This window comes from Hypomesus transpacificus, unplaced genomic scaffold, assembly GCF_021917145.1.
Source record: "Hypomesus transpacificus isolate Combined female unplaced genomic scaffold, fHypTra1 scaffold_221, whole genome shotgun sequence".
Classification (NCBI taxonomy): domain Eukaryota; kingdom Metazoa; phylum Chordata; class Actinopteri; order Osmeriformes; family Osmeridae; genus Hypomesus; species Hypomesus transpacificus.
Genome location: NW_025813757.1, coordinates 63,492 through 199,092, shown reverse-complemented (window position 1 = coordinate 199,092; position 135,601 = coordinate 63,492). Strand labels below are relative to the sequence as shown.

At 45.7% G+C, this 135,601-nt stretch overlaps 15 protein-coding genes, 1 long non-coding RNA gene and 7 other non-coding genes across 29 annotated transcripts; 8 read left to right on the top strand and 15 right to left on the bottom strand.

Moving 5' to 3' along the window:
* Positions 1-6,621: 6,621 nt before the first annotated feature.
* Positions 6,622-8,269, top strand: LOC124462503. The gene is made up of 2 exons (XM_047014108.1): positions 6,622-7,480; positions 7,582-8,269. The coding sequence occupies exons 1-2, from the start codon at positions 7,308-7,310 to the stop codon at positions 8,006-8,008; spliced, it is 600 nt and encodes a 199-aa protein (XP_046870064.1). The 5' UTR covers positions 6,622-7,307; the 3' UTR covers positions 8,009-8,269.
* Positions 8,270-8,271: 2 nt separating this feature from the next.
* Positions 8,272-10,791, bottom strand: LOC124462505. Its single transcript, XR_006955434.1, has 3 exons — positions 10,413-10,791; positions 8,590-8,617; positions 8,272-8,360 (listed from the first exon to the last, which is right to left on the bottom strand). It is a non-coding gene; the product is annotated as an uncharacterized LOC124462505 (long non-coding RNA).
* LOC124462515 lies at positions 9,253-9,416 on the bottom strand. The gene has a single exon (XR_006955443.1). It is a non-coding gene; the product is annotated as a U1 spliceosomal RNA (small nuclear RNA).
* Positions 10,792-11,104: 313 nt separating the features above from the next.
* On the bottom strand, positions 11,105-11,268 carry LOC124462509. The gene has a single exon (XR_006955437.1). It is a non-coding gene; the product is annotated as a U1 spliceosomal RNA (small nuclear RNA).
* Positions 11,269-13,301: 2,033 nt separating this feature from the next.
* LOC124462517 lies at positions 13,302-13,465 on the bottom strand. Its single transcript, XR_006955445.1, has one exon. It is a non-coding gene; the product is annotated as a U1 spliceosomal RNA (small nuclear RNA).
* A 1,526-nt stretch (positions 13,466-14,991) lies between these two features.
* Positions 14,992-15,155, bottom strand: LOC124462516. The gene has a single exon (XR_006955444.1). It is a non-coding gene; the product is annotated as a U1 spliceosomal RNA (small nuclear RNA).
* A 1,525-nt stretch (positions 15,156-16,680) lies between these two features.
* LOC124462514 lies at positions 16,681-16,844 on the bottom strand. The gene has a single exon (XR_006955442.1). It is a non-coding gene; the product is annotated as a U1 spliceosomal RNA (small nuclear RNA).
* A 2,303-nt stretch (positions 16,845-19,147) lies between these two features.
* On the bottom strand, positions 19,148-19,311 carry LOC124462508. Its single transcript, XR_006955436.1, has one exon. It is a non-coding gene; the product is annotated as a U1 spliceosomal RNA (small nuclear RNA).
* An 838-nt stretch (positions 19,312-20,149) lies between these two features.
* Positions 20,150-20,340, bottom strand: LOC124462510. The gene has a single exon (XR_006955438.1). It is a non-coding gene; the product is annotated as a U2 spliceosomal RNA (small nuclear RNA).
* A 3,269-nt stretch (positions 20,341-23,609) lies between these two features.
* On the top strand, positions 23,610-28,270 carry tm4sf5 (transmembrane 4 L six family member 5). Its single transcript, XM_047014084.1, has 5 exons — positions 23,610-24,219; positions 25,315-25,395; positions 25,809-25,954; positions 26,625-26,817; positions 27,779-28,270. The coding sequence occupies exons 1-5, from the start codon at positions 24,046-24,048 to the stop codon at positions 27,794-27,796; spliced, it is 612 nt and encodes a 203-aa protein (XP_046870040.1). The 5' UTR covers positions 23,610-24,045; the 3' UTR covers positions 27,797-28,270.
* Positions 28,271-45,869: 17,599 nt separating this feature from the next.
* mettl3 (methyltransferase like 3) lies at positions 45,870-50,254 on the bottom strand. The gene is made up of 11 exons (XM_047014099.1): positions 49,870-50,254; positions 49,384-49,574; positions 48,734-49,195; positions 48,192-48,367; positions 47,655-47,868; positions 47,298-47,485; positions 47,075-47,113; positions 46,793-46,901; positions 46,628-46,693; positions 46,371-46,483; positions 45,870-46,226 (listed from the first exon to the last, which is right to left on the bottom strand). The coding sequence occupies exons 1-11, from the start codon at positions 49,970-49,972 to the stop codon at positions 46,115-46,117; spliced, it is 1,773 nt and encodes a 590-aa protein (XP_046870055.1). The 5' UTR covers positions 49,973-50,254; the 3' UTR covers positions 45,870-46,114.
* A 268-nt stretch (positions 50,255-50,522) lies between these two features.
* Positions 50,523-54,631, top strand: ttc5 (tetratricopeptide repeat domain 5). Its single transcript, XM_047014081.1, has 10 exons — positions 50,523-50,602; positions 51,199-51,331; positions 51,511-51,722; positions 51,898-52,048; positions 52,229-52,320; positions 52,425-52,481; positions 52,807-52,953; positions 53,223-53,437; positions 53,679-53,823; positions 54,215-54,631. Exons 1-10 carry the CDS (start codon positions 50,540-50,542, stop codon positions 54,332-54,334), a joined length of 1,335 nt encoding a protein of 444 aa, XP_046870037.1. The 5' UTR covers positions 50,523-50,539; the 3' UTR covers positions 54,335-54,631.
* A 188-nt stretch (positions 54,632-54,819) lies between these two features.
* Positions 54,820-56,735, bottom strand: LOC124462486 (E3 ubiquitin-protein ligase CCNB1IP1). Its single transcript, XM_047014082.1, has 4 exons — positions 56,439-56,735; positions 56,135-56,281; positions 55,708-55,873; positions 54,820-54,997 (listed from the first exon to the last, which is right to left on the bottom strand). Exons 1-4 carry the CDS (start codon positions 56,733-56,735, stop codon positions 54,831-54,833), a joined length of 777 nt encoding a protein of 258 aa, XP_046870038.1. The 3' UTR covers positions 54,820-54,830.
* Positions 56,736-58,496: 1,761 nt separating this feature from the next.
* Positions 58,497-65,533, top strand: si:ch211-212k18.5 (sal-like protein 2). Its single transcript, XM_047014092.1, has 3 exons — positions 58,497-58,884; positions 60,716-64,026; positions 64,216-65,533. Exons 1-3 carry the CDS (start codon positions 58,809-58,811, stop codon positions 64,450-64,452), a joined length of 3,624 nt encoding a protein of 1,207 aa, XP_046870048.1. The 5' UTR covers positions 58,497-58,808; the 3' UTR covers positions 64,453-65,533.
* A 1,840-nt stretch (positions 65,534-67,373) lies between these two features.
* On the top strand, positions 67,374-75,950 carry slc7a7 (solute carrier family 7 member 7). The gene is made up of 10 exons (XM_047014093.1): positions 67,374-67,667; positions 69,014-69,664; positions 71,956-72,081; positions 72,237-72,381; positions 72,959-73,082; positions 73,261-73,364; positions 73,580-73,676; positions 74,392-74,541; positions 74,817-75,000; positions 75,179-75,950. Exons 2-10 carry the CDS (start codon positions 69,163-69,165, stop codon positions 75,253-75,255), a joined length of 1,509 nt encoding a protein of 502 aa, XP_046870049.1. The 5' UTR covers positions 67,374-67,667; positions 69,014-69,162; the 3' UTR covers positions 75,256-75,950.
* Positions 75,951-76,177: 227 nt separating this feature from the next.
* On the bottom strand, positions 76,178-79,884 carry oxa1l (OXA1L mitochondrial inner membrane protein). Its single transcript, XM_047014090.1, has 10 exons — positions 79,745-79,884; positions 79,168-79,296; positions 78,745-79,027; positions 78,421-78,564; positions 78,192-78,277; positions 77,854-78,018; positions 77,615-77,719; positions 77,035-77,197; positions 76,601-76,681; positions 76,178-76,459 (listed from the first exon to the last, which is right to left on the bottom strand). Exons 1-10 carry the CDS (start codon positions 79,853-79,855, stop codon positions 76,323-76,325), a joined length of 1,404 nt encoding a protein of 467 aa, XP_046870046.1. The 5' UTR covers positions 79,856-79,884; the 3' UTR covers positions 76,178-76,322.
* Positions 79,885-86,060: 6,176 nt separating this feature from the next.
* Positions 86,061-92,849, bottom strand: zgc:194655 (uncharacterized protein LOC794380 homolog). 5 transcript variants are annotated; one of them, XM_047014075.1, is made up of 13 exons: positions 91,293-91,436; positions 91,096-91,209; positions 90,820-90,916; positions 90,607-90,731; positions 90,347-90,420; positions 90,161-90,265; positions 89,904-89,999; positions 89,567-89,695; positions 89,329-89,457; positions 89,217-89,242; positions 89,099-89,133; positions 86,376-88,934; positions 86,061-86,157 (listed from the first exon to the last, which is right to left on the bottom strand). In XM_047014075.1, exons 1-12 carry the CDS (start codon positions 91,354-91,356, stop codon positions 88,378-88,380), a joined length of 1,551 nt encoding a protein of 516 aa, XP_046870031.1. In that variant the 5' UTR covers positions 91,357-91,436; the 3' UTR covers positions 86,061-86,157; positions 86,376-88,377. The 5 variants fall into 5 exon arrangements, with proteins under 5 accessions (XP_046870031.1, XP_046870030.1, XP_046870035.1 ...); XM_047014074.1 differs by having other exon boundaries at positions 90,607-90,734; positions 91,293-91,434; XM_047014079.1 differs by lacking the exons at positions 86,061-86,157; positions 86,376-88,934 and adding exons at positions 92,069-92,237; positions 92,655-92,849 and having other exon boundaries at positions 90,607-90,734; positions 91,293-91,903.
* A 73-nt stretch (positions 92,850-92,922) lies between these two features.
* On the top strand, positions 92,923-94,778 carry si:ch211-212k18.15 (probable E3 ubiquitin-protein ligase ARI5). The gene is made up of 4 exons (XM_047014080.1): positions 92,923-93,153; positions 93,263-93,363; positions 93,766-93,939; positions 94,091-94,778. The coding sequence occupies exons 1-4, from the start codon at positions 93,072-93,074 to the stop codon at positions 94,544-94,546; spliced, it is 813 nt and encodes a 270-aa protein (XP_046870036.1). The 5' UTR covers positions 92,923-93,071; the 3' UTR covers positions 94,547-94,778.
* On the bottom strand, positions 94,583-99,888 carry LOC124462481 (leishmanolysin-like peptidase 2). Its single transcript, XM_047014073.1, has 13 exons — positions 99,564-99,888; positions 99,280-99,373; positions 99,113-99,164; positions 98,866-99,015; positions 98,526-98,651; positions 98,209-98,424; positions 97,747-97,930; positions 97,551-97,620; positions 97,340-97,436; positions 97,120-97,227; positions 96,831-96,962; positions 96,616-96,728; positions 94,583-96,073 (listed from the first exon to the last, which is right to left on the bottom strand). The coding sequence occupies exons 1-13, from the start codon at positions 99,727-99,729 to the stop codon at positions 95,662-95,664; spliced, it is 1,920 nt and encodes a 639-aa protein (XP_046870029.1). The 5' UTR covers positions 99,730-99,888; the 3' UTR covers positions 94,583-95,661.
* Positions 99,889-100,789: 901 nt separating this feature from the next.
* On the bottom strand, positions 100,790-109,463 carry lrp10 (low density lipoprotein receptor-related protein 10). 2 transcript variants are annotated; one of them, XM_047014097.1, is made up of 10 exons: positions 109,218-109,463; positions 108,416-108,616; positions 108,100-108,132; positions 107,677-107,815; positions 107,269-107,459; positions 106,467-107,017; positions 105,783-106,219; positions 105,413-105,607; positions 105,158-105,287; positions 100,790-102,847 (listed from the first exon to the last, which is right to left on the bottom strand). In XM_047014097.1, the coding sequence occupies exons 2-10, from the start codon at positions 108,462-108,464 to the stop codon at positions 102,245-102,247; spliced, it is 2,328 nt and encodes a 775-aa protein (XP_046870053.1). In that variant the 5' UTR covers positions 108,465-108,616; positions 109,218-109,463; the 3' UTR covers positions 100,790-102,244. The 2 variants fall into 2 exon arrangements, with proteins under 2 accessions (XP_046870053.1, XP_046870054.1); XM_047014098.1 differs by lacking the exon at positions 109,218-109,463 and adding an exon at positions 108,851-109,031.
* A 416-nt stretch (positions 109,464-109,879) lies between these two features.
* Positions 109,880-121,577, top strand: mmp14a (matrix metallopeptidase 14a (membrane-inserted)). 2 transcript variants are annotated; one of them, XM_047014088.1, is made up of 11 exons: positions 109,883-109,991; positions 110,086-110,385; positions 116,431-116,579; positions 116,782-116,904; positions 117,301-117,608; positions 117,907-118,068; positions 118,408-118,547; positions 118,877-119,015; positions 119,156-119,306; positions 119,582-119,697; positions 119,863-121,577. In XM_047014088.1, exons 2-11 carry the CDS (start codon positions 110,290-110,292, stop codon positions 120,177-120,179), a joined length of 1,701 nt encoding a protein of 566 aa, XP_046870044.1. In that variant the 5' UTR covers positions 109,883-109,991; positions 110,086-110,289; the 3' UTR covers positions 120,180-121,577. The 2 variants fall into 2 exon arrangements, with proteins under 2 accessions (XP_046870043.1, XP_046870044.1); XM_047014087.1 differs by having other exon boundaries at positions 109,880-110,385.
* A 4,084-nt stretch (positions 121,578-125,661) lies between these two features.
* mrpl52 (mitochondrial ribosomal protein L52) lies at positions 125,662-126,672 on the bottom strand. Its single transcript, XM_047014095.1, has 5 exons — positions 126,568-126,672; positions 126,259-126,328; positions 126,093-126,160; positions 125,918-125,982; positions 125,662-125,830 (listed from the first exon to the last, which is right to left on the bottom strand). Exons 1-5 carry the CDS (start codon positions 126,599-126,601, stop codon positions 125,684-125,686), a joined length of 384 nt encoding a protein of 127 aa, XP_046870051.1. The 5' UTR covers positions 126,602-126,672; the 3' UTR covers positions 125,662-125,683.
* A 93-nt stretch (positions 126,673-126,765) lies between these two features.
* ajuba (ajuba LIM protein) lies at positions 126,766-134,756 on the top strand. The gene is given in 10 exon segments (XM_047014094.1): positions 126,766-127,524; positions 127,971-129,889; positions 129,892-130,839; positions 131,830-131,931; positions 132,150-132,217; positions 132,459-132,521; positions 132,614-132,744; positions 133,215-133,266; positions 133,473-133,541; positions 134,072-134,756. Coding segments are annotated over 9 exon segments (2,166 nt in total). The 5' UTR covers positions 126,766-127,524; positions 127,971-129,288; the 3' UTR covers positions 134,204-134,756.
* Positions 134,757-135,601: the final 845 nt, after the last annotated feature.

Sequence of the window (135,601 nt, the reverse complement as noted above, 5' to 3'; positions counted from 1 at the left end):
TACCATTATGTCGGTCTGTATGTGTGTGAACAGCCTTACGCAAAAGCAAAAAAAATTGTATGAAACTTGGTGAAGGGGTGTAGCATGGGCCAATATAATTCTGACCATGATTTGTCATTAGGCCCCTAAATGATCGCGGCAAAACAGCAGCAGTTCCTGTGCAGACACAGGAGAACCTAGCAGAACAACCATCTCTCCATCGCACCCATAGCTCACCTGAGAGGTCACGACAGCTAGCCAGACTCGTTAGATCAGAGAGGTATATTAACATCGCATCGTTTGAGTATCGTAAAAGTCGAGACTTCAGGACACCGGGTTCTGGACTGGATAGAGAGCTACAGAGATGGCGTTCTATCCGTTTCCCATGGATGCACAGAAACAGTGAAGCTGTGTAAGTGTCTTTTTAGTACAGGTTTACTGTGCAACACTATAGCTATGTAAGAGTCTCTTTTTAGTACAGGTGACAAAGAGTTTTGTCAAAAATCCAGTTAGTATAGTGTGCTGCAGAGTCGTGTTACTGAACGTGCACGCCGGCAACAACTCACAGCATGGGAGATGGGGGAGGGGCAAGGGGCAAGTGAGCGAAGTTAGAGAGGATCGGTGTTTGCCGATGTACCTAGCAGCTGACCTTACGGTATTTTTTGTAAAGTCTTAAGTAATTCATGTTTATACAAAGTTTAAAACATTGTAAATAGTATACATTTAGTGGTGGATGATTCCGATTTGTTTAAACGAAATATGTTGGTTACATTTCTGTAGGCAGGTAGAGCTAGCTACTGTAACGTACAGTAGCGCATCTCCGATAAAGCCCCTCACTCCATTCTAACATCGTAGTGCTTACATATTTAAAATCGCATTTGTTATATGCCATCTACACAAAACGTCTGATTACCCTGGACAAAAAATGTGGCGGTGTCTAATTATATAAAATGTGTTTGAATTGCTACTGTATATTCAAGGCTGAAAGTTATTAAACTGGTAGTACTGTACTAAGCAGTAGCGATAGTAGGCTACATTGTGCTAGCTCTACGTGGTTGCCCGCAACATTAATCATCTCAGGACAATAGATAAAAGTGGATGCCGTAACTTTAATATATGAAAGGCAGTCGGTTCTATAATAATTGAAATACCTATCTTCTTCCCCAATCCCCCACAGGAGCTGCTGAACTAGGCCATTGGCCTGGCACACACAGAGAAGGTCCTTTGAGTAGAGGGCATCCCTGCGACATCACACCAGATGTGCCTGGGAAAGCTGGTGTTGCCGCTTGGGCAGTAAACGAACGCACCATTCCACTGGATTGTGGGAAACGATGTGGGCTACATGTAAGCAAATTATTTAACACTTGTGGGGCTTTGCATTTCACATTTAATTTTTCTTCTTCTCAAAACAAAACTATGGCTACCATCAGGGTTTAATATTCATCTTCTCATACTCTGATATTAATGATGATGGTATTAAGTTGATGTCCATTATTCCAGCATCATTGACAAGCACAGGTGTTACGCACGCCTCCCAAAGAACAGAACCCACTACGCACAAGAACCCTGGGCCCAGATGAGAGAGGTATGGAGTCGTGGTGCAAAACAAGGAAGGTGGAGGCCAACTCTACCGTTCAACACATTTATTGAAACGGCAAATGTGCTGGGGAAAAGGGGCTGGACACGACCAAAGCAAAGAAAGCAAAATTAAACCGTTTCTATCCTACCTGATCACAGTCATTTCTAAACTAGCACCGTAGTTCTGGCGCTCTACCCAAAGTACAAGGGTTGGTTGGCCCAGGTCTTACCTAGTGTTCATATACAAAAGGTTATCCTATGGGTGGTGTAAGTGGTTTCTTGCCTAAAGCACCTTGCTTTCCCCTTTCCCCCTGAGAAAAACAAAAACAAACAAAAGGCATTAACCCAAATTATAACAATTCCAAGTTTTGAATCACAATTATACAATTTCGCAAACATAGTTTACACAACTACTAACAGTACAAATGCTCTCTCAACCCCCAATGTACCAGACAAAGCTCAAGTAAGCAAAATCCCACTACCAGCACACAGCGTACAAACCAAACAGCAGCAGCCAAGCCCACCCAGCTGTACAGGACACACTGGGGCAACACCCTCTACTGCCGCACAAAGAGGGATGACCTGGTAGATGCTGCTGTAATACAGAAGCTGAAGATGGTAAAGAGGTATGCACCAGCACAGCAGGACATCAGCGCTCTGCACAACAGGCTGATGTACACCCTGGTCAAATTGCTGTGGTTGCGTTCACCTCAAGGGTCTTGCAGTAGTCCAGAGAAGACCACCATCTTGAAGGCCTATGAGTGGATCCAGCAGCAGGTTTTGGTGGATGACCCCATCCTGTCAAATGCAGGCATCCCTCTGCCAAAGATTAACAGCAAGACAGTCCGGGACTTCATCTATCTGCAAGAGCGCCTTCTCAACGTGCACGCCACCAAACAGCTGTGCACCATCACCAAAACCACGTCCATCTCTGCAGCAGACCTGCCTCCAGCACCACACCAGCCAGCCGTCCTCCCTCCACCAGACCTCACCGTAAGGGAGATAGGTACTCCTATATCCAGAGGTTACCTAAGAGAATATGCAGAGCTTTCCAACAAATATAAAATCTCCTCGAGGACAACACAGACGGCTGTATCTATGGTCAGAGAGGGTTTGAGAGTCACACCTTCCAGGAGATGTGGGAACTCTACAGACAGTACCAGGCTCAGAAGGACAGGCCAGAACAGTACTCAGCTGAGCAGAGGAAGGGCATTACTGATGCTTATGGTTCTGTGAGGAGGTGGTTGCACACACCAGTGACTCACATAACCAGCATTCAAATGAAGAGGTTCAGAAACTATATTAATGACAGAGACAAGCAAGTAAGTGTTATGAAACAAAGAGCAGAGTAGCATAGTAATATGTCTGCTTTTGGTCATTAAAAGAGGATATATCATACAATCCAGAGTGTAACAATAGATTTGTTGTTCAGCAACTGCAGGCCAGCACTTCCCATTGTGATGCTCCTTAATGGCCAGGTAATGAGGTGTAACTTGTGGCTGCAAGCCATCATGTGGAAGGTAAGTGAGATAAAGTAAATACACATTAAACTGTATATCTTTTTAATAATTCATATTACAAAACGACTTTGTTTATTTTTAGACTCGGTCAAGTTGCTAGACTCCCCCTTCAGGATCTTATTGAGTCAGCCTCTGCGGTCCCAATTCCCGGGTGAAACCTCTGTCCGGTACCAGCAGCCCACCAACTGCCAGCCCAAGCAATCCACCACTGTTCGACCCACATCCCTGCCCTGGCCCACGCAGAGAAGCTCCTTCGAGCAGAGGGCATCCCCAAATAGCAGCAGCAGCAGCAGCAGCAGCCAAGCCCCCCCCCCACTCTGGGGACGTAATAACAGGTCAGAGGTGACTAACCCTCACCGTAAGGGAGAGATACCTCTGGATCAAGTAGTACCTGGCAAACTTTGCAGAGAGCTTCCCTATGCAGAGAGCTTCCCTATGCAGAGAGCTTCCCTATGCAGAGAGCTTCCCTATGCAGAGAGCTTCCCTATGCAGAGAGCTTCCCTATGCAGAGAGCTTCCCTATGCAGAGAGCTTCCCTATGCAGAGAGCTTCCCTATGCAGAGAGCTTCCCTATGCAGAGAGCTTCCCTATGCAGAGAGCCTACCTTGAGGCCAACACTGACAGGTGTATCTATGGTCAGGGAGGGTTTGAGAGTCACACCTTCCAGGAGATGTGGGAACAACAGACAGTACCAGGCTCAGAAGGACAGGCCAGAACAGTACACAGCTGAGCAGAGGAAGGGCATAACTGATGCTTATGGTTCTGTGAGGAGGTGGTTGCACACACCAGTGACTCACATAACCAGCATTCAGATGAAGAGGTTTAGGAAATATATCAATGCTTAGTATATATGCCATATAACAATGCTTAGGCAGACTACCACACCTGGGTATAACTAAGCAGCATGACAACAATAGAACACAGTGGAGGAGCATGACAACTATGGAACACAGTGGAGGAGCATGACAACTATTGAACACAGTAGAGCAGCATGACAACTATGGAACACAGTGGAGGAGCACGACAAGCGGCCACAGCAGTTCACCCAGCTGTACAGAACACACTGGGGCAACACCCTCTACTGCCGCACCAAGAGGGATGACCTGGTGGAGGCTGCTGTAATACAAAAGCTGAACATGGCGAAGAGGTACGCACCAGCACAGCAGGACATCAGCGCTCTGCACAACAGGCTGATGTACACCCTGGTCAAACTGCTGTGGTTGCGTTCACCTCAAGGGTCTTGCAGTAGTCCAGAAAAGACCACCATCTTGAAGGCCTATGAGCGGATACAGCAGCAGGTTTTGGTGGATGACCCCATCCTGTCCAATGCAGGCATCCCTCTGCCGAAGATAAATAACAAGACAATCCGGGACTTTATCCATCGGCAAGAGCGCCTTCTTAACATGAATGCGACCAAACAGCCGTGCACCTTCACAAAAGTGACATCCGTCTCTGCAGCAGACCTGCCTCCAGCACGTCACCAGCCAGCGGTCCTCCCTCCACCAGACTACCCCTTGATGCAGTACGTGTCAACACCCAGCAGGGCAGGGACGAAGGCCCTTAAGGGAAGGACTGATATCACAGCGCCTGTGAAAAGACCTCTAGCCCCAGCCACCTGCACCATCACCAGACCCGTGCCCTCCCTCACGGCCACCTGCACCTCCAAGAGACCCGTGCCCTCCCTCACCTCCACCAGACCCGTGCCCTCCCTCGTGGTCACCTGCACCTCCACCAGCACTACAGCATTGTGGGAAAAGTCCACTAATTACAAGAGGAAGCTAAAAGATGTACCCTCAGAGGTGGGAAGCAAAGTCTCACGGGTAAAAAATCTCCCCGTCTGTGCGCTCTGTGGCCAACTGATCCAGGGACACAAAAAATACAAGAAGAGCTTTTGCCCTGTCAAAAAGATGTCCCCGTCCAAAGGTCTGGAGGGCGTTGTGTTTGAAAGCTACTTTAAGTCAGTTGCTGACCTGTTGGGGTAAATACCCGACTGTAAATACATTTAATTGTGTACATATTGTAAATTGTTTTCATTAGTTTGTCTTAAACATGTTCAATTTGAAATTGTGTAATCTGTAGTGCTGGAGCAAAGTGATTTGATTTGTCTGTCAATATTTGATTTCACTGTAAATATGATTGATCTCGAAATAAGTGCAACTAATTGTACATCTTGGTTTTAATTTTCATGACTTCATTCTCAATAACGCCCTTAAGGGAAGGACTGACATCACAGCGCCAGTCTCCTGGTCTCAACCACTACTGCCAGTGCCTGTGAGAAGAACCCTAGCCCCTGCCACCTGCACCGTACCCAGACCTGTGCCCTCCCTCTCTGCGATTGCTGGTCTAACTACACCAGTCCCTACAACAGCATTGTGGGCAAAGTCAACTCATTATAAGAGGAAGCTGAAGGATTTACCCTCAGAGGTGGGAGCAAAAGTCTCACGGGTAAAAAATCTCCCCGTCTGTGCGCTCTGTGGCCAACCGATCCAGGGACACAAAAATACAGGAAAAAGAGCTTTTGCCCTGTCAAAAAGATGTCCCCGTCCAAAGGTCTGGAGGGCGTTGTGTTTGAAAGCTACGACCACTTTAAGTCAGTTGCTGACCTGTTGGGGTAAATACCCGGCTGTAAATACATTTAATTGTGTACATATTGTAAATAGTATTCATTTTGTTCATTACTGTTTTAGTCTTAAACATGTTCAAGGAGATAAAAGTGTTGGGGGAGATGAAGGGGCGGAGGTAGAGGAAGAGAGGTGGAGAAAGGAGTGGGTCGCCTGTTCTATGAATAACCGTATGATGCAAATTGTAAAGAAATAAAAAAAAAAAAATACAGGTCATCCTATCATGCAAACTTTACATTTTTTTTAGGTGGTGAAGAAGCTGTCACCGGAGGACAAAGGCTCAGCCGAGTGGTTCATCGGCAACAAGCACTCCCACATGGTGTCCTTTGTGTTGACATGCGAGGAGTCCACAGACAAGCTGACACCAATGTGCCGTGGGGTCATGGAGAGGTTACAGCTGGCCAGCTAACCTGCCCCCAAAATCCTCTACGTTGACTGTGGTTGTTGCCGTGCACATGGCCCAACGGCGTTGGAGGCCATGTTTCAGCCCTGGGTGGACGATGGGATGGTTGTGCGCCTGGACATCTTCCACTGGATCCACAGGTTTGACGCAGCTATCCGCACGGAGTCTCACTCCAAGTACGCTGCCTTCAAGTCTGCCATAGCTGGAGCGGTCATGGCCTACAACAGGGCTGATCTGGAGCTGCTCATAGGGGCTGTAAAGAACAATAATGTGTTGCTGGGCGCCTTATCCAATGAGGATATCGTCCAACAGCCACCTCTCAAGGGACCAGCTCCAGCACCATGTGAGGAGAGTCACACTCGGAGCTCAGGGAACCTTCTGGCTCGTCCACTGGACCATTGAGGAGCTGAAGCGTCCAGCTGGGCTGGACGAGAGTGGAGTGAGCCTCTTAAAACACCCGGTACAAAAAAGCACTTAACCCCCCCCCCCCCCCCCCAAATAACACAATGAATATGGATCAATCAATCAACACACAATCAATACAGTATTGATATGGATGGTGTAGCATACAAAGTAAACATGACACACGGTGTGTGTGTGTGTGTGTGTGTGTGTGATTGTGTATTTATAGACATCATCAATGAGTTGTCAGCAGTCCAGCAGCGACACCTGGAGTGCATCCAGGATCCTCCGGGTATGGATATGTACAGGGTGGCACATATCACTACCATCAACAAGGTGGACTTGCCCTATTACAAGGGCGAGAGGGAGCAACAGCCTGGAAGGCTTCCACGAAGCCCTCCCTCACATGATTCCGGGTATGCAACTGCAGTCTGTATACTCTGTTACGAATCAAACATGTGACCCTGTCGTTATTCTAACACCTTTTTATGGTGACTTTCAGGTCCCCAGTGTCCAGCACGGCCTTATCAGGTGTACCTGATCAGTGGCATCGCGAGGTGGAACTCAGACAGGAGTGCGGCTGCCTTGTTTGGAGGACATGGGGGAGGCACCATAGGACCTACTCTGCACCGCTGGTCAGCCGCCTCGACACCTGCCGTCGGCAGCTGTTTGGAGAGGCTGTGGAGGAGAATTTCCAGGCCCTTGCTGATGTCCCCCCTCTCAGCTTGGGCTGGAGTACCTCTTCAGCCAGAGCAAGAGCCAGGGCAAACGGGGCACCTTCTCTCTCTTCAGGATCTAGTCAACGATGGGCCAGGTCTGGATGAGGAGGTGGTTCAGCCTGGACAACCCAATCCAGGTGAAGCAGATGAGGCTTACCAGAGCGAAGAGGAAGCCCGTTACAATGATGTGCTGGATGCCACTCTGCCCCACATCACTCTCACCAGTGACAAAACCGCCACCGATCACCCTCCAGCCTTTGTGAGTAGCTGTGTTGTCTGGTAGAATTAAATACAATGCAATGTACACAATTCAGACCTACAGAATTCATTTGTCATTTGTTTGTTTGTTTGTTTTTACAGGAGGATGCCTGCAGTCAAAACCCTCTTCCTGGTTTCCAGAAGTTGGAAGCGTTCTGCTCTGCTTGAGATCGGCCTGATAGATACCAAGCTGTCCCTGACCACCGAGCAGAGAAACGAGCTCCTCCAACTATGGAACACAGTGGAGGAGCATGACAAGCGCCCACAGCAGTTCACCCAGCTGCACAGGACACACTGGGGCAACACCCTATACTGCCGCACCAAGAGGGATGACCTGGTAGATGCTGCTGTAATACAGAAGCTGAAGATGGTAAAGAGGTATGCACCAGCACAGCAGGACATCAGCGCTCTGCACAACAGGCTGATGTACACCCTGGTCAAACTGTTGTGGTTGCGTTCACCTCAAGGGTCTTGCAGTAGTCCAGAAAAGACCACCATCTTGAAGGCCTATGAGTGGATCCAGCAGTAGGTTTTGGTGGATGACCCCATCCTGTCAAATGCAGGCATCCCTCTGCCGAATATTAACAGTAAGACCGTCCGGGACTTCATCCATCGGCAAGAGCGCCTCCTCAATGTACACGCCACCAAACAGCCGTGCACCATCAGCAAAACGACGTCCATCTCTGCAGCAGACCTGCCTCCAGCTCCTCACCAGCCAGCGGTCCTCCCTCCACCAGACTACCCCTTGATGGAGTACGTGTCCACACCCAGCACGGCAGGGATGAAGGCCCTTAAGGGAAGGACTGATTTAGTGCCACTCTCCTGGTCTCCGCCACTAGATGCGGACGACAGTCTCTTCCTCCTTTCAGGAAACTAGAAGGCTGGGAAAAGGGGAGGAAGATGGGGAAAATAGGAATAAGGAGATGTGAGAACAGAGAGGAGGGGGGAGGCGTTAACAACAGATACACCAACATGTTTGTGACTACTACCAGCTACACACGTTTTAACGTAAGAGACTTCATACTTTCACTTATATAAATGTTGTGAAGACACAAAAAGTATACCACAGAGGAGAGGAAGATTTCAGTCACCCTTCCAAATGTATCTCACCTGAACAGCACACTGTCTGGAGCTTGTCCTGTGGAACAGCCAGCAGAATATTCATTAAAAATAGAGGCCTGCCACTTATCCTACACGGTCACCTCATTTTAATAATATTTAGTAACTGACTGAACACATTCATGAAGGCCCTTCATTTATGGTGTTTAAATATCTTGTGTTCGTAATGCATAATTGGACAGTTAACTGCATATGGTGGCCATTTATGTTGCATTACTAATAAACTGTGGAATCAACGTGACTGGTTTTGTTTTGTTATCTGGTAATCCCAAGCTGGCAGACACCAAAATCAGACAGTTCCCTCCCCCCCCCCCAGTACACGAGATGGGTGGTGCTTTTGGATGCATGAATGTTAGAACAACTGCTTTTTTAATGCAGCATGTGCTGAGTGCAGCCTTGAGCAGTGTCTCACTGGGAGATGTTTTTAGTCAGTTAGCTACTTTGGTTTGATTTGGATTTAAACATTTTAGCAGCACCATGTATGATTCGACAAGGCGTCATACAGCAAAATTTAGAAGGGTCAAGCTCCTGTAAATATTATACATTAGACAGGCTGACAAATGCAGTTATTTTTAGGCAAGATAACAATCTGAGCTGATCAGGGGGAGAAGTTGACTACGGTCATGTTCGCATCATTGTCATTTCACAGTTTATCAGGGGAGAGCGCGAACGCAGTCCCCCACTACCACAAATTATGCAGTCGAGATTTCCACATTTGAGAAATTCGCAGGGGTCAGCACAACCGGAGTGCAATGGCTGAGCCTCGCCCTGGGTGAACCACCTTCATGATCATGGTGTCTCCCCTGCCAGGTAAGTATGAGTTGTACACGGTCAACGTGGGGGAGTCGTTTCACTGCATACACTACACAGTATTGGTGATTGAATACATCAGGGCGACTTTCAGTTAAGCATGTGAAAAGTGGTATCAAAACAAACGCTATTACAACATGAACAACCTTCAAAAAAAAAAAGCTTGTGGCAACATTTAAAAAAAAAAAAACGTAGCTCTACTACATGTTCCCACGATGCATTGCTGTAAATTTCAAGAAAAGACTAATAATATAGATACATGTATTTGTCACCGTTTTAACTTAGTCAAAACTCATAAACGTACATTCATATCATATGCTGGTCCTTCCGTGTGGCCGAATATTAATTAAAAGGAATGGAACAGCTCGTTCACATTTATTGTAGCACAACTGACGAGGACGTGAAAGAAACCAGCAGCAGGGACATTCGCTGGCTGCAGTACGTGCAACCAACACAGGGCTAGTATGACTGAAAACCCCAAACATAACGGACGACTGAAAACCGAAGCCCCACTTCAGATAACACATTTATCCGCGACATCACCGAGATGAACGTTAGTTTTCCATCCCACTAAATTAGCTACTTGGAGTATTCTAGCTGCATCTAAATCTGGAACATTTTCATTGCCACAGTCGAGAGAACGAAGTAAATAAGACCATACTCCATGCCTGGATATAAAAACAAAACCGTTGTGTCTTCTACCATCTGAATAGCTGGACAGTAATACAGGAGGGAGCGCGGCAAACTGTCCCCTACTAGTACATAATTCACATATGATTTCGAGTCAGTACGGGCAAAATATATGTTGACTGTAGACGGTTAGGCATTTTGATTGGTCTAGAGTCTACGGTCACCGTAGACTTGTGACTGTAGACCCCCAATTGGATCGTAGAATTCGAATCTACATTTTACTGACTGAAGTCACAAGCCGGTTAACTGTACATTATTTTTTGCCAAGACTGAAATTACGAATGCTTTTACACAGTTAAAAATGTGTCAAATACCTCATTTCCAAATTAAAATACCCACGCGATGTTTTTCTTCGATGTTTGCAGGTGGCGAAATATAACGTTGTGCTCGTGTCGGTGCCAAATCTTGAATGTAGTTACAGATGTTAACAAGCTCAACGCTGGAAGTTGTAATTGTAACTTCATACTTCAACATTTGGAAACTGTTCCGCATTTAGGTGAAAAAGTATCTTGAAAGGTACATTTTAAATCTAAACTTAAGGGCTCTCGAGTCTCACGCATCTCAACCATTTCACACGTTCTCACATAACACCTTGTATTTCTCACGCTGAGAAGAGATAACTTGTCCCACTATATACAATTAATTGACAAAGCGCAGCCACGCAGGTAGGTTTTCTGCCGAGTTGAAAGCTGTCTGGCGTAAGCTCAATGTGTAAGTCTAACTAGTCAGTCAGTGCCTAAACCCTGCAGAGCCAGCCCGCCATCTCGTGGCAACATTCAACAGTCAACATTACTGTGACAAACTAACGAACCCATGGAGTCTGATCCACTTAAAAGCTAAGCAATCGTTCTTGTTAGACTAAAGCCAGGTAGTGATAAACTAGCAGCTATTGTAGATTAGACAGGCTGACAAATGCAGTTATTTTTAGGCAATATAACAGTCAGAGCTGATCAGGGGGAGAAGTTGACTACTGTCATGTTCGCATCATTGTCATTTCACAGTTTATCAGGGGAGAGCGCGAACGCAGTCCCCCACTACCACAAATTATGCAGTCGAGATTTCCACATTTGAGAAATTCGCAGGGGTCAGCACAGCCGGAGTGCAATGGCTGAGCCTCGCCCTGGGTGAACCACCTTCATGATCATGGTGTCTCCCCTGCCAGGTAAGTATGAGTTGTACACGGTCAACGTGGGGGAGTCGTTTCACTGCATACACTACACAGTAATGGTGATTGAATACATAGGGGTGACTTTCCGTTGAGCATGTAAAAAGTGGAATCAAACCAAACGCTATTACAACATGAACAACCTTCAAAATAAGAGCTTGCAGTAACATTAAAAAAAAAAGACGTACCTCTACTACATTTTCCCATGGTGCATTGCAGTAAATGTATAGACAATTGTAATAATATAATTACATGTAGCCTATCTGTTAACGTTTTAACTTAGTCTAAACTTATTAACGAACATTCATATAGTAGGCCGGTATTATGTCGACATGCACATCTATAGGCTATTTTACGCTGACGGAAATCACGACCGGATTGACGGTACAGTATTTTTTGGTAAAACAGAAATACGAATGCCTACACACAGTTAAAAAAGAGCTTTAGGCTTCCTTATCAGGATCAACGCGATTTTTTTGTCAATGTTTGTAGCGGTGTCGTTTCAATGCATACACTACACAGTAATGGTGATTGAATACATCAGGGCGACTTTCCGTTGAGGATGTGAACAGAGAAATCTAAATCACTATGACAACATGAACAAACCTACAAAATAAAAGCTTGTGGCAACATTGAAAAAATAAACGTAGCTCTTTTACTACATGTTCCCATGATGCATTGCAGTAAATTTAAAGACAATACTGTAATAATATAAATACATCATGTATTTGTCCGTTTTAACTTAGAATAATCGTACATTCATATCATATGCTGGTCCTTCCGTGTGGCAGAATATTATTTAAAAGGAATGGAACAGCTCGTTCACATGTATTGTGGCATAACTGACGAGGACAGGGTCATTCGCTGGCTGCAGTACCTGCAACCAACACAGGGCTAGTATGACTGAAAACCCCAAACATAACGGACGACTGAAAACCGAAGCCCCACTTCAGATAACACATTTACCCGCGACATCACCGAGATGAACGTTAGTTTTCCATCCCACTAAATTAGCTACTTGGAGTATTTTAGCTGCATCTATATTTGGAACAGTTTCGTTAACAGTTGTGAGAAAAGAGTACATTAAACCATATTTCATGCCTGGATATAAAAACAAAACCGTTGTGTCTTTTGCCATCTGGATGTCTGGACAGTAAAACAGGAAGGAGCACTACACAGTCCCCTTACATAATTCACATATGATTTCGAGTCAGTATGGAAAAATATACGTTGACTATAGACCTGTTCTGACTTATTTTACTCTAAAAGAAATCACACGCGGGTTGACCGTACAGTATTTATAGTAAAAAATGTTTAAGCATTTGTTATTTCACAGTTAAAAAGTAGTCAAAAGCTTTCTTTCCAAATTAAGGATCAACGCGATGTTTTGTTGTCAATGTTTGTAGTGGTGGCGAAATAGAACGTTGTGCTCCTGTCAGTAGTAAAATTTTGAATCAAATTGCAGATGTAAACAATCTCAAGGCTCGAAGTTGTAAAGTTTTAGGCTAGCTTACATGGCAACTACATGTACCAGCAACATTTGTGAAAAGCTCCGCCATTAGGTGAAAAAAAATAGCTTTTTGAAAAGGTTAATTGTTGATTTAAACTTCAGGACTCAAGTCTCACGCATTTGCCGTGAGACTCAAATCAGAAACACCCCCTTCTAAAAATGGATTCCTTGTTTTAAAAGTTGTGACATCCACAATATGCAATGAAAAGTAAAGGAGAGTAAATCAGCGAGTCTAAACAGGTCAGTCAGTGACTAAACACCGCGGAATTAGACCTCCATCTTGTGGCAACATTCAACTGTGAACTTTACTGTGACTAACTGACAAACAAACGGAGACTGATCCATGTAAAAGATAAGCTATCATTCGTGTTAGACAAAGGGTAATAATAGCCAGTGTAATGTATACTTGCTGCTCGTCTAACAAATGCAGTTATTTTTAGGCAAGATAACAATCTGAGCTGATCAGGGCAGAGAATCTTATCGAATAGGCTACTGTCATGTTCGCATCATTGTCATTTCACAGTTTATCAGGGGAGAGCGCGAACGCAGTCCCCCACTACCACAAATTATGCAGTCGAGATTTCCACATTTGAGAAATTCGCAGGGGTCAGCACAGCCGGAGTGCAATGGCTGAGCCTCGCCCTGGGTGAACCACCTTCATGATCATGGTGTCTCCCCTGCCAGGTAAGTATGAGTTGTACACGGTCAACGTGGGGGAGTCGTTTCACTGCATACACTACACAGTAATGGTGATTGAATACATAGGGGTGACTTTCCGTTGAGCATGTAAAAAGTGGAATCAAACCAAACGCTATTACAACATGAACAACCTTCAAAATAAAAGCTTGTAGCAACATTTAAAAAATAAAACGTAGCTCTACTACATGTTCCCATGATGCATTGCTGTAAATTTCAAGAAAATACTAATAATATAGATACATGTATTTGTCACCGTTTTAACTTAGTCAAAACTCATAAACGTACATTCATATCATATGCTGGTCCTTCTGTGGGGCAGAATATTAATTAAAAGGAATGGAACAGCTCGTTCACATGTATTGTAGCACAACTGACGAGGACGTGAAAGAAACCAGCAGCAGGGACATTCGCTGGCTGCAGTACCTGCTACCAACACGGGGCTAGTATGACTGAAAACCGCAACGTAACGGAGGGCTTAAGCCCCACTTCAGATAACACATTTACCCGCGACATAATCGGAATGAAAGTTACAATACTCATAAAACCAAATAAGCTACATGGACTATTTTAGAGGAGCAAGCACTAAACAGTCCCCTACATAATTGGCAAATGATTTCGAGTCAGTAGGGCAAAATCGTTGACTGTAGAGACTGTTACTCGTTCTGACTGTAGACTTCCTATCATATGTCGACTTGCATAGGCTATCTATATTTTACTCTGACGGAAGTTATTCGCAGGTACAGTATTTTTAACACTGAAATAATGAATGCGTGTACAAAGTCAAAAAGTAGTCAATAGCTTTCTTTTCAAATTTGTGATCAACGCAATATTTCCTAAATTTTTGTAACGGTGGCGAAATAGAATGTTGTGCCCGTGTCGTTGCCAAGTCTTGAATCAAGTTGCAGATGTAAACAAGCTAAAGGCTGGAAGTTGGGCTAGCTTACAGGGCAACTACATTTAGTAACAACATTTGTAAACTGCTCCGTATTCAGGTGAAAAAATGCATATTGAAAGGTAAATTATCAATCTAAACTTCAGGGTTCTCGAGTCTCAGGCATTCGCCGTGATTTCGCACTTAACACGTTCTCACTCAACACCCTGTACTTCTCACGCTGAGAAGGGATAACTTGTCCCGCTAAATACAATCAATGGACGAGGCGCAGGTATACGGAGGTACGTTTTCTGCTGAGTTGAGAGCTCGCTGTCTTGAGTAAATGTATAAGTCTAATTAGTCAGTCAATGACTAAATCCTGCATAGACAGATCGCCATCTCGTGGCACAAAGTGAACATTACTGTGTGACAAACAAACGAACACATGAGGACTGATCCACCAAAAAGATAAGCAATCCTTCATGTTAGACGAAGGGTAATGCTAGCCAGTTTAATGTATAATAGCTGCCAGTCTAACAAATGTAGTTGTTCTTTAACACAAGATAACAACTAACAATGAGCCGATTAGGGAGGGGAGAAGTATATCGACTACTGTCATGTTCGCATCATTGTCATTTCACAGTTTATCAGGGGAGAGCGCGAACGCAGTCCCCCACTACCACAAATTATGCAGTCGAGATTTCCACATTTGAGAAATTCGCAGGGGTCAGCACAGCCGGAGTGCAATGGCTGAGCCTCGCCCTGGGTGAACCACCTTCATGATCATGGTGTCTCCCCTGCCAGGTAAGTATGAGTTGTACACGGTCAACGTGGGGGAGTCGTTTCACTGCATACATCACACAGTAATGGTGATTGAATACATCAGGGTAACTTTCAGTTGAGCATGTGAAAAGTGGAATCAAAACAATCACTATTACAACATGAACAACCTTCAAAATAAAGCTTGTAGCAACATTTAAAAAATAAAACGTAGCTCTACTACATGTTCCCATGATGCATTGCTGTAAATTTCAAGAAAATACTAATAATATAGATACATGTATTTGTCACCGTTTTAACTTAGTCAAAACTCATAAACGTACATTCATATCATATGCTGGTCCTTCTGTGGGGCAGAATATTAATTAAAAGGAATGGAACAGCTCGTTCACATGTATTGTAGCACAACTGACGAGGACGTGAAAGAAACCAGCAGCAGGGACATTCGCTGGCTGCAGTACCTGCTACCAACACGGGGCTAGTATGACTGAAAACCGCAACATAACGGAGGGCTTAAGCCCCACTTCAGATAACACATTTACCCGCGACATAATCGGAATGAAAGTTACAATACTCATAAAACCAAATAAGCTACATGGACTATTTTAGAGGAGCAAGCACTAAACAGTCCCCTACATAATTGGCAAATGATTTCGAGTCAGTAGGGCAAAATCGTTGACTGTAGAGACTGTTACTCGTTCTGACTGTAGACTTCCTATCATATGTCGACTTGCATAGGCTATCTATATTTTACTCTGACGGAAGTTATTCGCAGGTACAGTATTTTTAACACTGAAATAATGAATGCGTGTACAAAGTCAAAAAGTAGTCAATAGCTTTCTTTTCAAATTTGTGATCAACGCAATATTTCCTAAATTTTTGTAACGGTGGCGAAATAGAATGTTGTGCCCGTGTCGTTGCCAAGTCTTGAATCAAGTTGCAGATGTAAACAAGCTAAAGGCTGGAAGTTGGGCTAGCTTACAGGGCAACTACATTTAGTAACAACATTTGTAAACTGCTCCGTATTCAGGTGAAAAAATGCATATTGAAAGGTAAATTATCAATCTAAACTTCAGGGTTCTCGAGTCTCAGGCATTCGCCGTGATTTCGCACTTAACACGTTCTCACTCAACACCCTGTACTTCTCACGCTGAGAAGGGATAACTTGTCCCGCTAAATACAATCAATGGACGAGGCGCAGGTATACGGAGGTACGTTTTCTGCTGAGTTGAGAGCTCGCTGTCTTGAGTAAATGTATAAGTCTAATTAGTCAGTCAATGACTAAATCCTGCATAGACAGATCGCCATCTCGTGGCACAAAGTGAACATTACTGTGTGACAAACAAACGAACACATGAGGACTGATCCACCAAAAAGATAAGCAATCCTTCATGTTAGACGAAGGGTAATGCTAGCCAGTTTAATGTATAATAGCTGCCAGTCTAACAAATGTAGTTGTTCTTTAACACAAGATAACAACTAACAATGAGCCGATTAGGGAGGGGAGAAGTATATCGACTACTGTCATGTTCGCATCATTGTCATTTCACAGTTTATCAGGGGAGAGCGCGAACGCAGTCCCCCACTACCACAAATTATGCAGTCGAGATTTCCACATTTGAGAAATTCGCAGGGGTCAGCACAACCGGAGTGCAATGGCTGAGCCTCGCCCTGGGTGAACCACCTTCATGATCATGGTGTCTCCCCTGCCAGGTAAGTATGAGTTGTACACGGTCAACGTGGGGGAGTCATTTCACTGCATACACTACACAGTAATGGTGATTAAATACATCAGGGTGACTTTCAGTTAAGCATGTGAAAAGTGGTATTAAAACAATCGCTATTGCAACATTAACAACCTTCAAAATAAAAGCTTGTAGCAACATTTAAAAAATAAACGTAGCTCCACTACATGTTCCCATGATGCATTGCTGTAAATTTCAAGAAAAGACTCATAATATATACACACATGTATTTTTCAAAGTTTTAACTTAGTCTAAACTCATAATCGTACATTCATATCATATGCTGGTCCTTCTGTGTGGCAGAATATTAATTAAAAGGAATGGAACAGCTCGTTCACATTTATTGCAGCATAACTGACGAGGACGTGAAAGAAACCAGCAGCAGGGTCATTCGCTGGCTGCAGTACCTGCAACCAACACAGGGCTAGTATGACTGAAAACCCCAAACATAACGGAGGACTGAAAACCGAAGCCCCACTTCAGATTACACATTTACCCCCGACATCACCGGAATTAACTTTACAGTTTTCATCCCATTAAATTAGCTACTTAAAGTATTTTAGGTGCATCTATATTGGGAACAGTTTCATTGACTGTCAGGATAACGGAGTAGCCTACATTAGGCCATACTCCATGCCTGGATTCAAAACAAAACAGTTGTGTCTTCTACCATCTGTATGTCAGGGCAGTAATACAGGAGGGACCACTGCGAACTGTCCCCTACTACTACATAATTCACATGATTGAGTCAGTATGGCAAATCTATGTTGACTGTTACACGTGTTCTGACTATACACCCCCAATTAGATCGTAAAATTCAACTGTAGAATTAATAAGTCGACTTGCACATCTTGTACTCTGACTGAAGTTATACGCCAGTTGCCGGTACAGCATTGTTTTGTTTGTTTGATATAATGAATGCTTGTACAAAGTTAAAAAGTAGTCAATAGCTTTCTTTTCAAATTAGTCAGCAACGCCATTCGTACATGGACCCTTTTTTGGATGTCAAATATATGGAACTCTCTACAGCTCGCATAAATGGAGGGTCAGAAAATACTTTTGGACACATGGTTCAACATGGCTGAATCCTTGAAATCCATACTTGTGCTATAACCTTCTTACTTCCATTTCTGCATGTGTTTGGTCCCTTGTGTCTTATGTCTATCTCTTTGTCAATGTCTTTTGTTTGTCTGTGTGTTTCTGTATGTGTTATTTGTAAGCTGCAGACATCATTCTTACTGTTCTGTTTCTCTGATGTCTCCCTCCTCCCAGTCTCCCCCCTCTGTGTGTTTTCATCCTGGACCACGTTCTTAGGTCTCAGCATATTGTTTGTAGTTTGAAAGACCCCGGTGTGACAGTGCTCTGCCACCCTGTGTGACTGTACTGAATACAAACATTTGATCGCAAAAAAGAAAGAGTGATCAACGCGTGCTTCTTTTGATGTTTGTAGCGGTGGTGAAATAGAATGTTGTGCTTGTGTCGTTGCCACATCTTGAATCAAGTTGCAGATGTAAACAATCCCAAGGCTGGAAGTTGTAACGGTATGGGCTATCTTACAGGCCAACTACATGTTACAGCAACATTTGTATAGATCAATTGTCAATTTAAACTTAATGGCAGAAACACCAACAGCGTAGATTCCCTATTTTGAAAAGTTATCACATCCACATGCAATCAAAAGTTAAGGAGCGTAAATGAGTCCATCTAAAGTCAGTCAGTGACTAAACTCCGCAGAGCCAGATCGCCATCTCCTGGCACAAAGTCAACATTACTGTGACAAACTAATGAACACATGGAGACTGATTCACATAAAAGCTAAGCAATAATTTTGCGTCAGACTAATAATAATACAAGTGTAATGCACTTTACATTTACATTTAGTCATTTAGCAGACACTCTTATCCAGAGCGACTTACAGTAAGTGACAGGGACATTCCCCCCGAGGCAAGTAGGGTGAAGTACCTTGCCCGAGGACACAACGTCATTCGGCTCGGACTGGCGACCTTCAGATTACCAGCCCAATTCCCTCACCGTTCAGCTACCTGACTCACTCCACATTTGAAGCAAATCTCACAAGTGCCACAGTTAAGATTATAAAAGCAAGGTAAGAACATCAATATAGACTAAGGGTAATGATAGCCAGTCTAATGTATAATAGCTGCTAGTCTAACACGTGCTATTATTTTTAAGTAAGATCACATCTGTACCAATCTGAGCTGATTAGGGAGGAGAGACGCACACTACTGTCATGTTCCCATCATTGTCATTTCACAGTTTATCAGGGGAGAGCGCGAACGCAGTCCCCCACTACCACAAATTATGCAGTCGAGATTCCCACATTTGAGGAATTCGCAGGGGTCAGCACAACCGGAGTGCAATGGCTGAGCCTCGCCCTGGGTGAACCACCTTCATGATCATGGTGTCTCCCCTGCCAGGTAAGTATGAGTTGTACACGGTCAACGTGGGGGACTCGTTTCACTGCATACACTACACAGTAATGGTAAGGAATATTGCTACGAAGAGGTCCAATTTAGAAACTTACACAAATAAACATTCCGTCCAGTTATGAGAAACTCAATTTACACATGACATTTTTGTAAGAAATACCAGTTTATGTTACAATATTTTCCCACAATGCATTTCAGACTACAGTAATACTAGTGTCTGTAATATAGCACCATATTTAAGATACAGTCAAAAGTCCTTCATCAAAAGCGTTGCACAAATCATTGTGGCAGGCACAAACAATATATTATTCTCTTCACATCTCATAATATTCAGTGATCATCGAATGAATTGTATAATTCTAACAAACACTGTGTCTAGAATACAGTCTGCGCATGTGCTGTGCTCAGAGGGGTGGGGGCAAAAGAGACCCCACCACAGCCAAAGAGACTATGTATCCCAACGTTTAACATTTCAAACTCAGTCTCTCAATCATTTTCTATATCAATCTTTGTGACATTAACTTGACGTATTTGAACAAATGATGAAATGACAAAATTGAATTTAGAATCTGACCATCTTAAATATTAGCTTTCTGTGCAGTCGCTTTAAAAAAAAAACGCATACGGTAGTTGGCTTGTTCTACTTGAGCTTTGCCACACAACAAACATTCACATACTAATTCAGATATTTAAATAGAAAGATCAAGTCATCAATGTTCCATAACGGATGACGTCATAGCGAAAAGATTTCAACTAAGCATTTGACTACGAGTTAACGCATCAGCTGCGCTCGCCTGCTAATAAATTACCATTTCACACCGTGATTTCCCGGGAGGGAAGTGCACCGTTCCTGGAGGTACTGCAATACCAGGTCGATGCGTGGAGTGGACGGAGCAAGCCCCTATTCCATCTCCCTGTTCCAAAAATCAATTTAATATATGGTCCCCGGGTAGGGGACGTATCAGATATTAAACTGATAAGAACAGATACTACACTTGATCTTAGCCAAAAGGCCGAGAAGCGATACCGGTCTGCCACTCGAGAGACTGGAGTCGTCCTCAGGAACGGCATATGGTATCAGAGTTTAATGAGCTACATATATACCCCGTTAAAGACCAACACGGCGTTAAAAAACACGTTTAGCAAAGTGCACAACTGCGTTCATAAATGTTTAGTTTCCGAGTTTTTGATAATTAAGTCAAAACGTGGTCACTGTCACGTGGTACACGTCCCTCCAATTGGAAATGAAGGATACAACTTTACAAAATACGGGCAGTTGATGTTCGAGACAACCAGCCAAATACATGTACTGTTACGTATATTATTTTTTTGTTGTAGGCCAATTTCTGCGGTATTGAGACCATTACGATAGCCCACGAGAAAACAAAGAACATCCACGAGAACTGGCTTTGGCAAAATCATGCCATCTGCTGGACATAATGTTTAACAGCAACCTTGACCTGAACATGCCCCACACAGGCTAACCACCTACCCACACAAGATCTAAAGTATGTCACACTTCAGCATTTAATAACCCAATTCAGGTTTTCTGGCAATCCTTTGTGACATGATATCCTTAAAAAGGATCTGAATCTTTTTCCGCAAAAGTGGACAAAGATCTGCAGTGCTATATCACATTCCTTAGATACCTTTAAATTAACATGTTGCCCTTTAGTTCGACGCAGACGGTCAGGAGAGTTTGTAAACTAGCCTACCAAAAAAGTTATTTCAACAAGCTAAAAGCTAAGCAAACATGGAAATGGGCCTGGAGTTTAGACTTCAGCGAGCGGGTTAAAGTTTGGCCCAATATATTAACATTTGGGGGAGTTGGCATTAAATAAGACAATTAATCTAAATTCGAAAGTAATTTGCGTTAACATGTGGCGTGCTGTTTGCCGTTGGCTAGCAGGGTTGGCAACTCGCATCTCGAGACATGTGGCGCTAGGCCTATTTGAAAGGCCTTGTAGCTAAACAAACAGTTAACAAGAAATATAATCAACGTACCTTTCTCTAGTTGACAAATAACTACTATATTTTTCAATTTGTCTTCCTTCGTCCAACTATGGTTAACATTTGCAGTGACTGCGCATCGAGTTGTTCAATAAGATATGTGGGCTAGGCCTGAAACACACAGGCCACGGTAAAACAAAACCAATGTGTCTTAAGGCTTTCATCAAACAAACAATACAAACATATGTAATAGCCATAGCTGTAAACATTAACACACGTTAATATAGGCATACCTCGTCATGCATTTTCAAAAAAGAGAAGCAGGGACTGTGGGCTACGGTGGGCAAGCAAACAACAACAGCCTGAGTCAGTGCCATTTGCAAAAAGATTTGCGATGAAAAATGAACGGGGAGTGTCATGCCATAGAACAGAACAGCCAGGTGGATAAACAAATGTAACATTGGTGAAGTAGATACAAGTAGCCTAAGAGACTGACAAAAACTGAGCAAAATACCTTTAGACAAGTCTGGTAGGCGTATAGTATCATTCAGCTAGTCGACAGATATTTTTGTTCATCATTCAGCGATTGGGCAGGTATGCTTGTTTTACTTTTCCGAATTACTTGGATCAATCCGCTATAGCGAGAGACCGATTGAAGCACTTCCACCACTCATAAAAAATAGTCCGAAATTTGCAGATTCCACAGAACGCAGTGTATTCAACTTAGGCTTGCACATACCAATGATAACAGTAAAGTAGGATATATTTTTGTGAAACAATTAACAGCATCGTTCAGACGACAAACTTTCTATTTGATGATTCACTCACCTAGCTAAAGTAGGCCTACCTAAACATTGAGGCTAATCACTGTACGTTTCGGAAAACAAAATCCATCTGTAGACTTAGGCTATAGGTCAAGATTGACAACATATGGCAGGACCATTACATTATAAACTGTAGCCTACTCACAGTTTGAAGTCTTGATGCGAAAAAACGAGGGAGTCGTTCATCACCACGGCAATGACCCCAGAGGTCAGGAAAAGCATCCTGCAAGGCCTCAAGTGTAGCTACAATTTCCATTAAAAACACGATTATCCACATATCCATAAGTGTATCTCGATATTTCGTCAATTTGTGAGGGAACATAACAACTTCAGACGCGGCCGACGACACATCCTCCTGCAGACAGTCCCACTTCCAAAAGGTAGCCTAATCCAAGACGTTGTGTAGACCTGCGCAGTTAGGCTACCTGAAATGTTAATTCGGTGTAACACTTCAGGCATTTTTCGGGGGGGGGGTTGGGAGGTGAGAAGTTGTGTGCCTCTCCTGTATACCTGTGCTGGCTAACTCCCATGTTTACCTGTATTTGAAATGTTTACCTGTATCTCTTGTATCTCCTTATATATTCTGACAAGGGATTACATTTTAGATATTTGGTTTCAATGAGAGAAGAATGGAATGTTGGACAAAGGTCACATCTATGGCATGTACAACACATTTGATTCTGAAATGACATGGTCTGCTGAAGTGAAGCTTAAGGAATTCACACCTTTAAGTTCTTCTGGAGATATGCAGATGATCAGTGCAATCAAGTTTAGTGTAAAATTAGACCTTGCTTCATAAGGCGTATTTCCAGCACTTTGAAACCAATAAAATCATATCACCAGCATTACAACTTAATGAAAGGGGACAATATTTAATTTTTTTCATTTTGAAAACAACAAACAGGATCACAATGACTCTTGCTTAGAGACTTGTTGCTCTTGTTGGTTAGTGGTAACTAATTTAAACTGTTGTACTCGCTGCAAAATATTTCATTTTAGTTTATCTTATTTTTTACTGCTGCTTGCTTTTCTACAGGTACACTTGCACTTATAGCGATTCATGTTGTTTGATTGTAACTTGCTTAACTACATGCTCTTATGGTTCTTCCCTTTGGCACTTATTTTGGTTGTTCACAATGTGTGCTTCATGTTTTGGCTACCCGCAATGTTTTGGAGCTATCTTGGTGTTATCAGTGACCAATGCACTTTGTAAATCTCTCTCTTGGAAGTCACTTTGAATAAAAGCGTCTGCTAAATGAATAAATGTAATGTAATATAATGATCTCCTCAGTAGATCCAGTGTATTTCTGGGTCTGGTATGTATTCATTAACTAAATGTGTCCCTGATTCTACACACTGTTTTACTCTCCACTTCTTTCATGTCTTTTGCAGTTTAGTTTGGCCAAAAATACCTTATTAGGTTGGGAAGTGACTCCCCTCCCTGTGCATGATTTGTTTGCAGACCATAAACGTCAGTCATTAATATAGGTGTGTAAATTATATGAACAGGTACCAAAGGGCATTCTGGATTTCTAGATTCATTCTCTCGTCTTCCATAGGGCACCCCTGTCCGGTTGTAGGGAGTTCGATACAAAGAGGAGGATATTATTTTACAGTCGTCGAGGAACTTTCTGAGTCACATCACCTCTAACACCGTCCTGCTGTTGTGTGTGACTGACTCTGTTTGTCTTTCGGCTGAGAGTGGTGAGCAGTCTTTCTCCCTCAGGTCACACTTTGGTCAGTCAACGGGTGTCGTTATTTCTTATCACCTTACCAAAGCACCGTTTAATCTTTGTATTTCGGACTGAGGAAAGAGGAATAGAAAGACGGAAGAGAGAGGAATAGAAAGAGGAAGAGAGAGAGGGAAGCAGAAAAATAACGTGGGAAGAAGGTGGACCAGTTGAACTACAGCAAGAAAACACAAACAGAAAAAACGAAAAGACAGAGGAGGAGATCATGTGCTGTACGGGGAAGTGTGCCCGCCTTGTGGGCCTGATCCTTCTGCCCTCCGCCTTCTGCTGCATGATCGCCAACCTGCTGCTGTTCTTCCCCAATGGCGAGGTCCAGGAGAACAGCCACATCTCCCTCCAGGTCTGGCTGATGGGGGGCCTCATCGGGGGAGGCCTCTTTGTAAGTAACATACACTCTCACTATGTGTGTGTGTGTTTATTTGAAAGCAAAGGTAGTGTATTGGAGCACACAGAGTGGCGGAATTAGTATGGCTATCTGTTAATCTGTCTCTTTGTGTGTTTTCTCCTGCTTCAGTAGCCTGTTCAGCTGTCTTAATAAGGCCTGCTTGTGTCTTTTCTTCAGTGTTCAAGTTCAAGTCTTTTATTTGTCAGGTACACAGAACAACACAAGGTTAGACTGGGCACTTAAATTCTTAAGACAAGACAACGCAAGCACCTGGCATAACATAACATATAAGAACACGGAACATAATTTACATCTATGCTGAGCTGCTGAGCTAAGTGAAAACCTCCTAAATATACAGTGTTAGTAGTAGAGTGAAGTGAGTGAATCCATACTCAAAACAAAATCTTTATTTAATTGTATTTAACTATACAGCTTTGAGTGGTTTACGTTTGAGGTGCATCCTTCACAGTTTAATGTTTCGCCAAAGTCAACTCGACAGGGAAACACCTTTACTTCCCCCATCGTTCAGACTTTTTTGACACCATCACTGAGTCAGTAGCTGTTCTGAGACTTTAGGATGTCTGTACTCTTTAGTTTCTGTATCCGTAGTCATTCGCTGGTCGATGGTGGACTGATTGAGAGGTCCAGTTTGATACTCGTCAAAGGGTCCTCTGATGTTTATATAATGGTGTGAATTGTAATCTGGTTTAACTTTACCTTTTTATCAAGCTGGCGTTTTGTCGTACCTCAGAGTGGCACCTCTGAGCACTGTGATAAAGAGCTCTGTACAGTCCTCGTACTTTGGAACGAGAAAATGGGATTCACTATTCACAAATATTGGCTTAGGAGATAAGGGGACACATGCACACACACACATACACAATCAGGGGCACACCCACCCATACACAGACTGGAAAGCAATTAAAGACCCTTCAACTAGAACAATCAACTTCCTGAAGTTTATACAATTAATAACCAACAACAAATAACGAGAATGGCTACAGAGTCTGTATATTACAGTAGTAATGTCAGTGATTAACAAGGACCAGACTAATAAAGTTAATATCCTGTGTGTATGGAATATTCCAGATGCTGTGTCCCAGCTGCTCAGCTATCAGAGCCGGGGGCAAGGGTTGCTGCGGAGCAGGTTGCTGTGGCAACCGTTGCCGGGTAAGTACAGTCACATGTGGATCGTTAGAGAAAGGAGGAAGTTTTTTTTTAGACTGGGATGTAAAGTTGCGATAAGGACAGAATTGTTTATTGCCTTAAAATTGTAACCATTAAGTCCTGTTGATACAATGGTGTTTCTTTTCTCTCTTTCTTGTCTGGCTTGACAGCTTAATTTGAGTGAACACCACAGTCAGTCCATAATGATTAAAGAGTATGTACATAGTGTGTAAGTATAGTGTCAATGATGCATCAATACATGTACTTAGTTGAGCCTCTTTCTCACATATGCTCCCCCTCCCTCTCTGTGTGTGTGTGTGTGTGTCTGCGTGCATGCGTGTCTGCATGTGTGTGTGTGCATGTGTGCGTGTGTGTGTGTGTGTGCATGTGTGTGTCTGTGTGTGTGTGTTGAGCAGATGTTGAACTCTGTCTTCTCATCTGCGTTTGGCGTAATCGGGGCGATCTACTGCACCAGTGTATCCTCTGCAGGGCTGGCTATAGGACCCAAGTGTCTGACAGTCGAAGGGGGGGATTGGACATACCCCTTTGAAAACCCCCCAAGGTAAAAGTCTCTGTCTTTCTCTCCCTCTCTTCCTCCCGCCTGCCCCTATGCCTTCCTGTTATCTTTACATTTGTGTACATTTCCCCATCTCAGCAGCAGCCTTGCAATAATAGAAAGTGTAGTACATATTAACAACCAGTAGATGGCGGACTACACCATGGTCAGCCCTCACTGTGAAACGCCAACGTCTCTACTAGGCTGCAGTGTCAGACCAGAGCAGCACACATGATCCCAGATACCACTTCAAACACAGTGAGATGTATTAGTATCGGTTGACACGTGGGGGCATGCAGACCATCCTGGTCACCAGATCTTCAACTCACGATCTGACACTTATAGCTAGTCCTCACCCTCATCTCTACGGCATTAGCCTTCATTCAAGATTCAATATTCAAGATATTTATTGTCATGTGTACAGTTAACAAAGTTACTGCCTACAATGAGAAAAATATATAAATCTATAGTCAGAATAATGACATGACATGAAATGACAGTTTTTCTGAGTGTTTGAAGTGCACCATGCGCTGTTGCAAATATTTCCAGTAGAGTCGGTGACATGAATTCACAGCAGCAATAATGTCCTCACCCAGTGAGCTACAGGGGCGCCCCACCATACGTGATCTCACCTGTTACCCCTGTCTTTCCTCCTTTTGACTCCCTCCCTCCCCAGTCAAAACAGCAGCTACCTGGTAGACCACTCCCTGTGGGCCCTGTGCCTCCAACCCGTCAACGCGGCGTTGTGGCACATCGTCCTGTTTGCCATCACGCTGTGCCTGGGCCTGCTGCAGCTCGTCCTCTGCGGCATCCAGGTCGTCAACGGCTGCGTGGGCTGCATCTGCGGGGACTGCCGCGAAAGCAAGGAGGTAAAAACATCACCCCTGCCGTCGCCACGGCGGCCCCGACGTTTGTTGACGGTGTGAATTATGGGGTGGTTTGTTGGGTTTTCAGCTGTGTTGGTTAATTTGCATTACATTTACAGACACTCTTATCCAGAGCGACTTACAGTAAGTACAGGGACATTCCCCCCCGAGGCAAGTAGGGTGAAGTGCCTTGCCCAAGGACACAACGTCATTTCTCACGGCCGGGAATCGAACCGGCAACCTTCTGATTAACAGCCTGACTCCCTAACCGCTCAGCCATCTAACCCCCCCGATTTGATTCACTTCGCTTTTATGAATCCCGGAGGACGTTGATGAGTGGAGCGGGAGATTGGGGTGGAAAGCCAGCACTGCAGTATTGCACATGGTTTAACTGAGTGATGCAGAAGCGTAGAGTACTCTATGTAGACGTACACCTGAAATTATATCAATATCTCATGACAATCTGATGATTTGGCAAAAAAAATGCAAATGATGACTGGGCATCGCAAAAGGTCTGACTTAGCAAACAAAATCGGCCTACCAGTTGAAAATTAAGCTTTAATGTATGTTTAACTGCTGGTTGAACATATACATGGACTAAGATACCACTGGATCCTCCACATCCCCTCAACACATTCTTTGCTGTGTGACTTCACCTTAGGGCTTTACAGTGTACACATTTACTCAGTGAGACAAATGTGTAAACCAGAACATCCGGTATCAATATAGTGGTATGTAACGTTAACTCTAATATGGAACTCCGATGAACCAACTCACATGCAGAAGAGTCTTCTGTTGGTCTTCGCTGCCCTTATCACTGATGTTTATGATGCAATGGAATAAACTTCAAATCCACAGATTAGAATATAGAATATAGAATGTTAACCAGGGAAAGTCTGAAGTTCCACAACATGAGATCAGACTGTAAACTCTACGTTTTTTCTTTCCTCTCCCCACTCTACAGGATGAGGGTGGATTGTAAGAGATCCTGAAGGGTGGAGATAAAGGCTCCTCAGCAAGAGGCTTCCTACAATCATCTTCTCTGCCGCTGTGTCGTCTGTGTCTCTTCATGTTCCAGTTCTTTCTCCAGTGCCTTGACAGAGATTGGTCATGTCAAATCTCCAAATGTATGATGTAACCCTATGAGTCATACATGAGCTAGTCTTCTGTGTGTTTCCATGTCGTTGAATTATTAAGTTTGATTCTCCTTCGGTATGTATTATTGAGAGTGTCAGCCAGTACCCAGACACTGAGTTTGGTGCTGTACTACAAATTGCCCCTTGCATAGGACATTAAGGTTTTCCAAGTCTGGTCCTATATCGAGGGTTCCGCAGAGAGAACATGCACTGTACGTCACAGGAGAGGAACTCTCACATCACGTGACTTCTTTGCCTCTGTCAAAATGTTATTTTTCATGATCGGACAAGATGATTGGAATAAAAACCGTCTCCCCCCCCAAAAAAACAGAAGAGTAGCTGATTAATAATAAAAAGTGGAGGTCTTGTGTTTCGGTTGGGTGAATGTATCAGGGGGGCGAGGCAGCATGGGCCGCATGCAGATGGATTACTGACAGGAACCCATACGACAAAGCTGTAACCCTCTTATGCAACAGGAAAACAAGATTTTAAAAGAAAGCTTCAGTGTTCCATGTCCCTACGGTGAACAATCAATCATACACTTCAATAACTTTGGGACTTTAAGCAGAGCCACTGACCTGTCCTGCGTCATTTACTGACGCTGCTTTTGCAAGATTTTTCCACTTTCCATTAGACGCAGACATGCAGAACTAACAGGATTGTGAGGCGGGGTGGGGTCAGGGTGCCCCCAGTGGTCACTGTATGCAACGCAGCTGTAAAAAACAACGTCCAAAGGACTTTAAGTCCAGGTTAAGCTTCTGATCTGTTGTTGCCATAGAGCTGCTTTTTGGTAATTGTTACCTAACTTTGGAAATAAACACCCTATGTGGCGCACTGCACAGTAAATATAGACGCCATCTCAAGTAGCAAGTCAGACTACAGGGCTCCGTGTTTGCCCAGACTGGGTGAGTGAGAGATACAGGCAGGAATGCTCAGCGTAGCACGGTCATCAGTAAGTGCAGGGCTGGCAAAATGTATAATAGGAAAACCCTATGATCAGCACACGTCAAATCTGATTGGACGCACTGAGCATGAGACAAGCGGCCAGTGGACGAAAACAGATGTGAAAAGAGAAGAAAGAAAAACAAAACAGAAAGAAAGTGCAAAGGGGGGGGGGGGGGGGACAAAGAGAAGAGGAGGTGCAGTGGGTCTGTTCTGAGCTACTTCTCATGCAAAGCACACTCGCACAGAACGAGATGGAGTGAAAGAGGACAGGAAGAGAAAAGCAGGGGACCAGTAGTAATGAAGGCTCACAGGGGGAGAGGGGGAAAGAGGGGACGTGAACTGGGGTGATGAGAGAGCAAGAGAGAGAGAGAGAGAGAGAGAGCAAGAGAGAGAGACAGAGCAAGAGAGAGAGAGAGCAAAAGACAGAGAGAAAGCAGACAGACACAGCGAGAGGGCGAAAGCCAGTGAAGTGTGAAGCCAAATGTTCGCTTGTGTCCGCCTTTTGCTCTCATTAATGCGCGGGACCCCTTATTCAGGCTCTGAACCCCCTTTTTCCAAAAACAACCCTCCTTTTCCCCCCCCTTCTCCTCCCAACCATGACAGACAGAACTCTGTGACACTGTGAAACACCAGGCCCTCCTGGTGGGGTTAGGAAGGGTTAGGGTTGGAACTGGAACTGGTGTGGACTAGTGAGGACAGGCTGTAGAAATAATTACACACTGAGTTCCACCCCACCCCTTCCTACACACACACACACACACACACCCCTTCCCCAACCTTGACAGAACGTAGACATTCTAGAACACAAGCCATCCAGGACGCAACTGGTGTAGACTGGTCACAGCACAGGATTAATCATCAGTGGTGCAGACCACACATCATTTAAGACAGTACACAAGGTTTGACAAACTAGAGAGACAAACTACAGACAAACTCATATTTCCCCTCACACAAAGCCACTCAATGAGTGGCGTACATATGTCTCATACACAAATAAACTAACTGGGCATGTCTTTTTCCGTTCTTCATGCCTGTGTTGTTCCTCCCCGCGGGGATGAGCAGATGCACTCAGTCAGCAGATCCGCAACCACAGAATAACACACCTGGTGTTCTAAACAGAGTTGTGTACTCAGAAGTGGCCCTAACCCAGCACTGACCGCTCAGTAATTATATTTCCTCTGCTCCCTGACCAGTCCCAGCCCATACCAGCACACAGGGAAACACATGACAACACAAAGATACAGATAATTATAGGACATACTCTGGTTCTGCACAGGAGGCCAAAGTAAATGGGTCCGATAAATCTCCCAAAATAATTAAAATTCCAATCACATTTGATTATATGATTTGATGGATCTCGTGGTCCTCGTCCTCGGTTGTTTTGATTGTGCTCAGACCAAAGGAAACAAGGCCAGGGGCCAAAACAAAGAGGAGGGGAAGGGGGTTGGGTGGCGAGGAAGGGAGGAAGAAGGAGAAAAGAAAGAGAGGAGAGGGAGTGGAGGAAGGCGGGACATGACTTCCCCAGTGTGCTACTGGACCCTAAAACCAGCACAAGGCGACTTGAACCAGTCTGTCCCAGAGTACGTGATGTTTGCCAAGACCAACAAGAGCCTGGGGTCTGGGAACCTCTTGAGCTCTGAGGGGTGAGAGAGAACAAAGGGGGAGGAGGAAGGGAGAGAAGGGGGGGAAGTAAATACTCATTAGCAAGATTTCATAGCTCTGCTTTGCATGAAACTGTTCGGTCTGGACACAACGTGATCTGGTCTGGTATTGGATTAGACCTGACAAAATTGCTGACACAATACAACAAAAAAGTTAACCTATCCAGGTAGTCAGTTACATAAAGGTGAATGAAAATGAATGTGAGCTTAGATAGCTGCAGATATTGAGAGAACTGAGGGAAGAGAGATGACCACCTCTCTTGGTTGCACAATGTAATCAACGCAGGTTTTCAAACCAACTGTGTAAATGATTATTAAACTGATGAAGGCCAAAAGGCATTGGGTCATAATCTTCTGCTTGATGTGAAATCTCACCGAAGCGTGCAAGCTCCAGATTCTTGATACTTCACAAGTTACAGTGAAGAAGAAGGTCTGCCATCATCACCCTCCTGCAACAACCATCGCTCTACCCTGCCACCCATCTACAACATTTAAACTATGTGTTTGTGTGTGTCAAGGCTATAAATAAAATAACATTTACCCAGATTTCCACAGAATATACAAATGGAAAAAGTAGAGAATGATCAACTCAAAGCTAGAATAACCTGAATGTGTGTGTGTATTGTACGCGCGCGTGTGTGTGTATGTGTGTGGGTGTGTATGTGTGTGTGGTCACGTACATGTGGGTCTGTGTTGCTATTCTTGTCCTCTTCCCTTCCCTTGCCAGTGCAAGTATGTCATCATAGACCAAATAGCTCAAGCGTTACAGATTCACAGCAGGTGAAGTAACTATTCTAATATCCATTCCATTTTCCCATTTAGACTTGGGCATCTGATGTTACAATAAAGTTCTCAGCCAATGGGGATGCCTCTCTGGCAAAGTCCTCTTTTTCCTGCCGAGCTAAAGGATACAGTAGTTAAGTTCCGTTTAATGATACATGACTGTCGTCATAGAGGCCGTCAGTGACAGAGAGCGAGAGGGAGAGAGAGACAAAGAGAGAGAGAGGGGGAGACAGGGAGAGAGGGATAGATAGAGATATATATATATATAGAGAGAGAGAGCGAGAGAGGGATAGATAGAGAGAGAGAGGGAGAGAGAGGGAGAGAGAGAGAGAGGGATTGGGAGAGAGAGAGAGCGCGAGAGAGCGAGAGAGCGAGAGAGCAAGAGAGCGAGAGAGCGAGAGAGCGAGAGAGCGAGCGAGCGAGCGAGCGAGCCATCGAACTGGCTGAAACACTCAGTCCTCAGTCACACAGAAGAATCACGGTGATTGAACACAATACAAAACAACCTAACAAAACCGTCATCAGTTACAAGGCCTCACTTAAACAACCCCCACCCGACCCCAACTCCCACTCTGCAAACTGATGAGCTTACTTCAATCGTCCTTCTGTGCAAGACTTTGTGTTTCCCTAGGGTCTGTCGCCTTCTACAAAGCTAATATGGGATAGCAGGAGCAAGAAAGGATCCAATCCATTAGAATGATACGGCTGTCAACCAAAGTCCGATGCCTGTTAATGATCCACAGCCAGTTGACTTTACCTTGAAACACTGACCCACCTTGATATAGATGCCCTTCGCCTGCACCCGCAGAAAAAGAGAAGGAAAGATAGTGATGAGAGAGAGGGAGGAAGATAGATGTATAAAGGATATGGGGTCAGAGATAGAGAGAGAGATAGACAGAGAATGAGAGAGAGGGAGAGAGACAAAGAGAGACAGAGAGACAGAGAGAGAGAGAGAGAGAGAGAGAGAGAGAGAGAGAGAGAGAGAGAGAGAGACAGAGAGACAGAGAGACAGAGAGACAGAGAGACAGAGAGACAGAGAGACAGAGAGCGTAAAAGGGATTGTGTCAAAGTGGGAAAGATGTGTGCTGCCAAGGGTGGATCATATAAAGCTGCAGTAAAATGTGGAACAGGTGCTGTCACTACCTCTGGAGATTCAGACAGACAGACTCCATCAAGGTCAGCTTCAGATGGAATATCCCATAGCAGTGAGTGCTGCAACACTAACATTGCAGCAGGTCGGTCAAAATCTATGCATTGCAAAAACATATCTTATCAAGACAAATATGCTTACCCCATTGGCAGATTTGTTTGCAATAATATATTTATTTTAATATTCTTTGCTTTGAAAATTTTTCAAGATCATTTTTCTTGCTAGGATTTTAGTTTTTGCAGTGTGTCTGTCTGTATGAATGTAATGTACCCCTTCTCTCCCATACCCTGCCGTTGACCATGCACACAGACATGAAGCATGGGTTTCATACTGCACATGCAGTGATGCACTGTATATTTAATCCAAAATATTACGTGAACTGCAACATTGTTTGTCTATACCATCATAACCAAACCATGCATAGACATACACAAGATACATGCATGCAGGTCATTCTGATATGCATATCACATTTAAAATCTTCGGTTAAAAGTGATTGTGCAAACCTTTATATCACCCGTGCCAACTGTGGCCCTGTTGTTTCCATGACAATGTGAGGAGTGGTTACAGTGAGAACTGCACTTGCTAGCTTGCCTGTTGCCTGGGCTACTTCTTGGCAACACTCTAATCAGTCTTACTCATAGAAATCTTCTGGGTAAATTTCCACTGAGGTAAATCTGCCCTGGTAGGGCTTCTTCTCAAGACGCTGAGATTAAAATCCTTTAAGCCCTCGGAGCATGAAAGGGTAGTAAACGACAATAAACTCGTCACACACTATAAAGGTGGATGTCCACATTGCGGAGGTGGATGTTTACACTACAAAGGTGGATGTCCACACAATGAAGTTGGATGTCCATACCGTTGAGGTGGAGGTAAGAAGAGGGATGTTGCATTGCATGTACTCGTTTGAATGTCTCCATTTTGTTTAAACGAAAAGGAATTCGGAGAACATGGAATAACAGCTGACATAATAACCACATGTTGACATAGCACATCACTGAACTTTATGACCAAACACAGCACTTCGGTTGGGCCCTTTTTAAGAGATTCATGATTCACGATGACCATTTACATTTAGTCATTTAGCAGACGCTCTTATCCAGAGCGACTTACAGTAAGTACAGGGACATTCCCCCCGAGGCAAGTAGGGTGAAGTGCCTTGCCCGAGGACACAACGTCACATGGCTTGGCGGGGAATCGATCCGGCAACCTTCTGATTACTAGTCCGACTCCCTCACCGCTCAGCCATCTGACTCCCATTTGCAGCACATTAACACCGATTAGGTCACTCAGCAAGGGGATACAAAACACAGACTCCCTTCTATTCTGTTCCTTCATCCTCACTCGGGTCCCAAGATGAATGTTGTTTATGCAACTCCAAAGGTTTGATCTACGCTTGTTTACAGTTGATGCATGGACGGAAACTTCCAGGTAAACGTTACCTCAACTCTGCTGCTCTCTGATGACTCTCTGGGTTGTTGTACACACAAAGTGTTTAACACATAAATCCTTGCAGTCCAGTGGTGGTGACATGAATTACAGTAGCTGTTCTCACTGTTGTGTGCCTGTGAACCAAAATGGCTCAAGTGGAAACATGTTCAGTAGTCTAATCAAAGTGATACGATAGTTAGGGGCAAGGAAGAAGAGCTGAGAAGGAATGAAGAGAAAGAGAGAAAGAAACAGAGAAAGAGCGAGAGAGATTATGATATTGTTTTCAAGCTCATTATGTATTTGATAGACCAGATTCTGTTAAATTAGGCTACAGATTCATTAGGCACGTGAATTATCATCATGAAAGGAAAATAGAGAGGGGGGAGAAAGGGAGGGTAAGAGAGGAAAGGGGGAGATAGAGAGGGTAAGAGAGGAAAGGGGGAGATAGGGAGGGTAAGAGAGGAAAGGGGGAGATAGAGAGGGTAAGAGAGGAAAGGGGGAGAAAGGGAGGGTAAGAGAGGAAAGGGGGAGATAGAGAGGGTAAGAGAGGAAAGGGGGAGATAGAGAGGGTAAGAGAGGAAAGGGGGAGATAGAGAGGGTAAGAGAGGAAAGGGGGAGATAGAGAGGGTAAGAGAGGAAAGGGGGAGATAGAGAGGGTAAGAGAGGAAAGGGGGAGAAAGAGAGGGTAAGAGAGGAAAGGGGGAGATAGAGAGGGTAAGAGAGGAAAGGGGGAGAGAAAGGGAGGGTAAGAGAGGAAAGGGGGAGATAGAGAGGGTAAGAGAGGAAAGGGGGAGATAGAGAGGGTAAGAGAGGAAAGGGGGAGAAAGGGAGGGTAAGAGAGGAAAGGGGGAGATAGAGAGGGTAAGAGAGGAAAGGGGGAGATAGAGAGGGTAAGAGAGGAAAGGGGGAGAAAGGGAGGGTAAGAGAGGAAAGGGGGAGATAGAGAGGGTAAGAGAGGAAAGGGGGAGATAGAGAGGGTAAGAGAGGAAAGGGGGAGATAGAGAGGGTAAGAGAGGAAAGGGGGAGATAGAGAGGGTAAGAGAGGAAAGGGGAGAGAAAGGGAGGGTAAGAGAGGAAAGGGGGAGATAGAGAGGGTAAGAGAGGAAAGGGGGAGATAGAGAGGGTAAGAGAGGAAAGGGGGAGATAGAGGAGGGTAAGAGAGGAAAGGGGGAGATAGAGAGGGTAAGAGAGGAAAGGGGGAGATAGAGAGGGTAAGAGAGGAAAGGGGGAGATAGAGAGGGTAAGAGAGGAAAGGGGGAGATAGAGAGGGTAAGAGAGGAAAGGGGGAGAAAGAGAGGGTAAGAGAGGAAAGGGGGAGATAGAGAGGGTAAGAGAGGAAAGGGGGAGAAAGGGAGGGTAAGAGAGGAAAGGGGGAGAAAGGGAGGGTAAGAGAGGAAAGGGGGGAGATAGAGAGGGTAAGAGAGGAAAGGGGGGGAGATAGAGAGGGTAAGAGAGGAAAAGGGGGAGATAGAGAGGGTAGAGGGTAAGAGAGGAGAGATAGAGAGGGTAAGAGAGGAAAGGGGGGAGAAAGAGAGGGTAAGAGAGGAAAGGGGGAGAGGGATAGAGAGGGTAAGAGAGGAAAGGGGGAGAGATAGAGAGGGTAAGAGAGGAAAGGGGGAGATAGAGAGGGTAAGAGAGGAAAGGGGAGAGAAAGGGGGAGGGAGGGTAAGAGAGGAAAGGGGGAGATAGAGAGGGTAAGAGAGGAAAGGGGGAGATAGAGAGGGTAAGAGAGGAAAGGGGGAGAAAGAGAGGGTAAGAGAGGAAAGGGGGAGAAAGGGAGGGTAAGAGAGGAAAGGGGGAGATAGAGAGGGTAAGAGAGGAAAGGGGGAGATAGAGAGGGTAAGAGAGGAAAGGGGGGGAGAAAGAGAGGGTAAGAGAGGAAAGGGGGAGAAAGAGAGGGTAAGAGAGGAAAGGGGGAGGAGAGGGTAAGAGAGGAAAGGGGGAGATAGGAGGGTAAGAGAGGAAAGGGGGAGATAGAGAGGGTAAGAGAGAGGGGAGAAAGGGTAAGAGAGAAAGGGGGAGATGAGAGAGGGTAAGAGAGGAAAGGGGGAGATAGAGAGGGTAAGAGAGGAAAGGGGGAGATAGAGAGGGTAAGAGAGGAAAGGGGGAGATAGAGAGGGTAAGAGAGGAAAGGGGGAGATAGAGAGGGTAAGAGAGGAAAGGGGGAGATAGAGAGGGTAAGAGAGGAAAGGGGGAGATAGAGAGGGTAAGAGAGGAAAGGGGGAGATAGAGAGGGTAAGAGAGGAAAGGGGGAGAGGGTAAGAGAGAGGGTAGAGAGGGAGAGGAAAGGGGGAGATAGAGAGGGTAAGAGAGGAAAGGGGGAGATAGAGAGGGTAAGAGAGGAAAGGGGGAGATAGAGAGGGTAAGAGAGGAAAGGGGGAGATAGAGAGGGTAAGAGAGGAAAGGGGGAGATAGAGAGGGTAAGAGAGGAAAGGGGGAGATAGAGAGGGTAAGAGAGGAAAGGGGGAGATAGAGAGGGTAAGAGAGGAAAGGGGGAGATAGAGAGGGTAAGAGAGGAAAGGGGGAGATAGAGAGGGTAAGAGAGGAAAGGGGGAGATAGAGAGGGTAAGAGAGGAAAGGGGGAGATAGGGAGGGTAAGAGAGGAAAGGGGGAGAAAGGGAGGGTAAGAGAGGAAAGGGGGAGATAGAGAGGGTAAGAGAGGAAAGGGGGAGATAGAGAGGGTAAGAGAGGAAAGGGGGAGAATAGAGAGGGTAAGAGAGGAAAGGGGGAGATAGAGAGGGTAAGAGAGGAAAGGGGGAGATAGAGAGGGTAAGAGAGGAAAGGGGGAGATAGAGAGGGAGAGAGGAAAGGGGGAGATAGAGAGGGTAAGAGAGGAAAGGGGGAGATAGAGAGGGTAAGAGAGGAAAGGGGAGAAAGGGAGGGTAAGAGAGGAAGGGGGAGAAAGGGAGGGTAAGAGAGGAAAGGGGGAGACTAGAGAGGGTAAGAGAGGAAAGGGGGAGATAGAGAGGGTAAGAGAGGAAAGGGGGAGATAGAGAGGGTAAGAGAGGAAAGGGGGAGATAGAGAGGGTAAGAGAGGAAAGGGGGAGATAGAGAGGGTAAGAGAGGAAAGGGGGAGATAGAGAGGGTAAGAGAGGAAAGGGGGAGATAGAGAGGGTAAGAGAGGGGGAGAAGAGGGTAAGGAGAAAGGGAGGGTAAGAGAGGAAAGGGGGAGATAGAGAGGGTAAGAGAGGAAAGGGGGAGATAGAGAGGGTAAGAGAGGAAAGGGGGAGATAGAGAGGGTAAGAGAGGGAAAGGGGGGAGATAGAGAGGGTAAGAGAGGAAAGGGGGGAGATAGAAAGGGAGGGTAAGAGAGGAAAGGGGGGGAGATAGAGAGGGTAAGAGAGGAAAGGGGGAGATAGAGAGGGTAAGAGAGGAAAGGGGGAGAAAGGGAGGGTAAGAGAGGAAAGGGGGAGATAGGGAGGGTAAGAGAGGAAAGGGGGAGATAGAGAGGGTAAGAGAGGAAAGGGGGGGAGATAGAGGAGGGTAAGAGAGGAAAGGGGGAGATAGGGAGGGTAAGAGAGGAAAGGGGGAGAAAGGGAGGGTAAGAGAGGAAAGGGGGAGAAAGGGAGGGTAAGAGAGGAAAGGGGGAGATAGGGAGGGTAAGAGAGGAAAGGGGGAGATAGAGAGGGTAAGAGAGGAAAGGGGGAGATAGGGAGGGTAAGAGAGGAAAGGGGGAGAAAGGGAGGGTAAGAGAGGAAAGGGGGAGAAAGGGAGGGTAAGAGAGGAAAGGGGGAGATAGGGAGGGTAAGAGAGGAAAGGGGGAGATAGAGAGGGTAAGAGAGGAAAGGGGGAGATAGGGAGGGTAAGAGAGGGAAAGGGGGAGAAAGGGAGGGTAAGAGAGGAAAGGGGGAGAAAGGGAGGGTAAGAGAGGAAAGGGGGAGAAAGGGAGGGTAAGAGAGGAAAGGGGGAGAAAGGGAGGAAGGCGTGTCTAATGGCCATGTTCCAGGGATTTGCTATTTAAAGTTTCGTCTCTGCAAGCGCGCTCCAGAATTCGTTTGCCGTCCCGCACACTGCATCTTGATGCAGAGTTTTCTTGTCTCAATCAGAAAGAAAAGTTGTTTGTTGAAATCATCTCGAAGTAATTGGAGCACGTAGACAAACCAATCTCAAGACCGTGCAAAATTTGATCTTTACTCTTCTCATCAAGGTGTCAGCATCAGGTAGGTTAAATGAGGTTTTATTAGCACAATGTCAACAACTTTTAGACACATTCTAGTTTATTGTATGCCAAAATAATTCGCTGCATATTTTGCCACTGAGAAAAGTTTTCACATGCGGCCGCCTTGACACCAAAACTTTTTAAAACGTGTCAATAAACAGACTATTTTATAAAAGTTAAAGCTGACTGGGAGCGTTGTTGACCGAGTTCTATGAACTGGCTCTTGGTAGGAGGTGTGTCCGGGAGAGAGAATCTTCTTAGAAGCGCGCTAAGTAAACTACACTTGTCCGTTATTCTGCTGTAGGAGAGTTTGTCAAACCTCAAGTAGATGGTCTCCCACAAGCTATAATTCAGCGACAACGTAGCCTATGATTACCCTGTATTATCTGATAATTCACACCTTTTGGCACTCATCTTAAAAGTTCGATGATGTAAGCTATAACGTTTTTGTAAGAGATCTTTTTTTTTTTACCCAGAATAATTTATACAGAGACTTCCTGAGCATGCTGTGTAACACGCGACGTAAACAGCACTAGTTTATTTATTATTTAGCGGCACGCCCTCTCGGCTTTCAGAAAACAGTTTGAGTGGAAATGTTTGATTATCGGCTGTTATTTAGAGAGGTGGAAGAAGTTGTGAATCCGGGGATATCGAAAGCGAGAGAAAACAGGACATGAGAAAGTGAGAGACTAATGTGACACGAGAAGGGGGCGTTTATAGAGAGAGTTGTGTGTGTGTGTGTGGGGGGGGGGGGGGGGGGGGGGGGGGGAGAGTCAGATAGATGGAAGTAATACTCTTTATTTCAGTAGCCGATAATTCAATCCTGCATTAGCCTGTCTAGCTGTTGTATGTCACTTCATTTAACTGATTTCCTTGCGTGCGTTACTTCAGAACCCATGTTTCCATTCTGTGAATTGCCACCCTTTCTCCCCAAGGCACCCTCAACTTAACTGTAGATAACAGGCCGACTGGCTGACATATTGTGGGAAACATGCATTTAAATGCAATGCTTGCTATTGACTGAGAGTAAAGACTTTGAACTAGTCTTCCCTGGGAATTCTCCAGAAATCAACAGTCATAAATCAATATGTGTATTTTTGACAAGAGCTGTTCCTTTGGGAAAGTATAACAATAGCCTACCTGTTCTTTCAAACATTTAGGCCAATTAACTAGTCTTCTTTGTTTTTGCTGATAGACGTTCTGTTCTATTGCACCAGAACCTCTGTGGTTTGTCAAAGGGTGAGAGGTTTGTGAGTCACCTTTCAAAACAAACTGCTAGTTCATATTGGACTGCAGGTCTAGGGAGAGCTCCAAATTTGTGGGTACCAATAGTTGCAACATGCTGGATCTTAGGCTGGATCTGAGGCTGGCTTCTGAGGCTGAGGATGAATCTGAAGCTGGGGCTGAGGCTGGGGCTGGATCTGAGGCTGGCTTCTGAGGCTGGGGATGGATCTGAAGCTGGGGCTGAGGCTGGGGCTAAGGCTGGATCTGCGGCTAGTGCTGAAGCTGAGGCTGGGGCTGGATCTGAGGCTGGGGATGGATCTGAGGCTGGGGATGGATCTGAGGCTGGGGCTGGATCTGAGGCTGGGGATGGATCTGAGGCTGGGGCTGGATCTGAGGCTGGGGATGGATCTGAGGCTGGATCTGAGGCTGGATCTGAGGCTGGATCTGAGGCTGGATCTGAGGCTGGATCTGAGGCTGGATCTGAGGCTGGGGCTAGGGCTTGATGAGGCATGTTACAGAGCACAGACCTATACACCTCTGTTTCCCACAAGCGGTTGAAATGGAAAGGGCAAGGTCCAGCAGTAGATAAACATCCTTCTACACGTACTCTATGTGTAGAGTTGCACAGATGACTTCAAAATACAAATCTTAGTTCTGATCTGATGACAAAATGTACCCCTCATTGTATAATTAAATTTGTTATGTATATATAGACACATGCAGAGACATTGTGGTTAGAGTTGAGTAAAGCGGTCATGTGGCTGTAGAGTAAGGAGATGTACAGGATAGTGGAGTTGTGTTGATTCATTAAATAATGAAGCTGGCATCTCTCCAGGGAACAATGTGAAATCCAATCAGTGCCAGAAACAAACACACACACGTCTGTCTCTGTTTCATTATTGCACTCTCTGACACACACTCATCAATCACAAAAGTTTCACTGAAGGATAGTACAACAGTTTATCTGTCAATCAATCAATTTACCAATCAATCAAACAAACAGTCTACCAATCAATCAAACAATCATTTAAACGACCAACCAATCACCTCAGTCTATTTCATATATCTTTCTACATCTTGTATATCTTTCATTTAAATGTATTTAGTGTAGCACGGATGTGCGTATTTGCGGTTGAGCAATCCTTACAGAATGACGAAGTGTCTGGGTGACCTGTGCGAGTAGGAGAGCACCAAGCGGCACGTCTCTCACGTCTCCGCAGGCCTGTGGTTAGGGGAGGGTCCTGTCACTAGGGGAGGGACCTGTCGCTAGGGCAGGGTCGTGTTGCTAGCAAGAAAAAAAAAACAGAAGAAGGGAGGGGGTTGGAGCCCAAAGCCTGGGCCAAACTCAGGGCCCACTGTTCTCCACGTTTCCTCCCAAGTTTAATGTCAGCAGCGTATTGTAGTTGGATCCTTGGGCTGGCTGAATGTTTCTCTGGGTGGAATGACTGGTTGACTGTTTATCTAGGTAGACTGACTGTCTGTTTATCTGGGTAGACTGACTGTTTATCTGGGTAGACTGACTGGCTGTTCCTCTGGGCAGACTGACTGTTTGGTTGACTGTTTATCTGGGTAGACTGACTGGCTGTTCCTCTGGGCAGACTGACTGTTTGGTTGACTGTTTATCTGGGTAGACTGACTGGCTGTTCCTCTGGGCAGACTGACTGTTTGGTTGACTGTTTATCTGGGTAGACTGACTGGCTGTTCCTCTGGACAGACTGACTGTTTGGTTGACTGTTTATCTGGGTAGACTGACTGGCTGTTCCTCTGGGCAGACTGACTGTTTGATTGACTGTTTATCTGGGTAGACTGACTGGCTGATCCTCTGGACAGACTGACTGTTTGGTTGACTGTTTATCTGGGCAGACTGACTGGCTGTTCCTCTGGGCAGACTGACTGTTTGATTGAATGTTTATCTGGGTAGACTGACTGGCTGTTCCTCTGAGCAGACTGACTGTTTGGTTGACTGTTTATCTAGGTAGACTGATTGGCTGTTCCTCTGAGCAGACTGACTGTTTGGTTGACTGTTTATCTGGGTAGACTGACTGGCTGTTCCTTTGGGCAGACTGACTGTTTGGTTGACTGTTTATCTGGGTAGACTGACTGGCTGTTCCTCTGAGCAGACTGACTGTTGTTCTTTGTTCTGGGTTCAGTAGTGCCTCTTCTCTGCCAGACCCCCTGAGCTACTTGGGTAATAATGACCTGGGCCCAAAATTCCTCAACAGTGACCTGTGTGTTTGAGAGAGAGAGAGAGAGAGAGAGAGAGAGAGAGGTTATTAATACACCAATAATTTATTGCTGTGGACCATGGGAAATTCTGGCTGAAAACCCTGCACAGTGTGTTCTACAAGAACCATTTTGTTATCTTTTCCTGCCCACCCTACTTTTTCTTTTTCTCTTCTTTGTACACCACACGTACAACAACAAACTCAATTGAGTGCTATCGTAGTTCCTGAAACTACGATAGCACTTTTGAGGATCATTTTGTTCCATTGAAATGTGTTTAACTGCATGCTCTTCTGGTTCCACCCATTGGCATTGCCTTATTTGCTTTTCACAATGTATGCTTCATGTTTTGGCTACCCGCTATGTTTTTGGGGCTATCTTGTTGTTTATGATGATTGACCGATGCACTTTTTGTAAAGCTCTCTCTTGTAAGTCGCTTTGGATAAAAGCGTCTGCTAAATGACTAAATGTAAAAGAAACAGTTCCTCACAAACTTTTGTCAGGTTACCCTCTAAGTTCTGGCGTACACATTTTATTCCCAGAAGAATTCCATAGCAGATGACAAGATCCTTCTTGACACCTCACTTACAAGAAGCTACACCATACACTGTGTCAATATTTTTTTATTAGTCTTTTTCTATTTCCAACAATGGCAGCTAATATGACGGCTAAACAGTCATGATGGTAACAGCACACGTGTATCTGGATTATAACAAGCAACGCTGATTAAGATGACGTGTGAATGTCTTGTTCTTCAAAGGAGGGAAGGACAGATAGACAAGGGCAGAAGAATAAGGGCTAATATACACTACCAGAGCTAGTATACAGTACCAGGGCTAATTTACAGTACACAAGCTAATATACAGTCCCAGAGCTAATATACAGGACACAAGCTACAGTACCAGGGCTAATTTACAGTACACAAGCTAATATACAGTACCAGGGCTAATTTGCAGTACACAAGCTAATATGCAGTACCAGGGCTAATATACAGTACACAAGCTAATATACAGTACCAGAGCTAATAAACAGTACACAAGCTAATATACAGTACCAGAGCTAATAAACAGTATACAAGGGCATTCAAACATGCACCTGTTGATACTGGAGATAAACTGGTCCTGCAACAGACATAAATCAGGCCTACGATAGACCGTAAGTAGATCTCATATCAAAGAGCAGCAGTGAGCCCTGGTAGCTCAGATCTCAGCCCAGGGGAAACCAGGTAATGTGGCACTGTCAACAATACATGACATTGTTAATGAGACACAAAAGCAGGGGGAAAGTAGGACACCTACCCTACTGTATGCCTTCCAACAAGAAAATCTACATTGAGTCTCTTCCTGTACATGTTTAGACAAGTGTGTCACACAGCACAACATAGAGATGAACTAGCAGAGATAGCGAGGAATAAGGATTAGTTGCTGTTCCAAGTTGTTGGTGCTTTCTGTGATACAATCTGCCTGCTTGCTTGTCTACTAAGAAGGGGCGAGAATTAATGTGTATGACCTCTACAATCAGAGTGCGAATTATACAATGACAATCGGGGGGGGTCAACTTCTTCTCCACGGCGTGTATCGACCCCCCCAAACCTGTTGTTTTGACCTCTTTTGGGGGGGGTCCAAGTCTTAATTAGGGGGTCAGACCCCCCCAAACCCTCCCGCAATCAACAGGGGTTCACCGTTTCCTTCGTCCGCTGGCGTCTATAGACGTCCACTGGATTTTACAATGAGTAGATCAACCAGGAGGTATTGAGGGAGGGAGAGGGGAGGGAGGGAGAGAGGGAGGGTAGTTCTAGTCTGCTTGGTGTCAACCGTGCGTAGCAGGCCAGACACAAGGACAGAGATTAGCATCGCTGAGCGCCTTGTCCCTTCTGAGAGAGTGACTGGACTAATTCGATTATGCTTTGACCCTGTGATGAGATAAGAAGCCTTCATCACACTCTCTATTCATGAAAGCCTGGTTTGACAGAGGAGCGTTTGCACAGCGTGGTAACACACGTACACAATGACTTCATGGTCTTCCATATTTGGTAAAAGGTAAACAGGCTCAGTCACCACACAACCAATGACAAATCTTGTCAGTTGTGTACATTTCTTCAAGGTTGTACAAACACTTAAGATAACTGGTTGGATCGGGTTAAGCTGTGCTGAGAACTTATGCTTCTGTTTTGACACATTCCTGATGTTTATCCAAACAGTATAAATTAACGCTCCAATGTATGACTACCTCAGTTTACCTCTTTATTCAACAGTTCTGTCTCTCTTTCCTCAGAACTTATCCATGGGTGTGAAGGTACTCCAGTGCTTCCCTTTCTACAGGCGTTGTAAAGAGCGCTGTAAGAGCACACAGCGCCCTCCAGAGCCAGGTGAGAGAACAGCATTCTTCTTATCTAAGTAAATAAGTATCTTATGTACGTTTTCTATTTAATTGCATACATTTCCAATAATTTGCCTGTCACTCAACCACTCAACCTGTGAGAGTTAGATAATTATTGCACACTATGTTATACAAAGCCATGAGGCCTGAAGGCTTAAGCATAACACATATCGTTATGCATGTAAAACGGTCTCACGGAATCCTCTTGTGCAAGGTCGCATGCAGGGACGTGCTTTATGAAAAGTTCGTTTTTACAGCTAATTCATTCCTATCCCTCCCTTCCTCCCTCCCTCCCTTCCCTCCCTCCCTCCCTCCCTCCCTCCCTCCCTCCCTCCCTCCCTCCCTCCCTCCCTCCCTCCCTCCCTCCCTCCCTCCCTCCCGTCCTCCCTCCCTCCCTCCCTCCCTCCCTTCCTCCAGTGCCAGTAGAGGAGATGAAGCCCCGCCTGTCGTCCACGGCGTCGTGGAGCAGCGACGGGGAGGGGGGCAGCCAGAGGGGCTCTCAGATCTACTTCTCCACTAAGGCGCGTCTGTCCTTCAGGCACCAGATGAACAGCAACATCAACGCCGTGGATGCCACCTACTGATGAACCTTCATCATCATCATCATCAATGTTTTAAAAGGCTGTGGATGTCACCCACGGAGCCCCCCCTCCCCTCTGTCGTTGTCATCGCCCGAGCAACATGGGGCCTGAGGCCCTATTAGGTTACACACACCTGTAACACAGTGACACATAACCGCCACAGTACGCCATCCCTTGCAGTGACTGTGTAAAGCTGGAGCTAGAGACAGCAGAGCAAAGCTTCCGCCCAAGGCTGAAGGCTGTGTAGTGGTGACTCAAGATGTTTTTTGGTCTTAGAGCTAAGTTCTACAACTGAACGGTTAGGTTTTATTTCTCTTTTATTATAAGGATGTGGATTTCTGCTCTGCACATTGTAACTCGTCTTACGCTAGAGTGGGAGACGTCTGGTTGTCCGGGTGATGAGAGGAGAACAAATTGGAGATTGTTTACACCTTCATTACCAACTAAGTGCATTATTAATAGATTAATTTTCTTTTTAAAGGTGGGCTTTCTCTTGAATTGTGTCACATCCCGTTTCTATTCTTTATGCAGCTTTCGAACAAAGTCTTTTTTGTGTGTTTTGAATTTTGTAAGAGTTGACTGGAAGTTACTGACTTAGTTTGCACAACTTAGACGTCACTACAACACATGTCCGGATGATGTAGGCAGAGTACTGAACACGACACACTCCAATGTTTTAACTGTTGTAATTGCTGCCATTATTAGAAAAGAACAAAGGGGTTGTCAAATCTTTTACAGTTCAGCTGTTTTTCTGTTGAAGGAGACTGAAATTAGTTTGTGCCTTTTTCTAACAATCTTTCAAAATGAAGGGAAATGTGGCAGAATTCTTTTGTATAACCCAGATAAGTGTTTTTGTTACAAGAAGAAATTTTACACATATGTAGATTTTAGCTTGTAAAAGCACCTGGGAATAACATCAATGAATTGAGAACAATAACCAACAAAAAATATAATTAACTTTTGGTGTTTAAATTGGGGTTTCCTTTACTTTCCTCTAACCTAACCAGAACTTTACTTTCTTTTTTCTTTATTCAAAAGTAGCATCGTAAAACTTACTCTCCTATAACTGAATTTTATAAATTTATATTTTTGTACAAAGCATAAATCTAGGTTTCGAGTAAGGGCAAGATTGTATGGGAAAAGGATTCATGAACAGAATGGTGATGCCTAATGACTGTGAAGAAAAATGTAAATGACAATTTAATTGTGTGTGAAGATAAAGCCAACATTTTTCCCCCACACCTCGATTTGTGTACAATATATTTGATGCCGTTGACACAAACAAATGTACTAACAAGGTAATTACAATCAAATGGAAAGCAACCGTGGATTTGGTTTGAATTCATTGTGCATTGAAATGAAATGTGTTTTTGCTAAAAAGGACAGATTTATGACAGACGTTTATTCTTTCTCAGTTCATCTTTTGCAATCTACATGTCATAGACAAACGTACTCCCAATTATTTTTACTACAAAAACATTGAAACCAGTAAAAAAAATATATAAAAAAAACAAACCTAACATGAAAGGCAGTCAGTAGCTGACCAACAAAACTGTCCTTTCCTGGGTTGTCATTGGCTACTTGGCTCATCACATGACTCAGGGCAGGAGATGACGGCCACATGATCCCTACATGTTTTTGGGTTTGGAGATGACCCCAGTGGGGTATTGCTTCTTGAAGCGAGCCACAACATCAGGGTCCAAGAGGTGAATTCCATCCAGCTGGTTGCCAAGGGTGACCCTGTCAGAGAGAGAGAGAAAAAAGAGAGACAGAAGTAGTGAGAGTGGGTGAAGAGAGTGAAGGATTTCAAATACACAAATGAACATTGCTTAGCAGTAGAAGCGTGCAACACATCTGTATACACACACACAAACACACACACACCAGTTGGGCTGAACGTTGTGGGGGCGACCAAAGAGCTCAATCTTCCTGGTCCCTGGCGACAGTCTCTCGATCATCCCATAGATCTCATCCGGCTTGTGACTAGTGGAGCGCACCTGAGACAGGAAGGAAGGACGAAGAGACAGGAAGTTATATTAATACATAATAGTAAATACTACAGGAATGAGATGAAAAAAGATACATATACAGGTAGATAAAACAGGACTTTTAAAAGTAAAGGAACTCGTTAGGACCCTCACCTCAGCAACGATGACATCACAGTCCAGCCCTCTGTTGAATCCCTGGGGATTTCCCTTCACACCAACCTATAACCAAACACACACATAATGTAGAATCACACACACACACACACAACAGAACACCACGCAAACACACACCATAGAACACCACCCGCACACACTCACTAAGCAGTGCTCCTTCCCATGGTTGAGCCAGTGACCAGTCCTTCCAGTACGGATGATTCTCTGTAACTGATTCGTCTTCACCCAGATGATCTCATCAACACGCTCATAGCTGAGAGAGAGAGAGAGAGAGATCAAGTCAGAGAAAGAAGGAGAGAGGGATAAAGAAAGAGTAAATGATAAGGAGAGAGAGAGGAAGTAGAATCTGGAGCATGTATCCCTAGTCAGACCTGGCTTTGCTGTGTTACTGTTCGAGCAAAAAAAACAGAACAGAGCTAAACTCACCCCCAAAGATTGAGACACTCTCTGCCCAGTTCCATAGCCCTGTTGAGATGGACCAAGGCAAATCAATAACATGATAGATCACATGTACACACATTGCAACACAAAAACAGAATCAATACACAAAATGAGAGTATTAAGAATTCAATTTTCAATTCACGATTCAAGTAGCTGTCCCATCCGGTGACGCTGTCATACTACACTGCGATGTGATTGGTGGTCCCACCTGCCAGTCACCCAGAGGAAAAGGAAGCCGTCGTCCTGGAGCAAGGGGATGTGGAGCTTGCGCATCTCATCGTCCGTCAGTGTTCCGTAGGGCAGCTCCATGTGGATGTCCCAGGGGGGGTCGGCCATCACCACGGCAAACTTCCCCAGGATGGACACGTCCAGGTAACGGATGTCACAGCAGATCCACTGGACGAGGAAAAACACATCACCCCACACGCCAAACTCTTACCCGGTATCTTTTCCCCTCTTTTCTAAAAGCCCTAGGATGAGCAGGTACATAGCGGTTGCCGAGGTAACTCCAAAACATTTCCTTCTAATCCTCCTCTATTTTCCCCTGTGAAGCCCATCATCTCACCTGTGAGGGGAACAGTTTCCCCACATTGCTGTCGGCGTCCCCCTGGTGTAGCCCCAGCTCCGCCGCCGCTCCCTGGGGGCCCAGGAGACCCCCTTCCATCTCCGGGGGGGCGTCGATCTCGTAGTGGACGTACTTGCAGGTGTCCATGTGGAAGCATGTGTTAAGGAAGGAGCAGTCGCCCAGGCTCTCGTCTGTGTGCTTGTTGATGATCCGCCTGAGTGACGGGTAGAAGGACAGGGTTCAGCCAATGAGATGGGACCATGTCAAGAGTACATTAACCAATCACAAGGGGCAACACTTGAAGTGGGCCTCAACAGATATACAGATGTAATAAGGTATTAACTGCAGCTCTTTAGATATTACAAAAAAACCCTTTAAGGTCAGGAATTGTTAGTGAATGAGAGTTGACTGAACAAGTAGTTAAGCATTAACAAAAAATATCCATAAAAAAGCCACTCTGGATTTGAGATACAAGAGTAAAAATGACCAGGCTCAGACCATGGAGAGATGCAGGGGGGACGGTTGAGAAGCACTTACCTGAAGTGTAGCTTGGTGCAGGGCAGGGGTGTGTCCCCGGACCTGACACACTCCTCCTTGGTCCCGTGGTCACAGAACTCCTGGACCTGAGCCCGCCCCCGCGATCGGAACTTCTCGACGATGGACTGCTCCTTGGCTGTGCTGGTGTTCAACAGCTCCAGGATCTCTCGGCTCACCTGTCGTACACACACACACACACACACAGACACGTCAACTACTAAACAATGGCCACCCTCATCACAAGAATCACAGAAAGTGTGAACACAGCAACATTTTTATGCAACTGAAAAAAATACAAAAATAATAGTCATTTAGCAGACGCTCTTATCCACAGTAAGTATGGGGACATTTCCCCCCCCCCCCCCCCTCCCCCCCCCCAGGGCAAGTAGGGTGAAGTGCCTTGCCCAAGGACACAACGTCATTGGCACGGCCGGGAATCAACCTGGCAACCTTCAGATTACTAACCCGATTCCTTAACCGCTCAGCCACCTGACTCCTCAAATACATTTGCTTTGTTCCTTCTCCCCTCCCTCCATCCCCACCTTCTTGCACTGCTGCTCCTTGGTGGACTGTTGGTTCAGGAGGTTTTCTATCTCCATGTCCAGGTGAGACGACGGCCCCTTATTGGTCCTTCCCTTCTTATCCGCCCCGCCTCCTCCACCGCCAGAGGACCCGGCCATCTGGGAGGAGGAAGCTGGCGCCAGGGAGATGGAGGATGTGGGCGGAGGGGAGGGTGGGCTCTGAAGAGAAGGGGAGGAGCCTGGTACTCTGTTATGGTGAATTTGGTCCTCTGCTTTCCTCTTAACTCCAGCTCTATGGGCTATGGCCCCGCCCCCCATCATGGCCCAAAGTTTAGTGTGGTCCACGGAGATGACCAGAGTGGAGGGCGAGGACGATGTCGAGGATGAAGAGACCTGGGAAGGTTGTCGGACTTCTATCAGCTCCTGGGCAGAGAACTTGAGGAGAAGGCTTTGGATGCAGCCTTGAGTGACTGGAGTTTCTGACTGAAGAAGAAGAAATTGACAACTGGTCATGGAAGGTTGAGGGTAGGAGAGGACAGGATTGAGATAGACAGGGGATACCACAAAGTTTGCCTTAAGGACAGAAGTTGACATAATCTTTAGATCTCTCCTCCTCTCTTGCTCTAGTTCAAGCACAACAGGAAATAACCTCTGACGCAATTTCCACTTACCGTGTTGAGGTCATTGGTGATGGTCAGGGAGTCTGTGGGGAGTGAGAGACTGAGGTCAGAGAGGTAACCAAGCAGCCTCTTCTCCAGCTCAGGGTCCGGCGGGCGCTCTGACTCCTCCGGTTGGGGGCTCAGGACGGACGGTCCAGGGCTGTCACTTCTGGTTGTAGCCCCGTCTGAGCTGCCGCCCACCTCTGGGATGCGGAGACACGCAAGCATCACATAGGAAGCATTACTTTTTTTTCAGCTCGCGTTATATGGGCAGTGCATGCGCGTTAATAACCTACGTTACAGATGAGGCTATTAGGCTATTTTGGCGAGACTTTATCATCCGTATCAAATGACTTGATCCATTGTTATAACAATCGGTTAGAGGGTCGGAAAATATGGGTGTAGTTCTGAACCTCCAGGTCGCTAGCCAACCAGTAATGTTTGGATCCCATTTTACCCAGTGGTCATGCCAAATCCCGCCTTTCGTTCGTCTGTTACCTGCAGCAAGTTGCGTGGGGTCTTTCCGTCGTCGTTGGAGTCTTTCTCGAAGCGAATCCAGCTGCTTCTTGTGTGCCTGAATGTTGCTCCATGTGTCCGACATCGTCTGAGACTGTAATTGTTACTGTAAAACTAAAATAGGAAGTGCAGACCCTCCTACATTTGCAAACTAACAAGCGATAATGCGGTACAGCAACAAAAGAAGCTCTACATGCCCAGAACTACAACGTTGGGCGGTACACAAAATGTATTGTACACAGAGATGGAAAACAATTATACCAAAAATATTGTATTCGTATTATATATTCACAGTTTTTCTGATTATTCTAAAAACAGTCTGTGCACAAAACGAGAAATGTAGGAACGTTGTGGAACATGAGTCGGTGTGTTTCGACAATGGACACATTTCCTGTTAGGAATGACTTCCGGGAAAACAAATCTTAGAAGTAATTTGCTCAATTGAATAATATAAATTCAACTATGTTGTGTACATTAATGCCAATAGATATTCTCTAACCATATTCATGCTGAATAAATAATAAATACAAAAAATTGAAGCCGTTTTAAAGCGGCCATCAGTTCTTTTCAGTGCCACCAGATGGCATGTATTCATTTCATTCTACAATTTTCTTCTTCTCTTGCTACTTGTCTACAACAACCGCTGGGAAAGATGGCGGAAGTGGAGAAGGATGGAGAGCCTGCAACAGACAAAGATGATTTACACATTTTAAAGGTACTCGTTGTGTTTATCATCACTATAGCACATATACTTATTGTCTGATGCCTGCAGTAGATTTAACATATACATTGGTGCTAGTCTATCTTCTTAGGTTAGCCACTGTAGTTTCTGAAAGTGCATAGTCGTTACTATAACAACTGACACTAACTGTCAGGATAATCGTCCAAATGTGGTGCTGAATACAAGATCATAAACTAGAGACTCGCTGGCTATAGACTTCTATATACAGCATCGGTGGGAATCTCCCTACATGTGCTGAACTGCCTTGCGCATCGGGATGCTAGCTACCTGCTACTACGCTGCTGATTCCTTTGTACTATGGAGGCTGCTACTGTACTGTACATGGGCTATCCAGGGCCTGCTGTGGTGCTAGCAATCCAGATGGTTGACCAGCCATGCAGCCATATTGCCGTGTCATCTTTCTGTCATTTTGCGACACACATTCACACATGGAACGACCTGGCTTCATCTAGTGTCTAATTTGCATCTGCTTTGTCTGTCTCAGATGAGCTAGACATGTCTTCTTTTGTTCAATGATATTATATTGATTGTGCTTTATTGTAAAAATAAAAACATTTTTTTTGGTTTAGGTCATTGTGGATGAATTGTACAATTTTAGGGACCATTACTTTGAGACGCACAATGTGGAAGATGCTGAGAGGAAACAGAATGATGTCACCGTGGAGATGGAGAAAGCACTCAAGAAATTAGAGGAGAAAGAAGGTAAAGATCACTGCAACAAGAAGAAGTTAACCCTTGCTAAATGAGCTACCCAATGATTTGCACTGTAGCATTGCAACCATTCACAATTTATGCGCAATATGCCAAGCTTCCGTGCAATATCAAGTTTAGGAAAAGCTTGTTGACTTTGGAGATTCTTAATGTTGCTATTCCGCCCCCAGAGTCTCACAGGCACAGTGCTGAGTTTCTGCTACTGAAGGGCCGGTGCCTGAGCGTGGCCCCGGCTTTCAGTCCCACTGCTGAGGAGTGTCTGTCCCGGGCTGTGAAGCTGGAGCCGGGGCTGGTGGAGGGCTGGAACACCCTGGGGGAACAGTACTGGAAGAAGGGAGACCTGACCACGGCCAAGACCTGCTTCACTGGAGCTCTGCAGCAGGTGAGGTGGAACAACGCCATAGAAAAATCATGCAGTGTTGAATGTTGAGATGATGCAACTGCGTTTTGCAGTGTCTTGTAAAATGTAAATGGTCCCTTCGGAACTATCCGCTGTAATACCGTTGGAACTATACACTTCTGGTCTTTATCTGAACTCTTTTGTCTTCCTCTTCCAGAGTAAGAACAAGGTGTCCCTGCGCAGCCTGTCCATGGTGCTGCGGCAGCTGCCAGGAGGGGGCAGCGATGAGCAGGGCAAGCGGGTGCTGGAGAGCGTGGACATGGCCAGGCAGGCCGTGCAGCTGGACGTCACGGACGGGACCTCCTGGTGTGAGTGTGTGTGTGTGTGAGTGTGTGTGGGGCGGGGTAGCAGGATGCTTCAGAAACGGAAGTGTGTGTTTTTCAATGAAGGAGGTATCTCTCAATCACCGCGCGGAACAGAAGAAAGCATCTGGTAAACTGTCTTAAAATATATATATACAACAAATATGTTTGTTGTTATGTTGACAGACATCCTGGGGAATGCCTATATATCTCTGTTCTTCACCTGCGGACAAAACCCACAGATGTCTCAACAGGCTCTGAGTGCCTACGCCCAGTCTGTGAGTACAGAACACATCGAGCTCAGATCTCTTTTTCCAAAGCAGTTTCTTTTACATGTACTGGTGTCTACAGAAGTACCAACTCTTTCTTTTCTGTCTTTCAGGAGAAAGTGGACAGAGCAGCTTCCTCCAACCCTGACCTGCACTTCAACAGAGCTACGGTCTGTCACACATTTGTGCTTCTGTAAAAATTCCTGTATTTGAGGTACTACTGTATATATTTGTTCACGTGTGCAAAACCTTCCGCTTAGCAAACCACACAGATATTCTACCTGTACTACGTGTTCCAGTCAGTGGCCTCACCCCTTGTAAATACTATAAATGGCCGGGTTTCCCAGATTCGTTAAGAAGCTCTTAACGCTAAGATCTTCTTAAGAGCGTTCTTAGAATGTTCTTAAGACGCTCTTAGCGTTAAGAGCTTCTTAACGAATCTGGGAAACCCGGCCAATGACGGTCCCTGCTTGATCATTCCCCCCCCCCCCTCAGCTGTTCCAGTACGAGGAGATGTTTGGGTCGGCGCTGGGCGGGTACAGTCGGGCGGCGGCTCTGGACCCTGGGTGGGAGGAGCCTCCGGAGCGGGAGAGGCAGCTGCTGGAGTATCTGAGGAAGGTCACAGAGCTCACAGTGAACAAGGTGGGACAGATGAAGGTCGTACACACAGAGATGACACCATCCAGACAGTAACACCCACTAAGGCATCTTTCACTTAGAGAACCGTCATACCGTAGAGTTACTAGTGCAAAATAGAGATTGTAGTTGATCATTTTGGTGTATTGGAATAACGACCTTTTCATTAGAAGAGATGACCTGATAATAAGTGTTTTACAGGAGTTTTCTTTCCACCCAGAAGGTGGCAGCATATCCTCTCTACTTGTGTAACTCTTCCCTCCTTTCATCCCCAGGGCAAGGTGAAGGCGCGCCGTTTGAGAACCATGCTGTCCAACCTAAGCACCTCAGCCCTGGGGCCGTGTTCCCACCCTCAGTTCCGCTCCCCCACAGGCCGAGTTGGGAGCCTGGAGCCCCGGTTGCTGTCTTCCCTGACACACGGCCACAATGCCGGGGTGGCCGCCCTGGGCAAGGTGGTGTTCAGTTTGGCCTCTGAAGGACGCATGGCCTTGTGAGTTCACCCTCGGGGGTTGTGTTGATCCCTCCATTCACAGTTCAGTCTGTTGTCTACATAAGGCTACTCTTTCATCAGTGGTTAGCTTTCTCTCTCTCTCTGTGTATTTAAATTTATGGAAAGTAGGAATGCAAATCACTTTTTTGGCTCGAGCATGGACTTTGCCTTCTGTATACATGAGAAAGTAAACAGAGGCATCTCCCTCTTTTTCCCTCCCTCCCTCCCTCCCTCCCTCCAGTACGTTTGGCATGGTGGACAGCGAGGAGACGTGCTGCGTGGTGATGGTGTACAACACGGCAGACAGCTGGGGGGTGCTGATAGGAGACTCTGTTGTCGTCCCGGAGCCCCAGGTCAAACGCCACAGCGTAGCGCACAACGGCCAGGTCTGTGTCTGGGGCCAACACACAATCATGCTACAGTAAATGTGCACGGAACGAACAATACCTGAATAAGCAAGTCAGATGGCTTTTGTTGGTTTGTGGAACCAAGTTTGTTGGTTCGGTTCCCGGCTGTGTCAAATGACGTTGTGTCTTTGGGCAAGGCACTACTTATTACTTGCCTCGGGGAGAATGTCCCTGTACTTACTGTAAGTCGCTCTGGATAAGACCCGTCTGCTAAATGACTAAATGTAATGTACCTTCGATGCAGATCATCTTCTAACACTGTATTTGGCTTTACAAACGTCTAGTGTAGATAAATACTCCCCCACTTAAAGAAAAGACCCCTCCCACTTTGAATTATCTGACGTATTGGTTTCTTTTATCTCCCTGACAGTCTTTTGATTTCCGGAGTATACGAGTGGACTCTCCTCTGCTCCTGATCGTGAACGGAAAGAAACAGAACGCCCAGAGTCAGACGGCCGCGTCGGTGAGCTACAAGCCCCAGAGCGAATGAGAGGAGGGGTGGAGGAAAGCACCCATGAAAGCCCAAGAGCCAGAAAGAAGCATGATTTATACGTAAAAAAGAAAGACAACTGTGTGCCTGTAATGTTTGACTTCCTGTAAATAGTAAACACTTTGAATAGTCTTTAGACAAACCCTTTGTACATATTTATAAATATTTCTTCCTTTTGTATTCCGTTGCTGTGGGTGGGGAGACAAGTGGATTTTTGTAAATGAGGAAAAATTGACAATGACAACTGTGACGACAATGCGTTTAAAAAGAATAAAACAAACTTCCCACAAAGAATGAAGACTAATTATTTCTTCCAAACCGGACAGAACTTCACAAACACAAGCATTGGTAATAAACATAACATTTTCACGATAATCTATAACACTTTAAGAACACGATAATCAAAACAAAACAGCAACAGTAGGCAATAACCAATGAACCTGTAATTAATCTAACCATCAGATGACAAACACCTCAACCGACAGTCAAGGCTCTCTCAGTGCTTCTTGATGAAGCAGCGTCCTCTCTCTCTGGCTGGGGAGCTAAACTGGAAGAAGGTCCTCGCACCCTCGGGCTCCAGGGAGGAGAAGAGCCGGCTGTCCCCTTCGGGGCCCATTCCCAGGAATGAAGGGCTTCCTCTGGGAGAGGGCTGCCTGACCATCCCTGGGGAACACGCGGGAGGTTCAGTGTCTCCTGTTGTTGTAAAGGCGTTTTCCCCTTTGAGCCATCAACTAACTTCATCCTGTGTTCACCCTGTTGTCCCTACAGTATACATGCTTCTTTGTGTCCTGTCTCTTAAGTGTTTTGTTTGCATAGTTTCCTGCATTCTCTCAATGTATTCCTGTATTTCCTTCCTATACTAGTTACGAAGGACTACTTTGTATAGATGGATATTATACAGACAACAAATTATCAACGTAAAAAACCCCCATCTACGATAAGGATTGTCTCCTTCCTTCAGTCTCTCTGCCTCTCTCTCTGCCTCTCTGTCTCTCTGCCTCAGTCTCTCTCTCCCTTTGTCTCTCTGCCTCTCTCTCCCTCTGCCTCTCTCTCCCTCTCACCTGAGGTGAAGTCTCTGCCTCTCTCTCCCTCTGCCTCTCTCTCCCTCTCACCTGAGGTGAAGTCTCTGGTTCTCTCTCCCTCTGTCTCTCTGCCTCTCTCCCTCTCACCTGAGGTGAAGTCTCTGCCTCTCTCTCCCTATGTCTCTCTGCCTCTCTCTCCCTCTCACCTGAGGTGAAGTATCTGCCTCTCTCTCCCTCTGCCTCTCTCTCCCTCTCACCTGAGGTGAAGTCTCTGCCCCTCTCTCCCTCTGCCTCTCTGCCTCTCTCTCCCTCTCACCTGAGGTGAAGTCTCTGCCTCTCTCTCCCTCTCACCTGAGGTGAAGTCGGAGGCTCCGTGGGGGGCTGGCTCTCTCTCCCCCACCACCATGTTACGCAGCCTGAGGGAGTCATAGAGCCCCTGCAGCTTCTGGTACTGTCTGTTCCTCTCCATCAGGCGCTCCGACACCTCACTGTACTTCCTCTTGTACTCATCCGTCACCTGGGTGACGGGAAGAGAGGAGGAGGAGGATGTGGAGGTGGTGGTGGAAAGACAAATGAAGAAGGGAGAAGATGTCAGTGGGGTGGAGAGGTTCAGCATGAAGGAGCAGGGGGTTTGTGAGTCAGAGCAACTCAGCGACCGACCCACCTTACGTCAGACCTGCTAATACGGCTTGGGCTCAAGGACATGCTCACAGACACTGCAGTGTTTTAGGACCAGTTAAGGAATGTCATTGATCAGTGATGCCTAGGTTACAAGCACCTTCTTCAGAGATGCAATCTCCCCCCTCATTGCACCGAGTTCCAGTTCTCTACTCTGGTTGTGTTGGGTCAGGACTTTCTCCATTTGCTTCACCTGCCCCTCTGCCCTCGACAGGCTGTACTCCTGGTACATTCGCTCCTGGTGCACCTGCCACACACACAAGCACACACAAGGATCCTCACGTGGTGGCACTAGCATGTGATAATCGCCGTTTCATGCGGATTTGCACACATATCAAACACAATGCCGAACCATTTGAATAGTGGTGTGCTTGAAGAGTTAAAAAAAAAACATCCTCGCTGACCTGGTAAGTCCAGAAGGCCAGCGCGCGTGCACTGATGTCCAGCACAGTCTCTGGCCTGAGTCCTGCGAGGACCATGGCCTTGTACTCTTCAGAAGGGGACAACTCTGTGCGCACGATGTCAAGCTTTCCCGAGAGCGCAGAGGAACAGGCGGGACAGATCGCTGGGGATCGACTGAACTCACCGGAACCGTGCTGATCGCAAAAGGCATGTGAACAGGCCGTGACCCAAGCAAATCCACACAACTTAGACCGACACTTCGGGAAGTTGCAGAGCAGAGTGTCGTCGCAGAGAGACATGTATATAAGTGGATTAGCTACAACAGGACACAAAAGCACCACAAGAGATGATGGTTAGAACTCCACGAGCAAGCTAGGTGGTTACCACAAGCAGGTAGTTAGCACCAGCTGACAGAAGTATAGCTACCATACTTTAGGGAACTTTAGGCCCACACAGGATAATACAACACAGTATCACAAAACTAGATCAGACAACAGAAATGTGTGGTAATTTTACTGTTGGCTACCTAGCTTGCCACACAGGCTTCTTTGGTGTTACTTAACTAGCTAGCTTGCTACTGTAAAGTGTAAAGTTAGTTCAATTGTAATACAAAAACAGGCCAAACCAAGCCCTAAAATCCATGCTGGAATGATGATACAATGTTTACCTACATTTGACTAATAACTTCAAAAATTTGGAAGCGTCAATGATAAAGTAACATAAAAAAAACTTGTGCTAGTAAGATGGCAGGTTAAAATGTTCTTCAGAATACTGAACAGGTAAAGTAATCTGATTGGCTATTATTGACTACTCTCTCACTTAACCAATCATAACACTTTGTCTACATTTGACAGTTTTTATTTATTTTTACATTTTACAGATCTGATTACAAAACCGTGGCACCCTGATTAATTTTCTGTTAAAATGTCATGTAATTCTAACAATGTTAGTAATTATATTTTTCCGTTTGATATGCAGCATGTTTTCATGTGCAGAGGCACTGAAGTCATACATGTGGGACACCTACTTAAATTTGGTATTTCTTTCTATCTCCCTTTTATCCCTGCTCCACGTGGTACAGGAGTAAGGGCGGGGGGTGAAAGAGGGGCATTGTGCAGAACAGCAGTGGATCCGGGGGTTCATAGTGAGAGAGGGGAGACGGAGATGCTCACTCAACTGTGTCCAGTGCGCCATTGTCGCAGATTCCCATCTATTCTTTCCCTTTTAAATAGAGCTCCGCGCGCAGCAGTGGAAGGAGGGGGTCGGGGGGTTCAGGCAGTAGTGTGCGCTAGGGAGACAAAACATGGAACACATCCATGTTCTAATGTGGCTGGGCAATCTCGAGAACCCCCACCCCCGTTAATTAGCCATCTTAAAATGAAAGGCAAATGGACCCCATTCATTCCGCTGCAGAAACCACACAAACATATATCCATGTCTATCTTGCGATTGCAATTATGATTGTTGTTAAGATTTTCGTATGTTATTGTTCAATTTAGAACACTTTAGTCAAGTAAAGTCATTTTTATTTATAGAGCATATTTAAAAACAGCCGATGCCGACCAAAGTGCTGTACAAAATCATCAAAGTGGAAGACCCAAACTGATTTTGAAGTTCGAATCTAAATATTAGTCTACAAGTCAGGTCTTCTATCGTCTGTAGACCTGGTTTGTTTCTAACAGTGGAGCTACAAAAAAATTTAATTTATGAGACTTAATAAATATGTCTCTAGAAAATAAGTTCCAACATCCTTTACAAGTCCAACAAGAGAAGCATATATTATTTTGGGTTGAATCCATGTGTTTTTTGACATCACATTGTCATTTTTTGATTGAAAGTTTAACTGCTGTGCGGTGCATGTATAGAGAAAATACGGAAGAAAGAGGGAACCAGGAGTCTGTGTGTTCCATGCTATTGAAATGCAAATCTCATTGAAGAACAAGGAGAGGTTGTGTGTGACTGCAGTGTATGTGTGTGTCATGTGTGTGTAAAGTGTGTGTGGGTGTGTGCGTGTGATGTGTGAGTGTATGCATGCAGGGGAACAGCAGGAGAGGAGGGGCGCAATTTGGGCAAGTTTTGGGAGAGAGAAGCCTTTAGAAAAACAGCCACACACGCATTCACTGCGGCATCAAATGACACGGCGCAGTCACACGGATTTCCACTTTTAAACCCGTTTTTCTCAATCCAAGGAATCAACTTTTGATAGCCTACTCCCAGTTCAAATGCTACCTGAAACTCCACTTAACTGCAATCAGGAGTTATAGAGGAATTGTTTGGTTTTGGGGATTGTTTGGAACGCGTGCAAGTGCGAAAAGTGCCCGGTGTGGTTTAATCGACTGATGCCCCCCTCTCTCTCTGGCCCCTCGTGAATCATGTCACGCCGGAAACAGAAAAGACCTCAGCAACTCGTTAACGCGGATCCGGGGGGCACGCTGCTGCTATCGCACGGTGAGAAAAGTTCATTATTATTCTAGTGCATGTGTTACTATTAACTGGAAATTACTCCCACTAAGCAGAATCCAAGCAACAGGTCGCCACATAAAACTACAGCTCTCGCGGTCAGTATCAATAGGTCCTTTCTTTTGTCATTGCTCTGTGGTTCCTCTGCAATGAAAGCACTGGTTGATTTAGCTGGTTCATTCATAAGTTAATGGTGTACTTTTTGTAGCATTTCCCACCAATGAATTTGTTTTTATTCAAATGCATGACATTTTGATGTGCATGTTGAAGATTTTTCACCATTATCTTCAGTATAGGCCCCTAGTCGATGTCAATGCTAAGTTTATCTGCAGTCACTTAAGATTCTACTGCAGGTTCTACAGGACAGACCAAGCAAACTAAATATTTACATTCAATGCGTCTGTGGCCATTTTCCTGTGATGTTTGTCACTATTGAGGCAGGCCCCACTGCTGGGGGTCTACCATTGGTATACAGAAGTTTCCTATTCACCCAAAAATGTGGATAGCTTCATGGGGGGAAGGGTAAGGGCTGTTTTGGTAAAGATTAATCTCTACCCTTCTATTCTCCCTCTCCCTTCTCTCCATACTTCTTTCTTTCACGTTTCCTTGTTCTTCCCCCTCTTTTTCTACCCTTCTCTCAATGCTCCCCCCCCCTTCTCACCCTGCAGTTCTATTGACTGTATACTCCCTCTCAGTTGGGGGTGTAGAAGGTAGAACAAATCTGAGGGGGGGGGGGTGCATGCACCTCAACCTTCCATCTAATGTTTGGCACCAGGAACATACCTCTGACCGGCATTTCGACTAAACGAGTTATTCGCGTAATTCGTTCTCAAACTAGAATTTCATTCTAGGAGCCTGAATCTGGCTCTGTTTCAATGAGAAGCTACTCAGCCCTTAGAAGTAGTGAGAAGTACAGTCATTAATTCCATCACTATACAGCCCTCCAGCAGGGATACTTAGTGTGTCTCTCCATTGTTTTTCCCCTCCCCCCTCTTTCCCCCTTACTCTTTCTCACTCTGTGCTCAAGATTTTGAAAGAATTTGACCCCAGAGCTCGAGGGGTCATACGAACTGACCAATCAGAGCTGCCTGGACAGTGCTCAGAACCCTTAGCATGGCCCGACCCTTGACCCCTGTTGTGACGTAAGGGGGAAGGGTGAATGAGGAGATGAAAGACGTAACTGCTGGAGTGAGGGGTGGGTTAAGAGGGGTTATGGGTTGTCTTGGTGATGTGCATTGTCTTCTGAAAGGTGTTGTCATAGCAGCAAGGTGGTCTGCCAGCTTTTGTGGGATAAAGACGCTTAAGAGTTGTGCTTTGGAGAGCACAGAGTAAGACAAGACAAAAGAAAGAAGCTGTAGAGACTATGTTGCCTTTGTCGCGTTGAAAAACTGATACGCTTTAAAAACGTAGCCTTGGCCACTTACATTTAGTCATTTAGCAGACGCTCTTTTCCAGAGCGACTTACAGTAAGTACAGGGACATTCCCCTCGAGGCAAGTAGGGTGAAGTGCCTTGCCCAAGGACACAACGTCATTTGGCACGGCCTGGAATCAAACTGGCAACCTTCAGACTACTAGCCCGATTCCCTAACCGCTCAGCCACTTCATTGAAGTGTAATGTGTGTCGTATATGCATTTCTTTTTAAGTAAACTGTTAGGGCCTGTCATGCTTGTTTTTGTCTGTACCCTGCTTGGCTTGTTTGCATGTGTGGAACGTGGAAACTTTGCAGACCTGAGTCTTCACAGATTTATTGTTCATTTGTTGTTTCAAGCATGTAGTGGCGAGCATCTCCTTATGACTGTCTTTCCCTCCGTCTACAGAAGACCAACTGGTTGTGAAATCACCGTCCACCTCTCTGGGTTCAGAACTGACCTCCTCCTCGTCCTCATCCTCTCCCACCTCCCTCCAGGACTGCCAGCCCCCCCTGGCCCCTCGTCAATCCCCCGGGGGGCTCCACGCTCCATCCCTCCCCAGCGAGAATTCCCCCCCCCCACACTGGCCCAGCAACATCACCCCCTTCACTACCTCCCTCCCTAATACCCACTCCTCGCTCTCTCCAGACTTCCCACACCCGTCCCTGTCCTCCCAGACACACTCCCCTCCACTCCTCCTCGGTCAGACATCTGGACCACACACCCTTACCCACCAGAGCCTCTCCCACCCCACTATGACCTCCCCTCAGATGGGCCGGTCTGCCACCACCACATCCTCCTCCTCCTCGGTGTCCTCTCTCGGTACCACGACCCACCAGGAGGTGACCAGTCCCGGGCAGCAGACAGCCTCCAGCCCCCTAGGCCCGGGTCAGATGCAGGTTCCTCCAACCCTGGCAGTGTTGCTGGAGGAGCTCAGGTTGCTGCAGCAGAGGCAGATCCACCAGATGCAGATGACCGAGGAGATCTGCAGGCATGTCCTCCGCCTCGGAGGGGCTGTTTACTCCCAGGATGGGCCTCAAGCGGCTACCAACGGCCACCACAGATCTGGATCTCCTTCCCCAACGCAGCCCTCCCATGCCCCGACTCGGCCTACCTCAGATTCTTCTCTCCTGTCTGGGCTTCCCTCCCTCTTTCCCCAGCCAGCGGTGTCAACCAGCCTCTCTCAAAGTAACGGGAACCGGGCCCCGCACTCTTCTACCTCGTCCTCTTCTTCCTCCTCCACCCTTATTTCATCGGCCGCCTCCCTCCACCCCCCCTCTCTCTCTCTGGGTCTCCCCCCACGCTACCTCCACGAGAAGTCTTCCAATACGTCCCCCTTCGGCCACAGCAACGGGGTCGGCTTTCCCACGCCACCCCTCCCCACCTCCAGCCTCTCGCAGGACCTCTTCAACCCCAGCTCCTCCACCGGGTCCTCGGCGAGCTCATCCTCGCTAGGGCGTCCGCCACACGCCTGCCGGTTTTGCGGGAAGGTCTTGAGTAGCGACTCGTCCCTCCAGATCCACCTGCGGTCCCACACGGGCGAGAGGCCGTACCAGTGTCCCGTCTGCCTGAGCCGCTTCACCACCCGGGGGAACCTGAAGGCCCACTTCCTGAGGCACCGCGAGCAGAACCCGGAGCTCTCTCTCTCCCTGCTGCCCCCGGCCCTGTCCGACCAGATCCCGCCCACGCCCACCCCCAGCCCAGCCACCTCCACCAGCCAGAGGCGCAGGAAGCGCCGGGCGGAGGAGGAGGAGGCGTTCGCAGGCGTGAAAGGAGGAGTGGGGCTGGCGGACAGCATGGCTCTGGGTTTCCTGTCCGGAGGGTCTTCTCGCCCCTCCTCCTCCTCCCTCCCCCTGCCCCCCAACGTGGACATGGCGCTGCTCTCCACGGCCCACTCCCTGCTGCAACTCAACCGGGCGTCCGCCGCCGCCGCTGCCGCGGCCAGCGCCTCCGGCAGCATCTTGTCTCCGTCTTCGGCGGGCTCTTCGTCGTCCGCCATGGGGAGCCTGTTCAAGGGAGCCAAGCAGCAGAGGTTCGATGAGAATACCCCTCCTCATTCTGGACTGCACCCCAGCTCGCCTTACTCCCAGCTGGCCCACCTCCCCAAGATCCTCTTCCCCGGCGGGGCATCCGCCCACCACCTCGCCCTCCTCCGCCCGCCGACACACCCCTCCGCCTCCCACCTTGCCTCCCCCCACTCTCAGCTCCCCTTCCCCTTCCCTCCGTACCCTAAAGCACCCACCTCATCGTCGACCTCCTCCCCCACCTCCTCCACCCAGACTTCCGACACCTCCAAGCTGCAGCGGTTGGTGCAGAAGCTGGAGAAGCAGCCCCAGGGAGGCGCCGCTTCCTCTTCGCGTTTCCAGGACGACATGAACGGCCAAGACCTGACCACCAGCTCCAACGCCTACCGTAGAGAGATGATGGCAGCCTTAGGCCTGAGCCCCAACACCACGGCGGGGGCGATGGATCTGGCCAACCACGACCTCCTCGGATCCAACAACCCCTCCCTGGTCCCTAACCAGTGCGGGGTCTGCCTGCGTGTGCTCAGCTGCCCCAGGGCCCTGCGCCTCCACCAGGCCACCCACCTGGGAGAGCGCCCCTTCCCCTGCAAGCTGTGCGGACGCTCCTTCTCCACCAAGGGCAGCCTGAGGGCCCATCTGGCCACCCACCGTGCCCGTCCTCCAAACGCCCGCGCCCAGAACTCCTGCCCGCTGTGCCCCCGCAAGTTCACCAACGCCCTGGTGCTCCAGCACCACATCCGCTTGCACCTGGGGGGACAGATACCTCCGGAGGACGACACGGAGATGCCTCTGGAGGACGACGCGAACCACCGGAAGATGAGTCACCCCTCCGTCTCCCCATCCAAGCCCCAACAGCTACTCCCTCTGGCCTTGACCATGGGCAGCAACAGCGGCTCTATCGTCCAGAACCCTCCAGTCCCAGTCGGCGGTTTGGATTTGGGGGTGGCTCCCAAGCAGCAATCCCTGGCAGCTGATCTGAGTCGCCCCAAGGTGGAATCTGACCTCGCCATTCCCAGTATTAGTCCACCTCTGACCCATAATCCACTAGAGGCCCTCGGTCAGAAAGAAAGCCCCCAGACCGACGATGAGCTAACTAATGGCTCCACCCCCGACCTCGCTGACGCTGCCGCTCCGGCCGTCTCCATCTCTCCCCCAGTGGTCAGTGGAGAGGCTGAGGCTGAGGACCAGCCCCTCTCCCTGTGCATCTCCAAGCCTGGCCTGGACGGTGGGTTGAGAGAGAGCCTCAGTAACGCCTCACCAGCCGCAGAGAACAAAGTTAGCTCTCATCGAGGTAGCCCCGTCCCTGAATCCACCCCGAGCTCCCCAGCCCTAAACCAGTCACCTGAGCTCCCCCTTTCAGCCAGCCCTACAGCATTAGCAGCAGCCTCTGAGCCAGCCACAGACGAACTCACACAGAAGCCCACTCCGGAAGAGGAGCCGGCAGTCACCACGGAGGGGGAAATGGAGAGCACCTCGCCCAGGGATAGCTCATCCGTCCTGGGTACTGAGGCGAAGGAGGACACCCCCTCGGAGGTTTGCGATGGTTCCCAAGAGAAGGCGGAGCAGGAGGCAGTGCAGCAGACTGCTCCAACACCACCAGCACCACCAACACCATCTCCCCAGGCCCCCCGCCCAGACAAACCCTACAGCTGCTCCCAGTGTGGAAAGGCATACGCCAGCCGCAGTGGACTCAAGGTATAAACATACACTACTGTTGTAGATTGGAATCAAAACACCTTGACAGATATATATATATATATATATGTATATATATATATATATATACATATATATATATATATGTGTGTGTGTGTATTATATATATGTGTGTATATTATATATAATATACCTAACCTAAACCGTTGTTTTTTTTCTGTTCAACAGGGACACATGAAAACCCATCCTGGAGCTTTGGCTAACGCCTCTTCTAAGGCTCCACTGGTCATCCCGGCCAATGAAAACGAGACTGTGGAGGATCAGAGTTCAAATTCAGCCAATGGGACCCCGGGAGAGAAGATTGATGTTCAGCCACTGGTAAAATCTCCTGAGAAAAGTTTGTCTCCGGAGGAAGCTTCCACTGTTGATGGTGAAGGAAAGAACCCTGAAGACATTACTGAGTAAAAATAAATGTGAAAGGAGTCTGCTTGGTTATAAAAGCTCTAACAAGGAAATGTATTTTCAGCTCAAATTGATCCATTTTAGAATCACTGATTCTATGTTTATTTTTTTATATTATAGTCCAGTAGGGATAGTCTGTCCAGTAGTGTGGCAGGTTAGATTGTTTTGAGGTAGTGACTCAGTCAAGTCAGTTATGAAATAATGTTACTATTTCAAAGAACACAGTGAGGCCTTATCGATGCATGTTACAGAATTTCCCTTGAGGCAAAAACACACGTGTGTGTGTTTGATGGTACTGTATTTCCAAGGGCTGAACAGAGCACAAACTACTTCAAACATGAACTACTGTAAAATGGAAAGAACCAGGTTTAGGTAAAAAGGTATTTTACACAAACTTAACACCAAAATAGGCCAGTTTAGCAGCGGCCACATTGTAAATATGAACCTTGGTTCCATCTTTTAAAACTTTTTTTTTTTTCCCTCTTTTTTTAAACTGTCATGCTGCTGTTCTGAAATTTCAATGGAGTTGCACTGTGTCTACTGCTGTCCATACGTCCATTGATACAAACACAACGATTGTGATGATGATGATGATGATGATGATGATGATTGTGTTACACTGCCAGGTATGTTGACTTTGTAAATCCTCGACCTGTCCTGGTCTAACTCTGTAATCACCTTATCTAATGCCCAATCAGACTTCCAACTTCAGTGATTGTAATCAGTTTATCTGTTAAAATAAGGGACAGAACAGATATTGTATGTATGCACTGTGGTGTACTGAAACAAGCTAAGGGAGGTGTGTGTGTGTGCGTGTGTGTGTGAACCAACGGATCTTCGCCAGAGATCAGGATGATTTGTCGGTGTCTGATATATTTACCTCACCCCTTCTCTTCCTCCTTTGTGTTCCTGTCTTTCCTCCTCCCCCCCCCCTCTTCTCTCAAAGCACTTGAGAGTTTTCTGCCCCTGCAGAACTTATCTTCACTGTATCCCTGCTACTTAGCTCAGTATAGTTTTGTATGTTTCATTTTGAAATGGTATACCGCCATTGTTTTTGTACTGTAGTTAAAAAAATGTGCTTCCACATAGGATGTCAAAAAGAGAAAATAAAATGACGGTGATGGTGAAAAAGAACCCCCTTTTTTTATCGAGGTTGTCTTTTGTGTGTCCACAATTCGTCCCAGAATAGCTTATGTCTCATTCGGTTCCTCTCTCTGTTTAAGTATTCCGTGAGCATGACAGTGTTCCGTGTCTGAGTGTTCCCTGTCGGCCTGTCTGCTTGTTTGTCTCAATGCCCTGTGTGTGACTGAGTTCTTTTGTCTGCTGCTTCGATAGCAGTCTACTTATTCTGCCTTTTCTGCCCCTCATTTTCTTTTCATATGTTTCAGTTCCTCGGGTTCTATGAGGTGTGTGTGTGTGTGTGTGTGTGTGTGTGTGTGTGTGAGTGTGAGTGTACAAGGGATAATCAGTGCCTGTGTGAGTGTGTGTGTGTGTGAGTGCCGCAGTGTGATTGAAAGTGCAGCTGTAGAGCCCCCCCCTCCCTCCCCCCCCTCCCTGTCCTTCTGTGTGTCATACTCTCTTTCATACTCACTCTTTCATTTTCCCTTTTATTTCCCCCTCTCTCTGTGTTCTCCCCCTCCATGTGTAATGGGGCTGACACACAGGAAGCTCTAATCCGCGCACAATGACACCCCTCATCCCCCCTGTGTGACTGGAAGCAGGACAGGGGGCAGTGTGGACCAACCTGGCCAGCTGTCCCCAAAATGGCTGGTAATCCCCACACTACTGAGGCTCCAGAAACCATGGTAACCTGTAACCAAGGAGAGGAATCTGGGGGGCAAGAGAAGGGGGACTAGGGGGGAGAGAGAGACAAAGGGCTGAAAGGAACCCCCATGTGTGAGAAGTTTGTCCACATGCGTTTCAGTGATAGAGACATGTCTCAATCAAAAAGGGATAGGAATTAGGGTGAAGGACGTTCCCAATGTTTGGTTTTCAGTTTGAGATGGACGACTTGTGAAAAGGCGTAGTCTTAGATGTGGGCGGGGACAGCCGTCTTGATCAGGTTAGCCCGACCCCTGCAGATAATCAACAGGTGGCTTTGCTATTGATTACAATTCACATTATGCTAATGTTAATCGACTGTACTACTTTAATCAGTCGCTGTCGAAAAATCATTATAGATAAGTGTTAACTGTCTAGATCAAAGTATCAAACTAACATTCCATGACTGATTATCTTAATTTATGTTTTACTTTTGTCTCCAGCAAGTCGAAGTTGACTTTTTAAGGACAATAATCAAAAGAAAACACCAGATTCCATTCGAAGTCATCGAACGCTCAATTATTCCACTGAATGAACGGTTACTTTTTCCCACCAGAGGGAGCTGTAGGCCAAATACTGTTTCTAAGATAAACACATCAAACTTGACTGACATTCTGACTCCCTCCAACCGTTTCGAAATAATGGTTAATTTGTACTTTTAATTATTTGCTGGGTGTAATGCACATACTTCTTTTGCAAAGACTAGTTCAGTCTTGTATCGGGAATTAAACTGTCAGATAAAATATTGTCATAATATATGTATGCAAACACCAAAAAGTGAAAGGAAACTTGATTTTAAATACAATTTAAACGAATTGTAGTTGCTGCAGTTATTATTACAGTCATTGGAACAAATTACCTATAAGCTTGTCTAGTCATGTAACCAACTTGTCAGCTATTGTTGTCATACGAAGCAGTGTTAATCACCGAAGACTCTACTCAGCCCCATTTAACATTGATCATATGGATTAATCAGTACAACAGAAACCCAATTAATTACAGCTACTCAAAAGCGTCGCAGCAAGTCATCAATTTAAACCACTCCCACTTCCTCACCTCTTCTCTTGTCTCCTTGGTAGCTGCGTCAGAAAGCAGAAGTTTATCAGCTGATCAAATGGAGCACCTTCACACCAGACAGACGGTCATCGGTTAAAGCCGGGCCTGCGATCGGTGGACGCGTGACTGATATAGGGAAGGGCAAGTGGAGAGAGAAGCGTGCGCAAGGACAGACGGAAGGTGTCGTGGAAGTCGTTTGAAAATCTATGAAGTTTAAATGGATGTCAGCACTTGAGGTGAAGGTTTTAAAGATCTCTGGACACTGAATCGAGAGTGAGCAGAAAGACCAAAAGAAGACTCCTGGCTAGGTATCAAGTTCACCTGCAGCGCATCTGGACAAGGTAATAACCACGATGTAGCCAATAAATGCACACTATTGGAGTGACCAGATGTTGCCTCTACAGTGGTCAAAGGGTGTTATCTGGTAAGCCCTATGATCAGTTTAACACTTATTCCTCTAAAAATCCTTAAATCATTTATTGACCTCATGGCATTCCTGGCATGTTCATCAATACACTCGTTTATCAGTTCTACTGTAAAGATTAACCAGTTGTCTGTGCGGCACCTAAGGCTGATTTCAGAGGCTGCCTACCACTAAGTTGCAACAGTAAGACAGAGAAAGAGACTGACAAACTGTCATGGGTATAACCTTGAGTGGACATCTTGAAGCCTCTCGGCAGAGTTTATCTGTGCCTTGTGGACCTTGCACTCTGGTCCTTGAGGAGCCTCCCTCTCTCTGTCTCCAGCTGTCCTTGTAGTCACATGCCATGGCTATCTACAGTCCAATACTGTCAAATCAGTCTTCCTTTTGAACTTGCATATCGCTGGGTGAGCACTCTGAACTTCTCCGTCTCTTTCCGCCACACGCGCTACAGTCTGCATGAGTGGGCTTCTCTGTCCGCTTCCTGGTCTGTCGAACCCAAGACCAAGCTGCTATGGTAGGAGCGACTGAGGGGATCGAAAGAACGTCTTTGCCATTCACTAACGTAGAGGTGTGTGTCTGTCTGTTTCAGATCATGTGTGTTTGGAGGCATGGAGTGTGTGTGTGTGTGTGTGTCTGACATGTTTTGACACGATGCATGTGTGTGTGTGTGTCTCGTGGAGAATGTATGTTATAGGCATGAGGCGTATGTGTGTCTGAGAATGTAGCTCATAAGCCCAGTCTTCCTAATCAGCCCGTCCACGTGCGTCTCTCCTCATTAGACTCTAGTCATTCGACTTTCATGCTGAGGGTGATGAACTTTGGAAAACATGTGACCGGATCATCATGCTGACACGTCGTAAAGAGTATCTGTGTGTACGCTTTTGTGTCAGTTAGTTGTTTAGACTTACTATCGTGGTGGAAGTTGAAATTGGAAATGAACACTGCAATGTTTTCAGGCACATTTGTCACTTGTTCTTTTCCCCCCCCCGGTCTGCCTCTCTGTCAATACACTCAACCTTAAAAGCCCATTTAGTCTGAACTCTAATGGCTCTTAAATTGCCATCTGTAAAAACCAATACCAAGCTGCGGGTGTGTGGGCGTGTGCATGCGTGGCCACAGTTGCCTGGGTGAACATGGCGGCGCCCTGAGGCGGCTTCGGTGTTGTTCTCACAAACGTTTTATAAATGTGTACCCACATCTGGGATCAATGGTTGCTCATGGCAACGCCCGCACACTGTCTAATTTGTTTTATGTCTTCCACAGATGTCACCTGTGGGACCATAGTTGGGGGGGAAAAAAAGTTTTGTTTTTGCCTCAAGCAATATACCTCCCCTATCACTGACTGACTGCTCTGTCGCCTAATCGCTGATCCCATCAGCTCTTCCCCTCTGAACCACCTCCAATCCAAAACAATGGCTACTTATAGCCCCGCCCCCAGACAAGACTCACTCTGCGAGGCGAGCAATGGCGGCACATCCCTCAAATCGGCAGGCTCCAACGAATCCATGAAGCTGAAGAAGGAGATCTCGCTCCTGAACGGCGTCTGCCTCATCGTGGGCAACATGATCGGCTCGGGGATCTTCGTCTCCCCCAAAGGAGTGCTGATCTACAGCGCCTCCTACGGGCTGTCGCTGGTAGTGTGGACCATCGGGGGCCTCTTCTCCGTGTTCGGGGCCCTGTGCTACGCCGAGCTGGGCACCACCATCACCAAGTCTGGGGCCAGTTACGCCTACATCCTGGAGGCCTTCGGGGGCTTCATGGCCTTCATCAGGCTGTGGACGTCGCTGCTCATCATAGAACCAACCAGCCAGGCGGTTATAGCCATCACGTTCTCAAACTACATGGTGCAGCCCATCTTCCCCACCTGCATAGCTCCCTATGCAGCCAATCGTCTGCTGGCTGCAGCCTGCATCTGTAAGTACAGTGTGTGTGTGGGCGTGGCTTAGAGAGAAAGGTTGATGGGGGAGTTCTGGACTGTGGTAAATGGGAGAATGTGTCTGTCTTTGCGATAAAAGGGAGAACAGAAATAACCAGGAGCTGGAGAGCGTCGGGCAGGAGAACTGTGAACACACGAGGGTGAAAGAGGAACAGAGGGGCAGAACTATGACAGGCCTCACGTGCTTCCTGTGTAAAAGACACAGAATAAGGGAAAAGATCATTTTACTCAACTTCTCAAAAAAAGATAGACGTTATCAGTGTCCATGCCAAGGATAAGGAGATAATATCTAGACTAAGAGTGAGTCAGGGAGGGATCTGCATTGAGAGCTTATCTCTTCTATGATCACACAGTTTAGTATAATAAATGGACGGAACTCTCAGAACAGTGGACTAATTAATAGAATTTTGAGATAAGAACAGACAGAACTTGTGGATAGAACTCTAGGACAGACAGAACTCTGGAACAGATAGAACACTGAGACAGACAGAATTCTGAGACAGAATGTTGAGACAGAACGCTGGGACACTTGACAGAAACTCTGACAAACAGAACCCAGTCTTACTGAGATGAGGCTTCACATTCAAGTTCCCAAACCTCACTGACTGCTGTAGTAATAAATTATCTGGCATGCAACCACCCATCAACTCCTACACGGACACACACACACAGATAAGTTAAGCTTTGAAGTCTGTGAATGTGCTGATAGCTGTGAAGCTATTGCAGCAGTGAGCAAAAGAGACTCTGACCTGTGGGCTAATGGCAAATGACTGGCTCAGCATGGTGCTGCCACTCACACACACACACACACAAGCACCAGTCTCACATCACATCTGGACCACATCTACGTCCACTGGACCACCAGAACCCGATCTCAAACCTCCCACCCTTCTAGCCTTCCATTGTCAACATGCCACGCCTTGGTACATCTGGGCTCCCGCCCTCCTCCCGCCCTCCCCCGCCCTCCCCCGCCCCCCTCTCCTCCTTCCAGTCCACAGGTCACTGTTGTCTGTCTGGGTAGGACCATATGTTATGTTTGAGCTAACAGCCTGTGGAGATGAGACTATTATTGATGGTGTTATGATCGTTCCTGTCATACAGGGAGGAGGTGGAGGTTGTTCTTGTGGGCTGGGGGAGGCTGATGTGTCACTGATGTGTAAGAGGTGAGGTTGAGATGTTCATGTGAATTTGGGACTTGACCACAGGCCAATGCTGCTTTCAAGACAAAACACTTTCCCACACAGTTTTATAACAGAAATAAAACGATCAGGCATTTTGTAGATGTGAAAGACATTCGGGAAATTGAATCACTTCCGGTTCGTCCCTTTAAGTACCAGCATTTTTTTTTTCTATGGCTAAAGGCACATCTCCTCAGTGTCTAAATGCAGATGATCAGTGCATATGACAGTTTAGGCTATATCAAACTGCACGAGAGCCTCGGAAAGGATGATTGTGACGATTCAGACCACAGCCAATCCATGCTTCAGTTTTATGATCTTGGAAGGAACAAACAAAGATAAAGGCCCAGGGAGAGATAAGGATAGGGAAGAAGCTGAAAAACATGTTTTTCCAAGTAACTTGCTATATCTATGTAGCATTGGGCAGATCAGTGAGCCAGTCAGTCAGTCAGTAGGTCAATAAAGTATGTGGCGTATGATTATTTCTGTAGTAGAAGTTAGAGTGTCAAGTAGGGAGTTAGGTGGCTGAAAGGTGGCTGAGCGGTTAGGGAATCGGGCTAGTAATCTGAAGGTTGCTGGTTCGATTCCTGTCCGTGCCAAATGACATTGTGTCCTTGGGCAAGGCACTACTTGCCTCTGGGAGAATGTCCCTGTACATACTGTAATTCGCTCTGAGAGGGTCTGCTAAATAACTAAATGTAAATGTAAGTACTCACAAGCCTGATCATGCAAAACCTTGAGAACATGGTTCTGTGTTCTCTCTCACTGCGCTGCACCTTACCCCAGACTTCTGACTCTCTCTGTGCCTAAGTGCGTGTATGGTCGTGGCTGTGTGTGTGTGGCCTTGTCTCTGTGTGTGTGTGTGTGTTGTCATGTCTCTCTCTGATGTGCTGCTCTCAGCTTTTTGGATCTGAAAAACAGGCAGGTCTGCTGGAGTCAGCAGCCCCATTTCCTCAAGCTTGGCAGAGTTGGACACACAAACACACACGCAGGGATATTTGTATGTCTAGCAGTGCATGTGAGCATGAATGTGTGTTCTAGTGTGGGCGTCCACATCACAGTGTGTTATACTCTTTGTACCTACTTCGCAGGTTTGCTGACCTTTGTGAATTGTGCCTATGTGAAGTGGGGGACCAGAGTCCAAGACTTCTTCACCTATGCCAAAGTCATAGCCCTCATCGCTGTCATCATCACAGGCCTGGTCAAGATAGGACAAGGTACTGACGCACTGTTAAGCCCTCATGCGCACGCTTTTTAAACTCTCTCTTTCTCTCACTCGCCCGTACACACCTCTATTTCCCTGACGCACAAGCACAGATTTATTGAATTGGATATGAGAATGACTGCGATCTGTATGGCTCGACTCTCTCAGGTCATACCAAGAACTTTGAGGGTCTGTTTGAGGGCTCGTCCACAGACCCTGGGAACATCGCTCTGGCTCTGTACTCTGCACTGTTCTCCTACTCTGGCTGGGACACCCTCAACTTTGTCACAGAGGAGATCAAGAACCCTGAGAGGTGAGGGGGAAGGGGGGGGGGGGGGGGGGTGAGGGAGATGAGGGGGATGGGGGGGTGAGGGGGAGGGATGGTGGGTGGTGTTGAGGAAGTTTAGGGTTTGAAAAAAGATAAGGCCCAGATGTTACAGGGCATAAAGACAGACTGAAAGTAGTGTTGTTTTAGGACAGGTCTGTATCAGGTAGAGGGGAGGGGGGAGGCTGGGAGGGAGGTGGGGAGGGTAAGGGGGGCTAAGGCTCCTCCTGGTATTTATCTGAGCCTTCGCTCTGATTCACACAGCCAGACGCTGATCAAATGGACCAAGACGGACATGTGATTGGATCACAAGCTACTCCCAGGGTTCTCAGGCAGATTATGTGACAAACATCCCTCACTGTTCCCCACCTCCACCCCTCCCTCCTTCCCCACCCTTGCCCAGGGGGGTTAACTGGTGACCCGCTCAGTCATAATGAACTAACCCTGAATCTGAGCCAGATCATTGCCTTCAGCCCCCCTACCTTCCCCTACCCCCTCTTCCCCAGACATCTCTAAATAAAACCCGTCTCTAACTCCCTCTGGTGTTTGTTTGTATGAACTGCAGGAACCTGCCCATGGCCATTGCAATCTCCATGCCCATCGTAACTGTGATATACATCCTGACCAACGTGGCATACTACGCTATCTTGCCCATGCAAGCCATTTTAGACAGCGATGCCGTGGCTGTGGTGAGTCACCTTACTTAATATCAATACTTTATATATAGTTTGTTTACTCTGTTCACTTCCTGGTTTCTAACCATGACTTACAGTTAACTTTGGAACCGCAATTTACCTTGATGAGTTGGCCTACATATTGGTGCTACTAGGCTTGGAAATACACAACCCTCTTTGTTTTACCCTCCAGACATTCGCAGACCAGGTGTTTGGAGTGATGAACTGGACGATCCCGCTGGCTGTGGCTCTCTCCTGCTTCGGAGGACTCAACGCCTCCATCCTGGCCGCCTCCAGGTGAGAGGGAACCTGAACACGCCTGTTCCTGAACGCACCCGTTCCTGAACACACCCGTTCCTGTGTTTTGGTCATCAGCATCGTCATTTCATGACACCTGTTTACCACCTCACCATGCTTTTCTGTAGATACCAGACGACAGAGTAGAGATGTGTGTGTGGCTACTCCAGTGAGTGTGTGTTCCCGTGGTGTGTGACACGAGTGTGTTCCTCCAGGCTGTTCTTCGTGGGCTCAAGAGAGGGTCACCTGCCCGACTACCTGTGCATGATCCACGTCACCCGCTACACACCCATCCCAGCCCTACTCTTCAATGTCAGTCAGCCATCTTCTTTTTCTGTGTTCTCACTCTTCTGAGTCTTGTTTTACTGCCTTGTTGGTCCTTTCCAAACCACTCTTCAGTCTCTCTTAAGGTGCTCAATGGCCCAATGCACACCAACCAATAATATCAAATGTCTGGATGACTATCTAGCTATCTGGCTACAGCTGTGCAATGTTGCCTGGTTTCTGTACACATGCTGTTTTCTGTGGCTGGTTAGGTAGTTATACCAGTTAGCTATGTGATTACACAGCTGTTCATTGTTGGAATAGTGTGCACTTACCTCTGCACTCACCTTATTCTGCAAACATTCCAAATACAACTGCCATTCTGATGAATGTTGGGATGTTGGTGTATGTTGGGGCAGTATGTAAACACCTCTGTAGAATTCTGTCTGGTTCCGAATTGTCAGATTTGTATTCCTATTGTTTGCCTTAGAATCCCATCTTCCTCAAGGCTCTGTCTGCCTCAGTATTCCATTTCTCTCATTGTCTGCCTAGCTCATCACAATTCAGTCTGTCTCAGAATTCTGTCTGCTTTAGCATTCCATTCTTCTAACCCATTATTACCTGCTTCAATGTCCATCTAGCTCATAATCCTGTCTGTCTCAAGAGTTCTGTTCCCTGTGAGGGCAAACAAACTGAATGTGGTGCTGTCATCAATGCTACTGGAGGCCTGTTCACTGATTGGCTGTGTGTTGCTGCTGTGCAGGGTGCCATGGCCCTGGTCTACCTGTGTGTGGAGGACATTTTCAGACTCATTAACTACTACAGCTTCAGCTACTGGTTCTTTGTGGGCTTGTCCATTCTGGGCCAACTTTACCTGCGCTGGAAACAACCTGACAGAGTGAGACCACTCAAGGTAAAAAAAAACAACAACAATATTATAATTATATATCTATATATATATAGGTTTATTTGAATGTCAGCCCAATGTTCCAATCCCACCAAAACGGTGGAGAACTTACTTTGTGAAAATATAATATAGCAACGTTAACTTTCATCACGTTTCTGTATACTTTAGTGTTAAGATGATTTTTTTCTCTATCTATCTATATATCTATCTATCTCTCTCTCTCTCTTTCTCTCTCTCTCTCTCTCTCTCTCTCTCTCTCTCTCTCTCTCTCTCTCTCTCAGCTCAGTCTGTTCTTCCCCATCGTCTTCTGTCTCCTCACCGTCTTCCTGGTGGTGGTCCCGCTCTACAGTGACACTGTCAACTCCCTGATTGGCATCGGCATCGCCCTATCAGGGGTGCCCGTCTACTTCCTGTGTGTCTACACTCCCGCCCACAAAAGGCCCATGTGGATTCGCAAGAATATTGGTGAGAATTCCATTCACATTCAATTCTGATGTGAATATAATAACATTACTGGTAACGTTTCACATCTTGCAAAGTTTAGTGAAAAGGTTTATGTTATTGTTCTCTAAACATACTATATGGTATGTGTATTTGTATGAGTCTTTCATGTGATTTCCCCCCCAATCTTTTTCTCCCTCAGCCTCCTTCGGTCTTCTGATTCAGAAAGTGTGTTACTCTGTTCTGACTGAGATGGACACCGATGACAAGGCAGATTAGAGACCCTCAAACCAACATCTCACTGACTGAAAACGCACAAAATCAGAGGCTCAACCATTCCCAGGTGGCCAGATTCTTCCACTGAGTGGTCAAGAACAGGGTGCTCATGTCAGCAAGAGAAATCGTTCGCTGGACCAAGCCCTGGCTAACCAATCGTGGACATGATCATGTACTGAATAGACAATGGAGTCCTGCCATGGCCACGATGACACAAAAGCAGACATCACAGAATATTCTTTACATTCCACAAGAATAAATTAAGCATTCCTCTATTTGAGATATATGTCGTTTTAACTGAACAATGAGGTAGATCTCTCAATTGATTGTTCAGTTTGTAATTGAAATGTATGAAGTTAAATGATAATTCTAAGTATTTTTGAAGGGCAAGTAATTACGTAGGATAAATTCTATTTTCTGAGGAATGGAGAACATCTTTAAAAACTGTAAGCACTGATGACCAGAGAAAATTTCTTTAGTATCTCCTGTCGTGAAAGACCAAAAGGACCAAGGGTATAAGACACTCATGGCACATACCTCTCATATCTTCTGCCAAAGTAACGATCTTAGTGAAAGGCTTTTTTTAGTATTCTTTTTTTTCTTTTTTCTACATCCCCAAACCTGAGGTGGATGTTAATTGACCTCACAAATGGCAAAGTGAAGACTTTATAAATGTATTTATAAAAAACACTCATGGATACTGAGAATTGCTCTTTTCATTTACATTGTAATTTAGCAGACGCTCTAATCCAGAGTGACTTACAGTAAATACAGGGACATTCCCCAGAGGCAAGTAAGGTGAAGTGCCTTGCCCAAGGACACGTCATATTGCACGGCCGGATATCAAACCGGCAACCTTCTGATTGATAGTCCGATTCCCTAACTGCTAAGCCATTTGACCTCCCCCAATTAAAACACCACGGTATGAAGCTACAGACATGTGCTCTTTAATTTGAATAATACACTCAAGACCCCACTCTGTTCTTCCAACCAACCATTTCACAGACTTATCCATCAATAAATATATACACACATTTCATTGGGCCTTCCAAGCTCTCACACATTCTCCTTTATCCAATAGTCTCTTCCCATGGCCTCTTCTTGCCGCTGGTTGACTGGGCAGCAGTCTTGGCCTGTGCTGCTCCTGCTGGTCTGGGTGGCGCCACCTGCTGGAGGGGGTTATGGTTGAACGTCTGCCTTAAAGGACCTGGATAGACGGGAGAGTGGAGGAGGAAACACAATGAACAACACATAACTGCATGAAGTAACAACAGTTAAGGAGGAGAGAGAAACATATTGAAAAATAGGAAAGAGGCAGAACGATGAGAAGGCCCAGAGTGCGACTGACCTTTGGCGGCCAGTTGAAGGTGGTTCTTGATCCTCTTCTCTCTCTCCTCCAGCTGGTGGACCAGCTGAGCGTTCTTCCAGCCTGGGAGAAAGAGAGGGATGACAGTGACGTGTAAAAAAGAGAGTCAGAGGAGAATGAACGGAGACTGTGTTGGAGACAGTGAATACATAACGTACAACGGAATGAGTGCCTTCTGTTTAATGAGTCCGGAATACACCCAGGGTGCGGATTACAGGGGGGTTTGACCCCCTAATTAAGACTTGGGACCCCCCCCAAAAGAGGTAAAAACAACAGGTCGGGGGGGTCGATACATACCTGCAATCGTAAATATTACTTTACGCCCTGGAGAAGAATTTGACACCCCCGATTGTTATATTTTTATTGTTTTTGACCCTTAATTGTCATTGTATATTTCACACTTTGACCACACCCACCTTTCTTGATGCCGTCAAAGAGGCCGTCTTGGGGGGGCATGGAGGATGGGGGGTGGATGATCTTCTCTGGGATCCGCAGCTTCTGCCTGACGAGAGGATGTTTGAGCAGAGCCACCTGGCCCAGGGAAAAGCAGTTGGAGGTCATCCAGTAGGTGAACACCGCCTGGGGGGAGAGGCAGGTAGCAGATGATAAGATACCACTGTCTCACAGCAGAGGGCGCAATTACTCTAATACTTACGAATGTTGTGACGAGAAAAGGGAGGAGTAGAAGAGAGAAAGGAAGGGGAGAGAGAGGAAGGGGAGAGAGAGGGAGGGGAGAGAGAGGGAGGGGAGAGAGAGGAGGGGAGAGAGAGGAGGGGAGAGAGAGGAAGGGGAGAGAGAGGAAGGGGAGGGAGAGGAAGGGGAGGGAGAGGAAGGGGAGGGAGGGGAAGGGGAGAGGGGAAGGGGAGAGAGAGGAAGGGGAGAGAGAGGAAGGGGAGAGAGAGGAAGGGGAGAGAGGAAGGGGAGAGAGAGGAAGGGGAGACAGAGGAAGGGGAGAGAGAGGAAGGGGAGACAGAGGAAGGGTAGACAGAGGCTGACCGTGGGGAAGTTGATGGTGAGCGGCAGGATGATGAAGGGCATGATCCTGAACACAGTCTTCATGGCTCGCATGTTGGGGTTGTCTATACCAGACTCTGCCCCCAACTGAAACAGGTGGAAGAACAGGTCATTTGAGTGGGAGATCTAAACCATTTGACAGATCCTAATCAATATCTGACATTTTGACACGCAGCATTAAAATGCTCCAGTATGCATCATCGGCCTCCATGCCCCCTCACCTCCAGTATGAAGAACATGGTGCCTGTGACTGCTAAAGGGAGGATGAAGTAGGGGTCAGCTGCTGTCAGGTCAGTGAACCAGAACAGCCCTCCTGTCTGCATGCTGGGCACCGGGTGGTAGGACATCTTGCGCAGAGCGATGAAGAAGGAGATGAAGACTGGTGTCTGGGTGGGAGAGATTATATTCATTGTTATGAAGAGGGACCTAGTGTTCTTCGATACGTACTAACTGGAATAAGAGTTGGTAGACATGGACAGTGTTGAGCTGCAGCCTGTCGTACAAACATGACTTGTGTGACGCTGTGTCTTGTGAGAGAGGAGAAGCACCTGACACTAACCTGTGCGAGAGGGACCAGGAAGCCACGGAGGGGGTTGACGTCATGCTTCTTCTGGAACATTGTGAGGTCAGCGTAGGCCTTGGCAACTAGACAGAGGGAAAGATGATGCATGACACTGCATTCCCGTAAGGCACGAATAGATAAGTTAGTACGTTTCAGGTAATAGATGGAAAACAAGGGCAGAAAGTTTGAGATGATGAGAGAAGAAGAAGGAGGATGGAGGACTTACAGTCAAACTTGTTTCCGCTCTGTTTGGCTTCGTTCATCTTACTGGTGAGTTTGGTCATCTCTGGCATGACGTTGTTCAGCTTCGCCGCCTCCCTCTGGCCTTTCACGATCACTGGGAACACCAACATTCGAGCCAGCACTGTGCCTGGGGTAAGATAAAGAAGGTAAAAATCAACAATTAGCAGTGCATCAGGATTCCTCGACAGCAGCGTTCAGCAGAAACCCTTGAAAAGGTCATACAAAGTGACACAAGTAGGATAAAGTTTCAGCCATCTGAACCAAGCTCAGTTTGTGGGGGTGTTGCATAGCAACAATTAGTGTTTACCTATTACAATGGCGCCCCACCAGGGAACCCCCAAGTCCACGTGGAAGAACTCCAGCATGTTCTGGACCAGACCCACAGGAGTGGCGCACCCCAGACCCAGCTCCGCCAGGCTGACTTCGGCTCCAGGCCCCTGGAGCACGTCCAGGGCTGTCGGAGCAGCCTCCATCAGTGACTCAGAGATCGGCTGTGTGATTACAGGGGTGGGGTCTGCGATGACCGGGCTGGAAACAGGAATGGATGCTTCCACAACTGGAGTTGACGGGGGAATCGGTGCAATTGGGGTCTGTAAAAGTCGACAAGAGATCTTGATCTATATTTTGGTCTAAACATCCCAGAATTGGAACGCAAGGATGAAATAGACATGCTGTGGAGGCATAAGCTAACACTTATGTCACAAAAAGGCAACAAAAATTACAGTTTCACCTGTGTGCTGTTGTGCCTGACTGACACAGCGCTGACCAATAAGAACCTCCCATGGTGTCGCCGACCAAGGACGGCTCTGGTGGCTGGACTCCTGCAGTCTATGTGAAGTTGGGAACTCTGTATAAACCTCTACAGAAGGAAGAGAATACGGCTGGTCAGTGAGAGATAGTTCACTTTAATAAACCACTGACATAAGGCATTAGTGGCCACCACGCAAAACACATCCTATCCTGACTCCCGGCTAAAACAGTTAGCATGCTAGCTGCAACAGCTCAAATCCACAGGAAGTTCTACCCTTTTAGCTAGCTATTGAGAAAACTAGCATAATGTATACTAAGACTTATGAGACACATTTTTAAACGTCAATCATGTCAACAGGTGTCAGAATTCTTGCTTTAGCTCAATTACGTAGCTCGTTGCTGGCTTCAGTAGGTAATAGGACACACACTCGCTGTGTCAAAGTCAAAGCATGCACACTATGGTTAGCCTACGGCGTCAGTGAAAACCCCTCTGTTAATTGTCAATGAAACCAGAAAACACGTTAATCGGACAGCACCGAATCATGATCAAAACTAACCTGATTCCATCCTTCTGGAAATGTATGCTTAACTCGGTTAGATAAACTCGTCCGTTGAAACAAACATCTCGTAAGGCAAACTGGAGTCACCCCACTTCTGATCGCTGCCATGTTGAAATTCTAACTACGGGCACCTAAAGTGGACAATCTAAGTATGTTATTACGGTGGCTCTGAAGTGCAAAACACACTTGTGTACATGTACATCCCCAAATGAACACACGTGTCTGTATGTACTATCCACCAGGGGGGATTATTACTCTATTTACTTCCTGTCTCATATTCAATGTATGTTGCTTGCTAATGCTAGAGGCAGGGAGTGCTTCCCTTAGATACATCCACTCCGCTAAAGTCAAACTCTTTTCCATGTCAATGGTTATCAATAAATGCTCAAATCAAATCAAGTGAATGTCTTGACAGAACTGAGGCCAAGTGTATCTTTCAGAGTCAGATGGTTGAGCGGTTAGGGAGACGGGCTATTAATCAGAAGGTTTCTGGTTCGATTCCTGGGTTACAATGATGTTGTGCTTGTGGGCAAGGCACTTCACCCTACTTACCTCGGGGGGAATGTCCCTGTACTTACAGTAAGTCGCTCTGGATAAGAGTGTCTGCTAAAATGACTAAATGTAAATCTAACTTCTAGTCAAGAGTGTAGTATGCTTTCCTAAAATACTGTGGCTGTCTGGTCTATGGTGTAGTATCCATGAGTGTATAACAAACATCTGCTGGCTGTATATCATCTATATTTTTCTCTATTTACTATAAATGTCATTTTCTGAGTTTCATGCCCTGAGAGAGACTTCATGCCCTGAGAGAACCACCACTCTGTGTAACTGGTAGTTTTTCTTGTCTTATCTTGAGATGTATGTTAACTCTCTCTCTAATCAGCTGATCGACTCTGAGGAGGAAACAGAGAAACAGAGCCATGAAGGATGGACAGGGAAGGAGATAGGGTTAGGAAGTGAAAATGAAGAATAACAAATAAAAAAGGTTTGCACCCCATTTGTCAGAGGTTTGTAAACGTGGCATCCATCCAGGTATTGGTCAGTCTGACAGAGTACCAGCCCGTGTCCTGCAGAGCAACCAGGGAGAAACTAACACACGAAAAGTCACGTGAATTCATTCAGATATTTATACAGTGACACGGATACAGCCTTATATCAGCTCTCAGAAAAACACCCATTCTAGGCGTCAAAACTCAAGTTATCCCTTACTTCTCAACGTGAGAAATACAAGGTGTTGCGTGAGAATTGGAGAAATGGTTGAAATGTGTGCGTCTAGACTTGGGAGCCCAAAGCGCTACTGCACAGTGAATACCATTGTGTAGACTACTGTTTAGGCTACAATGCTTTGTGTTTTGGTGTTAATTAGTTTGCAAATACCGGTAAGAAGGATTTACACTTCTGTTACTATCTTTTTCCTATCACATGAGTTGAACGGACTGTGAAGTCATGAGGTTATGAAGATAGAAGATAAAGAAGGAACAGTGAATCAAGTACCTGCAAGGAAAATCTTGTGTTACCATTGTCACAGTCATCACTGGTGTCACAGTCATCACTGGTGTCACAGTCATCACTGGTGTCACAGTCATCACTGGTGTGGTGTTCTGGTCAGACCTGCCACATTGCAGTCTGTTGTTGTTCTGCTTCTTGACTTCCTCCCTGCTCTTTGTATTATTAAAAAATAAATAATACACAGAACCAAACAGCGTGGACATCTTTTATTTATATTTTAAACAAAAAAGATGGAAGACCTACAACTTCCAATCAATTATCTTTGTTGCAGTGACTAACCATCTAAGACATTGTTTTTCACAAATAGTGACTGAACACAACATTACAAACAGTTGAAAGTGTTTACTCTTGAAAGCATTCTTATCCTCCCTGACGCCCGCAAATTCCATACCACGTCGCAGAAACGCAGGATTTTTTTTTTATAGAGCAAGCGAGAGACAGTCCAATGGGCATTTCGGTTTCCTGTCCTATTATCTACTCTCTGCGTTTCTTTTTAGTGACCTCTGTTCAGAATCTCGTCCCAGCTGACCCTTCTTACTGGATTTTTCTCCATATTTACGTTTTCTCTTGCGGCTGAAACAATTCCAAGAAGAACAACCAGAGCTGCTCTTCTTCTCTTTCATCCCATGAGTCCCTCTCGTCTTTTCTCTTCCCTGCCCTGTTATGTCAATCACCTCACCATTCTCACTGGAGTTTTCTCCATCTGGCATAACACTGTCCTGAGCTGCCTTGGCATCTTGATGATGCCAATGATGATCCTTTCCTCTCTCTTTATCACACAAAGTTTGAGTTTTTCCGCCTTTTTGCTCTCGTGCTTTATCATCATCCTGATCATTCCGTCTCACCTCAGCTGGCTTGGTATCTTGTTTCATGACATGGAACAATATCTCTTTTTCTTTCTTTCTCTTTCCATCACCAATTTCTCCTCCTCTTTCTTCAACATCTGATACCACAACTACATAATTTCCTCTGACATCTTCTACGTCTCCATGTATTTCCTGATCCCGATCATCTATCCTGTTGACATCTTCATCCTTTCCGGTCTTTCCATCACCTACTTCTCCACTCATCTCTTTATCTCCATTCCCAGTCTTTTTCTCTCTCTCTCCATTACCTACCTCCCTGCCTCTTTCTTTTACATCAATCACACTTACATCATTTTCTCTCCCTGCAAAATGTAAGTTTCTATCCATCCCACCATCCATCTTATTTTCTCTTTTCCTATTACCTACCTCATCCCCTTCATCTGTCTCTTCTTCCCCCTTTTCTTCACATATGTTTTTTTTCTCTGGCTTTTTATAATGTACAGATCCTACTTCTTCTCTCTCACCTAACACATTTTCATCTCTTACTCTCTTTCCATCACCTGCCTCCCCTCCTCCTTCTTCAATAGTACAAACTCCTTTTTCTGTCTCTCCCTCACCTACCTCTTCTCCTCCTACTTGAATTTTACTATCATCTTCATTTTCATTCTCTCTGTTGCACACATGTCCTTCCACTTCTCCATCATCTAAACCATTGTCTTTGTTTTGCTTTTTAGTCTCTGTTATATTTTCTACCTCTATGTCGTTTACTGCTCTTTCTCTCTCTCCTTTTTCCTCTACATTAACAACATCTCCATCATTTCCTGTCTTTCCCTCACCTACCTTTTCGTCAATTTCTTCAGCTCTATCACCTACCTCTCTTTCTTTGTCTCTCTCTCCATCCTGTAGCTGTGCCAAACTTCCATCTACATGACTAACATCTACATTCTTTCCTCCTCCTCCCTCACCAACCTGTCTATCTGGTGCCTGATTCTCACCCTCTGTTTCATTCTCCTTTCCTCTTTTTCGTTCATCTGTCTCTTCTAATCTCTTTTCTTCACATGTGTTTGTTTTCTCCTGCTCTTTATCATGTATGGATCCCACTTCCTCTCTCCTAGCATCACCCACCACGTTTTCTTTGCCTTGCTCTCCACTGATCTGATCTCTTTCTCTCTTTCCATCATCTGCCTCCTGTCCTCCTTCAATAGTATTAACTCCCCCCTTTCCTGTCTCTCCATCACTTGCCTCCTGTCCTCCTTCAATAGTATTAACTCCCCCCTTTCCTGTCTCTCCATCACTTGCCTCCTGTCCTCCTTCAATAGTATTAACTCCCCCCTTTCCTGTCTCTCCATCACTTGCCTCCTGTCCTCCTTCAATAGTATTAACTCCCCCCTTTCCTGTCTCTCCATCACTTGCCTCCTGTCCTCCTTCAATAGTATTAACTCCCCCCTTTCCTGTCTCTCCATCACTTGCCTCCTGTCCTCCTTCAATAGTATTAACTCCCCCCTTTCCTGTCTCTCCATCACTTGCCTCCTGTCCTCCTTCAATAGTATTAACTCCCCCCTTTCCTGTCTCTCCATCATCTGCCTCCTGTCCTCCTTCAATAGTATTAACTCCCCCCTTTCCTGTCTCTCCATCACTTGCCTCCTGTCCTCCTTCAATAGTATTAACTCCCCCCTTTCCTGTCTCTCCATCACTTGCCTCCTGTCCTCCTTCAATAGTATTAACTCCCCCCTTTCCTGTCTCTCCATCACTTGCCTCCTGTCCTCCTTCAATAGTATTAACTCCCCCCTTTCCTGTCTCTCCATCATCTGCCTCCTGTCCTCCTTCAATAGTATTAACTCCCCCCTTTCCTGTCTCTCCATCACTTGCCTCCTGTCCTCCTTCAATAGTATTAACTCCCCCCTTTCCTGTCTCTCCATCACTTGCCTCCTGTCCTCCTTCAATAGTATTAACTCCCCCCTTTCCTGTCTCTCCATCATCTGCCTCCTGTCTTCCTTCAATAGTAATAACTCCCTCCTTTTCTGTCTCTCCATCACCTGCCTCTCCTCCTGCTGGAAGATTACAATTGTCTCCTTCCTTTCCTGTGTTTCCTTCACACTCTTGTGAAGGAAACACACTTCTTCTTTTTCGTTTTTCTTCATCTTCATCTTGTTCTATCTTTCTTTTGATTGTCACCTTCTTCCCATCTAAGTAAAAAAAGACAAATCTATTGTAGCATCAATAATCAAAAAATATATATTTTTAAAGCCATTGCCACCTTACCTTTCTTATACATGAGCAGGTAGGCACTCGTGGAGCTAAAACTGTATAATCAAAGACAGGTACAGTTACTGTAGGCATTGTAAGTTGTCACAGAAAACAAAGTTTCAACCACCCAAATGATGATACGCAAAAACAACATACCGTTCTGGAAGGGGTTCATTAGCCTGTAATGTAAAAAGTTTTTTGTTTGTATTTATTTTTTATTTTTTATGCTATTAGTATTGATGGGTACTTTGCATTTATGATTATATTATATAACAAATCCAGCACTGATGACGGAAAAAATATAATACTGTACATGATTTTCCTTACCTGACTGACTTGTGTATCATCAAACGTATACCAAGACTGATTCTCAAAGGACTTGATGGTAGCAGTGTAGTGCCCACTACTTAGACTTCCAAAATGGTCCACTACTGCATATAGTTCATATGTAAGATCCTGTTTGACATGATCAAATTATAAACGTATTGTATACAAATAATAGGGCGGACACGTTAATTTGATATGCATGTTGTTGTATTTAGTATTAAGTTATAATTTATGATTAAAAATATTGTAAATACCGCTGTCTTTAATTTGGAGTCTATGTCCACATAACAATTGTTTTTGACATATGACATTCGGTTGTAGTCAAACTCAAATCTTTTGAGGAGCAGAGTCAAACTCTCTGGGTAATGTTTCATTTTGCATTCCTACACAAACATCACAGGATAAAAGTAATTTAGAACAACAAAAATGCATTTCAACAATCAAAGTGATAAAGAACATCTTAAATCATAACTTACAATGGTAGCATCTACTTTGTCATCACATTGCTCACAATAAATCCTATTTTCTTCATTGACATCAGTCTTCGCAAAAAAACCTGCATAGCCAACCATCTGAAAATCAAACAAAAACGTTTTCAATATACTATTTGAGTTATTTGAGTTGTATCTTGGCCCTCATGAGACTAATGCTCCCTACTAGGTATAACATGTTTATCTTACCACACTGTTGGTGCAAGGCTTTTCCAGTGACAGAGGTAGACTCCAAAAGTGACCTTCATTCTGGGTTGTATGGCCCGCTGAGCATGTCGTTTCATGGCTCAGACCTCCTTTGAAGATCTACATCACAAAATACAACAAATTCAAGACCACGTGATTGGGTCCATTTTGTATTACTTTCACTTCAAATGTACCTGTAGGAAATGTTTTTACAGTACCTTTGACACTTCTGGATTGACCAAAGTTAGTATCTTCTCAAAATACTCTGCAGCATCCCTTTGCTTAAACACTGGTGGACAAAACAACAGCAGCTCCTTTACATCAACACGTGGGACACACGTGGGATTTTGGTTAGAGATCAATTGTGAGATCAGCCTTTATGTCTCAATTGCAAATGCTTTTTTCGTTGTGTCATTTATAAAAACTTGGTATATAATATGAAAGTCTTAATTATACGCATATTCAAATATGAATGCTATTAATCTGATCACAAAACTTTTTTATTATTTACATTACCATTTTCAATTCCCAGTTTTGATGATATACGTTGCGTGCCAACCTTGCGCCATATCAATTTCTCAAACAGTGTTTTCAGCACAGCATCAAAATCTCCCTCATTTTGTCTGCAAAGAAAATGTATTTTCTCAGTTTCCTTACATTTCATGGTAACATGGACAGTATTGCTGTTGTTAAAATGAATATACTGAGGAGGTATTTTCAAGGTAATAAACAATAAGGTAAGCAAACCCGGCCAGAGCCTCTCGGAAATCCTTGGTCATGAAAAGAACTTGAAGCACGCTGTTCAAATAGCAGGTGGCCCCCTGATTATATAAGCCATGGTACTCTGAAATGAACATACAATTTTCTGATTGACACAGTGGTGTTGCTATGCCATTTTTGGCAATCACTTCCCATTTGAAATTGTAAATACTATTTTTTTATTTTTGTATATAGCCTACATAATGCTGTAAAACATTTTTTTCAGAGGATTCGTTTTTTGTGATCATGGTTTTATAACAACTGTATGTGTTTAAAGTGTATTTGTTGAAGCAAATGCCGTACCTTTATGGATGTCATGTCCTTTTCTATGAGCATCGCGGGAATCCATAACCTTAACCCTGTCACATACGAATCCTCCTTATCTTTTTTTAAAATTAAGTTAGGCCTATATCAAGATAAGTATAACTTGTTCCTTTGACACTCTGACCGCCACGAAGCTCATTTTGAGCCCTTGATTCAACTCCAAAGCACCAAATGACTAAACGAAAGTAATCTATCCACTTCGCCTGCTAAAGTGGGCGTGGAATGCAGTCGATGTGAGTAGTATCAAGTGTATGATCCGTCTTATTTTATATAAAAATGACTACTTATTATTTATGAAAATTATATAGATTTAAAATAATTTTAAACATGTGTTGCTGCTCATGTACAATTCAAAATACAAAAAGTGAAGTGTAGAATGTCACTGTAAAAAACGATGTAACATTTGTGTAAAATAATCCACTCCGGAAGAGGAAAGTAGCCTGGGCTATACGCTACTATAACATTTTTGTAATCCTTTATTTTGTTTATTTTTTCATACATTCAATCATGATTGGGGAAATGATTAGAACTGAAAAAAACAACATTCACTATGGTTTATTTATTTATTCGTTTATTTGAGGGACAATGCAGTTAAACATAGCTACAGAGCAAAGTTTGCAGCTGATGTGATGCACATAGAGTTTATAGCAAGTGCTAATTTTCAACTCCCGTCCCTGGATGGGCCTTTCTCCAATAATACATACTTAAAAGAAAAATACAATTTTAAAAATACAAAATACAAAAAATAAACCGTGCAATTTTACAGCGACAAGGCCATCAAGGTAAGAGAGAGCATGCTGTCCTCAACGTTCTACTCTGACATTCTAAGCGGCCACTCTAGCATTTGCATGTATTCATCAAGCTGATGCTTTTACGCAAAGGGATGTATTATTATACAGGTAGGAATGTACGTAGTTAACATGGAGGTACTTGCATACATGCGGGTTAGGGATGCATCTATGGTAAGTGCGTGAGAGAATCAGTAGAAGGTATAGCGCAGTAGAAGGTACAGTAGTGCAGTAGAAGGTAGTGCAGTAGAAGGTATAGTAGTGCAGTAGAAGGTACAGTAGTGCAGTAGAAGGTACAGAGTTAAAGAGTTTACAGTGACAGAAAAGGACTGTCACTTTCGCGTTTTGTAAGACCGAATGGTAAAGGCTGAAAAAATTGTTCTCTGCCGGAAATATCCTCATTGATAATGTCTTAAAACAAATGCACACATGTAGGGTAGGCCTACATGTTGATAATGTAGCCTACATTTTAATTATGTAACTAAATTAACTAAAAACCCAATACAATGTAGGCTATATTCCTTTTTGCATGACTAATACAGACACATTTCATTGACTGCATGTGTAGGCATCTTAAATAACAATCCAACAAAATATAAAAAGATTATTTGGACATAATGTTAAGTTAAATAACATAACAGTTTGTATTTGACAAATGAAGCTTAGCGCAAGTTCAGTCAGGCAAGACCGACCCCTGCACTCGGGCATACTCAATGTGTTTCACTACTCCCCCCGCTAAGAACGCTCTACTTTCCCTCTTCCATGTCGGGCTTTCATCTGGGTTTCAGCGCTCCCGTTCATCAATTAACGCTGTCAAATGATCACATGATACCGTGCCTTTAAATACGATTATCTCCCTGTGTAGTTTGTCCATGCTATCAAGTGCGCAACCCTCCACCTCTCCGTCGCCACCCGGTGCCCCTTCGCTGTTCTTCGACTCTTCTGCCATGGGTCGTTGGCTGCCGCCACCGCCACCAGTGTCTTCTTCGGATGTTGGGCAGGCGCCCATTGATCATTAATTCCCCATGGGGTCTAAGCTCCAAACACTTATAGTACATTTATCATTCTGTAATAAACATCACTTTACTCATCCCAATGGTCTCTCCTGATTGAAATATAACATGATCAAATCTTAACAGTACAGATGCAGAAAGGTTTGACAGTTTTTGTTAAGAAAAGTAGAAATGTTCATATTAGACACAAAGAGGACTTCTCTCTCTTCTATTACACATTTCCTGTTTAGTCTTATTTTTTAGTCTCTTTTTGGCATCTGTGCACCCTTCACCTCTCTCTTTGCTGTCTTCTGTCCCTTTGGTGTCTTTTCCACACACCCTTTCATCGGCTTCCCCTTTTCCCCTGAGCACTGCATAGCTCTTTTCTCCTAAACTCAATTTTCTTTTTTTTGAGACCCTTTCCTCACAACTCTTTAAAGTCATATGTGACAGAGAGGTACATTTTGCCCTTGTGTCGGTCACTGGGTTATCGGTTTGTCTGGGTTGAGACTTGTCAACTGAACAAGCAGATATACAAGATGACAAATCCATTCCCCTGTTAATCTCACAGTCTGTTACACTCTGCATCTCCACCTTGGTTTTGACTGTAGTCGAAACATCCAACCCTGCTGGTTTACTTGTGTCATACACCTTGAAAACCAAGTGGCCTTTTTTCCCTTTCATGGAATACTCTCTCAACAATCGCTCACAACTCATCTGCTGGTCATCTCCTTTTCTCTGTCCAACTTCTTCTTTTTCTAAATGAAAAATAAGTACATGACAAATCATTATTATGCAAGTAGCATCTGTTTGGTTATAAATTGTTATGGGCCAAATGGGACTATAACTGAGGCATGGAAAATAATGTTCCCTTTCTATGTTAATGACACCAGTCATTAATACAAGTAATGTATTAACGTACCTTTTCTGTACATCAGCATATAAGCATTCTTGTACCTATAATCCGGAGTTCAATGTGATTACAATAAAATAACCTTTGTACACACAAACACAGTAAATGTGGAAGATATTGAAGATACCTTTCAACTAATGACTGGATGCTGGTCTGAAAGAGAATTTGAGTATGGCATTAGGCTGTAGATCACATTGAATACACTATTGCAATAGTTTAAAGGTTTAAAATGTCCTTACTGTGAAGACATTGGTGTCATCAAACTCATACCAAAGTCCATCCTCAAATGACTTTATGGTAGCAGTATAATGTCCAAATCTAAGACTTCCAAAATGGTTCAGGACTGCATAAAGCTCATATGTACAACTCTATTTCATAAGAAAAAACATGCTTTAAAAACAACATATGAATGATATTGTGGGTTTGAGTTTATATAGTTCAGATTGGAAAAAATGACATAAGACACTAAATAAACACCTGTGTCTTCAATATTTGGGGGACATCCACCCATCCGTCCGTTTTGACAAAGGACATGGTGTGGTTGTTAAACTCAAATCTCTTCAAGAGTAAAGTCAGAACTTCTGGATGATGTTTCAGGTTACATTCCTAGTTAACAAAAGCACTCATGATGAAGGACTGAAAGTTAGAACATTTTCTGTACTGTGCATATGTTGTACACACACACACACACACACAAACACATACACATACATATATATATATATATATATGGTCACATGTTTTTTTTTATGAAAGCAGTGATTGAATTGAATGGACATGGTCAAACATGCATGTAACATGATCAAAAACTTACAATGGTAGCATTTCGTTTTGCATCACACTTCTCACAGTATATTTGATCCTTCCCACTAACTGTTGAAGGTTTGAAAAACAAATCAATGCCATCTTTCTGAAAAAGTAAAAATACATTCACATAATTATATACGTAGATCAAACTGCATTGCAGTAAAATGGTGAGTACATAATCTGTATCCTCTTAGGAACACAATCAGAGATCAGTTTACAATTGACTTAACTGAATGCCATTCTATACAAATTAGGTTGTCTTACCACATTGTTCATTGAGAGGGGCAGAGTCCAAAATGCAATTTCTTCCACTATTGTTTTAAAACATTTCATGCATTTTGTTGTGTGTCTTGAAGTCCCTCTGAATATCTATGGTCAAAAATATATTGTGTAAAATGCACCTTAACAGTTTTGATCAATTATTTTTAGGTTCAAATGCCATGAGCCTACCTGGGACAAATGTGGATCAGTCTTATTTAATATCTTCTCAAAATATTCTGCCGCATCACATTGCTGAGATATACCTAGGAGATGAATATCTTGTTACTGAAACAATTGTTCACTACACAAGTATGTTTTGAATCTTGCTATCTTAACAAAACTTAACGAAACTTAACAGACCCATAACCAGTGTTTGAGTTTTAGTGAGGTCTGACTCCGATTAGCTAATACCAGCCTTTCTTACACTTTCGTATCTTAAGTGAACTCACCGTTTTCAATTCCTAATGCCTGTGTGACAGCATTTGTTGTGGTGGTCCCTGTCTCCAAACGTTCAAACAATTCCTTAAGGTCTTCATGAAAAGTGTTTTTGTCTTGATAGACAACAGAGGTAGGCCTACTAATGGAGAACAAACGTTTACATTACTTGAACTAGATTCATGTTTTGAACTTTCTGAAAGGAACCTACATTTCAATATGCAAACCTTTTCACTGCCTCTCTGAAGGCCTTGGTCATAAAGAGAACTTGAAGCAGACTATTTAAATAGCAGGTGTTTCCCTGATTAACCAAACCATGGTAACCTTTAAAAAAATATAAAAATCAATTAGAACACTTAAAGCTATTTGTAAATCTCTCAGACACAAATATCAAATGGACCTAGTATAATTACATAGGCCAGAAAGCTACCACCCCTCTTTAGTACAGGATATTTGAATGTTTAATCAGTCAAATCGCTCCTCGACATATTTAAGCAACATACCACATCCATCTCTGTCTTGTAGGCCTATTGAAGACAGTTTCTGACGCAGCTTTTCTAGAACAGATGTATCTTTTTGATTTCCAACACATTGGCCAACTCGGCTATTTGCCATGTCTGGAGAAAAAAAAACTACAGTAAAGTATAGAAGCCACAGAAAACGATTACCTTGATACATATTTCTCGTGGGACAAACTTACCGAAATGTGTTCCGTTCGATCCATTGACTCGTGTTATAAATTTGTGGTATGAACACCCGGACATCGCATTACTAGGCTAGGATACGACAAACAAACCAGATTCTTATCCTTCTTGATCCCTTTCACTTTTGTTTCGTTGCAGGGTTGCAGACACTTCTATTGCTGCCGTTACGGTAATGGACACCACAATGTACCACAAAACATTTTTAGTGAAGGTGTGAGAGACCAATGTATCCGGTTGTCAAGTTTGTCTTTTAGAACATATTTTTTATTTTCACTGACAGCATTGACAGTTAGAGTTAGGTGTAAACCAAATGCACTTTGCTCTTTCCCCTCATTCACTCACATATTTTGTGTCCTTCGTCAACAGCATTATCCCATTCACCAGTAATAACACACTTGCACTTTACATTAGTTACAGTCATTTAGGTCTGTGGAAGTAAGCCCATGCTTGGCGATTTTCTTCTCCAATTATGACGCTTAAAACCCGCCATGAACCTTCAATACAAGTTGAATGACAGACAGGTGCTGGATCCCATAGGAGTTGATCAAGGACTCGTCCTCCAGCTGCTTGTCTGTGAAGATCAGCCGCAGAGACTCCATATGGTCCGCTGAAGAAAAACAGTTAACATTTAAGTTGCATTATAATGTATCACCTTAGCCTATTATAAATAATAAATCATCCTTAGTCAGTTTGGCTTGTGCTCCAAGGCGTAGGCCCACAACGTCTTTCAAACATAGTCGACAATTCCCCCCCCCATTAAAGTTAATTTTACCTGAGTTCCCAGGTAATCGATCAGCAATTTTCTGTTTCAGTTGTAGCACCGTCATACTGCTCATCTGTTCTTCTGTGTTGCACAGGTCAACCAGCAGTTTTTCTCCTTTGAATCCTGTCACCTGGACCTGGTAGATTTTCCCCATTTTTCAAATTCTGCCTGTGAAACACTGAGGTGTATTTGTTCTTGAGTTCGAAGCCACAGACTTAGATGTTAAATAGAAAGAGGGTGTTGCTGTGTGAGAGAGCTCAGACTTTCACTTTCATTAAATCGAAAGACACAAACACGAAAAACAAACAGACAGGGTAGGCTTCTCTGCCCGAATCCATGTTTTCCATTCCATGTTTACAGGCCATGCTTTAAACATTTAATTATTTTAAAGTGAATTCACTGTAAATCAGAAAAAAACATGGTGCCTAGGGGGGCCTCGTGTGAAAATAGTAATTGTTCATATGATAGGCTATATAAAACACACAAAGGCCTATGCCCCTATGATTTCATAGGATCGTCATTTTAGAAATTAACCAAAGGAATCTTGGATAAAGAAAATAAAAGTCGAGTTGCCACAGAGTTGCCACATATTTACCATCGAGTTGAGAATTGTCACAGGATGTCTGGAAAATCCCTGAAATCGCCAAAACCCATTAAAGTGTGTCAAAATTGACGTAGGCTATAGTTGTTTATGAACCTATGTGCATTTGCATTACACCGGCTTGTATGTATGTAGGACTAAAAGCCTTCTCAGAAATCATCCACATATCTTGAACACATGTATTCAGTTTGTGTTCAGACAGTGCAAAAAAATTTGGGAAGAAAATAAAATTAGGCTTCATTCAAATCACGTGACTTTGTGTAAGAGAGGGAGAAAGTAAAAGAGAAAGTTAAATCGAATACTGTTGAAAAACAAGAACCCAGGCGTTCTCATCTTTGTCTCTCCGTTTTCTGCCATTTCTCCCAGTCCGCCCAGCGAGGAAGAGATTGAAGAAGAATCAAGATTAATACAATGACCACACAGCAGGAAGGAAAATGCTACGACCCCAACGACACCACTCTGAAATTTGTCAATAGAAGGGATGATTTGGATCGTAAGTTAAGTATAAATCATCTGTCATTTATTTAATAAAATGTCCAATGGTTTTAGACATTCTGCATTTATTGTGATGTGATGTATTTGTGATTGGGTTGTGTCTTTAGCCTTAGGTGACGACGACGGGACCCTGAGGGCAGAGATGAGCTGTGGTCATGCCGTCACCCCAGAGTCTTTGACCGGATGGTGTCGCAGTCTTCTGGATCAGGTTTCTATCCCTTATGCTTTCTTGGCATCTTTCCATTTAAGGACAAGGCAGTCTTTACCTCCTAGCGACAGTTTCCATCTTGAATGTAGCCTACAAGCAGGATTTTCTATACCTAATATCATGTATTACTGCTTTTTGTGAATCTTTGCGAATTTCTGCATCCCAAAATGTATCTTGAAATGTTCATGTTTTGTTCCGGGGGTCAGATGGCTGAGCGGTTAGGGGAGTCGGACAATTAATCAGAAGGTTGCTGGTTCGATTCCGTGCAATAAAAATGACGTTGTGTCCTTGGGCAAGGCACGTCACCCTACTTGCCTCCGGGAGAATGTCCCTGTACTGTAAGTCGCTCTGGATAAGAGCGTCTGCTAAATGACTAAATGTAATGTAAATCTTCCCATGCAGGGCCAGTACAAGTTCCTGTGTCCTGCGCTGAAGGAGGGCACATTAAAGAAGTGTGGTGCACAGTGGACATACCAGGAAGTGCGTAGACTGGCTGTCTTGACAACTGAAGAGATGGAGCACTTTGAAGAGACCCTGGCCTGCCTGGCTGCTGCAACTTACTGTGAATTCAAGGCAGTGAGTTGACATGAATAACTAAGAGATGTCTTTGTCGTAGTTGTGGCCTCAGGGGGTTGAACTTTAAGTCCGGTATTATAGCAAATTAACCAATGGAATTAAAATAATGCAGTTTCATTAACATATCTCATCTTCCTATTTTCAATAACAGTGTCCTAGCTGCCAGACCTGTCTTGAGAGAAAGGATATCTCCAACTTGAATGTCTGCTGCACCATATGTACAGCCGACAAACAGAAGACCTATGAGTTCTGCTGGCAGTGCCTCAAAAAATGGAAAGGTTCAGGCCCTCGTTCTGACCGCTGTGACAATGAAGGCTGCACCAACCATGACCTGGAGCTGCTCAAGAACTGCAAGTCCACATCTCTAAATCAGGTCCAGGGAGTCACCAACTGCCCCTCCATTCGTGCCTGTCCAACCTGTGGCCAGAAAGTGGAGCATGACAAGTTAGGCTGTAAAAACATAATTTGTCCCCGCTGTCAGGTGGAATTCTGCTTTGTGTGTATCAAGCTCACTCCTGAGTGCTTGAAGACCAGTTCCTATTTCATACCCTGCTCTGATGGTGTGGCTCCTAGGCAGACAACCATACCTGTATGGCAAAGGCGTTGAGTAATTCTCAATGAATTTGACATTTCTTTGTACAGATTACATATATACATGTTCTACAGGCTTTTGATTTGGGTAGCTTGTACCACACACACAAAAATATTACGAATTAAATTCACTGTATATTCATGTTTCTTGTTTCAGTTGGTCAATGTTTCTCTTAAGAATAATTGTGGAATGATTTGTTCTGATAATATCCTTATGCTCTGTGCTGTTAAATAAAGACAAAAACAAATGTATGTGCCTGTTTGATTATCTGGGTAATCAGAATCAGATGATATGAACTGATATCAAATTTAAAGATGAACTGTACTAATGCAGCTTTGAAACTAGAAAATAAAGTACACATTTACAGATATTAGGCATTTTTACCCAGTTTAGTTGATCAATTTATGTTATGAAATAATTTACGATGGTCTATAGCTCATCTCACAAAATGTATAGTTGAATACATGGCTTACAGCAACTGAAGTACAGTATTGCTTTTTTTCTGTGTGTATCAAAACCCTGCACAATATAATTAACAAAGGTGGTATTGTTTATAGTTATCTACTGCACTTACTAAACACAGTTTGTATGTCGCTTTGGATTATAGCATGAATTAATGTACATAGGAAGTGTAAATATATTATATGATGTTGACTATCAACCTATGCGATAGTCACATACAAGTCCAATTATTTTTGGCAGACTTTATGTAAGTCATCTTTTACGTGACTATTGTCAAACAGATTTTTCTAAGAATGGAAAGGGAAACCACCCAATGTTTTCTGTTGACTGTAACTGGAAGGGAGAGGTCAGTATGTGTGCGTGTTAAAGAGTGTGCTTTTGAAGGTGTGTGTTTACAGCATGTCATACATTCCTTCCAGTGCCGTTGCAGATAGTTGATCTGGCTTATGATAAACAATGTATTTAGGTTTCTGTCTATGCTGTAGACCTCTACAAAGAATCACTTTGAAATATTTGCCCCTAATGAGAGTGGGAATAATGCTTAAAAAACAATATTAAACAGTATGAATAATTTACAACAAGAAAGAGGCCACAAAAAAACATAGCTTAGTACAAGCACTCCAACCACATTGTAACCTATCAGACTCATAATGTCCTCCCAGTGTCCATCAGCAGTGTTTGGAAAGACTCTGGGCTGAATGCAACTGCACTGCACTGGGGGCCTGTAGGGCTGCACGGACTCTGACTCTGGAGGAGCGGTACTTCCTGTAGGCGGCCATGACAGCAGCCAGGAGGGAGAGTGCAGCTGTGACCCTCAGGACCACAGACACTGGAGGCTCTGTACCTCTGACCCCCAGGACCACAGACACTGTAGGCTCTGTACCTCTGACCCTCAGGACCACAGACACTGTAGGCTCTGTACCTCTGACCCTCAGGACCACAGACACTGTAGACTCTGTACCTCTGACCCTCAGGACCACAGACACTGGAGGCTCTGTACCTCTGACCTCAGGAACGGCATAGGGATGGACAGGGGTCACACTGAGGTCAGGGGTCAAGATCTGGTCAATTATAGAATGACTGAGGGAAAGAGGAGATACAATGTTGAATCAATGTAACTTGTTTGAATATCTTGCTTACGGTGCAAAATACATTATTACACACATGCATATGGAGAATTTCCTTGTGGCCTTATCATGACTTTTTGTTTCGGTTTACTAGAAGTGCAACGCCCTTGCCTGAGTTTCCAGGTAACCATCTTTAACCTAACAGTTCCTCATACCTCACTTTGTTCACTGTACTTTGTCAGTCATGATCCTCACTCCATGTTGCAAATAGATTACTACAACCTGTTTACTGGCACAATATTAATGTAATTTCATGTGACACATCTAAATAGAACTGTGCTTTGGTGATATAAACCATGGTTGTTCTTTTATAGAAACATGGGATGAATTGTTAACATTCAGTCCTCATCTGAGTATTATTTGTCACTCACATACAAATTATACCTCTTAAATACATGTGCATGTGGGCATCTGACTCTAAAATAACACTTCATACAATATTAAAGTGTACTAAATGTAGATTGGCAGGATTTAAAAGTTAATATTGAGACTGACCTGCCATTGGACACCCGGTCTGAGGAGGGGTCAGCTGTAGCGACCGTGATGTGGTCAGAATACTGACACAACCTCCCTTCAGGACAGAACACTAAACCCTGGTAACCTGGTATCTGCAGGAACAAAGAGGACAATTGTCTAGGTCAAACAGCTAAATGATGGTTTCCTATGTATTTAACAGCGTATGAGGAGGAATGACAGTAGTTCATAATCACCTTACTGGCGCCCCCTGCTGGACAGTCCATCCAGCCGGACCCAGACCCCTGGACCTGGAATGTGTTCAGTCCAGTACACCTGTGTCTGTAGCAGCGGCCCACGATGGAGTCACCGACAGGAAGGGACGTGTTCTGTAAGAGAAGGGAAAAGAGATTTAGAAAGACAATAGAAGACGATGTGCCCTTGGGCAAGGCACTTCACCCTACTTGCCTCAGGGGGAATGTCCCTAACCCTAACCCTAATGTAAGAAACATCTTTAGAAAGACAGGCACACACACACACACTGACCTCTCTGCTCAGATTGGAGAAGAAACACCTGCTGTCTGAATGATACACCTCTCCAGCCCAGTTCTCTTCTCCCATCACTCTCTCATTCTCTTCTCTCCAGCACTCACTCTGAGGAGGAAACAGAGAAACAGAGTCATGAAGGATGGACAGGGAAGAACAGAGGGTTAGGAAGTGGAAATGAAGAATACAAATGTTTTTTTTTTTTGCCGTTTTAACTCACCGCATTTGTCAGAGGTTTGTAAACACGGCATCCATCCAGGTATTGGTCAGTCTGGCACTCCCCCTTGTGGAAGTGAAGGTAATGACACCCTGATCCACTACCATGGAGTCAGAGAGAATTACACTGGGAATTATTATTGTATCTGTGTGACTGAGACACCAGAACAACCGTTTGAATGTGTGTGTGTGTCACTCATATAAAACAATATTACCTTCCAGAGCAGAAGAAAGAGGAGGAATTATCATGACACGTGGACAGGGACCCAAACATGGCTCCTTCACCTAACATGTCCCAGAGAAAAAACACACTTTTACACACCAACGAAACAACACTGATACACAGCACACACACACAAAAACACAGGCACAAATCTCTCTCTCACACACACACACACACAGTTCCCCCACCTTGTCCCCAGACCAGGCTCTGGGCTCTGCTGAGGCTGGCAGAGTACCAGCCCGTGTCCTGCAGAGCAGCCAGGGTGACGGGGTCCACCCGGACCACAGGGGGGTCCCCCAGAGACGACGCCATGATGGATCCCTGGAGGACACGGGACTCCCAGTGAGAAGACAGACCACCTGGACCTGCATCCTGATGGGGGGAGACAGAGAGAGAATAGGAGGGAGAGAGAGAGAGAGAGAGAGAGAGAGAGAGTAGGAGGGAGAGAGGGAGAGAAAGAGAGAGAGAGAGTAGGAGGGAGAGAGGGAGAGAGAGAGAGTAGGAGGGAGAGAGAGATACAGAAGGAGAGAAGGACAAGGAAAGAGGGTGTGATAGGAATGGGAAGGCAATAATAACTAACACGCATGCGGTGAACGATGTACTGAATATAAGTGTGTGTATGGAAGGCGTGGCCGGTTCTAGGTCAGTACCCGGTTCTCCAGGGGACCCCCCAGCTCTGGGTCAGTGGACCTCAGGTGGTTCTGCAGGGCTCTGATGACGGAGTGGGTGTAGATCCTGACCTGGCCTGTCCCGTCTGCGTAGGTCACCTGACCCCGGGGGGAACAGGGAGGGGAGGAACAATCTGTCCAGCTGCTGAACAGCTGCTTAGAGAATCCCAGGGCATGGAACAGCTCGTGGATCACTGTCTGACAGAGGGGAGAAACAGAGATACTAATATGCTATTGAGAGGAGTACATCAGCCATCCATCAACACACACACACACACAAGGCCACACACACTCCTCACCTGCACAGTTCCTTGGTGGCTGTAAGTGTGTCCAGTCAGCCTGTCTCTACAGATGACCACCACCCCAGCCAGAGGCCTCCCCTGAGGGCCTGTCTGGCAGTGCACTGCATAGGCCAGCACACTGGGCTGCACACACAGGGAGGGAGGAACAAAACAAGGAAGATTTAGTTTAAAACACGTAAACTAAACTCTCCCTCAAGAGCCTATTCTGATGATATTGAGAATGTTGTAGTTTTAGGAGGCTACATTGAAGCTGTCCAAAACATGATATGGTAAAGGTGATTATTTAACTGATAATATAACTTCATAAGAGATAACTGATGCTTCCATGACCCCTGACCTCTGCCCTGCACTTGTCCGTGCTCTGTGTGTGGACATAAAGCAGGAAGTCAGTGTCAGGAAGTCCCGCCCCCTCGGGCCTCAGCACTGTCTTGGTTGGTGAATTGGGATCCGGGTACACAGCACAGCCACTCAGATGGTCATCTGGGATCTGTCAATCAAGAACGGTAAGATGAGGTAAAGTGCATCTTCAGGAACAGTCTCTCATGAAAATTAAATAGTTAAGAGGAGTCACTTCCATTACTCACAACAACATCTAGACAGGTCTCCATCCTGTAGTTCTTATTGGCCCTGCCACACCTGCGATGAGGATGGAGAGTTTTGATTGGGTGTATGATGAAGTATGATGAAGGCTGGCCAGGTCAAGAGGTCAAACGGCATAGATACACTAGTGTGAACACACACAGAGACACACCTGTTGTAGTTGGCTGCACTGGCGTTCCTCCAGGTAAACCGGCAGTACTTGTTGATGTCTCTACTGAGCCACAAACCACCAGGGATGCGGTCCACTATGGAGATAGATTTTTCACAACAATACTCTCAACAATACTCTGAAGTGTTTTACAAAATAACTTACAAATGACCAATCTTATTGATACGTGTAGTATTACTTGTTGTTATTAATGTACATACAGTCTCAAAGGCCTGTGCTGTTAGATCCGGTCAAAACCACAACACACAGAGGGAGAAACTTGTCACCTGACAGCAAGCTGGACACGATGAGCACAGCCTCCCTCACGGCTGAATCCAGCCTCTCTCTCTCAGTCTGGGATAGGACAGGGCTCTCTCTCGGAACCCAGGTCTGAATTCTGATTGGCTGCCGAGTGGGGTCACGGGGCGGGGCCAGCTCTCTCCGCTTCTTCATTTCTCTTTGTCCTGATTGGGCAGTTGGTGATAATGCCAGCTGTGCAGACCAACTGGAACTGGGCTGACTTGGGTCCTTGGACCTGTTGGAGTGTATGTGTAGTCGGCTGGAGATTGAACTGTTGGTAAGGATAGTCTTGTGGCGAAGCTTCTCTTGATGAGTGGGTGTGGTGGTTACCACACTGACTGAAGACTGGACCTCATCAAAGATGCACTTCCCCAGGGCCCCGGGGGCCCAGACCACCACTATTACCCACACCCAGAGTGGTCTCACGCAGGGAGGGGAAACCATGATTATAGCCCTTTAACATACACCATGTCTACTGGAATGAACAAAAAATGGTGGATTAATTTGTGGAGGAGTGCTGCCGTGTATAGACAACGCATGCAAAATGGCAGAAATTTCAAAAGACCTCGGTGGCCGATTATAAAATGTATTTACGAAGGTAACGTGATGACAATAACATTCGAATAAGTCTGGTCGGGACAAGTATGAGGGCAGGAACTCGAGCGGTAAAAAAAAAGTGTTTAAAGCTATATACGATTATAATTAATTTAGGTTAATTGATTCCATTCTACTAAACTCCACACAGAGGAAAGTGAAAAAACTGATGAAGAATTATAATATGTCCCTGTCAGATTCACCTGCTCTTGAAGTCAGCCTCGCGCTCAAAACGTGGCATCTCAATCTCCTAAACATCCACCCGAGTCGACGTTATCTGGACCATTTTTTTCTATATCACATTTCTTTAACCTTGGTGCTCTTTCACTCTCACAAGCTTTCTGAAAAACCCGTTGTGCTTAATTCTATGTATGTGAGTTGCTTTTAGCGTCCGCAGCGCTCTGGCGTTTAATTGACCTGTAGTGTTCATAGTCGTCCTTTGTCCGGAGTGACATCGCATTTGGGTGATGAATTTCCTGAAGACAGAGCACAATGTACTTTTAGTCTTCCCCTTTTCTATAGCTTTTTAATTTACAGCACCTTGTCTGACGCCTTACATTCACCACAACACACACAAACAATACAAACACACACACGCAATGAAGTCACAGAACAAAAGTAAAAGTGCAAATTGTTTAATCTCAGCCACAACTGTATGTACAGTGAAATAGACCCTAATAATATCACTCTCTTCAATTCATTACATTTTAAGTTTAAAACATACCATCCAAGCTGTCCATTTTTACTTTAATACATTCAATAACAACCAAGTCAACTGAAAAATTTAAGAACAAACAAAAAAAAGCAAGTCATTTTCTGAATAAAAGCAAAGAAACTAGGATATGATAGACAAAATACCACACGCTTCATTTTCCATTGTGTCAAAAGCATAAATGTAACTTTCATGTGGGGGTGATGTTTAAGATGATGTTTGTGTGAATGTGGTGACCTATCAAAACGGCCACTCACGTTCACACATACCGAGTGATCTTCCCCAGAGCCGTCTATACCAAGATCTGTAACAACAAGTCTGTGTCTTTTGGACAGAATTTGTTACCAGGCAGAGTTGGATTGTCCAATGAGATTTCACGGAAGTATCACGAAACTAACGTCATTGGTTGCACTCTTACATAGACTTCTCTGAATCAGACAGGTCCCACGTGAGGAGATTGTCGTCAGTCGAACGTCACAATTTGTGTGGAGACGTACATTATTTACACACTCGTTGATGCTCTGTACGCTGCCCCACTAGAGGACGCGCACGCTAAAAAACACACAAATCGTTACACCGTCGTCATACACAAAAAGGAAGGTCCCCAAATATTATTGCCAGCTTGCAGAAATAACATGCATTGTCAGATATAAAGCCATTGATTGTGGGATATAAGTGTGCATTTGTGTGTGTGTGTGTGTGTGTGAGACAGTGTGTCCGTGTGTGTGTGACACTGTGTGCAATCATTCAGGTTTCAAGACATCTACAGGACACACTTCTAAAAGGCACTGAAATCGGGGACTATAATATTTCTATCAAACCAGTGGCACAGGTAAGCTGTGTGTGACCCCAACCTTAGAAGGTCGACACTGCTTTCTACAAACCTTTTAAAAATACTAAACTGCACGTGCACTCACACATAATGCAGAATCAAAGTTTTTGTGACAAAAAAAGTGACAATAGCGTACATTAAAAGGATGGGTAAGATACTCTGTGCAAAGTTAACCTCCTCCACACACCACTTTTAGGTATTATGTACACATTCAAATAGACTCAACCCCCCCCCCCCGCCCCCCCCACCACATCCACACCATCATAGATACACCCTCAAACACACACTCATACAGGTAGACGCACACACACACACTTTCTCAAGGTGGTTTCCCACCCAATAACATATAATCATTACATACTTGATTCCTTTAGTCGTCAGATCCAACGCGATGCATTTTAAAAAGGCACGGGACAAGCACAGAGAGACCTGAAGCAGGCCCTGCCGACCTGTGCTTGAGTTCTAGTTTAGGAAGGAGTGTTTCTGAGAGGAGCAGGGGGAGGACGCGAGGGGGAGGGGGGGGAGGGGCCTCAGGTGAGCATGGGAACGTCGTCCTCGGAGGCGACGTCTTCGGAGAGGGGGATGAGCAGCACCTCGTCATCCGACGAGGAGGAAGAGAAAGAGGGGGAAGCGGACAGAGGGAGCGAGGTGAGCGAGGAGGAAGGGGAGGGCCGGAAGAGAGAGAGGTTGAGGCCCAGGGAATGGAAGAGCGAGGCCAGAGAGGGACTGCAGGGGGGGATTGCCACTGGGGGGGTGGCATGGCTGGGGGACACCGGGGGGGCTGGAGGTAGTGATAGAGGGGCAGTTGGCGGTGGCGGTAGGCTCGGTTGCTGCTCTGTCTGTGTCAGCAACCGTAGTTTCAGGGGCACTGGCTGATTGACAGCTTCCACGGCCAATGAGCAGGTTGTGGGACTTGACTGACGCGTTTCCGGACTAGTGGGCGGGGCGTCCGTCTGCTGTGCGGCAGAGGCGGACGCCTGAGCGGGCCGGGAGGCGGGGCGGGGGATGAGGCCCCACCTCCTCATGCGACGGACGGCCCTGCGGATGAATCGGGGCCGGCGTCTACGACGAGGGGAGCTGCCGGCGTCCTGCCTGAGCAGCTGAAGGATGCCTCTCAGAGAGAGGGAAGAGGACTGAGGAGGAGAGGAGTATAACAGAAAGAGCAGAGAGGGAGGGAACAATACCACAGTAACAAAGTTACTCACATTCCCATTTCAAAGAATGACAGGCAGGATTACAACAAAACCACAAATCCTCACTAAACAACTCTTAAAGGGGCAATTGACTGCAAAACCGATTTTACCTTGTCATTGTTGAAAAACGACAGTTCGGAGGGTAAACTGAACATACCGTGAATATCAAAGTCCATTGACACCTTTTTCCTATTCAAATCTCAAAAAGAAAAAATTTGGCTGTAAAACGCTAGCTTTTCAACAAAGCCACCGGTCCTACGTAGGACCGGTGATCGCCCTCTTATTGGCTCTGGTCTGTATCTTTGTCACGCCCCAGAATTTACATTCAGACCAGCCCGAGGTAGCGTCTATCTCCGATACTAGTTTAGCTGCGCGCTGCTCTGTGTAGGCTACTTATAAGGAATTACAAAGAAGAACGTTTTGAATTATAACAAGGATATTGAAAATGGACCACGGTCGTAAATGCTGTGTTCCAGGCTGTACAGGGAAGGCTAACACTCACAGTCTTCCCAAGGAGCCAAACATTCAACAGGCATGGCTGCTGTTGTCTATGAGAAGATCCCCGCGAAGTTCGACACTCAATCATTAATTTGCTCTGAACATTTCACCCAAGACAGTTTTGACAACCTTGGACAATTTCAAGCAGGATATGCTAGGAAGCTGAACCTGGAAAGAGGTGCTGTTCCAACCGTATGCTCATTGCAACCGCAAGCTATAAGGACAGTATGATGTTGTGCTAACAGTTATTAACAATGCTAATGTTTTCTGTATATAGCATACCAGGTAGAATGCTAAATACGTTTCTACACACATCAAATGACTCTAGCTAGACTAGCTGTAGTCGGCATTAGAAGGGAAGCTTCCAAAAAATAGCCAGAAAACGAACTGCAGTCTGGCTTATTGCTAACGCCTGTCTAGATAATCTATTTGAAAGAACTGGAGAAAGGCAGGTTCTAGATACAGGATACGTTAGCATTGCTAGTAACTGTTACTAGTAACACCTAGACTGTAGGCATGTAAACAAGTTTAGCTTGCTAGTTAACCCAAGAGCATAGGTAGTATGTGTGATCATTTAGCCTAGTTTATTGGCAATGGGGCTAACGTTGATTCATGTTCCTGACTGTGTTTCATTCAAATAAATAACCTGTGTAATGAAAATCTACAATTTACGATGCATGTTTGTCCAGATCTTTGTCATGTTATTTTACAGCAAGATATCTAGAGCTAGCCTAGCTAGCTAACTGAAGCCGAGTAGAATCACGATATGGTTTGGTTGCTAAGCTGTAGCCTAACGTTCTACCCACCTAAGTCAATCCAGTTTGCTTCAACAACAGAAGTGGAAACAAGTAATAGTCAATCTGTTGAAAACAGTGTTGTGTAGACACAATAGATTTATTTGCGCGTTTTTATTTCAAGTCTCCAACTTCGGTGTTTCAGCGAGTGCTGCTGTTGGCTGTGTTGCGTTTTTGCTCCCAGCTTCACTCGTTGATAACCAACCAATCAGCGCGCAGCTGATCTAAATATTAATGAGCATACCATAAAAGGAGAAAAGCTATTGTTTTTTCCCGGGAACATTTCAGAGGATCTGTCAGAGGGCATAGAACAGCACCCGGGCCATTTTCAACCCAACCAATGTTACATACCCTATTTGGAGACCTTAAGGAACAGTGTGAAATACCCAAAAAACCCAGTCAATTGCCCCTTTAAGACGAGCTAAAGACTCTTCCTAGCCAGGGTGAACTACTATATGAACAGTACAGTTAGCCAGACAGAGCCTGCTTTGTCTGAGACTGTTAATCCCCCCCCCCCCACCCCCCTTCAGCTGTCTGCACCAAACTATAAAGCTGCTTATAGAGGTCCTCCATTGTGAGGGTTAGGGTAACTCTATCTACCTCCACCACCACCAGGCTCCTGGCCCTGCTGGCCCACAGGCCAGATAATGAGCTCATTCAGGCCGCCTGACCTGCCTTATCTGCAGCCACCTTGACTCTGGTAGGAGGGGGTGGAGGGACCTAACGGAAGGGTTCTGAGTTTACTGAGGAGACTGGATACCTGCTGAAACGTCATGAATTGATAGTAATTCTAATCTCCTGTGAAGTGACCTGGGTGAGAAATATCTGGACTGTCAGAATAAAGACTCATTTTGACTGAGCACTGATTTATACACTTTACCAGGTTACATCCACCTGTAAACAAAGTGGATGTTTTCAATGTCCCTATGGTGTTCTTATTCGGTGGTGCTTCTCTCACCTCGTTGGGGTTCTCTGTGGGGAAGTCCTCCACTGGAGGTATGATCCCCTGGGCGATCAGCTGACCATAGGAGGGCGGGGCCTGCTGCTGGATAAGCTCCGCCTCTTGGCGGCTGATTGGAGCAAACATGCTGCCGGAAAAACAAAGCTATTAAAAAAACATTTCAAAAGACCCATGAGAGATAAACAAGGTCCTTGGCTGAGAAACAAAAGATCAAAAGCAGTGAGCTGTCTCTGGGTCGAGCAGAGCGCTGACCTGTATTCCCGGGTGCGTAGCGAGTACAGCTTGCAGGTGCAGCCCATGGCGATGACCAAGAGCAGGCCGCACACCAGGCTGCCCACCGTCGCCGCGGTGATGACCTTGCGGGGCAGCATGGCGGTGCAGTTGAGCTCGTCCGTGCCGTCTTTGCAGTCCACCTGGCCGTCGCAGCGCCAGCTCTCGAACACACACCTGTGGCACACGCAGAAGAACCAGCTGAGCACTGCGTAACTGTTTCACAGGTACGCTAACATACCCTCCCCCAAGCTACCATTTCCTGTGAATATTGTCATTTTAAGACATGCCGACCGAGACACCAATACAGGTGTGTTTAAAGGCGACGCCAGATCTCTACATGCGTCCCTACTTGTCGCTGTCGCAGTGGAAGGTCCCGGGCTGGCAGATGGTGCAGTCCCTCTCGTCGCTGCCGTCGGCGCAGTACAGCTGGTAGTTACACCTCTCCTTAGCCGGGAAACACACGGGGCGACCCACGAAATGCCCCGGCACCGCCGCCCTCTGCCCCGCGCCCCCGCAGGGAAACTGTTCCCGGGGGCAGCCTCTGCAGCCTTGCTCGTCCTTGCCCGTCTCGGGGCAGTCCCAGTGGCCGTCGCAGCGCTGCTCCTGGGTGTAGCAGCCCCCGGCCGGCCCCCCGCAGCGCCCCTCCCAGGGGGGGCAGTAGGTGCCCACCCGGTAGGTGGCGTTGAAGCCTCGGCCCTCGGAGCCAGGCAGGGTGCGGTAGATGAGGGAGAGGAGGCCGGTGTGGGACTCTACCAGGACCGACTTGTAGTTGGAGACGCTGGTGATCTGGCGGAGAGGGAGCAGAGGGAAAGGAGGTCAGCCCGAGTGATGGCCCGAAAGCGCTCTTTCACTCTGCTCCCTAAACCCTGTCGCTGTGTTTTCATAACAGTCCATTCACGCCTTCCAATAGCTTAGAGTGAGAAAGACGAGGAATGTTTGGGAGGAAAGATGGATAAAGATAAAGAGACAGAGAGAGAAAGAAAAAGAGAGCAAAAGAGAGAGATTACATCGATCACACCCAATGAAAACTTACGGATTTCACCTGCTCCCCCGTGCCCTGCTGCCTGTTGGTGATGGTGACGGTGTCCCCAGGACCCAGCTCCAGCTGCTGCAGGTCCAGCCTGAGGGGCCGGGAGTCCTGGGGGTCTAGCGTCCACACACAGAGCAGCGAGGGGCCACGGATGACGGGCGGGGAGAACGTCCCGTAGAAGGTCTGCAGGAGGCCCCCGCAAGGCCAGTCCACGGGCGCGGGCGTGACCCGGGAGAGTTTATGAGAAGGGAGGAGAAGCGGCACGTCCATCCCGCTCAGCACCCACCCGCTCTCCCTCTCCACCTGGCTATTCCCGTCGCCCTCCGCCTGGTCGGACCCGCTCTCGGGGTGAGGCTGGGCGGCGGGGGCGGGGTCCGGCGTGGTGCCATGGAGGATGCGCTCCAGGATTCCCGCCTCCTCTTCGCAGCCCTGCTCGTCCGTGCCCAGGGCCTCGCCCTCGCCCAGACACTCCACCTGGCCGTTGCAGCGCCAGGACAGAGGCAGGCAGTGACCCCCCAGGCACTCGAAGTCTGTCACGGGACAGGCGCCCGAGTCTAGGGAGGGATGACGGGAAGGGGGAGGCGGAGGGAGAGAAGGAGGGAGAAGGAGGGAGAGAGAATTAGAAATGAGAGAGGTAGCAAGGCAAGAGTGAGAAAGACAGGGAATGTATGGGAGGAACGATGGGTAAAGAGACGGTGTGATAGATAAGGGAGACAGAGAATGGGATGAGATGAGATCAATCCACACATGTATTCTGGGACATTCCCCATTAGAAAATCATCCGGCTGCATCATCAACAGCCTACCTCTGGTGTAAGCCAGGTGAAATGTAGAAACAGGGTAAAAGTGAGGCAGGAAGTGATGCGTCACGTTGATGTTTCCCCCGGGGAACACCATCGGTGAGGGCAGCTTGGACCCACAGAGACTGACGGGGTCTGTGTTCTCCGACGTCAGAGACACCCATTCCTTCTTGCAGTGTGCCGAGAACTGGGAGAAACTGAGAATGGAATTGGACAGTGGATTGTAGTTGATTCCAATAGCTTAGATTGTTAAACTGCAATGAATTCACAAACACACGATGAATAACTGTAGCTTTGGAAGTGATAGTACACAATGCTCCCTTTAGTTAACTACTATTGAGTATGTTTGTTTAGCCCCCATGACACAGGATACATTCCTTCACCATCTACGTGGGATTGCTTTATTCAACTAACCTGATGACAACAGGTTCTCCTTCTCTCGACTGGATCTGCCAGGTACAGTCAAAGGAGTGAAACAACCAGCTGTGGCGGGCGGAACTTTGGATCTCTCCCCGCCTGGCTTCCAGAACGATGGGAGACCGTCCACAGCGAGCTAGAACGCGGAAGGAAGAATAGAATGGAATGTTTCACTGGGTTCCTAAGGGCTTTCTTCTGTTCTAAAGCCAAGGAGCATGTTATGTAATGACACTGTTAGGTTGGAATGGTACAGGTACACAACCCCACCCTGACTTTAACATAGGGAACTAAAAACAGTACAACGTAACTTCATAAGCCTATTCGGTAGAAGGACGTGTCTGAAAGTATGAAGTGAAGACTCACCCCCCCACCCCACCCCACTCCTCCTACTTTAACCAGTACAGCTACATCTCATCTCACCTGAACTTGTGGTCAGCTCCAGACTGCAGTAGGCTGTAAGTCCATGGGAAGAAGGGGAAAAAAACATTACAAACTGCAAATGTAACGGGAGTCTGTTATGGAAGAATTCGAGTGGCACTGTGTAATTGCCATTACAAGTCCCTCATCAGTACAAAATATTCCTCAGACACGTGACTGACCCCTAACTGCTTCGCCTTAGCTAGTTGTGTCACCATAACGCTGGCATGTCAATGGGATGTAAACGCAATAGTGGGTTTCTCAAATTCAACACATTTTCAAAGCAAAGGGTTGTAATGCTTGTTGGACATTTACTGACCTGTTATGAACAAAAGGTAAAACACGCAAATATTGGATGAGATAGTCATTCTGATGACGGTTGTCCTTTAAAAAGTGAGGGCTCATGAAAATAAAATGTAAAAAAAATTAAAACAGCGTAGGGAAAAAGACTCCTTGGTCTACATCGCTCAGTTCACACTGAAGAACGGTGCCATCGTGGTACAGATCAGGAAGACTTAACCTAGGGGGAAATAACACAGAAATAGTTGCTAAAACATGGGCGTGTTGACAATAAAATCCACAACATTCAGTAATAACGTTTGGCGCGACGGTTCTAGCCTATTATACTACAGTAGGAATTATGAAATTCAACAACAATCCGTGTCTCAAAGGTTGGAGTCATAGACATATATACATGTCTATGGTTGGAGTTGTCTGAATACGAGAAAGAACACATTGTGATTGTTACGGATACCGTTCTTACAGCTTCTGCTTTCACCGTTCGCTTCGCTATACCACCAGCTTAATACTCAAACACGAAGGATCTAGACAAAGTACTTTAGCTAGCCGCTCTAATCTTTTTTACTTCTTGTTAATACTAGGCCTTTCGTTCCGACCATCGCCCCCGCAAACTTTCGATATGTAGCTATCTAGCTAGTAACGCTAGTAGCTAGCTGGCTACTGCTGTAGCTAACTGAGCTCACTCTTTTCGTCCGTCACGTTTTCCCGACCGTGACATTCGAAATGAATATAATCATAATTTTGAGAACTGATCTGTATACAAAAATACACAATCACAAATTGAACTGGACATGATTAAAATAACGACATTGAAAGCCTACCCTTCTGCCGTATTTTTGTTGACATCAGACTTCAGTGTGACTTCCGTATTGTTTACTGAATGACAGGAAAGGGGTAGGACAAACTGTGAAACTATCAAGCTTGTCACTTTGCTAACTCTTTGGCTATATTATACATCTCTGCTTCATCCTCGAAAAGTTTGATTCTGTTCATTCAGAATCTTCGGAGGATTTCCCCTCGCTTGACGTAACGTTGCTTAGATTTTCAATGTCTTATTCACGTTACCGGGAAGTTGAAGGTGTACTTTGAGCATTAACCGCCAGGTGTCAGCAAAGGTTCTGAGTAGGCTTATCACCAAAAAATAGCTGAACCTGGTTGTTGATCAAGTGGACCACTTGACATGCTTGAAACCTGAAGGCTTCGGGAAACCTTGCACACGATAACGTAGCCTTCATTTTCGTTTTTGGAATTCATATGTTTAATTGTTATTAATAAGCATGGTCACTAATGTGACTGAGCTCTTACAATCTCATTGAGTCCCAAGGGCAATCTTTTCTAAAGTAGTCTAAAACCGAAAAACATTCTCAGAGGCCGTAATTGTCTAGTTATTTTTCAATGAATTTATTGAATTAACAGAATGCTTAGATAGACACATCTGTTCTGAAAGACAGGCGTCACATCTGGTGGAGGGTGGAACTTAAAAACTTATTTTTGCCTCGCCTACTCTCCAGCCAACTCCACTAGCGCTGAAGATTGACCACGTCCACAAGATAGCCTACTGATGTCAAAATAGTGAAGACAGGGAAGCGCTGGAGGTGACAAAGGAGAAATATGAGCTGAGATTTAACGGTTTTTGGACATTGAACATATGAACACTGTAGATTGAGTCCCTGTTTATTTGTGTTGCAGGCTATCACAAAGGATTTGTTGCGCATAAAAGAAACTGCAAAAAGAGGCACTGAGGACAAATACCAAAGTTCCAAGCAAACTATTTTGCGTTTTATAGTATCCTAAAGGATTAACTGCATTTTTCTTGAATGTTGTGACCAGAACGACTGGAAGCCACAATAATACGTTTTGTAGTGTTTCTGTGGTTAATTTTAAGATTGAGGAATGTTACCCCGGCTTGAAAAGTTGATCCAGCTACTATCGCTGGCCTGCTATCTGTTTTTTGGTGCTGTCTCATCGGAAAAAGAAATCAGAGCTGAGGTAAGAAATAAATATTGTATTGCATTATATACTGTAGGTCTTATTCCCCCAATCAAGCATTTTACATTTACATTATTGTTATGACAAAGTCATTGGAAGCAAATAACAATGTGGTGTTACCGTTGTACATTTATCCATTTTAGAATCGAGCGTAAGCATATTCCACAAACCCTATAATCTAAATGTATAAGGGGCACTTGAGAAATATATATATTTTTGTAATCCAGTCCATAATGTCAGTCTTCCAGTAACATGCACTGTTTTTTATTTCTCTGTTTTTGTGTGTGATATTTTGTTCATAGCGTTGACAGTCAAAACCACATCAGTGGGTCAAACCAGAAACCATCTCAACAAAAGCCAAGGAACAAAGAGACAGGAGTGTAGTCAGAAAAATGTCATGACTCTAATATTGTGGTCTGGAATAGGGTGGGATGGGGGACATTACACATGTTTGAAAACTCAACTCAGCTGCTTTGTTCAGACTGGGGGAGGTGAGGATATGGAAGGCAGGGGGAGGGGGGGGGGGGGGGTTGGGGAAGTGTAATGATTTTCATCTGTCCTGTGTAGAGAGACATAGAGATAGAGAGAGAGAGAGAGAGAGAGAGAGAGAGAGAGAGAGAGAGAGAGAGAGAGAGAGGGAGGGAGGGAGGGAGGGAGGGAGGGAGGGAGCGAGAAAGAGAGAGACAGGGAGAGATGGAGGCAGGCAGGCTGGGGAGGAAGTTGTTTTGTGTTTCAGCATACTGGACATGAAGGCTCCGTTTGGGCCAGAGGCATCGCGTGTTGAAACTGAGAATGCATTAAAGAGCCGACCTGAACAAGCTTATTTTGCCACCTCCAAATGATATAGTCCATGGCTGGCTGGCGCCTCTTCTGTGATTTTACAACTATTGTCTACGTATTTCAGATCACGACTCTCCACTCAAACCTGTGAGCAGCACACCTGGCCAGTAGTCATGCAGTGGCCTGATCTACAGGTCAGAGACTGTCTGACTGCAGAGGGGGGTTCGTTCCTTGTTGGATGGTGCAATACAGTCAATTATTGGTATTGACGTATTTCCAGACATCAGGCCCTTGTTAGGTCATTTTCATATTCCCCAAAATAGTTGTCATGTGTTTCCCCTTTTTGTCCTTTTCAGTAAAGGTTAATTCACTTCTCATCTCAGTAAAAGTATACAGTATGGAGACTCGATCTTTGGAGACAGGAAGCAGAGAGCCAGTCAGACCCTTCTGAGTCAGTGACCACAAACAGCCGGTGTTTGAGTCAGTCCAGACACTGTCAGTCGGACTGCCCCCCCCCACAAAGACACCTACTGAGGTTCTATAACACAGTGAAATGGAGGGGGGGGGGGGGTTGGTTTTTAGGTAAAGCAATGTTTGATAGAGTCACACTGTACCGTGCAACCGGATAGTTAACTTGAAGGAGATGCTTGATGGATTTGAGCACGTTTCTACATACAGCACCAGTGTTTTGCAGCTATGTTGGGAAATACTAAAGCATGTGTGCCAGAAAATGATTCAGTGTCGTTCCTCTTGTTGACTTAGTATGGAGCTTTTTTACTGTCGCACAAACACACCATTACATACTGACCTGGTATGAGTACATTTACATTTACATTTAGTCATTTAGCAGACGCTCTTATCCAGAGCGACTTACAGTAGGTACAGGGACAGTCCCCCCGAGGCAAGTAGGGTGAAGTGCCTTGCCCAAGGACACAACATCATTTGGCACAGCGGGGAATCGATCCGGCAACCTTCTGATTACCAGCCCGACTCCCCCACCGCTAAGCCATCTGACTCCCTGACTCTGACTGAGTATGACGAGTATAGACCTACACCGAACGTACACAGTTTTCAGAGACCCCTGGAAATGAGAAAAACTACAGTTTTTGCTTCCGACCATCTTTGGTTTGAAGACCTTGATGTTTGAGAAGCAGGATAACACCGTCCAGCTGGAGCCCTGTGTTGGGTGATCAGAGGGAGAGATCATGGAGGGTTTAGGAGCCCATATGGGTCAGGTTCACCATACCTAGAGCACTCTGGTTGTTGTTGTACCCTTGAAGCATGTGGAGAGCTCTGGGTGAAGGTCGAGTGCGTGCTTTGGAAATGTCCAGATGAATAATCGTCTGTCTATCTGCTAAATGGGAAACTGATGGACTTCTGAGGAGAATTGGGTGTGTTTATCTGATCCAACACACCTTGCCCTGTGGCCTTTAGCCCTTGATGACAAGCATCAAGATTGAGTCTTTCAACTGTGCCGTGCAGAGCAACTGAATTCGACATGCAGTGTCAAGAGGGCCTACCTGGCTACTTCTGATGTAGTGAGGGAAGTATTTCTGGTGCTTCCAACCGTGTCCCTGTGTTTTGCTCCGTGTGAACCCTCCACATGAAGCTATTCTCTATAAAGAGATGCGTTGGTTGTGTCTGAAGGCAGGCTTCTCTCCTGCTAGGCCGGCGCGGCGCTGGTCTGAAAGGAACTGGGTCAGACGCGCCGCCACGCGAGGCAGGCACTGAGAACCTCAAACCCAGTCGCTCGCTCAGGACCAGAATGCTCCGTTTTTTCCGTTGGCACAGACCGAGGGGAACGACTGAGTCAGTCTGTCTCCCTCAATTTAAAATTCAGTTTACTCCTCTCCCGGCGTTCCCTTCTTTCTACCGCTCTCATTTTAATGTCTTTCCCCCCCGCTTTTTCTCACTTTTCACGTGTCTTTCTGTCGCTGTGTTCCATTTTTTCCGGTTCCTTCCGTTTCTTTCAACCTTTTCTTCACGCTCTCACTGTTCTCAATCTAACTCTTTTTTTAAAGGTGAAAACCCAGAAAAGGTCTCCTTTGAGCTGTCAGACTGATGCATACCAGATCAACTATAAAAGACCAATCTTTGACAAAAGACTGAGAAGGTTCTTTCAACGCCACTTATCTGCAGTGTCTTAAACACTTGGCAGAGATTGCAGGATTCCTTCCCATGTGGAGCAGTGTGGTTGTCTGTGTAGGCCAGACACATGCACCACTGACTGCATGCATGGTTGAGCAGTGGAGCCTAAGATGAAGGCCTGATACTAACCAAGCACTTTGTCAACGCAGACGTGTTGTTACAAGCAGTGTCAGGGCTGTTGCTTGTTTGGCAAGGTCCACGCTGTCGTGACTCCACACTTTATGTATAGCCATGCCACGGAGACACCTTCTTGTGATGCGAGCGGCTCAGTGTCACATGAGAATGTTCAGCAGTGCCACCGCAGTGCCCTGTGATTGGAGGGCTGTGTTACTCGAGTCATCTCTCTCTGTCTCTCAAACTTTTCATCTACTTCCTGATTCAAGAAAAAAAGGGATGTGTTCCAGGAGAAGAAAAACTGTAAAAACGGTTAATTGTAGATATTTGTTCTCCTAAATCTAGTACATAAAGGATGAAACAGTAGTACTGTCTGCCTCTTGTTTTAATGCATTTCTTCAGACTGCACGTCATCCTAGCCACACTGCCTAGGCCTGTGCTTCTGTTTACAAAAAAACTGCCTCCACATGGACTTAGTCCTGTACACACATGGATTTGCAGCTAGGTTACCTCAAGGCCCTGACGACAATATACGCCATGTAGAACCTGAACTAAATAGAACCTTTGACTGGGAGTTGTGGGAGTTCCAGAGGTGAGGGGCATGCTGGGATTGCTGGCATGGTTGCAGGAATGATGGGAGGCCCCTGGGTGGAGAAAGGAGAGGTCTTGATGGTTGTGGGGGGACGAGGGGGGACGAGGGGGGACGAGGGGGGGGGCTTTTCGTCCGCCGTAGCGGAGAGTGTTTTTACAGAGCCAGACTGGTCACCACAGTGGAGCCACTGCACACACTAGGAGCAGTCAGAGAAGCAAGTCCAGAGAGAGGGATGGAAGGAGGGAGGAGTGAAGTGGGAGTGGGAAGTGAAGGAGTGTGAAAGGGAGTGAGAGAGGGAGGGAGTGGGGGACAAAGGGGGTTAAGTGAGATAGGAGGAGAAGTAAACAGAGACAGACAAAGACATATGGGGTTTAATACGAGGGTCAACCCTATCTGTGTGTTAATGAAAGTGAGAGGGGGGGGGGGGGGGAGGGGGGGGGGGGGGGAGAGAGAGAGAGAGGAAGAGCAGGAAAAGAGAGAGGGTTACCTCTCATAACAGAGCCTCGTTCAATTCCCCTCACTGCTCTCTTGTGTCCGTCTGTATATATGGCAATACCTGTACCCAGGAGCTAGCTACACATCAGTTAGTATTTCACTTTTACACTCCTCTCTTTCACTCGCTCTTTTAATCCAAATATGCCCTAACACCGTAAATGATCTTCTACTACATACTAAATGTATGAGAGGCATGAAAACCAAATTCCCACTCACACGTAGCAGGAGGGTGTCTCTAGAAGGGGGATACCTGGATACATGAATACATGGATACCTGGGCTTTAGACAGGAGGGATTGAGGGGTGAATAGAGAAAGAACAATGGCGAAAGAACAGAGGTTTGGGATGGGAAGATTATAATGGAATGCTGTGTAATTACACTGACTTCATTTGTGGTAAAAATGGAGACACTCTGGCTGTCTGTCTTGAGGAGTACACACACTCATACACACACACATACGTAGATTTGGGGATAAAAAAAATTGTGATCCAGGAAACCAACTAAATTAGCAAATTGTCAAACAAGCTTAGCCTAGCAATCGCTCAGGTCTACAACAGTTATATTACAGTCTGGAGTGGAGCCAACTGCTACAATTTTTGATCCAGCAGTATTTATCCATCAGACTAGAGAGAGAGGGGGCAGGGTATTACTGAAATACTCCAAAATATTGCTCAAGAGTATATTTTTTGGAAGATACTGTTTTGGGTAATATTCGTCACATGGAATACACAGTTGTGGGTCGTCACAACTCAAATGACATCATCTTAAACTAGATCCCGTGCTTTATTTGGCTTTGAGCTCTGCTTTCATCTCTACTTACGACCCCACAACAACATTTTCAGAGTTTCCTTTTAAGCCCCCAAGTTAAGCACAGCTGCTCGCAGGGATTGGCCTGTTCTGAGGGTGTATTCAAAAAGCTACGTAGCCAAAACCCTCGCAATAAGAAAATGATTTTCATGATTCGGCTTTCATGACTCTCTCCCTATGTCTCTCTCCCTCTCTCTCTCTCCCTCTCTCCCTATGTCTCTCTCTGCTGTCCCTATGTCTCTCTCTCTCTCTCCCTCCCTCTCTCCCTATGTCTCTCTCTCTCTCTATGTATCTATGTCTCTCTCTCTCCCTATGTCTCTTTCCCTCTGTCTCCCTTTCTTGCAGGGCTCTGTGGGTTTGCTGTTGTAAGGGAGGGTGTTTGTGTTCCGGGGGAAAACACAGCTTTGGTTCAAAGTCAACTGAGCATCAATTTAAGCAAATACCCTAGACAAAGTTTCCTCCTCCCACGCCTCCCTCATGTCCATACACGCACACACACACACACACAAACACGCATACTCTTTGAATTTTCCTTTCCCTCTCTCCCTGTCTTATTCTTACGCACCACACAAACACATTCAAACAAGTAAGCAGAAAGTAGTATAAACCTACCCACTTACAGCAGGTTGACACAAGTCCTGTTTACTTCTACATTCCTCCTCTATCAGAGTGGACAGTTTGGTAAACCATTGACTAGCTAAGCCTGGGGGTTGGCCATCTGTTATTTATGTATGTTTGATTAATGTGGCAAAGTCCACACAGAAACAGGCAACAGGGAGAAAGACACAGATTGGATGTGTGTCTGCATGTGTCTGTGTGTCTGCATGTGTCTGTGTGTGAGAATGTGTTTGGCCCTGTGTATCTGGGCCAAACAGTACCTAAACCTATGCCCTCAGTACCTAAACCCTGTCACCTGTCTCCGCCCCCTCCTCTGTCTCCGCCCCCCCTCCTCTGTCTCCGCCCCCCCTCCTCTGTCTCCGCCCCCCTCCTCTGTCTCCGCCCCCTTCATCTGTCTCCGCCCCCCCCTCCTCTGTCTCCGCCCCCCTCCTCTGTCTCCGCCCCCCTCCTCTGTCTCCGCCCCCCTCCTCTGTCTCCGCCCCCTCCTCCAGGCTTGGTTACAGCAGTATGGCTACCTGCCTCCGGGGGACGTTCGGGCCCAGGCCATCCGCTCCCCAAAGTCTATCATCACGGCCATCTCTGCCATGCAGCGCTTCTATGGCCTCACTGTCACCGGGTCCATAGACACAAACACTCTACAGTGAGTAGCTAGTCTCAGAGTTCCTGTACCAACTACACTAACTAGACTAGTAATATATTGAGACTGAAAGCAAAGCTTGTACTGTACCTAGGAAAAAAAACGTTCATCTTTTTTTTTTTTACTTCACTTGAAGTAACAAGAAACGTATCTGTTTTAGAGAGTCAGTTTTTGACAATTCCCCCTCCCTTTGTGCTGTTGCCAGGGCGATGAGTCGGCCACGCTGCGGCGTTCCAGACAAGTTTGGACCGGAGCTGAAGAGCAACCTGAGGAGGAAGCGCTACGTCGTCCAGGGGCTGAAGTGGGAAAAAAACGAGGTCACCTTCAGGTCAGACCACGACGCCTAACCTAACCTAGCCTGACCTATTCTAACCTAACCTAGCCTAACCTATTCTCACCTAACCTAATTTAGCCTAACCTATTCTCACCTAATCTGACCTAGTTTAACCTATTATCACCTAACATAATTTAGCCTAGCCTAACCTGACCTATGTTTACTTAAACTAACCTACCCTTGCTTAACCTAATTTTACTTCTCTTTACAGAAACTAGCCTATTAGCCTATCCTAACCTAGCTCAAATAAACGAAACATAGACTTTAAGTTCTGAGTTGTCTTTAGCAATAGGTGCATGAATCAAAAACAGGTGAGCCAAAATGGCACGGAACCCGAACCACATTGTAACATCCGCCTCCACTCTCCCCCCCCTGCCCTCCTCCGCACAGCATACAGAACTACTCCCCCAAGGTAGGCGAGCAGGCCACTTTCAAGGCCATCCGCAGGGCCTTCAAGGTGTGGGAGAGCGAAATCCCTCTGACCTTCAGGGAGATCCCCTACAGCCACATCAGGGACAAGGTCGACAAGTTCGCAGACATCATGCTCTCCTTCGCCGAGGGTTTCCACGGCGACAGCACCCCCTTCGACGGCGAGGGCGGCTTCCTGGCCCACGCGTATTTCCCGGGGCAGGGCATAGGGGGCGACACGCACTTCGACCTGGCTGAGCCGTGGACCACCGGCACTGTCGACCAGGGGGGTAAGAGAAGGGGGGAGGGAGCAGGGGCGAGAAGAAGAGAGGGGGTGAGACAGAAAAGGAGAGGAGTGAGGTGTATATGAAAATGAAGAGGAGAAGAGAAAGCTGAACTTTTTCTGGTGTTTTTCCTGGGATTTTCGCAAGCTGTAATTCTGTAGTCTGTATTACAATGTACCCAAAGGGTGTGTATAGACCTGAGTGTAAGTCACCTTGTAAACCCTTGGAACCTTCCTCTCTCTTTCTCACTCACTCCTCTCCTCTCCCCCCCCCCCCCCCCCCCCCCCCACCCCCTTCTCTCTAGGTAATGATGTGTTCCTGGTGGCGGTCCATGAGCTGGGCCACGCCCTGGGCCTGGAACATTCTAACAACCCCTCGGCCATCATGGCCCCTTTCTACCAGTGGATGGAAACGGAGAACTTCCAGCTCCCGGACGATGACCGCAGAGGGATCCAGGCCATCTATGGTGGGTCTCTCTCTTTCTCTCTCTATCCTGTAGCATCGTCCTTGTAAACACACAATCAGCGTCCTCAGACTGTCTGGCAGTGACACTGACTGCCCTAGCAATCTCACTGCGATGTTGTGGCTACGTCCCTAGAATGTGGTGACAACACCGACCCCCAACAATGGGAGTACAGGAACCACAGAATGCGCCTCGTGTGTCTCTCATTGAGTTTCACCAACGCAGATCTTGTTTGTGTTTTCCTAAAGCCACAGATAATGTGATGGCACTGACGGATGCCAAAAACGTGATCATGTGATTGACGGTTTCCATAACAACATGTGGTGTCTCTCTCTCCCCCAGGGACAAAGTCTGGGGCCCCCCCGCCTCCCCCCCGGCCCACCAGGCCCTCCAAACCCGACACCCCCACCCAAGGCCCAGACGTCTGTGAGGGCCACTTTGATACCATCGCAATCCTCAGGGGAGAGATGTTTGTCTTCAAGGTAAAGACACGGTGTCAGCGGTGTACACACAACACCAACAGTCAGGTGGCAGGTGGGAGTCAGGTGGCTGAGCGGTGGGGAATTGGGCTAGTAATCTGAAGGTCGCCAGTTCGATTCCCGGCTGAGCCAAATGATGTTGTGTCCTTGGGCAAGGCCCTTCACCCTAATTGCCTCGGGGGGAATGTCCCTGTACTTACTGTAAGTCGCTCTGGATAAGAGGGTCTGCTAAATGACTACATTTAAATGTAAACACAAGGTCACATGCACAAGCTCACATGCACACTTACAGAGTGGATGCCCTGACACTGTGTGTGTGTGTGTGTACTCAGGATAAGTGGCTGTGGCGTGTGCGTAATAACAAAGTGCTGCAGGGTTACCCCATGCCCATCGGACACTTCTGGAAGGGACTGCCCTCCAACATCAACGCTGCCTACGAGAGGGATGATGGGAAATTTGTCTTCTTCAAGGGTACGTCTAAAACGACATTCTGACCGATACAACTAGCTGGTGGACCAGTATGTGGCGAATCGTGTACCGAATTTTGGTCTATTATACATCTTAATCTGTCTCTCTGGCCTTGCCATTTTATTCATCTGACCTCTCTCCAGGTGATAAGTACTGGGTGTTTAGTGAGTCGGCCATGGAGAAGGACTCTCCTAAGAGTCTGAAGGAGCTTGGTACTGGGCTGCCCAAAGACAGGCTGGACGCTGCTCTCTTCTACACTCCCACGGGACAAACCTACTTCTTCAGAGGAACAAAGTATGTGTATTTGTGTGTGTGTTTATGTGTGTTTATGTGTGTGTGTGTGTAGGTGATCTTTACAAGTCACATACATAAGTACTCGATACAGAAGTACTAGATACTGATATACTAGATAAAAATGTACCAGATACATAGATATAGATGTACCAGATACATATATACAGATGTACTATATACTGATGTACCAGATACATAGATATAGATGTACTAGATACCGATGTACCAGCCTCCAGTGGCCTTCCCCTGGATGACATCTTGGTTTGGTCCGCCAGGTACTACCGCTTCGACGAGAAAACTCGCACCGTGGACGCCGAGTACCCCAAACCCATCAGTGTGTGGAAGGGTGCTCCGGATAACATCAAGGCTGCCATCATGAGCGAAGATGGATGTAAGTGTGTGTGTGTGTGTGTGTGAAGGAGAGAGTGTGACCTTAACATATCCAGACACATACCATAACTCTAGCAAATGCCCCACATATTATTACAACATATTTGACTGACTCTAACCTTTTCTGTCCATCCCTCCACCTCCTAATCCCTCTACCCCACCCCAGCCTACACCTACTTCTACAAAGCCAACAAATACTGGAAGTTCAACAACCAATACGTGAAGGTGGAGTCTGGCTACCCCAAATCTGTCCTCAGCGAATGGATGGGCTGCGAGGGGGAGGAGCCTATGGGCAGAGACGGGGAAGTGATCATCATCGAAGTGGAGGGAGAAGAGGGCGGGGCAGCCGCAGCGGCTGTGGTGATCCCTCTGCTCCTATTGGTGTTCGTGGTCCTCACTCTGGGGGCGTTGTTGTTCTTCAGGAAGTACGGCACACCGAGACGCCTCCTGTACTGCCAGAGATCCCTACTGGACAAGGTGTAGGCGTACAGCACACGCACTCACAGACAGATGGACACAGAGGGAGGTAGAGAGCACTTAATGAAGAGCGAAAAGGAAGGAGGGAGGGAGCGAGGGAGGGATGAAGGAAAGATGGGAGAAATGGAGAAGGAGAAAGAAAGGGTGCTTGAAGTTGGAGTTGTGGTGGTTGGCTGTAGATGCCACCAGGAGAGAGTGAGAGAGAGAACGGGATGACAAGAAACTGAATCAGGAAAGACTCATGTGTATTTAGTATGTTAGCTTTTTACATGTACTGCTCTGTGTTCTGACTGATGGAACAGATCCCCTCTACGCAAACACACACACAAAAACAATAAATCCACCAAAATGGCTCTTTCATTCCCTCCTTCCCTCCCTCCTCTCTCCTCCTTCCTCAGCTAACTCACCTCCTGTACTTGACGAATCCAGCTGAACTGCTGTCTGATTAGAACTTTGATTCCTTTTTGTTCCTCCTCCAAAGCATAGCTCTCTTTCCCCACCTTGTTCTCGCCCTTCTGCCCCTGAGACGACTACGTCTCCATGGAGCCCGTAACCCTTAACAGAAGTGTGGTACACCAGTATAGCTCCGTCAGATTACGGTTGGGGGTGTGATGGGGTTGCGTAGACAGTCATACACCCTGTTTTCCAGGGTTACTGTCAGACGGGCACAGGTCACAATCAAGATGGCCGCCGGTGATATATAGTCTAATATCCTTAAAAAAAAAGGTCTGTTATCCTCCTTAGTGAGTTTCTCTGTACACAGCTCACCACGTGTCTTTCATCTCTCAGGCCCTTGGTGTGAGGTCTCGTCTTAAAACGAGCAGTCGGAGTAGTGGTTGGAAGGATGAAATTATCTTCCAACTGTCAGACCAAGACAGTTAATTAAATGTTCAGAGCAGAGCTGCTTGTCCAAATGTTTGATTTCCTGGTACCATTTTTCAACCAAACACAGTTGTCTTATCGTGTTTTGTTTTTGTAATATTTTATTATCGTCGTTATCAATGTTGTTGTTGTTTTTATTATGACTATGGTTGTTGTTATTATTGTTGTCCTAAGTGTAGTTGTGAATTATATTATTACGCATTGCCATACCGAGCCCTGCTGGGCAGAGGCATCGCTTGGCAACTAACAAAATGGCCGCCGTTGGCGTTCTGTCATTGTGTGGTGAAATTGGTCTGCACAGAGAGGGGGTACTTTTTGATAAACAGCCGTTTCTATTCCCCCTATTCTTTGGCATATCAAACACAATTAAACAATACTATTTATGAATGATTTTTGATGGTGCTCAATGTTTTCTTGTCTTACGCAAGTAAAAAATGAAGTGGAATTGGTTTAGTGATAACAATGATAATGGTAATTATATTTATAATAATAATAACATCAATAAAAGGGAATTTGATTGTTTTGCCTGTTTTTCACTTCTTGTATTTCATTAAATAAAATGGAATAAACATATTTTCTAAAATGTGTCATACACTTTAGTTTTATGGTTACCAATCAGTGTTTTCATTGTGAAACACACAGACAAACACACACAGGGGCCACCTCAATCACTCAAGATGTGGGCCGGGTTTCCCAGATTCGATAGGAAGCTCTTAACGCTAAGAGCTTCTTAGGAGCATTCTAAGAGCGTTCTAGAGCTTTCTTAGAACGCTCCTAATGAGCTCTTAGCGTTAAGAGCTTCTTAACGAATCTGGGAAACCCGGCCGTGGAATGTAAAGACAAAGAAAAAAACACGTGGTTTTGTGCATTCTATGATATGATTATGGTAATTTCAACAACTCATTGTTGACTGACAATGAGCTCTGGGTAAAATGGAAGGATGCAGAGAAAGAGTGGAAAAAAAGGGAGTTGAAGGGGAGGAGAGTTGGTTGTTTGGGATTATGGCTGCAGTCATGTGTCCAGGAAAGAGGTGGAAAGAATTACGGAATGATCACGTTCTTCTGAGAGAAGGGTTCCAACTGGGTTCTGTTAACTCCATCTGGAACTCTGGAAACATCTGAGCTGCCATCAAGACCAGAAGGAGACTGTATGTGTGTTTGTGTGTGTGTGTGTGTGTGTGTGTGAGAGAGAGAGAGAGAGAGAGAGAGAGAGAGAGAGAGAGAGAGAGAGAGAGAGAAAGAGAGAAAAACAAAAGGGATAAGTGTCCAGTCCAAGTTGCAATGAATCTAAATATAAAAAATGAAAAAAATTAAGTTTCCTGACAAAAAAGAAGAAGCCTAAACTTACCACAACCCTTCCTCCCACTCTCCCCTCACCCTTATATCCTCACCCACTGCAAAATTGTTCTTTTTACGAGGTCTTTAACTCAAACCACCTCCCTTCACCACAAGTATCTCTGGTCTGTTTTCTCTCTCTCCCTGCTCCTTCCTCTCTTCCCAGTCCCCCCATCCTCGCTCGACATCCTTTAACTACTTGCATGCCCTCCTCTTACTGAGCCACAAGTAAAAACTGAACAAAGCGTGAGTTGAAATCTGACTTTAACATCTCTTATTAGTGGCGATACATTAGTATACATTTACTTAATTATATAACACACCAATCTTTGAATTTGTTTTGTAGTTTGTTTGGCAGGTCTAGAGTAATAATATCCAGCCCTTCCATTTCTGCAAACTCTTTTTTTCACTTGTATGAGACAGTATACATTTCCTTTGAGTATTTCCATTTACTTTCTCTCTATCCCCACATCTGTTCATCTCCTTTCCTGGCCCACACTCCCCTCTCTCTCTCTCTCTCTCTCTCTCTCTCTCTCTCTCTCTCTCTCTCTCTCTCTCTCTCTCTCTCCATCCCTGTGTCACCTGGTATTGCGATTGGTCTCAGTGCATCTTTTATAACGGCAGCATGACAATGTCTCCCTATTAATCACTCCCAGTCCCAGTTTCCATTTCAGCAAAGAATGAAGACAGAAAACGAAGAGAAGGAAAAGAGGTATAAACAGATGGAGCCCAGTGAATACAGTAAGCTGCCTCAGCTGACCGTGTACATCTGCACGAGAGTGAAGCCGGTCAAAGATGGAGGAGGACAAAGAGATAGAGAAATGGCAGCCATATTGGTTCCATATTTCTTCAAAACTTTCTTTCTTTCTTGCTCACCCTTTCTTTCTCTGTCTGCTGTGTTTGTGTTTGGGCTGGGTCTGTATGGGCGGCCTGGTCCAGAGCCAGTCAGTACGCCAGGCAGGAAGTGGCCAAGACAGCTGCTTGCAATTGAACCGTAGTGTGTGTGGGGGTGTGGGTGACCTACGTTATTGCACATTCTACTGTAGCTCGAGATTACTGTAATTAACACACACATTGTACAACACACATACCATATTGCTGTCTCTTGTTCTCTGTCTCTCTTGTCACAGAGAAAAGAACAGGGGGGAAAAGACAGATTGCATAAGACACCACACTAAACGTCTGTTTATGCCTTTTTTTATAAACAAATATAGAATATATTGAGACAGAGAAAGTGAGGCTAACAGACAAATGGTAGGAAGAACATGGTGGAATACAGCTTGTTTATAAAGCAAAAGTAGTTAAGTGTAACACAAATGTCCCTGATGCCTCTGAACACACAGGAAAACCCTGGCCAGGATGTGGCAATCCAGAGGACCTGCTGAATCAGACCCTCGACACCCCTCCAGCCCTACCCCCCACCCCCTCAACCCCAAACACAGCCTAGCCCCTTAACCCAGACCCAGTTACATTCAGCAGGAAACAACCCTGCTTCAGCTCTGGCCTGTGGGTCTACAGGAACAACTCAGCTCAAAACGCTGTCACATCAGAGAGAAAGACAAACCCTTCCATCCTCTCCTTTATCCTCGGTCCTTTCATCCATTACTTCTTCGTACCTCAGTGTGTATGCTGATACACTGACCTTAACCACTACCCCCGTCTCCCCCCCCCCCCCTCCCCTTCGATGACTTCTGTACAATAAGCAACATCTGGTTCTCATTTCACAAAACCAAAACAACACAAGGAGAAGGGGGGGAGGGGGGCCCAGGAGGTAGGGGAGAGGAGGGGACTCAAAGAGACCTACAGCGAGGATGCAGTGTGTGAATGAAGGAAGGGCCGAACACAAAGGGAAGGTGACCTTTCTGAGTCTCAAGATAATAATAGCTTCACTCTTAGTTTCATAAAAGGGAATGGATGCTTTCGAACCTTTTAGAAATGCTCTGATGTTGCAATTGTATGTTCTTGAAAAACTCAATAAAAAAAGTTTAAAAAAATCAATACATTTTGATTGCGTGTCAAGGTTATGCACTGTGAGGTGTGTGATATTGAAAGCCATTGTTCCAAGGTTTTTATGTCTCCCTTGCAATTTAATTGTTTGAAACTGTCTGATTCTCTCACAAAGCGACCCATATAAACACATGTTAAAACTTAGTTTGGTGTTTGACAAAGCTAACATTTGACTTCAAGCCTCTGGTCCAGTCTGGCCCAGAGTCTCATGAAAAGAGAGAGGGGGGGGGGGGGGGAGTCTCCATCGAAAAGAATCTGCAACTCAGCGGCAAGCAGACCTTCTGTAATTACAGTGGGACTTTGCTGAGATCGGCAAGAGAGAGGGAAAGCTAGAAATGGATGAAAGAAATAAAGAGAGAGAGAGAGGAGAGAGAGTAGAGAGAGAGAGAGAGAGAGAGAGAGAGAGAGAGAGAGAGAGGAGAAGAGAGAGAGAGAGAGAGAGAGAGAGAGAGAGAGAGAGAGAGAACCTTACCTCACTTGGTAAATAAGCTGCTGGTAAAAGTCAGTCACACATAATTACTACTATTAATTAAAAGCTGACTTAACAAAATACACAAGAAAAGTCATATTGTCTCTCCTTTTCATAAAACTGTGTCGATTCTTTTCTACAGTGTTCTCATCGATAATCCTCCTAAAAAAGCACAACCCATACTTTTTGAGCTCAAATGTGGATCGTTTTATTGAAGCCACTCGTGAAGTGAGCCTAACGCTCACCTAAATGAAGTGTTACATGAGTTCCTCAGTTCAAAAGGACTAAGGGAAGGAGGCTTGGCCAGACCCACACCTGTAGAGTGTCTCAGACATGCTCAACGCTGCAGTTGTCACAACAGGATCATCCTAATCATCTTTCCAGACAACAGGCCTGAAGTGGCTTTCTCTGCACATTAATCCTGTGTGTTTGTGTGTGGTATAAATCACACAACAATAATTGGACTTATGACATACAAATTAAAACTTTTTCACACATCCATTGAACTTCCAAGAGGCTGTCTGGTCATTACAGTTAAAATGACTTTGCAGGAATTTTTATAAAATACACTAAATAAACTTTGAATCATTACTTTTCTGTCTTGAACCCCCTCTCTTGCCTCACTTGGCCCGAATAGAATAACCTTCTAAAACCCTTCCTGATTCCTGAAGCAACATGAGACAAAATGGTGGCTGAGACTGACTGACAGACCACATTAACTGGTAAAACGCTGCTCTCTAGTGGTACTATTATGTTAAAGTACAATACGCAGAAAATAACAAGCGAACAAGATTTCTTTTTTTATCACCAATAACTCTTTATTTGTTCTTCTTCAATAATGAGTTTCCTTTACGTTTGAGCAGGAGGGAATTCTTCTGCATCTCCATCTCTTTGGCCAATTCTTGCTTCTGTTCCCACTGGTCCATCCCTTTATCAATCTCTGTTTCTAGGGCCACAATACGTCTCTGAAGACAAAAAAGAGAGTGATAAAAGGACGAGAAGGCAATAGAGTCGTAATAAATACATTTAAGAAATGTCAAGTACAAACTCACTGTCAGTGCTTGTCTTTCTTCTTTTCTCCTCAGCTGTCCTTTCATTGGAGGTGCAGGCCGGCCATCTGGATAGGTGAAAACAGACTGGGATCAGGAGTTACATTCATGCCAAATACACAAGACAAATTTGTACTGAAAAATCCCAAGCACAAAAACTAGTAATCTGTAGATTTACCAGCAAAGGACCAGTCAGGGAGATCTGTTAGAGGGCCGTACTCTGATCCACTACGGGCTAAACCATGCCTGAAGGTGAGAACAATTGCAAATAAAAACCACATCGATTACTGTGTAGTCTATAGCTAAATATTAAACCGTTCACCCAAGTGTTTAGTAGTACCTACTCTAATCTCCATTTAAGCCCTCCTCGGACACCACAAGTCGTCGATATGTGCCGACTGGAGTGTTGAAAAACTGTAAAAACAATAATTGATGTCATTGAATCCACATAATGTTAACGAGACTACAGAGCTAGCTACCAACGCTAGCCTAACCTCATGCTAGTGCTTTGGCTAGTATGAACTTGCTGAAACCTGAGATCTCGTCAGAAATATAGATGGAGATATCGGTGAGTATTTACGTAGCAGAAAGCCATAAGCACGAGTAATATAACAGTAGCTATATTCGGTTACTTATAGCAAAGAACCCCTTACCTGTGCAACACAACGTCCTGATGGTCGCCGCCATGTTTACAGTTTTGTTGTTGACCGGTAGATGGCGGTGGAGATACGCGAGCAGATGCCAGAATTAACTTATGTAGTTTATTACAGCCATAAAGTTGTTCCATTGTGGCTTTTAAGTAATCCTGTGTCAGATTACATTTGAAAAAATCACGAACCCTATTCAGCTTAATTGTACGATTGGGATAGTTAATAAACTTGTTTGTAAATTGTACACCCTTGATTTTACCGAAACAGTCCGGATATTCAAAATAAAGAAATGTAGGTAAATACGATTCACTGTTGAGGGTCAAACAAGTACAGCTTAGACAGGTAAGCTAATGGGTGTATAAAAATAAGAAAAAAAGCCATATAAGTCATGTGTATCACATTAGAAAAAATGCTTTTCTTGTGTTCTGGGTAGGCACCAGGTACTGTAGCATTCATTTGCTACCAAAGAACAAGTCTTTACTCGTCTAAATGACTGTGCGAGTGCAAGTCTAGGGAGAGGCTGAGCTCGCTCGTTTTAGCGGACCGCAAGAGCAATGAAAGACTAGGAACAAGGGAACAGAAGGGAGGGGGGCTCCGGGGCAGCCAAAATAATAAAGAATCTAGTCCAATCTAGTACATTAGTAAACTAGTTTAAATTGGACTCGAATCATTTCGGCGTGATGCCCCACAAATAACTCTAGCTGCATAGAAGTAAATTGTCTAAAATGTCCTGGAAAAGCGAATTGTTTACTTTGCATCGTCCTTGGAGAACACACACACGCTGAAAAAATGCCCCGTCGTGTTACTAACTAATGTCCTTCCGCACATTCCAGAGACTGGAGGCACAACAAAATAGTGCAGCTGCATTTAGTTTGCATCTGTAGCGATTGCAAGTGTTGCTAACTTGCAATGAATCTACTTTCTGTCTTACGTGACAAGAAAAAACAAACGGAATATTAGGTATGTATTCCTGCAAGTTATTCTATAGGCTACTTTAGAATGCTGAAAACGTGTGGTTTTGTTAACGACAGGACAATAACTCACCTGAGAGGTCATATGGTTGTGTAATAATACTAGCTAATAACTCAGTAGTTAACCAACTCTCACGAGATAAGATACAGAGGTAGGCTACTAAGCTCATAATTAAATTGGATACCGAGAGCTCTATAAACCTCACAATAAAAGTTCAAGCACCTATAGAAAAAAACATTTAACCCATCCATAATAGAGTAGTCTATATTTGTCTAAATATGATTCATCCGCGGTCATTCATATACCTGTTGTTAAACTTCAAATAGTAGTTAATAAATACTTATGTCTTATTACAATGTGCCGTGCATGAAATGGGACAGCATTTACCCCAAACCACTGAGAAGTTTGCGTATGAATGACGAATAATATTGCAGGGTGGTATCCATGCGCGCTTGCTGGTGGGGAAGGTGTCCCTGTTTGGAGAAAAACGAGTCACAGCACCACTGCCAGATAAAGGAAAAGAGGGGGAGGTAAGTAAATTGGGGGAAGGAAGAAACAAAGTTCTTGAATGTGTGATACACTCGCAGAATGTATTTATTCTTGATTATCAGTGAATTCAGTTTGGTCAGTTAAGAACACTTTGTAGTCAGCGAACGCATGCTTCCCGCTCTCTCTGAACTTCAATGCTTGTTTTTGCAGCAAAGATAACATTCTTTTGAAAACGGGGAATGAAAGGAATATCCACATTCTTGAAACGTCGAAGGCTGCATGTTTTTTCTTTGTGCGCCCCCAATCTCTTCTCGTTTCTTCCTCTAAAAATGTTTTAGGCTTGAAAGTGAAAGAAAGCATTTGCAACCGTTTATACTGAAAGAAAGAACATATTTTCCTGTCTACACTGGACCCCAGAACGACGAGAAAACCGATCTACCAAGGAGCTTGCCCACATTGCACTGAAAAGCCCACGCAGTCTAAAGGATAACGGAGTCAATGGACTATCTTGCCCTTTCAATATAACGGAAAAGAAGAAGAAGAACAACTACAAGAACAGAGAGGTTGTAATTGGGAAATTTGAGTAGTGTAATTATTTGTTGGGCAAATAGCGGAAACAACTCGCAGTTGGCTCTTGACCATTCGGCTACAAGTCCAATGGACCATTTTTCAACTGAAGAGAGATGCAGGTGTGGAGCGACGTAGACAAGTCTCTAAAGCAAACGGACTCCCCAACGATAGTGTAACTACACTCAAGTTTTCTATTTATTTCCGTATTTATTTTCAACATTGCTGTATTGAAACAGACAGGACTGTAGAAGTAGTCAAATTAGTCAATGGATACACTTGCATCCCTCACAATCTGTCTGTGTGGATGTTCTGCGGTCAGAACAGGATGACTCTAAAGACAGTAGGCTAGTTATCACATGATTTGGACGTCATGTAGCCAACCTAAAATGTCTTAAACGTCTTATTTAACGTATCTTTTGTATTTATTGTGTACATATTCTTAGGCATTCGTCTGTATTTTTGATGACTGTTTAGTGGGAGGTGGCTCTGTCTGTTTGTCTTTGTGTTTTAAGACTGGTCCCTGTCATTTCAATTCAACTACTGTAGACAAACTGTATTGTAGATGTAGGCCTACTTGAAAATGTTTGTGTATTTCAATTCATAGTGTATTTATTGCGTTAACTTATGACATAGTTGTAGCTGCCTAATTTCAAGAAACATAACAACTAGCACCAGACTAACACAAGGCAAACCATGGACCGACTTGGAACTAAGCTATTGGAAAAGTTGAAACTGACTGATTCAGGAAGTGTGAAATTTGCAAGTTCAAAAAAGGAAAAAAAGGAATTGGCGAATGCCAATAACAGCAATGGCAACAGCGGCATCACCAGCATCAGCAGCAGTGGACTTCCACCAACGCCCAACACTGCTTCCTCCTCGCCCTCAAGGCCCGGTCAGTTTTCCCTCGCCTCTCAACCCCCCAACGAGACCAGCGGGGCGATGATTGGACGAGGCAGCAAGGGAATGGGAGGATCTTCGTCTCAGCTGCTCTCTCCGTTGACCACCTCCACCCCGCTGCCCCCCGACGGCGACCAGCACCACCCGTCGACCTTGGCGCCTCTCCGACGCCGCTCCCCCCAACAGCGCGCCTCCTGCTACCTGGGCGAGGGCGTGGACATCCAGATGCGCCGGGAGTCGGGCCTGGGAGGAGACTGCGGCGACCCGTCCATGGGAGCGTTCGGATCCAAGGCCTCCCTGAACCAGCGCCGTTACTCCCTGGAGCTCCAGCAGCTGGTCCGGCGCCATCAGCTCCTCTCTCAGCCTCCCCCCCTCTCCGTTCCCCCACCATACCCCTCCTCTCGGCCTACGGCTCCGCCCCGCGCCCTGGGGCCCTGGCGGAACCGGCCTACCTCTCTGAGCCGGAGCGCCACAAGCGCTTCTCTCTCCAGGAGGCGCTGTTCTACAAGCGGCTGAGCACCGGCAGCGAGCTCTGGGAGAGCCCCAGACCAGCCTCCCTCTCCCACCCGCCGCACCGGCCCTCCGACATGGGGGGAGGAGGAGGAGGAGGAGGGGGCTTCTTCTACCCCCCGGGGCCGACCCTGAGCCCCTGCTCCTCCTTCAGCCTACAGGAGTCTGTGCTAGTCAGCCCCAGGTCCAGCTTCGCCTCCAGCACGGCCAGCGGAGGAGGCGGCGGGAGCCCCATGGGGAGCCGCTGCAGCAGCAACCGAACCAGCGGCATCAGCCTGAGCTACGACACCCGCCACAGCACCTCCTCCGCCGGGCCGCAGCAGCAGCAGTTCTCCTCCCTGCAGCTGGGGGCGTCGGGGTACGCTGGGCCGGGAAGGGCCGGCGGAGCGCACTCGGCAGAGGGCTGGATGCATTACATGGATGCGGGGGCTATGTGTGGACAAGGGGTCCAGGATAGCCGGCATTCTTACCCGCCCGCCGTGGGCAGCCCCGCGGCTGCGTGCTACCGGGCTGGACCGGAGTGGTGGGACGAACAGCGGAGCGGCGTCAGGGGAGAGGAGGCGGGAGGTCTGGCCGGGGAACGGGCTCGCTACTCAGACCTGCCGGGTACCCGGTACCAGGAGGAACTGACTCGTCTGTTGCTAAGGGACGCGGCGCTGGAAGGGGACGGGTTACTAGGGGGGCTGGGGGGACTGATGCTCAAGGAGCACAATGCTCCAATCAAAGGCCTCGCCAAGCCTGCGACACTGGTCCCTGCCTCGGCCGGAGGACCAATCAAAGGCCAGGAGGATCCAGGGACGGGGAGGGAGGCTTCTGAAAGCCGCCAGGAGTTCTTTGGTGAGATCATCTCATTCTCTTGAGCTTTCTTGTTGTCCTCGCGGTGGACAGTGTTTCATGTTTTAATGAAAGGACTGTATGGGTGAATGGATGGATGGACGGATAGACAGATTGATGGATGAAAGAGTGGATGGATGGCTCCAGGTCTTGCAGGGACTTGCAGGGCATTACCAGGCGAGCAAAGCTGAGGGAAGGAAAAACAAACTGAAGCTTCCAGTAACCTATCCAGGGCTGTTCAATTGAGCATAGGAGAAGAAGAGGGATGAAAGCAGTGTGGAATTAACATAGCTGACACGCAGACATTAAAGACACGGGTTCAAAGTCATTAAACCAGTACACACACACACACACACACACACACACACACACACACACACACGCACACACACTGAAAGTTCTCAGTTCTCTATACAATAAACTACAAAGCCCAGCCCCTTGGTTCAGACAAATTATACGTTTCCGATAAACACTGCTCTGTCCATTGGCATGAGTCATACAGTAGGTTAAAGCCAAGACTGCTAACATATGTGTGTGTGTGTGTGGCAGGATGCGTGCCAACGTGTGTTTTTGATGTGACTCGGGGCCACGATAATGAAGCCGTGTGTGTGTGTGTGGGGGGCGTGAGTCATGCGTGTGCGGCATGTGTGTAACCCTGCCTTGGCGTGTGCAGGGGCGGTGTGAAGCAGCCTGTTTTTCTGCTCAGGTATTTGTGCCCTCGGGACACACACACACACTTCTACCGCTCCTCCGTCTCGGAGCAGCCGAACCAGCTTAGCGCCGGGGAAACAGACAAGAGACTCCGTGGCAGAGACTGAAGGGTAGAATGAGTGTGTGAGTGAGTGTGTGAGTGAGTGAGTGAGGGGGGGATTTTCACTGTTGACACTGAGTCAGATTCCAGAGTGCGTTCTCCAACACCGTGTCTTTTGTCAAGGCGTGGAAAGGAGCGAGTCTTGACTGATGTGGGCCCTGTTGTGTTGGCTGTGTTGGTAGGGACCTGTGTGAAGTGTGCCAGAGGTGTGTACGGCGCGGACAACGCCTGCCAGGCCCTGGACAGCCTCTACCATACACGCTGCTTCACCTGCGTGTCCTGCGGTGAGTTGGTACCTCCCTGGCCGACGAGGAGGAACGCGAGGTGCATTCGAACGGCTCCGCGTTCACTATGAAGCCCTGTTTTAAACCAAATGCCGTAACGTTTAGAATGTACACACACACACACATATTTACACACCTCGTGAGCTGCCTTCACCGGTTGGCTATCTGCGTCTCACCTGTCTCTGTGTGTGTTTTGCGTTTGTCTGCCGGCCTTTCAGGACGCACTCTGAGGAACAAGGACTTCTACAACGTCAACGGGTCTGTGTACTGTAAAGAGGATTACATGGTGAGAGACGAGGTCAAGGCCAAGCACATTCCAGCTAGGCTCACAATCATGTAGTCATTTAGCAGACGCTTTTATCCAAAGCGACTTACAAGAAAAGAGCAAAATCCTCACCCCCTAAGGGGGTTAACATGACATCACTCTGTGGCGTTCATCAACATGGCTTCCAGATGGTTCTCTGTGGCCGGCCAGGTCCTTCATTAACACCACCACCATCATCTCTCCCTTCTGGTCTTCTTTCCAGTTCTCGGGCTTCCAGGCCGCAGCGGAGAAATGCAGTGTGTGTGGTCACTTGATTTTGGAACAGGTGAGTGGGCATCAATAACACGCCAACCTTTCAAATGTGTGAGATAAGAGAGAGTGTGTGTCTATGGTTGGTGACCCTCTGCGGCCCCTCAGATCCTGCAGGCCATGGGGAACTCGTACCACCCGGGCTGCTTCCGCTGTGTGGTGTGTTCCAAGGCTCTGGACGGAGTCCCCTTCACTGTGGACCATCAGAGCAACATCTACTGTGTGACAGACTACAACAAGTTAGTCTGAACCATCCCCGTCTCCAGCCTCAAACCCCCCCCCCCTTGCAGTGCTTCTTCTGAGTTCAGTTCGGGTCACAGGGATGTTTGAAGTGGTTACTCTGATCTGTCTGTGTCTGTGTGCGTTCGACATTCTTTACATTGACTTAGAAGAAGGCATAGGCTGTGTGTTGTTATGTTCTGCCGAGGACATCATGTGCTAAGCATCACACTGCTACTATAGCCACCGGTCACTGTAACTCAGTAAGACAGGGGGGCCTCGTAACTCCTGTTTTTATAGCTTTCTGTAGAGGCGGCTTAATGTGCAGGTCTGTCACTGAGCCTTAACTCCCCCCCCCCTCTCCACCACACATACACACACTCACACCCACACACACACCACACACACCATCTCCTTGATGCTGCTGACAAGCCCAAGCAGAGTCCCGTGTCAATTTCCTACATTCTCTCCCTTTCTGCTGATGTTACAGAACCTTCGCTCCTAAATGCGCTGCCTGTTTACAACCCATCTTACCTACTGAGGTGAGTGCCTATGGCAGGTGTGTTGTGTGAGTGTGTGTGTGTTTAATCTAACCTTAGGTAATGGTGTGTATAGGGAACTGGATGAATGCATGGATACATGCTATATCATCCCTGCCTAAGTCAACAAGGATGTACTTTTTTTTCTTTCTGTTGCTGTCATTTCTCAGGCACCTAATCTCTGTCGTTCTGTTTGTTTTGCGACACAGGGCAGCGAGGATATACTCAGGGTGGTGTCTATGAACAAGGACTATCACTTTGAGTGCTACCATTGTGAGGTTAGTATGACCCCCGTCTTGCCTCATTTGGTCAGTGTGTTCAGGTGCTGTCATAAGGACCTTCGGGGTTAGTTCACACTAGTGTCCCAGGTATCCCTGGTCAGTACTGCTTCCACCCTGACTTGACCTTCACCGCGCCGCATCTCTGCCACCTGACCTTTCAACTCACTTGACCGCCTACCAGCAACGCCGGTCTGATGAGTTATAACAGCCAGGGTGGAGAGCTGAGTAGCACTATAGTCTGTGCTGCACACATCACTGGATTGATTTTGTTGTTGTGCTCTCTCTTCCCTCTCCTCTCTCTCTCACTCCTCTCTCTCTTCCCTCTCCTCACTCCTCTCTCTCTCTCTCTCTCTCTCTCTCTCTCCTCTTCCCTCTCACTCCTCTCTCCTCTTTCTCTGTCCTCTCTCTCTCACTCCTCTCTCTCACTCCTTTCTCTCTCACTCCTCTCTCTCTTCCCTCTCCTCACTCCTCTCTCTCTCCTCTCTCCCTCCTCTCTCTCTCCTACTTCCTTGTCTGTCGTTCTCCAGGAGTGTCGGAAGCAGCTGTCTGACCAGCCGGGGTCTCAGTGCTTTCCTCTGGACTCACATCTCCTCTGTCATCCCTGTCACATGGCCAGAGTGTGCATCGCCCCCAACACCACCCCCCACAACGTACACTGACAACTATGCAGCTACAAGACTTCTCACACACACACACACACACACACAGTGTAGACCAACCCCTCCTCTTGCACACCCAGGGGGGGTCCAGATCTTCTTGAAGGTCTCTCCTCGACGAGCTCAGACACAAACAAGCCGAAACAGAGAGACTTTTACTCTGAAGGCAGCATATGCTCTCACCTATACAGGCTGGGTCCTGATTATGACAGACACAAGTGCCTTCAGCTTGATTTCTAACCCTGGTGCTTCACAATAAGAGTCCTGCTGCTCTTCAGATCATCACTGTACCGATACTGTACATGGTCTCAGAGTGGGAATAACAGGCCAAACTACTGTTTTTATTCCCCACCCCCTACATGGCTACTGTTCGCTAGAAAAGAACAAGGGATTAATTTTGTTAAGTTCTGTATTTAATGTAATTAGCAAACAATTTGCACTTAAACATTTGGATTTTTGTTTACCATAAGAGATTTGTGTTTCTGTACAAGTACAAAAAAAATACATTCCTGTATCTGTTGTAATTATTAATAAATATTTTCCTTTTTGTGTTTAACCCTTTACTGCCTAATACAAAATTCCGAACATTCCATATGCTGTTGAAATATGATATGCATATTAATATTCATATTTTATGGATTTTCATATAAAATCATACACCTTAACTGTTTATACCATCTTGAAGAGGAGAACTAGGGGATTTTTATCATGTCAATGAATATATGATTACTTAAGGCAAATCATATTTTATCAAAGTGGTTTCAGGTAGATATTTTTAACAAAAACTTCTCCATCCACCATACCTCATCAGACAACTGAATTTGTCACCACTTTAATTACAAGATAGAGAAAAACTTTGAGTAGGTGGAATATCCACAAGTCTGTGGGCAATGTAGAACAGAAGACAGATTAGAAATACCTTATTTTGATTAAAAGTTATGACCATTCTTGTGACTAGTGGAGACATGGGGGAAACCGGAATTATCCTGTCCCAAAAGCAGCTAAAAGCAGCTAGCGCTATGGCTAGATACTCCTCTCGATAAGTAAAAAACGTTCGAGTTTCTTCCACAATCGACCGAATTGGCCAAACAAGGCATGTACATTTAGCTTAGAGTATACATAATCTACCTAGTTAATGTTGTTTTTCGAAGTTTTTTTAGAAATCTGCTCAAATTGAAGCTAAACAGTGCTACTACCGTCATTGCTGCCTGTCACAAACGGCCAAGCCGGACACTTCATTCTTTCCTGAAAACACTTGCGTCACTCCCACAAACAAATTCTTCGTAAGTAAAAAGTTGAGACTTTTAATAGACAATATTGACAACACAAATTAAGGAACTTGTCTTAACTCATAATATCGTCTCCGATTTCAATTCGAAGCTGTATATCTAACACTGTAGG

Bases quoted from the DNA above. Each gene is read 5' to 3' on its own strand.
- LOC124462503 (XM_047014108.1), top strand. From the start codon at position 7,308: ATGGGCCAGGTCTGGATGAGGAGGTGGTTCAGCCTGGACAACCCAATC. The intron at 7,481-7,581 runs GTGAGTAGCTGT...TTGTTTTTACAG, and splicing joins CCGATCACCCTCCAGCCTTT to GAGGATGCCTGCAGTCAAAA.
- tm4sf5 (XM_047014084.1), top strand. From the start codon at position 24,046: ATGTGCTGTACGGGGAAGTGTGCCCGCCTTGTGGGCCTGATCCTTCTG. The intron at 25,396-25,808 runs GTAAGTACAGTC...TGTGTTGAGCAG, and splicing joins GCTGTGGCAACCGTTGCCGG to ATGTTGAACTCTGTCTTCTC. The intron at 25,955-26,624 runs GTAAAAGTCTCT...CTCCCTCCCCAG, and splicing joins CCCTTTGAAAACCCCCCAAG to TCAAAACAGCAGCTACCTGG.
- mettl3 (XM_047014099.1), bottom strand. From the start codon at position 49,972: ATGTCGGACACATGGAGCAACATTCAGGCACACAAGAAGCAGCTGGAT. The intron at 48,368-48,733 runs GTGGGGATGGAG...TGTGTACGACAG, and splicing joins AGGAGCAGCAGTGCAAGAAG to GTGAGCCGAGAGATCCTGGA. The intron at 47,114-47,297 runs GTGGGACCACCA...CCATCTCAACAG, and splicing joins TTCCTCTGGGTGACTGGCAG to GGCTATGGAACTGGGCAGAG.
- ttc5 (XM_047014081.1), top strand. From the start codon at position 50,540: ATGGCGGAAGTGGAGAAGGATGGAGAGCCTGCAACAGACAAAGATGAT. The intron at 52,482-52,806 runs GTCTGTCACACA...CCCCCCCCTCAG, and splicing joins TGCACTTCAACAGAGCTACG to CTGTTCCAGTACGAGGAGAT. The intron at 53,438-53,678 runs GTGAGTTCACCC...CCCTCCCTCCAG, and splicing joins TCTGAAGGACGCATGGCCTT to TACGTTTGGCATGGTGGACA.
- LOC124462486 (XM_047014082.1), bottom strand. From the start codon at position 56,735: ATGTCTCTCTGCGACGACACTCTGCTCTGCAACTTCCCGAAGTGTCGG. The intron at 55,874-56,134 runs GTGCTTGTAACC...CCCGTCACCCAG, and splicing joins AGATTGCATCTCTGAAGAAG to GTGACGGATGAGTACAAGAG. The intron at 54,998-55,707 runs GTGAGAGGGAGA...CGTGTTCCCCAG, and splicing joins AGCCTCCGACTTCACCTCAG to GGATGGTCAGGCAGCCCTCT.
- si:ch211-212k18.5 (XM_047014092.1), top strand. From the start codon at position 58,809: ATGTCACGCCGGAAACAGAAAAGACCTCAGCAACTCGTTAACGCGGAT. The intron at 58,885-60,715 runs GTGAGAAAAGTT...CTCCGTCTACAG, and splicing joins CACGCTGCTGCTATCGCACG to AAGACCAACTGGTTGTGAAA. The intron at 64,027-64,215 runs GTATAAACATAC...TCTGTTCAACAG, and splicing joins CCAGCCGCAGTGGACTCAAG to GGACACATGAAAACCCATCC.
- slc7a7 (XM_047014093.1), top strand. From the start codon at position 69,163: ATGGCTACTTATAGCCCCGCCCCCAGACAAGACTCACTCTGCGAGGCG. The intron at 72,082-72,236 runs GTACTGACGCAC...CGACTCTCTCAG, and splicing joins CCTGGTCAAGATAGGACAAG to GTCATACCAAGAACTTTGAG. The intron at 74,542-74,816 runs GTAAAAAAAAAC...TCTCTCTCTCAG, and splicing joins ACAGAGTGAGACCACTCAAG to CTCAGTCTGTTCTTCCCCAT.
- oxa1l (XM_047014090.1), bottom strand. From the start codon at position 79,855: ATGGCAGCGATCAGAAGTGGGGTGACTCCAGTTTGCCTTACGAGATGT. The intron at 77,720-77,853 runs GTGAGGGGGCAT...CACCTGTTTCAG, and splicing joins CCATGTTCTTCATACTGGAG to TTGGGGGCAGAGTCTGGTAT. The intron at 76,460-76,600 runs GTCAGTCGCACT...CCGTCTATCCAG, and splicing joins CCTTCAACTGGCCGCCAAAG to GTCCTTTAAGGCAGACGTTC.
- zgc:194655 (XM_047014074.1), bottom strand. From the start codon at position 91,356: ATGTCCGGGTGTTCATACCACAAATTTATAACACGAGTCAATGGATCG. The intron at 89,243-89,328 runs GTAAGGACATTT...ATTCTCTTTCAG, and splicing joins ATGACACCAATGTCTTCACA to ACCAGCATCCAGTCATTAGT. The intron at 88,935-89,098 runs GTACGTTAATAC...TTTTTCATTTAG, and splicing joins TATGCTGATGTACAGAAAAG to AAAAAGAAGAAGTTGGACAG.
- si:ch211-212k18.15 (XM_047014080.1), top strand. From the start codon at position 93,072: ATGACCACACAGCAGGAAGGAAAATGCTACGACCCCAACGACACCACT. The intron at 93,154-93,262 runs GTAAGTTAAGTA...TTGTGTCTTTAG, and splicing joins TAGAAGGGATGATTTGGATC to CCTTAGGTGACGACGACGGG. The intron at 93,940-94,090 runs GTGAGTTGACAT...TTTCAATAACAG, and splicing joins CTTACTGTGAATTCAAGGCA to TGTCCTAGCTGCCAGACCTG.
- LOC124462481 (XM_047014073.1), bottom strand. From the start codon at position 99,729: ATGAAGAAGCGGAGAGAGCTGGCCCCGCCCCGTGACCCCACTCGGCAG. The intron at 98,652-98,865 runs GTCAGGGGTCAT...CTGTGTGTGCAG, and splicing joins CGGACAAGTGCAGGGCAGAG to CCCAGTGTGCTGGCCTATGC. The intron at 96,074-96,615 runs GTCAGTCTCAAT...TCTTTCCCTCAG, and splicing joins GACCGGGTGTCCAATGGCAG to TCATTCTATAATTGACCAGA.
- lrp10 (XM_047014097.1), bottom strand. From the start codon at position 108,464: ATGACTATCTCATCCAATATTTGCGTGTTTTACCTTTTGTTCATAACA. The intron at 108,133-108,415 runs GTCAGTAAATGT...ATGGACTTACAG, and splicing joins TTACCTTTTGTTCATAACAG to CCTACTGCAGTCTGGAGCTG. The intron at 107,018-107,268 runs GTAGGCTGTTGA...ATCCCTCCCTAG, and splicing joins TCACCTGGCTTACACCAGAG to ACTCGGGCGCCTGTCCCGTG.
- mmp14a (XM_047014087.1), top strand. From the start codon at position 110,290: ATGTTACCCCGGCTTGAAAAGTTGATCCAGCTACTATCGCTGGCCTGC. The intron at 110,386-116,430 runs GTAAGAAATAAA...CCCCTCCTCCAG, and splicing joins AAAAAGAAATCAGAGCTGAG to GCTTGGTTACAGCAGTATGG. The intron at 118,069-118,407 runs GTGGGTCTCTCT...TCTCTCCCCCAG, and splicing joins AGGGATCCAGGCCATCTATG to GGACAAAGTCTGGGGCCCCC.
- mrpl52 (XM_047014095.1), bottom strand. From the start codon at position 126,601: ATGGCGGCGACCATCAGGACGTTGTGTTGCACAG. The intron at 126,329-126,567 runs GTAAGGGGTTCT...TTGTTTTTACAG, and splicing joins CAGGACGTTGTGTTGCACAG to TTTTTCAACACTCCAGTCGG. The intron at 125,983-126,092 runs GTAAATCTACAG...TCACCTATCCAG, and splicing joins CCCTGACTGGTCCTTTGCTG to ATGGCCGGCCTGCACCTCCA.